We start from the raw sequence: 144,179 nt of genomic DNA, 5'->3' as shown, positions 1-144,179 counted from the left end.
CGCCCTTGTCCTAGATACATGCATTTAACACCGTTGTCATAGAGACACGCATTTAACCGCGTTGTCCTAGAGACATGCATTCAACGCCGTTGTCCTAGAGACATACATTTAACGCTGTTATCCTAGAGACATACATTAAATGCCGGTGTCCTAAAGACATGGATTTAACGCCGTTGTCCTAGAGACATGCATTTAACGCTGTTTTCCTAGAGACATGCATTTAATGCCTTTGTCCTTAAGACATGAATTTAACGCCGTTGTCTTAGAGACATGGATTTAACGCCGTTGTCCTAGAGACATGCATTTAACGCCATTGTCCTAGAGACATGCATTTAACACCGTTGTCCTTGAGACATGCATTTAACGCCGTTGTCCTAGAGACATGCATTTAACGCCGTTGTCATAGAGACATGCATTTAACGCCGTTGTCATAGAGACATGCATTTATATCCGTTGTCATAGAGACATCCATTTAAAACCGTTGTCCCAGAGCGAGAATCACTTGTTTCCTTTATTCTCTTCCTTATTTACCAGGAACAACTAGAGAGAACACATACGGCGTCTAGGAACCACGTGCTGCAAATCATAGACATACTTAATATAGTAATGTGTTTCCATTTATTCTCTTCCTTATTTACCAGGGACAACAAGAGAGAACTCATACGGCGCACATGAACCACGTGCAAATCATAGACGTACTGAATACAGAAATGACGAGCCGCCACACTATGGAGGTCAAGGTCAAAGTAGTTATGATGAGTATACAGGGGGTTTAAGTGAAGAGGAACAGCTTAGAAGAGCCACTGAAGAAAGCCGGGGCCAGTATTACAGAGGTACTACTGTAGAGTCATGATTATTTGTGGAACATCAATTTTCTTCGTAGATTTCGCTAGTTGAATGATTCACGAATCCAACAAAACACATCGGAAAGGTGCCGACGAAAAGTTCTCTGTTTTTGCCAAAAAATCAGAAATGCAAGAAATTTACGAAATTGCGTGACAAAGAAAGTCGTTTTTGAAAAACTACGACATTTTGTGCTGATGAATAAACATGTTCATGCCTTTACAGCACGTTGTGTTAACAAATCCTCCATGGGACTATTTGTCCGTTAAATGAATGAACACATCCCTTTTGTAGATATATATACATGTGTCCGGCATACAAATGTATTAAAATTGTCTATACTAGTCATATGAGTTAAAATGACAATATCGTGTATGTAAAAGTATTATTGATTCAGGAATGTTCTTTTAGAACCATAATAGCGCAAAGTAATGTTGAGTTCAACTTCTCTTTAACTTTAGGGTGGATTAGGCTCAATCTTAGAAATGGAATTATCTTAATTTGTAGATAGTAATTGTGGCTGCAACGAAATTCGACATAATAATGACCCTTTGTCATTTTCATGTCCCCCACCACTATAGTGGGGGAAATATTGTTTTTGCCCTGTCTGTTGGTTTGTTGCTTTGTTTGTTTGTTTGTGCAAACTTTAACATTTGCCATAACTTTTGCAATATTGAAGATAGCAACTTCATATTTGGCATGCATGTGTATCTCATGGAGCTGCACATTTTGAGTGGTGACTGGTCAAGATCAAGGTCATCCTTCAAGGTCAAATGTCAAATATATGGGTCAAGATCGCTCATTTTATGAACACTTTTGCAATACTGAAGATAGCAACTTGATATTTGCATGTGTATATCATGGAGCTGCACATTTCTTCCTTCAAAGTCAAAGGTCAAATATATAGGGACATAGTGTTTCACAAACAAATCGCATGTTTAACTTTATAATATAAAGTTTCATTGTCTGTGTCCAAGCACTGTAGTGGCGAACAAGGTTAGGTCTGTTACTTATTTTTAGTTCATTCAATCCTGATGGAACTTTGCCAGAATTTGAACCGGGGGGGAGGGGGGGGGGGGGGGCGTTTCATAAACGATCGTACGACAAGTTTAACTTACGAGAGAATTTTGTAATTTTAATAAGGAGATGAACTAGCTCGCCATGCTCGTCAAATATATACGGCGCTTGAGATGCCAATGTAATAAATTAAGTACTGAAAACTTATAATCATATGATATGAACTTTAGCAATTATGTATCTTCGAAAAATGTATCGTATCGTAAATGTGTACGACGATATTTATTGAAACGGTCCCCTGGAATATATATAAGCCTAGTTTGAAACCGGGTCTCATTCGTCAAAAAAAACTAGGCCATGAGATAAAGTTCCAACCATTGGTTTACCTTGAACTCTGGTCAGCGCTTGGGTCCATCATGTCCCATATGGTTTATTAAGCAAAAATAACATATGGTTAATTGAGTAAAAAATAACATTTGCTCTATATTGTTTTTAGAGCCTACCGCACCGCCCAGTGAAAGGATGTATCCGGATTTAGATGAATTAAGGAGAAGGCGAGCGGACCGTTACACATAGAAACGATTGACACATGAACCGCATCTGACGCCGTTATGTACATTTTTGGCACTGGGAAAACGGTGCTTAATGCACATGCATAAAGTCGTTACTGATAAGCCTGTGTGGACTGCTTTCTGCGTTTTTATGGAATGCTTCGTTTCGTTTTAAGGCAGACTCTTTGAAAACAAAATAAAGTTCAGATGAAAAGTGTCGTCTTTGATTAGCCTGTGTGGACTGCACAAGGTAATCCAGGACGGCACTTCAAGCACATTCATAACGCACCGTGTTCTCCAATCTAGACTCATATGGATTGTAAGTATTCACCCGCAAATTTAATTTAAGGAGCGAGGTATATATGAAGTCACTCTGCTGGTCAGTCAGTTGGTCCGTCCATCAGCGTTAAATGTAAAAAGTTTGTGAAGCAAATAACTTTTAAGTTATTTTCAAGCGTTTAAATTGAAACGTTCAATAGTTCATCACTATGTGTGGACGTGCCAGATACAGTATTCATCCAAAATCCACAATACGCATTCCATAAGTTATTTGCCCTTGAACAGAGCTAAAAAGGCAGTGTCAGGGTACTGTTTACAGTTGTGTTAAAGTTCTAGTTATTATTACAATTATGACTTTGAGTTGTTTTTTTCTACTATGCCATAAATGTGAAAATTTGATATATAATTAAGATATACTTTTAACTAGACAAAATTATGCGCATACTTTGTCTAGTTTATTTAAGTTGAATGAATCTTTGAAACCCCGGTCCGGCTACCAACTTGTGAGGGGACTGGTCACGAAATCCTTGACTAGGGCAGTTGTCAATTAACTCATACCCACTTAGTAGCAAAGTGAAAATGGCTATTTGCAAACAGCATAAAACGCAAATAGCCTGCAAGTCACTCGCAGTCTTCTCAGGTTTTACGCTGTCTGCTTCCCATCAGTAACTACGGGTAGGAAATCAAGTCTTTATAACTTCAATTTAGTAAGAAAGGTATTTAAATAAATGTAATTTTGACGCACTCGTAGTCCCTTAAAAAGTTAAATTTAATTGCAGCCTTGTCTTCCAAGATTCAAGGTTTGAACAGACTGCATTCCAGCTGTTCTGGTTTTATGCTGTTTGCACATAGCCATATTCCCTTTGCTTCTGAGCGGAAAAGAGTAAAATGGCCTCCGTGATACGACTGAAGTATATGTATGCTGGCAAGACTTCCACCGGGCGCATCTGTGTAAATTGAACGCAGCATCATGCTAATAGTATAGTGTTTCAGTGAATGATATTGCGATCTGGAATAATTTGAGTTGTTAGTTAGACTTCGTTTGCAAAATGCAACGATGGTATCTATTCACCACAACCGATCTATAACAATATTTAATGTTTTTCTCACAAATACAATATTTTAATTTATGCCCCTTTAAAATGCACCCAAAGTATTATCGTTGGACTTGGGCTTTGATTTATACATTTATAATTTGTCTAATCCAGTATACTGATGCATTTTAACGAAGCTGCTATAGAACAATTTAACCCTTTACCACTTAGAAACATGTTTTGACGCATTTGTAGTCCCTTAGAAAGTTAAATTTAGGTCAAGACCTTCCTTTCTAAATAAAACTTTTAAAGGCGCTATTTCTAACCCTTAGATAGAGATGAGTTGCAATCAGCATACAACCTGAACAGATTGCGAGTTACTCACAGGCTTTTCTGGTTTTATGCTGTTTGCATGTAGCCATTATCATTTTGCTTCTGAGTGGGAAAGAGGTAATTGTGTTTGATTTCATTAATGAAATTACGTGTGTTGTGTATTCGGTGTTACTTCTGTGATCGAAATTATCGATAAGAATAAATACCAGTTGAAGTATTGTCCATCATATACTAGTAGGTTTGCATTAAAAGGTGGCTGTAATGGCTTGTTGTTACACTTGTTTAATTTACCCTATTGAATTGCGTCTTCTTTAGCCATTTGGGGTCCATTTGTTTTTGATTTGTGATTTACCATGGTTCTGTTTATGTAATGAAGCAACACTTAAAATTAATTAATGTTAACTTATATTGAGCGAATTTAAACCGTGTGGACTGATTTGAATATAACTATTATATTGAACAAACTTTACAATTGTGTACATTGAAATCATTTTCCAGCACAATATTTTATTGAGTTCAAAACCGATAATTCATTAATTCTAATATTGTATATATCTCTTAAATGCAATGTTCTGAATTACGACACTATCGTTTATCTTTACATGTTTGACAACTTACATATTATTTTATCCTATGTGTTTGAATATAAAATGTTAATAAATATGGTGTTTAAAAGTATGTATGTTTTTCCCCTACCGGTTTCAACGGAGGGGACTTATGGTTTGCGCTCTGTGCGTCTGTATGTCTGTCTGTCACACTTTTCTGGATCATGTGATAACTTTTAAAGTTCTTCATATGTTTTCATGAAACTTGAAACATGGATATATGGCAATATGGACATTATGCACGTAATTTAATTTCGTTCCGAAGTCAAACATTCTGTTTGCTATGGAAACACATATATAAACAAATTCTGACAATGGTGGGGCCGGTAGGGGACATATATTGCTTGGCAATAGTCTTGTTTAAATATGTTATTATTTGGTAAAGACTGTTCCCTCGCGTTTGTATGTTTTGTATTTTGTATGATCCCAATTTGGGATCCGGTAGGAAAGACAAGTCTCGAAGATCATGATCCATTGTATTATTTTTTATTAATAAGATACCTGTTTTTGTTACTCAACATCACACAACCAACCCTGTATGTTTTCGTACAGGCATGTATACTAAGCTAAATACAGTTAAGAATGCAGTTTAAGTTTTTGTACATGCGTAAATAGTGAGTCAAGAGTAAACGTAAAATAACAATATTAAACATGTATGTGTTAATACACACATATATAAATAAATACAGTTGAACCATATTTACTATGTGTGGTATGCTGATGAGCAAATCAAACAGTTTTGTCTTTCGACTGAATATATAAATGTTATCAATAGACATGTGTAAAGCATACATATGTTACAACCATACACCGATAAAAAAGTAAATTTACCATCTAAATATTTACAAGGAAAATGTCGATTATATAAATAACTGATTTAATTATTTGTGTATATTTTGATAGTTATGGGCTAGTGGCCTATTATTACAGGTAAATAATGGTCATTGTCAACATGTTTTCGAAATGTCATTTTATGAGTGCAAGAAGGAAAGAAAACACGTGGACACAAAATGTGCACACATGTACAGAGAAGTTATTTCGTTTCTGAACGGATAACGAACTAACATTTCAAATATTTTGTCGAACGTTTTTCAAGGACGTTAAATGGCTTACATTTAGTTTTGCTCATACACGTGATTAATGTCGAAATCACCATGAATGCCATGTAATCCTTTTGTAATATATACTGTACACATTTCGTAACTTATTTTAATAGTAAAGCTGTAAAGGAATCCAATAATGTTGTATACAGTTTGTACAATATAGCAAATTACAACGCGAAAATGTGCGATAATATGTGAAATGAAGAACGAAAATATATGTACAATACATGTCGTGAATACATTGCACATAATATGTTTGTCAATACCAATGCGATTGAAGTCACGCATGTATTATTGAGCTTCACGTGACTTTAGGCGAGACATCAAACCGGTTGAATCCTTTCCCACTGAGAGGAATAGTGAAAATGGCTATGTGCAAACAACCTAAAACCAGAACAGCCTGCGAGTAACTGGCAGTCTATTCAGGTTGTATGCTGTTTGCTGCTCATCAGTATCTAAGGGTTGGAAATGAAGCCATTAAAACTTGAATCTACTAAGAAAGGTCTTTTATAAAATTAACTTTATGAGGGACTACAAATGCGTCAAAATACGTATCGAAGTGGGAAAGGGTAAAGCTCTCGACGTTTCGTAATGACCGTTCCAAGCTTGAATCATTAAACCAGTGTTTTATTAAATAATTTGTTTAATTTCACAAGTCGTATCATAATAATAGCTGATGGCTTATACTGTTTCTGGAGTTTCATTACTGCTATATTTCGTATACACGATTTATTCAGATTAAAATGGGCATAAAATAATGCACGCATAAACAAGGTTGTCTAAAAGCAATATTAATCATGAAATAAAAACGTATACATAAACATCAATTTAAAAGCTGATTGGATAATACATTACAAAAAAAGTTCATTTAAATTACATTTCAAATACTCGTTTTAAATAATGTTTAATACACATAATTATGTGCAATCTTACTTCAACTCCATAAGGAAACAGAACATAAAAATATGTGTAGTATTGACCCTTCTTATTAAAAAGATTTTAGAACAAAGCTTCACGTAGTTGACATTCCATTTGATCGAAAGGCTTCGCGAAAAGAAGCTTTTATACATAAAGCAAATTTAAATATTACATAGGTTGCATATATAAGTTCATTATTAATTGTTTTATTGTAACCACAATCATTCATTATACATTAAGCCTCCTCTTGTACATTTTGTTTTTATATTGTATGTTTGTGTTTAAGTTGCTGAATTGTTTGTGTCTAAACATGCAGAAGCTGAAAGTTATGAATATTGTATTATATATATTGTTCCAAGACACCTGTTTTGGGATTCATATTTTACAGCTCATTTTTCATCCTCTTATAAATGGATAATCTTAAATTAATTTCATACAACTGTAGGGGTCTAAATAACACAAAAAAAAACGTAGAGATGTCTTTGATTTCTTAAAAACAAAACCAGCCCGTATTTATTGTCTCCAAGACTGTCATTTTTCTCCGGAAATTAAAAATAAAATATATTCAGAATGGGATGGGGAATGTCATTTTAGTTTTGGACAATCTAATTCAAGAGGTGTTTGCATTTTATTTATAAAAAAACATTCAAATCACAGTAAATAAAATTGAAAAAGATTCTATTGGTAACTACTTACTATTGGATTTGACATATATGAAAAACAGTTTTACCTTATGTACATTATATGGGCCCAATAAAGATACGCCCGCTTTTTTTACGGACCTCTTTAAAAAAAAAGATTTTCACACTGAAACGTATATAATATGTGGAGACTTTAATTGTGTACTAGATGTCAACTTAGATTATAAAAATTATGCATCCATTAACAATAATAAAAATGCAAGAAAAACACTACAATCGATTATCAAAGATAACAATATAATTGATACACCATTACAACAGGCTAGACTTGATTTTTGGTTACTTCAAATAATCTGTCATAAAAAATTAGAAAATCTACTATTGATTCATGTTATAAGTCTGATCATTCCATAATCGACTTAGAAATAAGTTATGAGGATATAGTACATGGAAAAGGGCTATGGAAATTCAATAATTCACTTTTAAAGGATATCGACTATTTAAACTGCATTAATACTCTAATAGAAAATGTTAAACAACAATACTGTATCTCAAGATAAACCAATGGTTGAAAACTTGACATGGTGACCTAGTTTTTGGACGAATAAGACCCGCTTAGATATTTTCCGGTTAACATTCAGGCCAAGTTTCATCAGATTGGATCAACAAGAAATTAGTTACAGTCCAGAGCTTGTTCCCCAACTACACGTGCTTGGACACAGACAATGCCCCTTTACCTTCTACAGTTTAAAAATGACAAAGGGTCATAATTATGCCGAATTTCGTGGCAGCTAAAATAATTATCAAAACATAAAGATCATTCATTTGCAAATTGCAAAAAGTTGAGCCAAATCCACCAAGAAGTTAAAAAGGAGTTTAACTCAACTCTACTTTGCGCTCTTATGGTTCAATAAGAACATTACTGAATCAATATACTTTAACATACAATATGGTGTCATTGTAATTCACATGACAAGTTTAAGATAATTGCATGCCGGACACGTGTACATAAATCTACAATAGCGATGTGTTCATTAATATAACGGACAAATAGTCCCGTGCAGAATTTGTTAACACAAAGTACTGTAAAGGCATTAATATCCATCAGCACAAAATGTCGTGGTTTTTCAAAAACGACGTTCTTTGTCACGTAATTTGAATTTCAGGGGGTTTTTGCAAAAAAGAGGAATTTGCATCGGCAGCATTCCGATGTGTTTTGTTAGATATGTGGATCATTCAACCAGCGAAATCTATGAAGAAAATTAATGTTCCACAAATAATCATGACACTACAGAAGTACATCTGTAATACTGGCCCCGGCTTTCTTCCGTGTCTCTTCTAAGCTGTTCCTGTTCACTTAAACCTCCGGTATACTCATCATAACTACTCTGTCCTCCATCTCTGTATTGAGGCGGCCTGTAATTACTGTATTCAGTATGTCATTGATTTGTAGCACTTGATTCGTAGGTGCCGTATAAGTTCTCTCTAATTGTCCCTGATAATTAAGAAGAGAATACAGGCAACAAGTGAGCGTCGCTCTAGGACAACGGCGTTAAATGCATGTCTCTGGGACAACGGCGTTAAATGCATGTCTCTGGGACAACGGCGTTAACTGCATGTCTCTATGACAACGGCGTTAAATGCATGTCTCTATGACAACGGTGTTCAATGCATGTCTCTAGGAAAACGGCGTTAAATACATGTCTCTAGGACAACTGCTTAAAATGCATGTCTCTATGACAACGGCGTTAAATGCATGTCTCTATGACAATGGCGTTAAATGCATGTCTCTAGGAAAACGGCGTTAAATACATGTCTCTAGGACAACTGCTTAAAATGCATGTCTCTAAGACAACGGCGTTAAATGCATGTCTCTATGACAACGGCGTTAAATGCATGTCTCTAGGAAAACTGCGTAAAATGCATGTCTCTATGACAACGGCGTTAAATGCATGTCTCTAGGACAACGGCGTTAAATGCATGCCTCTAAGACAACGGCGTTACATGCATGTCTCTATGACAACGGCTTTAAATACATGTCTCAAGGACAACGGCGTAAAATGCATGTCTCTAGGACAACGGTATTAAATGCATGTATCTAGGACAACGGCATTACATGCATGTTTCTAGGACAACGGCGTTTAATGCATGTCTCTATGACAACGGCGATAAATGAATGTCTCTAGGACAACGGCGTTAAATGCATGTCTCAGGGACAACGGCTTTAAATGCATGTCTCTGGAACAACGGCGTTAAATGCATGTCTGTAGGAAAACTGCGTTAAATGCATGTCTCTATGACAACGGCGTTAACTGCATGTCTCTGGAACAACGGCGTTAAATGCATGTCTCTATGACAACGGCGTTAAATGCATGTCGCTAGGACAACGGCGTTAAATGCATGTCTCTAGGACAACGACGTTTAAAGCATGTCTCTAGGACAACGGCGTTATATGCATGTCTCTAAGACAACGGCGTATTTAATACATCGTCGCTTAATTGCTGTAGTGCTCTATCTCCATTTTTTTCAAAAATGAGTTTTTTATATCTCTGCGTTCGTGAGAACGAGATCTTTAATATGACGTAATCGGGTGAATGCTGAACTGCACCATCTCCGGGACTTAGAGAAAAGTAGCATTCACGCTCAGATTAGCCAATCAATTGCCAGAATGTACACCACGTGACTGAGTTTCATTTCATTTCAGAACTGTAATGATCCATCTCCAGAAGTTCAATGAAAACATGATCCGATCCGTTAGCGATAAAATGCTCTCTGCCCCGATAGAGCAGTTAAGCATAAACGATTTTTTATTTTTTTAAACAAGAATGCTCTATCTCCATACACAAAATCGCAAATAACATGAACATTTAATTTACTAAAGTTAATATTTAATTATATTCATATTCTTTGTTTGCTTATAAACAGTTCGGTACATTTTTTTCCACATACGTGCATAAATAAGTGAGAAAATAACGTTTAAACCTTTACATGCGTTTTTCTCCAAAAATGAAATTGGTAGTCAGAGCACTACGGAAATCAAGCAACGACATGTCTCTAGGACAACGGCGTTTAATGCATATCTCTGGGACAACGGCGTTAAATGCATGTCTCTAGGACAACTGTGTTAAATGCATGTATCTAGGACAACGGCGTTAAATGCATGTCTCTAGGACAACGGCGTTAAATGCTTGTCTCTATGACAACGGTGTTAAATGCATGTCTTTATGAGATCGGCGTTAAATGCATGCCTATAGGACAACGGCGTTGTATGCATGTCTCTTGGACAACGGCGTTAAATGCATGTCTCTCGGACAACGGCGTTAAATGCATGTCTCTGGGACAACGGCGTTAAAAGCATGTCTCTGGGACAACGGCGTTAAATGCATGTCTCTATGACAACGGCCTTAAATGCATGTTTCTAGGATAACCATTCCGTACGCTTCGTGTTTAATCATTTTTTGGATTGATATATCGTTAATCATCAAAAGTATAAACACATGCCCCTGTATATTTTACGGACAGGCAGTCCTACGAACAGTCTGCAAAAGAAGTGCAATTCTGCTATGCTTCTTTCACAGAAGTATCGTCAGAATTATGTATGTTTTTGGCAAACGTACACACTTTTTATAAAGGAATTCATCGAAAATATTTATTGTCAAGAAACCACATGAACATAAGGAATATATGTGTGGACTCCACACAAGTTAACATTCGAGTTAACCATTAATTTGTGTGAAAGTTATCCTTACGAGTGAGTATATTTTCGTGCCGAGAGCTGACTTACTCACATATCTCGTCTTGCTACGCCCTTGACAGGGTAACTGCTGTCTCTTGAAGTTTTTTTCTCATCATTCAATCTGGATTTGACTATGATTTTTGTTTCTGCCCTCCAACAGGAAATTGGCTGTACTTAAGAATAAAATCTTCGGTATCCCAAATGCTATTAGATAATTTGTTATTCGATTTAGCGCTTCTAATATTTAGTAAATATTTATTGAAGCATTATAATATATTATGCAGCATTAATTAAAGGATTAATGATCTAAAAATGTGTGATATAAATAATATTGCTGTAAGGAACTTAAGCAATAAAACAATACCGGCTACACTATTAAAATACAGTAAAAGAAAAATATTATGTAATAAATTGATATATTAACTAGAGTTAAGACAATTATTATAATGATAATATGAGCAAATAATATGAGCAAATATTTGGCAACATAAAGACAGTGTTTTTCATTAACTAAAAGGATACGTAAAAGGATATTTCTGCACTCTGGCTGTCGGATCCCGCAGCTACCGGTCACCTGTCATACTTAAGGACACTTCTTTTGGGTTTAAACCTTATTTGAACTATCGTGACTACAAGTCACAAATAGGCTGACCAAGTGTGACTACAAGACACAACTTGAAGGTTAACATTACAGTGTGACTATAAGACACAACTAGAAGGCCTAAGCATGACTAAAAGACAGCTGGTTTATGTAATTCAATCATTGAGCAAAGAAGCCCTAATGATTCTTGATTACCAGTCACTTGTACAATAAATATCCTTTTCGAGCAAAGAAGCCCGCACAATTCTTTAATTGCTTGGTCCTATGAGTCCTAGTGACAAATAAGCCTGCACAACTGAGTCTCGATTATTTTTTTAAATCACAGGTATTCAAATTAAAATAGGGTGTAAAAGTCTCTGAAGAGAAATGTTTTCAAATTCCTTTTGAAAATGTTTATTGATGCGGAAGTCCGGATGCTTGAAGGAAGGTCATTCCACAGTTTCGGACCAACAACTCCGAAACTCCTGTCCATGAAAGTTTTTCTCTTTGTGCGTTTCACATCATAACATCCTTCATACGAGACGGTAGATCGTAGGTCACGTGCTGGTACTTTTTCTTTTAAAAGTTCTGTAAGGTATTTTGGCGCGTTACCAACAGAACAATTATACATGAAGTTCAGTAATTTGAATGTTATCCTAGCCTGTACTGGTAGCCAGTGTAGTTCATACAAGGGATCTTTTGAACTGTCATATTTCTGTCGGCCGAGTACCATTTTGGCACACATGTTTTGGATACGTTGCATTTTGTTTATTTCGCATTGAGCTGTTCGATACAAGATGAGATTACAATAATCCAGATGGGATATTACCAAAGACAAAACGAGTATTTCTGTTGCTTCTTTTGTTAAGTATTTCCTTATGTTTTTGATTTTAAGGTAGTTGTACATGGCTGTACGGCACTTAATTTTGATGTGTTCTTTAAAATTTAGTGTTTCGTCTAAATATGCACCCAAATACCGTATGCATTTTTCTGCTTTAACAGTGTCACCAGCAATATATATTTCTTTAGATTGACATTTATTTAATTGGGGTCTACTACCGAACATGATGAATTCCGTTTTTGATGCGTTCATTTTCAGTTTATTCTCGTTCATCCAGTTGTTAATAACGAGTGCACAACTTTCAAGTTCTTGAATGGCAGTTCTTTCAACAGAAGAAGATGTAGGTTTGAATCGCTTGTTTGCGGTGTGGTCGTCTGCAAAACCGTAGACTTTGATGGAGGGATGAACGACATCAAACAGTGTTCCAGCGTACGTCAGGTAGAGCCATGGACCAAGATAACTACCCTGGGGGACACTACACTCCAAAGAACGTGCCGCCGATAAAACTGAATTAACACTTATGCGACAGCTTCTTAGACGAAGATACGAGTCTATCCAGTTTAGTGCCGTGCCACATGCACCGTATTGTTTTTGCAACACGTCTAGTAGAATGTCATGATCGACTGTATCGAAGGCAGCACTCAAATAATGGCGATAAGTGCTGTAACCTCTTGTTCCTCCATACCTTCGAGTATATCATTGACACGTCTAAGTAAAGCAGATTCACAAGAATGGAATTGTCTGTAGGCTGACTGATTTTTTGGAAGTAGATTGTTTTCATTTACGTGTATATTGAGTCTAAACAGAGCAGCCTTTTCAATCACTTTCGATAGAAATGATAAGTTGCTCACTGGTCTATAGTTGGCATAACTCAGGTCTAGTCCAATTTTCTAAAGAAGTGGTCTTACTATTGCCTGTTTAAATTTTGAAGGAAAAACTCCTTGACTCAGAGAGAGATTAACCAATTTTGTCACGAACGGTAGTAACTCGTTTAAAAATGATTTTAGTACTCTTGTTGGCAATGCATCTAGTTCGCATGATTTTGTTTGAAGATGATTGATGATCTTTTTCACTTCATCTTGGGTTAGATCCTCGAACATACCGAAATATGGTACTTCCTTGTGATCGGGTGTGAATTTTTCGAAACTTGCAAGGGCATCTCGAATTTTGTTAATTTTATCCAGGAAGTGATCGGCAAAATTTTCAGCTATCGCGGTGTCGCTTTTACCTTCCGGCATAGGCTTATCAGTATTTTTTCCTGTTAATTCTGATACAAACTTGTAGAGTTTTTTAGAATCTCCGTGAAAATCAATTACTTTTTGACTAAGCGATCGTTTCTTCTCTGCATTCAACTCGAAAGTGTATTTATTTCTGGCATTTTTGAAAGTTCATATTGGTGTGGTTGTTTGTATTTTCTCCACATGCGTTCTAGTTTGCGTGTTTTACGTTTTAGTTCAAGAATGTTTTCATTAAACCATGGTTTTGGTGCACGACATATTTTGTTTTTCTCAATGTATGGAGCGTGTTTATCAAGAATTCTACAGATTTCATCTTCAAATTGCTCTACAAAAGTATCTACTTTGTCTGCTGTAATTGACATTTCATTGAGGTCGTTAGTAAATGCGGAGTGGTCTATGTTTTTAAAATTTCGAAATTTTATTGTTTGACTCTTGATATTTTCTTTTTGTACTTTGGTAACGACTTTAACTACACAATGGTCCGAAAAGAAAGGGCCTGGTTCACACGGATTGATTTCAATACCGTTTGTAGCCTCAGAGATTACTAGGTCGAGTGTATTTCCCTCTATGTGTGTGCTGAAATTAACATGTTGTTCCAAACCCATTGCTACAAGAGAATTCTTAAATTCAGTCACAACACTGTTAGTTTTGTTGACATGCAAGTTGAAATCTAGAAAGAATCATAAGATTTGAATAGTTGGGAACAATGTCCTCTATGAATTCGAAAAATTCTGTTAAAAATTGATGTTCAGTCCCTAATGATTGTGGTCTGTAAACGCCAATTACATTAATTCTAATGCTTTTGAGAATCAGTTGCCATATACCATGTTCAAATGTCCGGGTATTACTACTTGACACTTTTCATACAGTAACCCCAGTCCGACAAGATAAAGCCACTCCGCCGCCTGTTCTATTTGAACGATTTACAGTACTCATTGTATAACCATTTTGATTTAAGTCTGAGGTATCTATTTGGTGTTGCTTTTCATCTGAGAACCAGGTTTCTGTGAATACGGCAAAGTCGGTTTTTATCTTCTCTCAGATATTGACCAATCAAAACATCTTTGTTTATGACAACAGAATGACAGTTCAATGTAAGGCAAGATATTTTTTCGTTTAGACCATTTAGTGTATTGCATTTCTTGGGATATGAGAGGTTGTTTAAGTTTGCATCTGAAATGTTTTGTGTTCTGTGTCTTTTCAAAGATGTTACAGTTGGAATTTGTGATGGTAAACTTTGGAGACTATTAAAATTTACTCCACTATTTGTGAAGAACTTATTTGTAAAGAACTTGTCAAATCACTGACATTAAATTAACTTTTAACTTTACTAAGTTTTAAGCGATCTAAGAAACTTCCTAAAGTTATTATTACAAAGTACTTAAATGGACTTTGATTAGTATAACTATCTTTTCAAAATAAAATACGAAAGTAACAGCCCGTATTTCACGTCTTAAAATCCGGATATCAACAATGAATCATTTTTAATGCAAATCGTAGTTAACTCACGATCTAATTTCTTAATTTCTCCTCCGACGTTGCTCTTTCACTTTTTAAGTTCCTCGTCCTTCACATTCAAAAATAACGCTTTCCCGAATAAAGACTCTTTACTTCGTCTTACAGATACAATTATCAAAGGCAGAAATATTGAATTTTCAAGATGATATGCATCAAGGAAATTAATAAGACCTGACATACACACGTCCGAAATACTCTCAATCATTGCTCTTTATAAGCTTTAAAATGATATTCGCGCTAGCAAGACCGGGCTAAATTCAAGCGCAAAATGTGTCCTCTCAGAATAGCCTTTGAAGTCCGCACAGGAAATTCGGGGATGTTACTTTTCGCCTAGACTCCCTTTTGAACGACAAAGTGCATAACAATCCAGAATAAGAGGAACATGCTACGTAAACTGCATTTAAAATTGTATCCCATCTTGAGTCCGTATAAACAAAATAATATCGAACGTTGATAAACTCATTTAAAAATTGTAATAAAACGCAGTTGTTGGGCGTCATGTATTTTTAGAAGTTTTGTCTCAATTATTCAGCTTTTTTTCCTTAATTTATTTAAATACAGACATACGATGCACCGTTGATTTGAAATATATTACACGTGGTAAAATTCGAAAACAAATATTAACTGATTTGCTCGACAACAAAACATAAATCACCTGCCAAATATGGTGATGCAGTTTATTTCCTTTGCTAAATAAACTGATCTGTATGTATACTTGAAGACCTTATATACATTATATGATCGGTGCCTTTGTTTATCCATTATCAGATCGGTGCATGTTATCGCTTTTAATATGTGCTTCAAGATCAGATGTTTTCACGTAATGCTCGTGGATTGCAAGGCATGTATTGTCTCACCCTGTACAACAATGCGAACAAAACAAACTTGCAGAAAACGTGCGAACTTACAATGTGTAGGTGTTTTGTGAACCAAATGGCGAGCCTTCTGAGACAACACGTGCATGCCTTGTATGTTAGATTCAAATACGTGCGTTTTATTTATCGGAAGCATGTGTATGTGTTATCTCTTGTAGTGAAATCCGAAACAGGTCATTATCTCCATATTTGCAAAAACAATATAATTAAGTGACATTTATTTTCATTCCGTCTTAAAGAGAATTTGATAAAACTAGTCCAGTATATAGAACGAGACGCGTCTTATATCTTTTAATTGCTTCAATTCAAAATTACAGTATTGTGTTGCAGTTACCTGCGTCTACATGTGGACTTGATAAAACAAAGATATACATAATATTAAGCGTACATATGCGGTAAGTTTGATAATTTTATTTTGTTTTTGCATACATATTTATATACCTCGAACTTTGCTTTATATATAAATAATTTGACTACAAAACGCAACTTGTTTTCCAAAGAAAATATATTTTGCAATCCATACTTTGCAAAGAATTATGTTCTGAAAAGACTTCCGAACATTTTTCAATCGATAAATGCACTTTCTTATACCCGCGGTTTAGGAGAAGTTATTTTGGCTCTTTATATCACGTTTTAGTGCAAAGAGGTTCAATACAAAACGGTAGAGAATATTTTCGATAATTAGATTTTAAGACTTGTTGGTATTTATTTAAAAAAAACACTATTGTATTATTAAATTAAAAATGTATGTAATCGCTAGTACACTTGTGTTCTTGGTGTTTGTATGATTAATTTGTATTGTGTTTAGGTAATGGCGCCTAAAACAACACTGTTAATGAGCCTTATGACCGCAAGTTTGGTCGCATTGACACCTCGTGCTGAATTCATCGATACCAGGTGCTTTACTTGTATTTGCATTTCACAGAATGAGCAAGGGTTTTACAAAGTGAACTGCAGATCAAATGCCCTGCTGAACGGTAGTTTGCCAGATTTCACACAAATAACCAAAGATCAAGTTTATTCACTAGACATGTCAAACACCAGACTAAATAATTTGAACACTAGAACTATGACACCTTTTGCAGATTACAGCAACTTACAGGAACTGATTCTGTTTGCTACTTCTATCAATTCAATAAGAAATAACAGCGCGACAATTCAAAGCCTTACATTTTCAGGCCTGGGAAAGTTAGAATATCTTAATATTGCGAATAACGATCAATGTCCAGTAACCAGTGAAACGGATGTAAATGTTTTCGAGCGTTTGACATCTCTGAAAAACTCGTTATGTATCAAACTAATTTAATTCCAATCAAAGTCAATACCGGTTATCCTGGACCAAGCTTTACAAAAATTCAGTCTTTAGAAGAAATATGGATTGATAGATTTTCACAAGTTCCTTTTAGAGAAGAATTTCAAAATATGACGCATCTGAAAGATATTCGTATATCAGGAGACCTTATTAGGCCAGATTGGCAAAACCAAGATTTCTGTAGCATTTATAATATCACAGATTATACTTTGGCAAACTTGAGACATGTCTTAAATTTATCAATCATAGAATGCGGAGTATATTATATAAATGCAAATGCCTTCAAAGGTATGATGGGGATACGCATGATTGATTTGTCGATGAATATCGGGTTGGTGTTGCAACCTCTTTTCCACAGTTTTAACAGTTTACAGTCCGGAATTGAAATGCTTATCGTAGACAGCCTAGCAATGGATGGGATACACTCTCCCATCGAAATTACAACAGCAATGTAAGCATCGATCAGGCATACCAATTTGAAGATGATTTCATTAGATAGAAACTCAATACGCAAAATCGATCCTGGTGCTTTTTCGGTACTGCCGAAGAGTCTTCAACATATACGAATAAGGGCAAACAAATTTGAATTTGGCAGTTTCCTGTTGTATGCGCATCAACTGCTGAATGTTAAAACGATTGAGGCCTCCTATGCCCATATGGGACTTCAGTTCGAAGCTTTCTCCAATGTTGAACACCCGTCTTTACAAAGCGTTGATTCCAAAGACACAACCGCAGTAAAAGTAAATATCTTATCTGGTAGGGGATCAAACATAAATTCAGAATGTCAGAAACCACGACCGTACATTCCGCCAATGACTATAACTGCGTTCCTACCACCAAAGTTAGAATATATCGATGTTAGTAACAGTAAAATTGCCACCCCTATTTACGGTTTTTATATAGATTCAAACAACTCGATTAAAACCTTCAATGGATCAGGCTCACTTTTATTTTGCTGGGACAGACCTATTCATGGATTAAGTATTGAAAATATTGATCTTAGCAACAATTTTTGTTCCTCTGTACATGAACAATTCTTTAGTAATTTTCCAAAATTAAAGCGTTTATACCTTCAAAGGAATTACATTCAATTTGTTGTGTTGAAGACAAGATGATATTTCATTCTAACTTCGATCTTGAATATGTTGATTTTTCTATTAACAGAATAAATGCAAATAATTCTAAACAGTTTCAGAATCAAAACAAAATGAAATGGCTAAATTTATCTACTAACAATTTAATTGGATTATATGTACCTATATTTCACATGCGGATCTTAAAAGTGCTAGATCTATCGAAAAATCGCATAAGTACCTTGAGCAAAGAGTTACGAGCTGATCTTGAAGCGATTGTTTCATCCAGGAACAACTAAACTTTAACATTGGATTTGACGAACAATATGCTTTCATGCTCGTGTGACAACTTAGACGTGTTAGAATGGATTCTCGATTATATGCGACCATCGCAATCACTTCTAGATGTTCTGATATCAAACTGTTATAACACACAATGTGTCTTCAGGATATCCTATGCCAACAATTATCAGTACAAAAGAGGATTTGATCTACCAAATTTCTTTTCTGGAAAAGTATTGCGCTTCATACACTCCGTTGATTATTTCATTGGTTGCAATCCTGTTTGTTATGTTCAACATAATATTTGCTTCAATTATTCACCGATTTAGATGGAAGATACGGTACTGGTACTATGTTGGATACAATAAAGAGATAAAACATAATGGATACTCAACTATTGAAACTTCCTTGCGAGATTCAATATTCAAGTACGATTTATATCTCGCCTATGAGGAAGACGTCAACGCATTTGTTTTGGATACACTTAAACCGAAACTGTTGGAGCTGGACTACACAGTTTTCATGCATGATGATATTCTAGATGGATTACCGCTGTACAACATTATTACAAGATCGATCCATGCCAGCCGAGTTGTGGTGTTCGTCCTCTCAAATGGGCCAAGGGACAGTTTGGAGTGGAAAATAGCTGCGCACATGACGAATGAGGAATCAAATCACAGACAAAAGCCCATGTCTGTAGCTTTTTTCTACAATTCCGACTCAACTGTTGGCCTCCCAGAAGAACTTAAAATGTTGCGACGCGATGCGTTTATTGACTATCCTGTTAATGGCAGTGAACAAGAAATTACGGCTTTTTGGGAAGATTTCATCACCAAATTGAATACCATATATTAAAGTTTTGGAATGAGAAGTTTATGCCGATGATAATGTATGGTATTGTTATTTTATTACATATTTTAAATGTAATAAAACAATGTGCGAGTAAATTGAGCGATTCTAAATGCAAATATATATATATATATAAATATATATATATATATATATATATATATATATATATATATATATATATATATATATATATATATATATATATATATATATATATATATATATATATATATATATATATATATTGATGGAACTCTTAAACGTCAAACTTTAAATGTATGATTATTTAATGACTTTTAACATTGTTTCATTAACACTTCTGTGTTCTTAATCTAGCTTCATAAAGTTGAAAACGTATTTTTGTTTTGTCGTTTGTTTTTGCGCAATGTGTCGTATACCTTACTGTTTAATGAATCAGACGTAATTTTTGTCGCAAAAGCCATTATAAATGACGTCATTACACCGGTCAGTGGAAGAGAATTTAGCAAACCAAAACGGTTTGAGTGCAATCTAACACATGCAACACAATACTAATATCCGTATTGGTTGTGGTACACGGAAAACAATGTAAAACTCCGGATTTAGTGAAGAATCCCCTAATTACCTGTTTCGAGTACTCATGCCGCCATTTACAATGTATATCTTCCCTGTTCAATAACATAAATGACAAACATTATAAATAAATGCATCGCGTCACGCAAAGCCTGAGACAATGTTTGCATCGTTATCAAACATTGGATTTCTTTAATGTTCCTGAAACCTCAATGATATAGCTTTAAAGTAAATTGTATTTGATGATTATCATACATTTAATAGAGGTATGTTCTTTTTTGCAACATGACATTGGTATCGCACGCTTAACAGAGTATTGTTTTTACTATGATAATAATTATGTAGTATTTATGCCCGGAACAGATATCATATCCGACCCTCATTATTACATGTTAGTCATGGACAGATATATCACTAGAAGTGTAAAAACTGCTGATATATTTGAGATTGAACTCTTAACTTTCATATTTAGTAAAACATCAATACAGTCAACGACTAAAGCAACTTAGAACGACAACAATACAATAATGTGTGTTTGATTGTATCAGATATATTATAAATACATAAACATTTTAATACAATGAAAAACCCTTCCATATTGTACGAATTAATAGTTTTCCATGTTTTTTTTGTCTAAAGGAGGGTTTCTTAAATATAATGTGCTTTATAACTCATGGTTCATAAATTGAATTCATACTTTATGACATATTGTATAAACAACAAAAGCAAACACCATCTATATAAATGAATTAAGTTATAAATGTTAAATATGTACGCAATTTACATTACTACATTTTGTTCAGAAAGACATTGTTTTCTTTAAAATTTGAAATCCCAAGCAGGGATGGAAATCACAACTGAGGATTTGAAAGTAAACAAAGCTTTAAGCTATCAACATGCTTGGTAAAAATTACAACATATTGTCATAGAAAATACCGTTTTTGAAACAGATACCATATAATAAGAAATTTACATTTGAAATGCATGCATTCGCTTACAGGTTAAAATATATATCAAGCCATAAGTATGTACTAGTACAACTGAATGTCAGATACCGTTTCAGATATAATCCGATACAATTTAAGAATGTGTCATTATTCCAATATGATATAATACAACATAAATGTTTTCTTTAACGAATCTACACACGCTCCTTGTTGCCATATGTTTTAAAATGTTTTGTAAACGTTTGTTATAAATGTGCAAACTTCATTCAAGTAAAACAATAATTATTTTCTGAAAGGCCTCGGTGATCTGTCTTTATTGTCTTTCACACAGTGTTCAGCAGTTTTAAGCAGTTCTCTATAGTTATCAGCATTGGTCACCAGTTTCTAGTACTTCGTAAATCGATGTTACCGATGTTCACCGATGTTTATCGAAGATTACCGATGTTTATCGTTGATAGTGCTTCTAGATCCGTCCGCCAGTGTAGTCCTTGCCATTGAACAGTATTGTTACAAGGACACCTGAAAAGGAATGATTGCTGGTTTAAAGATCAAATAATAGCAAAATGAAACTTCTGCTGCGCCAGCAAGTTAAATATTGAACATCAAAACACGCGGTAATTTATTTATGTATGGACAGTGATTTGTTTCAAATTCATGCGACACAGATCTAACGAATATTAAAATACAGAAATATAAGATAAGAAAACGGGGACAAAACAAGATCTTGTATGGATGGTTATACTAATCGCTTAATTAAACGTTCATGTATCATTATCATTCAATTCAGTATATTAACCAGATCTCACTTTTTAAATCCAGGTCAGTACTAATTATTTAAAAGAAATCCTTTATTATAATCCGAAATTATCCAAAATCGCGAACCTAAACCGGATGTCCCTGAAGCCATGTAAAATAGGCCTGAAAATCCTAAACTCGCCCTTAGACCGGTTCCAGCTAAAGCCGACAGTAAACTTGAGAAGGCCTGAAATACCGTGATAATATATAGTATGCAGATAAAAAAGTGAAACATAAGCTTCAAATTTTTGTATCAGGATCAGTTGTAAGGCTTCATAAAGATGTTTATTACAAGCATATCACGAACATAATACGAAGTGTTTGGGTCAACATAACAATTGTGATAACAAAAAGGAAGACTAATAATGGACAAAAAATATTTGAAGATCAAGACAATTTTCAATCAGAAACAGAATGACTGGATGTGACTTTCTGATCGAAAATTAACATTATACATGAAAGTTGACAGTTGTATGTTCCGAAAAAATGAGTTGATTAAAAGCTGAAATACATATATATCGAACTCCGTAACAAAGTTGAAGACGTACGTAAAAATATAATTTACAAATTAGAAATAACTGATAATAAACATGTAAATAATTGCCGATAATATACCGTGCTGACCTATCATTCGGTAAAATTAAGGGATAAATAGTACCACTTTATCGCATGACACAATCGCCTTTGTCCGCAACTTTCCACCGAAACGTACTTAGCAGCAAACGGTTACAGTGCAATGATGTGATCTTCAACAATCTGTGACATCACGAGCACATAGAAAAGGCGTGTCCAATTATGTACACTAAAGCATTATTGATGGTAACCATACCGGACAGATCGGGTTTCTTCAGGGTATTCCGGCTTCAACCCACAACACAAGACCACTTCAAAGTTGTAAATCTTTCAGTAAGAAATACTAGCTGAAAAAATTACCTTAAATTTAAATTCGTCCCAGCTTTCGAGAGTCTAGTAAGGTCATTAGGTAGGAGTTACGTGACATATTCCGGGTTGATACAGCCTCAGACGCGGAGTGACCTCGTTAACTTGGAAACACACACACACACATAAACACTTACTGTTCCCCAGCCAATGAAGCCGTATAGCAGCGCCATGTGTTTGATGCCAAACAGACGCGAGATGGTCGCTGGAAATACCGCCCAGAGACCGCAGCTCAGTCCTGATACGACGCAAACCCACAGCATAAACAAGCCTTTAGGCATCCCCTCGGTCAATGTCAAGGTCGCACAGGCAACGGTGAGCCCACCGGAAATGCACCACATGGTCACCTGCGAAACGAGTACAAGGGAAAATGACCAGTCGGTCACCGGGTTTGCAGATAATAATTTCCATACAGTTGTAAATACTATCACTTGGCTACATAACAAAATAACGGACAAACAAACTAAGACGAAACATTTTTATTGACTTATTTGAAGAGATTGATAATCCTGATTCGTCGAATATGAGAATCAAGTTGTACATTGCATTTAAGTTCGCCAAATTAAATCAGACCATTTACACTAGTATACAAAGTTTCACAGTTCACATATGTGTACTTATGTATGTGTAAAGGTGAAATACCTAATCATTTTAAGATTCGGGTCCGTAATTTAACCTATCGTACACGATAACACTGGCGACAGTGATTGGTGTCCGCATAATAATTTTATTCTTAGATTGATATTCATGTATTTTAAGTACTTAGTGATAAACATTTCACTTTTGCTGTAATAAATTCGTTATTGATCACTTCACTTTAATTAAATGTCATAGGTTTAATGACAAACGACTGCATATTATGTTAAAATAATATTTGTTGGTAAATCGCGGCCATGTAATGATAATGGTATATGTGATCTCTCCATCACATCAAGGGACAAGCTTACATTAATTTTGATGGAAAGGAAATTGTTTGGCAACGGTTTAATCAAGTGTATTTGTATTTTGTTTCTTCCATAAGTCGCAGTTTCGAAACAAGGTTAAATAAATATTTGTATTCATTTTTTTCTTAACAACATCATTATTTGAGATTTATTTAAAATCGCATAGATTTGTGAGTAAATATATAAATTATACAGTTGTTTAAACCACGGCAATATGTTAACGAGTCTCTTAAGAGTTACGTACTCTGTATCCAAAACGGTCCATGACAAGGCCCCAGAAGGGGCGGCCAAGGCAGTTGAACACCGACGACATTGACCCGACAACCGACAGGAACTGGTCGTCTGCGATAAACGTCTGTCCATATGCCTGAAAATACAAATTAAGATAAATGGTGAAAATCTTTTCCAATTCAAAAGCAGGCAAACTAGAATACTAACATTTTTGAGGAAACAGAAGTCAGTTTAGGTACGAAGTACGGACGTGTTGAAATTAACTGTGTGATATTATAGCTGCTTACCATTACTCTAATACGCTAATGTCACATTGACACAAAAAGCGACAAATCAAGTTTTAATACAGACGGGTTTGCAAACTATGTATGTGATTTTACCTCCGCTATACATGGCTTTAAAACATTACCTTCACTTTGAAAAAGAATTGAATAGTATCAAGTTTCAAGTATCTTGTCCAGAAAATAATAACAAAATGTATTTTAGAAAGTTATTACATTTTGCGAAAACATTAAAATTATAACATATAATATTAGCGTTTAAGGTACACTTGTTGTTTTTTTCCTAGAGATCAAACTAGTATAGAAAAATACAAAAACAAATAAATCTACAAAGGTAACATCTTTAAAAGAAGCTTCTGCTGCTGATATAGTTTCACGGTTTGTTGACAATGCTTCATTTTGAGTTTAAACAACAAGTCCTTTTGACAAAGAAAATAACGAAAGGCCTAAATTCCACAAACAACTTAAAAATCAATTTAATGGGATTTTTTAAAACTCATTTTCTATTATTATTGAATAGAGATACATCGTCAGTTGCAAAAGTATTAATACCGTGCTCTAGGGTAAGAACTTGAGAAATATAATGGACAAAACAAAACATAACATATATGTTCACCATTAGAAATAAAACGCATTCAAAACGCTAAACACTAAAATCACTGCTTTGAAACAATATAGAGACCTAATTACCTTGTAGAGATTAAATACAAATCCAGTTCCGATATTGATGATCATCGAAGAGAAGAAAACCACATACAACGCGCGTGTCCTAAAGGCGATCTTCAGGACCTCTACTGCCCCCATGTCCTTGGCAGAGGTGGGTCTGAATTCAGTTTTACCGCCGTTCACTAACACATACTAACACGATGTATAATTTTTACATTATTTTCAAATATAAACAAAGTAAAGCAACAGTTTCGCTTGCAATCTATTGCACATTTCGAATTTGATACATTTGGCAGATGACCATTTTACAAAAATTAGCCAACGGTTTAAAAGAACACAAGAAAACTCACAAAATTGTAGAACTGTGTAGATCGTAGTTGTTAATTTTTATGGAATCGGAGACCTGATTTTGAGATCCAATCAAAATTACTCCCGGTTTGCCAGTCATTTCTATTTTGCCATTGGAAACGATAGGCAACGATGTTTCCTCTGTACCATGTTTGGACTCCAGTACGTCTATTTCTGTATTACCCAGTACCTGTAAAAACATGTTTGTTGACACCTTTTATCACACAAACCCCAACGACCATCAGTTCCGTACGTAGATTGAAAAACTTATACCTTATCCAATAATAGAAATTACGTTATCACATCTTTACATCTGTCGTAAAGTATTCAAATAGTACAGTCAAGTCTCCAATACCGGAACTCCCTTACACAGTTACACAATCATGTAGGATGATTTATATTTTCTTCTCGCTTTCTTAATAAAAAAATGACATTGTGTCAACATCATATGACTTTAAGAAGGAATAATAAAGTAATACTCTGTATTTCTAAACGTTTGATATAGATTCAAGCATGCAGTTGGAAATCACCATGTGTATTACTGACACCCATGCGATACCTATACATAAGTGTCGACGTTCGATCGACTTTTGCCTATATGTATACTAAAGACACCTCATTGTTTATCAGCAATGTAAGAAATAAAATATCAATCATAAGATATTTGTTTTTTCCACTGTTTCTGAATTCTCTTTAAAAACGTTCATGTTTAATTAAACATTATTGTACTTTGTTTGCTCTTACTTCTTAATTGGATAAAACGTTTCGGAATACGGGTTTTGCCTGCCAGGGTTAAAGATAATTTCTTATCATATAGCCGAAATAAAGTTGTACAATTTTGATGCATGATAAAACCAAGATTAACTATTTAAATGCATTTTCAATTCTTAAAAGTTGGTTTTATAAATAATCTGATGAACGATAGATAGCGTTCATTTATTGGCGACCTGACTGTACATCAGAAAATATTTTGTGTATGTATGTTAACGTGTTTAATGTAAATATCGTACGTTGATTACATTGTGCGATTATCACATCATTGTTAATGTCGTTAGGTTAAAAAAATATCCGCATACCATCCAGACTAGTTATTTCGTTTAATATTAAGGTTCAATATACATTTAAATACATTTGTATTGGCCAAAGGGTAGCAACCCAAACAGGTAAACGTCATGCATGAATAACTAATATTAGAGTTATCCAACCCTGGCTCGTGATTCACGTGCACGAACATCTCAGAAACAACAGGTGGACGTATTTCTTTTTTTTTTAGAGGAAATATATTTTCTCGTGTAAAATATAACTTTTATTTAATAACTATTAAATAACATACTATTGTGACATGCATGAACTTTTATGTATTTTTGCTTTCGTTGTAAATACTGTGTTAATTGTATTTTATCTTACCCAGACGACTCGCCATACCTACGTTTTGTGTTTGTGAAATTGTATATCGCTTTCTAAAGTTATAAATATTGGTTCATTTGTATATTTTGTTTAATATTTGTTTCCGAAAATTCCTTTCCATAACATCGAAAATCGGTCGAATTACAATAAAGTATAACAATAGTTAATCTGCATTCGAAAATTTCATCCTCGAAGAGCACGAAACGCGACACTTTCCGCTTTTATGATATTTTTCGTTTCAAGAAAGTTTCTTCTTAGCAAAAATCAAGTTAAACAGAAAATGTCATCTTTGATTAACCTGTGTCGATTGCACAGGCTAATCAAGTACGACACCTTACGCCGACAAGTCGACAAGCGAATATTAAGCTATACTCATACGTCATGTAAACACCACGAAGAGACTATTTATATGATATTTTTTTTTATAAACAGAAGATCGTTATTGAAAGACGAGAAGTTTTTAAAACGTAACGATAAATAAATACGTGCTAAAATAACGATATGTTTATACGATGACTTTAATACTTTCGATGTTACTTAACCCTTTCCTACTCACAAACCAGTGAACGTGGCTATATGAAACCATCATAAAACCAGAACGGCCTGCGAAAAACTTGTAGTCTTTTCTGGTTATATGTTTTTTGCCGCGCAGAAGTATATAAGGGTTGGAAATTAAGCCTTAAAACTTGAATCTAACAAGAATGGTCTTAAAATAATATGCCTGTCTAAAGAACTTCAAATGCTTCAGAGTGCGTATCTGATTGGTCAAGGGTTCAGTTATATGATTAAAACGGTTACCTCCGGAGCTGGTTCCCGGATACAGAGCAGCCCGAGTACCAGGAGCAGGAAGAACGAACCGCCCAGGACTAGGAAACTGTATGGTACTCGGTCCAGTAGATCCGGTTGTGTAAAATATCTGGAATCATAATATTTTAGTGTGGCATAACATTTAAATCGTTTTAAATCTACCAGGCATTCTATCGACCGTTCACAGGCGGTGACCCAAATCATTTACTATTTTTAAAAGTGCGTTGTTTGATGTATGTGATTTGTCATGTTTTACATGCTAAAAGGTATGAGATTTAATCGGCTGATGTTTGTCTGGGTCTCATTATAATTATATATGTGACAGTCTTTTCTAGAAACGGTATTGATCTAGGACTTGTGTTTAATCTAAATTTAATGTTGTATTTGTATCTAAGAAGACACAATACGTCTTTTTTCGTTCAGAAATATTAAAAAATGTAATTACAATATTGTGAATTGGACGCATGATATTTAGAAAATGCACATTAAGGATATTTTAGAGGATGGATATTGTTCAGTATTACTGTTTCCTTGAAAATATCATAAATAAAACGAAAATGTTCCAATCTGAATAATTTATTTCAATGTTGTCAATTAACCAAAACGTGAAAAGGTCCCTTTAAACGGTCTTCAATATAAAAAATACTGCATTCGTATTGGGCCCACTTGCATTATTTCACATTGAAGCTACTCTTTCTTTTTTTTATTGCTGTTTATGGTATATTTACATTAATTTAATGCATAATACTACCTGTCGTTTTGCACAAACCTTGTTTGATTTAAAACTATCTTCATTTGTGGATTCAACCGTGAGGAGGTTTAAAACATGAACATACTGTGATTCGAAATAATCTGTAATACGTGCCATATACTGAAACTCAAGAATTATTTTCAGGAGAGACACATTTTGAACATGCATATTATTACAGCCTATGTCTTGAATGTTCTCGAAAATGCCTTGCTTATGCAGCCCTTAGTACGGATTGACCCCCAAAACCACTAAACCACCAATCACGGTGTTTTGCTTAACCACACACCTATCTCCCTCTTTTGTGACCAGGTCGGGAGAGTAGTTGTCGGGGTTAATGAAGGCTGTGATGACCTGATTAAAGATGCTGGCACCGCCACCATAGCCGGCAACGATTATTCCGGCCACGAACGACGTTCGCGTGGGAAAACACTACAAAGGAAACAAGAAATGACCACAAATAATACGGCTGTCAGGTTAGAGCAGTGGTTGGTATACGAACTTCTGACCTATGCGACACGGGCTCAATCCTCGTGCCCGGATGCATGTGCGTTTGTTTGGTGGTCAACACTCCGGACAGTTATTTTTCTGTAGTTCGGGTTCGCGTGGGAAAACACTACAAAGGAAACAAGAAATGACCACAAATAATACGGCTGTCAGGATAGAGCAGTGGTTGGTACACGAACTTCTGACCCATGCGATACGGGCTCAATCCCCGTGCCCGGATGCATGTGCGTTTGTTTGGTGGTCAACATTCCGGACCATCTGCAACAAAAGACCTCACAAAAAAGAAAATGTTAAATGACAGTCACATAGTGGTTTTTTAACCACTATGTCACAAAAATACACGTGTCGGAACATTGATGAGGCAATATAAAGTCGGCTGATTATCATGACTTACGGTACAGATTTGTGATCATAAATGATTATGTCGGGCTAAACACTTAAAATCACAAATGACAGGTTCCTAAAACAGAAAGAGTATACATGCATGTACGAACTGACATTACAAACACGAACGACTTGACGAACTGACATTACATACGTGACCGACTAGACGAACTGACATTATATACACGAACGACTTGAGGAACTGACATTACAAACATGAACGACTGGACGAACTGACATTTTATACATGAACGACTTGACGAACTGACATTAAAAACATGAACAACTGGACGAACGGCCAAAATATACATGAACGAATTGATGAACTTTCATTACATATTTGAACGACTTGACGAAGTGACATTATATGCATAAACGACTTGACGAACTGACATTATATACATGAACGACTTGACGAACTGACATTATATACATGAACGACTTGACAAACTGGCATTATATATATGAACGACTGAACAAACTGGCATTACATACGTGAACGACTTGACGAACTTGCATTACATATATGAACGACTTGACGAACTGTCATTACATTTACGAAATACATGACGAACTGCCATTACATACATGAACGACTTGACGAACTGACATTACATATATGAACGACTGAACAAACTGGCATGACATACATGAACGACTGGACGAACTGACATTACATACAAAAAAAAATTAAGAACATACATTACAAACACGAACGACTTTAAGAACTACCATTGCATACATGAACTACTGGACGAGCTGACATTACATAAATGAACGACCTGACGAACTGACATTACATACATGAACGATTGGACGAACTGACATTACATACATGAACGACTGGACGAGCTGACATTACAAACATGAAAGACTGGACGAGCTGAAATTACATACACGAACGACTTGACGAACTGACATTACATACACGAACTACTGGACTAGCTGACATAACATACATGAACGACTGGACGAACTGACATTACATATATGAACGACTTGACAAACATCTTATGAACATGAACGACTAAACGAACTGACATTACATACATGAACGACTGGATGAACTGCCAGTACTGACATAAACGAGTGGACGAACGACATTACATACATGAACGACAAGATGAACTGCCATTACATACATGAACGACTTGATGAACTGTCATAACCTACACGAACGAGCGTGCGAACTGACATTACATACACGAACGACAGGGCGAAATGACATTACGAACACGAACGACTGGACGAACTAACATTACATACACGAAAGACTGGACGAACTGACATTACATACATGAAAGACTGGACGAACTTACATTACATACACGAACGACAGGTCAAACTGACATTACATGCACAAACGACAGGACGAACTGACATTACATGCACGAACGACAGGGCGAACTGACATCACATACACGATCGACTGGATGAACTGTCATTACATACACGAACGACAGGTCAAACTGACATTACATGCACGAACGACAGGGCGAACTGACATTACATACACGAACGACTGGACGAACGTTCTTTACATACACGAACGACAGGTCAAACTGACTAAACATGCACGAACGACAGGGCGAACTGACATTACATGCACGAACGACAGGGCGAACTGACATTACGAACACGAACGACTGGACAAACTGACATTACATACGCGAACGACAGGGCGAACTGACATAACATATACAAACAACAGGGCCAACTTACATTACATACACGAACGACTTAACGAACGAACAATTTATACACGACCGACTGGGCAAACTGACATTAATTACGCGAACGACAGGGCGAACTGACATTACATACACGAACAACAGGGCGAACTGACATTACATACACGAACGACAGGGCAAACTGAAATAGCATACGCGAACGACAGGGCGAACTGACATAACACACACGAACGACATGGCGAACTGACTTAACATACACGAACGACTGGACGAGCTGACATTACATACATGAACGACTGGACGAACTGACATTACATACATGAATGACTCGACGAGCTGAAATTACATACACGAACGACTTGACGAACTGACATTACATACACGAACGACTGGACTAGCTGACATAACATACATGAACGACTGGACGAACTGACATTACATATATGAACGACTTGGCAAACATCTTATGAACATGAACGACTTAACGAACTGACATTACATACATGAACGACTGGATGAACTGCCAGTACTGACATAAACGAGTGGACGAACGACATTACATACATGAACGACAAGATGAACTGCCATTACATACATGAACGACTTGATGAACTGTCATTACCTACACGAACGAGAGTGCGAACTGACATTACATACACGAACGACAGGGCGAAATGACATTACGAACACGAACGACTGGACGAACTGACATTACATACACGAAAGACTGGACGAACGGACATTACATACACGAACGACTGGACGAACTTACATTACATACACGAACGACAGGTCAAACTGACATTACATGCACAAACGACAGGACGAACTGACATTACATGCACGAACGACAGGGCGAACTGACATCACATACACGATCGACTGGATGAACTGTCATTACATACACGAACGACAGGTCAAACCGACATTACATGCACGAACGACAGGGCGAACTGACATTACATACACGAACGACTGGACGAACGTTCTTTATATACACGAACGACAGGTCAAACTGACTAAACATGCACGAACGACAGGGCGAACTGACATTACATGCACGAACGACAGGGCGAACTGACGTAACATACACGACCGACTGGGCAAACTGTCATTACCTACACGAACGAGAGTGCGAACTGACATAACATACACGAACGACAGGGCGAACTGACATTACGAACACGAACGACTGGACAAACTGACATTACATACGCGAACGACAGGGCGAACTGACATAACATACACAAACAACAGGGCCAACTTACATTACATACACGAACGACTTAACGAACGAACATTTTATACACGACCGACTGGGCAAACTGACATTACATACGCGAACGACAGGGCGAACTGACATTACATACACGAACAACAGTGCGAACTGACATTACATACACGAACGACAGGGCAAACTGAAATAGCATACGCGAACGACAGGGCGAACTGACATAACACACACGAACGACATGGCGAACTGACTTAACATACACGAACGACAGGGCGAACTGACATAACATACACGAACGACAGGGCGAACTGACATTACATACACGAACGACAAGGCGAACTGACTTAACATTCACGAACGACAGGGCGAACTGACATTACATACAAGAACGACTGGACGAACTAACATTACATACACGAACGCCATGGCGAACTATCATTACATACACGAACGTCAACAGCTTTTTTGTGTCTTTTTTAAATGCATATGTATATTAATAAAATAGGCATATAGTTAGATAAGTTAAATATGTTTATGTGCATGTTAACAGCTTTTTTGTGTCTTTTTTTAAATGCATATGTATATTAATAAAATAGGCATATAGTTAGAAAAGTTAAATGACACATGTATAGATGTATGTATATATTAGCGAAAAACTATGTTTGTATAATATAATTAAAAATTATGTTATAATAGTATAATAAAAGTAGTAATACTTGTTGTATGAATGAGTCCATAAGGAAAACATGAACATGTTTATAGGTCCTTTTAGATTTATAGATAAATACATGTTTATATTATGCGTTAATTTGGATACTTTATGAGTCCATAAGGAAAATATGAAACATTTTTATGTGCATTTATGTCCTTTCGCAATTGCAGTTAAATACGTGTTAATATTGTGTGTTAATTTGGATACTTTAAAACCAGAACAAAATACTTATTTATGTCTTTGCATTAACGACAATATAAATATGTAAAAATTATTCATTCATACAACAGTACTAATTAAAATAACACTATATGTATATATGATCCTTTTGATTACTCTTTAGTGCTTTATATGCAAAATAAGTGCATATCTTTTGTATGCTTTTGTTTCACTTGCGAAACAGGTACATGTACTTTAGGCATTTCAAAAACGAACGTTATGGCGAACTATCATTACATACATGAACGTCTTGGCGAACTGACATTACATACATGAACGACTAGACGAACAACCATTACATACACGAACGACTGGACGAACTAACATTTCATACAAAAACGACCTACTGAACTTACATTTCATACACAGCATATACAAACTCATATACAAATCAATACATACCCCAAAACTAAGTTGTCTACCTTCACAGCTATGGACACGGGGATTGGGGCAGCACTTTACTGAGGAATTTGTTAAGGCACAGGAAAAAATAATAAATTTTTGTTAATTTTGATGTATTTTATGTAAACGTCAACCTTTAACAAGCACATAACGATAATGTGTAGAAATTCAAGCACATGGTAACCCCTAATTCGGATGTAAACGCACATGGGCAACCGAGATTTGGAAATTCAGACACAGGGGCACCCATAATTAGAAAGTTAAGAAACAGTGGCACCGCTGTGTTTAAATGCGATGGGGAACATGCTGCGGAGAATGTAAGTTTTCTACCTTCATAGCAATGGCCACCGGTATGGGGTATATGATCTTGTTGCCGACCCCGCTGATGAAACCGTATATGATCACCATGGCGGCGAACCTGCCACGTACGCTGAAGTAATTCAACGCTGTTGTCGCACTGAAAACAACCAAACATTCAAAATATGTTATACGCTGGCATAAATTATGTTATACCCACATATAGAAATTGTATATTTGCAACTCATTTTCAGAATTTTATATTTACTATTTTTTGGATGCGAATTACAAGTTATTTTGCGTGTTTGAAAGTGTATGGTTTAAGATATATGATTTATTCTTTGGTGTTAAATTTCTGACTTCATATAATTATTCAAATGGAAAATTATTACGACAACGTTATTGTAATAAATGATACTAATTCTGTACGTGTGAAATTGTTAGCCATTCTGAAGCATATTTCATTTAGGTATTTAAATTGTTTCCAGATAAAAGTATAAAATGTATGTCGTAAAAATTCATTTTGCTGACATTTTGAATATATAAGTAATTGCATGTTATTATGATTCAATTTGAGAGTACCTCAAATGCAAAATTTATCTTGTAGACATTCAAAATGCTTGTACATATTGGCAACAATGTTTGATTCATTGGCAACAATGTTTGATTCAGGATACATGCATCTTAATTTTCACAATCTTTAGGGCTTGATTTTACATTTGTGCAAATATAATTTTTATGTTACTTGGAACAATCTGCATGCTGATAAAGTATTTGGGTTGACAATAACACTTCTTACCAGAACACTACGATGCCTATTATCAAAGAGATACGGGACCCGAACCTATTGCTCATCAGTCCTGACAGTGACATGCCGATGGCGCTTCCAAACGACGTGGCGGTAATAAGCCAAAGCGAGTCTACGTTGCGTAGTTCCGTTTCCGCTGTGCGATTGCGGAAGTACGAAACAAAGTATGGCGCGAAATTTCCTGAAATACAGAAGAGATTTAATAGGTGCATGGCTGCTCTTGGTTAAAAGTACTTTTTTCGTAAAATTTTGATTTTTGAAATACAACTTTTTCTAAATATTAAGACAGTTCTTAACATAACATTTATTTTGCATCTTGTTGCCATACAATATATGCTTTTGGATATAAACAATGGCAAAATTACCGTTATACTACGCCTTCTTCAAAAGTTATGTACTAACAATCGCAATGAAATCAGGCTTAATTTGAAAAAGGATGAAACATGAAAAAAGCATGTACTAATCTATCAGATATGGGTAAACCATGAGCGGTACAAATGGCGTTTGCTCCTTGTGCGTGATCTAGATACATGTAATTCTACTCGCTCTTCGCATATTCTAATGTCGAAGCTGGAAGCACCGTCTTCTTGTACGTGTGCATTTCTATAACTTATTGCACACCATGCCAATTTCATTTTCAACAATAAATCAACAGAAATATATCTCACTTTAACATATAATGTCTGAAAGTGAAAAGATACAAATTTAAATGTAGATATTTCGATATTGAAACCGTATTTATATATTTTAGCCTTCTCCTAAACAAAATAAAATTCTTTAATCGGAAACAGAAGTCAATTTAAGTCACGATTAGAGATTTTTGTGAATTAAAAACAAATATATAGTACAAGGGTATTTTTAAAAGCAACACAGAACATAAGACGCATGCATTCCTATTCTAGTTGATGTCATGTTAACTCTTGAAGTGAAATTTCCGTCAGCATTTTTTTTTCAATTTATTGTTATTCAATATATAATCGTGTTTATGAACATACTTATAAAACATGCATACCAGCATGTTTGATGTACTGTATACCTTTATTTGTATAAGATGCTTCTGGCAAACACTGTTGAGTTATTATAGAATTTCACAATAAGTAATAAGTTCATTATCATATTGTATTCTTCTTGTGTACGTCATATAGATATTAAACTTACAGTTTGTAAAGTTTATGTGAAGCATTACGTATGCCCAGCCGCTTCATTGAGCCACATTATAAAATAAACCATTCACTATATACTTTATACAGGTTAACAAACCCTTCTTGATATTGCCTGTTGCCGTCAGGATTATTGAATACGTTTCAGCTTTGATGAAGCTAGGACTATTTTGCATAATGTGTCCTTTATTAAAAATAGTTGATTGTAGTTTGGAAGGTTACATTTTTTAAACTTAAAATTAAATCAACATGGCATGATTAACAACAAACAAATTATTGGAAAAAAAGAGAATATTGGTGTTCTCATAAAAATCGGAAAAGCGGTAAAGTATGCATAAATGACAAAATAAATAATGTGTTCCTTAACATGAACATATTCGCAATCTTGTGCATGTACCTGGCTTTCAGGTTAAGTGCTGCAACTGCATTTATTTTGCAGTTTAAAATTTAAACATGTTTGTTTACAATCAAGTTTATGACATAAATGATTAAGAACTAACCACTCATTTTTACATGTATATCCTGTGATCGTTTGGGCGATCCATATATGTATAAACAAGCTCACCGTATGTGTATGTTGCTCCGATTGACAGATGCATAAAAACTCCGCCAATAATCGTTAGCAACCCGGAAATATGTCTGAAACATAGAGACATCTTGATATTCTTGTCTGATAAGTGACTATTTTGTTCATTAAACTTGAAGCGACTTGCCTGTATGGCTTTTACGTATTCAAAGCTCAACGCGACGTTCTTTTTCGTTCGCTTAAAAAGTGGGTCATGTCTCTATAATTCATGCATATGCTGTATTTTTTTATATATATCTTATATCATTGATAACATGCATATTAAAGGGGTTGAATGACAATTTTAAGTTTGTGTTGTAATGCTTAATAACAATACCCATAAAAAACGAATGGCTGTGTTGTTAAGCTTTATAACTATATTCATAGAAAAACGAATGACCGTTTGTTAAGCTCTATAACTATACGCATAGAAAAACGAATGACTGTGTTAAGAAGCTTGATAGCATTAGGCATATAAAAACGAATGACTGTGTTAAGAAGCTTGATAACATTACGCATAGAAAAACGAATGACTGTGTTGTAAAGCTTTATAACTATACGCATAGAAAAACGAATGCCTGGGCAAAAGTTTTCACGCACAACCTTCATATTTTTTTACCATGGTTTTCACAGAAATATGTCAAATATACACTATGTTAATACGATCACATGCAATTAAAATAACAACAGCCATAGTTGTAATGTTATTATTTAAATGTATTTGTTGAGTAAAGCTTTAAACATTATTTGTAAATAAATTATAAAGGTTTTCTCTTGCAGTTTCTTATGAAACATACATTTTCAATGTAAGCGAGGTCACTGTAATAAGAAAATTGATGATACAATATAAAAAATCCTGTAAGTGTTATTTTTATTTATTCGTGTCTTGTGTCTTATTGTGGGCTAAATGTGAGGCAAATGAAGCAATCTAACACTCAGTTGGTTCTTGAAACTCCGTTTCAAGTGTAGAACCAGTTCAAGTGTCTTTTGGAAGAGATCTAAACGACTCTCGCATCGCTCGTGATCTCCTGGCTGCTAGACCGAAAACATAATCAATACGCCATGGCAACCTTTTAAGGGTATTTATGTTTAAATAATGTGAGGTTGTTCGCTTTTGTGTTGTATTACACTAAGGTCACTTTACTTCAATAAAAGATTACTAAAACCTTAAAATAATGTCGTCATGATAATTCCTCTGAACTTTTTAATAAATAAAATGGTATTCCAGTCAACAGTTAGTTTTCACTATCAATTTACCTGACTCTTGATCGAAAAAATCAATTACTATCATATAAAGCAAGAGCGATGTTTTTATTTAAATTATTGTTTAATAATTTCAGTAGTTTTAAACGATCTGTTTAACATGGAAATGCCCCTCAAAAGTTCAAATGCGTGTATCAGATGTTTACTCAATATGTCACATATTTCTAGCGCTATGATCACCATCATAAGTTGTACAACGCAGGAATTTAAGGTGTTAAATTATATGACAATATTTAAGAAAATGTTTGAATCCCTCTAATTATAACTAGATTTAATCGATTCGTATATGTCGTTGGTGCATTATTATTGCATTTGTAAACATCATATCACCATTGAAACAATAATGAAACGCATGTCAAAGTAAAAAAAATCCTAGTTTCGAATAAGTTGGTAATACAAACGCAACTGAAACCATACACGCAGGCGATGCGATAACATATATGTTAGAGATGGTACGGGGAGTATGTTGCTAACGAAATGTCACAATTTAATCCTAGCTTTAGCCTCAAATCATTATAGTATTGTTTAATTAAATTACATGTTCATATGAGGTTTTCCACGATAATAAACGTATATAGAATGCGTTTTAAAAAATTAAGATACGTTTATTTAGAGAGTCTCAATACCCTTAAAGTCTTGGCGACCAGTATATGTGTTCGCGTTATGAAATATTTTTTTTTTTACTCTTATCTGGTATACTCTTATCTCATCATTTCGCCCTTTGCTGTTTTAAATGTGCTACTTAACGAACACATAATAAGCGTATTAAACAAATAACGTCACTAAAGTGTGCATTAATTACCTTCGTGATGATTCGTAAATGCATGAATGATGTTATTTCATAACCAAAAACGCGATGTTATTTTTTATTGCGGGCGTGATGTTACTTCATTAATGCAAGCGTGACGTTTGTTCGTAAATGCAGACGCGATATTATTTCAAAAAATTAAGGTATCATGTTATTCCGAAGAAGAAGGCTTGATGTTACTTCGCAGATGCAAGAGTGATAATAGGATAAAATGTATACAAGTTATAATTTATTAATTTGATGTTAATAACATCAATTTGTTTGCCAAAAACAGCATAATGATCATCAGTAATTTTCATTTTATTTAAGAAACTATTTGTTCCAAATATTCTGTGAATTATTATTGGAACCACTGAACATGAACACCATTGGTTATTAAAAAGAGTAGCTTAAATATGCAATTCCATTCGCTTTCCTTAATTGTGGCAATACGATTAGTAAACCATTATGTTTTTACTGATGGTTGTTCATTATTTTTATTTATAATTGTGTATAGTGTTTTTTCTCCAGATTCTTTTTAGTATAAGTTTTAATAAAGGGGGCAAAAGGGTTTCGTTATATGTTGGGTGGAACAAAATCTACACTATTGTTTCATAAACCCATCCATTGATCTGTTCACCCATGCATAAGGAATGACATTTCAAATTATACATTCTATCTATTTCATCAAAACAAATATAGGTTTTATTTTTAAATATATCCCCTATAGAATGAGTTCCGGCATCAAACCATGAATTAAAGAAAATACTTTTATTTCCTATCAATATGTTTGGATGATAGAACTAGTGGATAATACAGGAATTCGTCTGTGTTAAATTCTTATTTATGACAATAAAGTGAGAAGCTTTTCAAAACATCTACCCAAAAAGGATTAAACATTTTATTAAATATATTTAAAGCGTAATGATACCGCAATGAAATAGTTTATAAGTATCAACATACAGTTTTGCGATATCTATCCAATATCATCTAAATTAGAATTTTCTGTAGCCAAGTAAGTTTCAATGCTGGAATAAATGCATCCAAATTCATTATTTTTAAACCTCCTTCATTATGTTCCTGAACTATTGCTGTGTACTTTATTTTTTTATGCCCGTTCCAAATACAATTGAGAATAGAATATTGTATTGAGTTTAGAATGGTAATGGGTGGGTTGGGTAATGCTATGCACAGGTGATTGAATACTCTTTTTAATTTGTGTTAGAATTCTTCTTTTCCAATTATTTAGAACGTTTTCCACTTCAACATTTTTGTTTCGATTCGTTAGTTACTTGACACTTATGAGATGTATACATTTGGCATATTGAAATTTTTCGGCCTTTCATGTCTAACGGATTTCTTGGATGGTGTTTTTCAATGCTTGAAATTGAAATGCTTTTTAGTAATAATAAAGTCAAGAATATTGTAATTGAAATATAATACATTTTCACAGTGTTATGTTTTTGTTTTCAAATTATATACCCCAAACAAATAAAACAGTCAGGAACATATTCACACACAAAACAGTCAGTGGCATATTAACACAAAAAACTATTCATGAACATATTCACACATAAACCAGTTAGGAAAATATTTACACACAAACCAACCAGGAACATATTCACACATCAACCAGTCAGAAGAAACATATTCACACACGAACTGGTCAGAAACATATTCACACGTTAACCAGTCAGAAGAAACATATTCATACACGAACTAGTCATAAACATATTCACACATAAATCAGTCAGGAGCATATTCACACACAAACCAGTAGTGAACATATTTACACATAAATCAGTCAGGAATATATTTACATGCAAACCAGTCAGGAACTTAGGACTCGTGTAAACGGGCGAGTGAAGCCCGGGGCAAACATTTTGGTACTACTCCAGTGCAACACTGAACTAATTGTCCGAAATATATAGCTATGTGGCACAAGTCAATTAGAACTACACACTGTAGTTAAAATTCATAAGATACTTTGCATAATTATTCACATTTCCTATTGTTCAATATTTATCGTTTCCATGAAATAATTACAAATAATATAACCGAAAACAGCCTGTCGTCAAAATTCTGCGCTTTCCGCCTGTTTACTCATGCAGGAGTCCGAATTATTTCATTACAATGCTTCGATTCAAGTTTGAAACACACATGATACTAACTACTATTCATTAAGTTTTAATTACAAAAGATGTATTTTTATTTCAAAATTAAACATAAGATAATTTTGACAAATGAGTTGAGTCTAAGATTATGGTATAGCGATCAACTTCAGTGCCTTCATCGCTTTGATTTTTAACCTTCAACCGATTTGCACAGCAGTTTCTTACTAATGAGTAATCCCCAGATTTTCATATGAGGATGTTTGTCAAAAACCTGGAGTAAAGAATGCGAAAACCTCGCGCTAGCAAAACAGGACTAATGCTGTGTTGTCTGCACATGCTTATCAGGCCGAAAGTTTTCGCTTCAATTATATTTTTCGTTTAAAGAAAGACTCTTCATAAAGTATATCGAGTTTAGGCGGTAATTGTCCTCCCTAGTGAACCTGTGTGGACTGCTAATCTCGGACGACACTTTTCGATATGAATAAAGTCCCGTTTATTGTTTCCAATTAGTAAGACATCATAAATACATTCGCCTATACATATAGAAGAAGCATAAGTATATTACCGTTATTTCGAACATCGTTAATACAAAGTCCTAGACTTATATTTATGAACAGCCTGTATATGTGCATATTATGTAATAAATATAAGATATTCGTCAAGGAAACTTAATTAGACCTTACATTCACACGAGCCACAATTACCACAATCATTGCTCTTTATAATCTTTAAAATGGTATTCGCTCTGGTAAGACCGGTCTTAATTCACGCGTGAAATGTGTCTTCTGAAAATTGCCTTTGAAGTTCGCCTCAGACTTTTCGGGGATGATATTTTACGCATAAACTGGATTTTTGTTTGAACGTGACTCCCTTTTAAACGGCAAAGTCCATAAAATTTCAAAATAAGAGGAACATGCAACGAAAAGTGCATTTAAAAGTTGTATCCCATCTTGAGTCCGTATCAACAAAATAACACCCAACGTTGATAAACTTATTAAAAATTCTTAAAAAAACTAAGTGTTATGGCGTCATTCGTGATCAGAAATTTTGTCTCGATTATTCATTATTTTCTTCTTTTCTTTAATAAATACAGACCTACGATGCACCGGTGATTTGAAAGATACAACGCGTAGTAAGAGTAGAAAACAATTATTTTCTGATTTGCTCGACATCAAACACGGCCGTAAATCACGAACGCCACCTATTTTTTGAGCTGCAATAATAAATGAGCCAATGCTACTTCTGAGGTGGCGCTCAGGCCCTGATGTTTTGAAATTTAACAGATCATTTTACAGGGTGATAAGTTTGATATGTTTTTTTAAACATATTTCTCAGTAGTTTTGAAAAGCGGTCAATATAGTGCGATTTAGCGTTTATAAACTCGTCAAAAAATGTACAGAAACAACCAATCACAACCCATTGTAAAACGTGAGGACCTTAATAAGTTGTAGCATGGTAGAATTCGTAAACGCAAATCGATGTGTTTTGCCTATATGACGAGCAAATTCCTAGCCAATTAAATCGCTCATTACATAAAACGATTGCTTTGAACCTCTACAAGTTAATGCGCGCACAAAAACATCGGCTTCTAACCGATATAATAGATACATTTGTATTGTACAATAAGAGATGGTTGGAAGTGAATAGGAGCAGGCGCCAACGCACATTTATTGCTATTTTCAAGTGAAATATTTTATGTAACGGTTTCTGTTATGTTTACAGGACATTATTTTGTGTAAGTTGATAACTTAAGCGCATTTGAGTCGCGTACGTTTTGATTGGAAAAAAGTAGTGGTATAATAATGTTTTGGTGGATTTATACGTTTGTCCTTGTAAGATAAGAACATTTAACATGCATTATACAAAAAAGATAACGGTAAAAAAAAACGAGCTATCTTCATGTTTTGCAGTTGATAGTGGAAAACAAAAAAATATTTTAGCCTAATTAAGATTCGTTAACCTTGGCCTTTTAGTCAATTAAGCATTTGGATTTAGGGACACAAATAACCGTTTCAAGAAGAAGTTTTATCTAATATTTATTATGTGAATTATCATACTATATACAAATATTGCTGTCGATGAATTATTTTGATAATGTTAACATTGGTATATAAATCTTTTGGAAGTATTGTGTTTAATTTTATTTCCGTTGCTACATAAATTGATCTCTATGCAATACTAGAATACCTTATATACATTATATGATCCGTGCCTGTGTTTATCCATTATCTGATTGCGGCATGTTATCGCATCAAAGGTGTGCTTGAAAATCAAATGTTTTCACATAATTCGCATGGATTAAAAAGCATGTATTTTCTAAGCCTCACCCTGTACAACAATGCGAACTAAACAAACTTGCAGAAAACTTGCAGACTTACAGTGTATAAGTGTTTTATCAACCGAGTCGTGAGCCTTGCAACAATTGCATGCTTTGTATTTAAGGTTCAAAATACGTGCGTTTCATTTATCGAAAGCATGTGAATGTGTTATCCTTCGTAGTGATATCCGAAACAGGTAATTATATCCATATTTGCTAAAACAATATAATAAAGTGGCATTTTCTTTCCGTCTGAAAGAGAAGTTAATAAAACTAGTCAAGTAGTTAGAAAGATACGCGTTTTATATCTTTTCATCGCTTTCATCCAAAATTACAGTATTGCGTTGTAGATACCTGCGTCTTGGACTTGATGAAACAGAGATATACATTATATTAGGCGTACATATGCGGTAAGTTTGATGATTTTGTCTTTTTGCATACATATTTATATATTCGAACTTTGCTTCATATGTAAATAATTCGAATACACAACGAATACTTGTTTTCTATAGAAAACATATTTTGCAACCCCTACTTTCCGAAAAATTCCATGTAACATTAAAGTTGATGGAAAAGGTTTTTTACTTAAACTGCAATTTCAACTGATTGAGTTGTCCATATAGTACATGTTGCTCAAAAGCTTAACATCACTGGTAAATTAACAGGCACTTGTGTTTGCTGTGTTATTAATAGTTAATGTTTTAAATTAAAAGTATTTGCATAGATATTATGTTTAATAAACGATAAGCAAAGTGGTCATGAGCGTAAAATACAAGTAAAATTGCACTCTTTTCATGTGTGAAATTTGATGCTTTACAGAAAAAGACACATCGAAAATCTCATGAAACTCGTCTCTGAGGTTTATTGACGAGACCAATTAATGTTTCAAGAAGCTGCACATAAATACGGTAATAAAACTCTTTAGTTGTAGTTTATAATCAATATTACATAAAACCAAAACAAGATGAATGTTATTTTGTCTTTTTATGTCACGTTTTGTGTGTAAAGCGGTGCAATACAAGACGGTAAAGAATGTTTTCCATAATTATATTTCAAGTCTTGTAGTTATTTAAAAAAAAACACAATATAGTATTAATAGATTTAAATTGCATGTTATTGCTAGCAACCTTGTGTTCAAAGTGTTTTTATGATTTATTTGTATTATGTTTAGGTAATGGCGCCTAAAACAACACTGTTAATAAGCCTTATGATCGCAAGTTTGGTCACCTTGACACCTCGTGCTGAGGTTATCGAGAACCTGTGCTTTCCTTGTTCATGCGTTTCACAGAATGAGCAAGGGTTGTACAAAGTGAACTGCAGATTAAACCCTCTGCTTAACGGTAGTTTGCCAGATTTCAAACATATTTCCGAAGCTCAAGTGTACTTACTTGACATGTCAAACACCAGATTGGATAATTTGACAACACGAGCAAAGAAGCCTTTTGCAGATTACAACAATTTACAAGAATTGAATATGGAAAATACTTCTATCAATTCCATACAAAATAACAGTGCAACAATTGAAAGCCAAACATTTTCAGGTCTGGATTTTCACATGTTCGTTTCGGAGAAGAATTTCAAAATATGACGAATCTGAAAATTATTCGTATATCTGGTGACCTCATTTGGCCAGATTGGCAAAACCAAGATTTCTGTAGCATTAATAATATCACAGATTACACTTGGGCAAACTTGAGACATGTCTCAAATTTATCAATCATTAGATGCGGAGTATCTTATATAAGTACAAACGCCTTCAAAGGTATGACGGGAATACGTATGCTTTATTTGTCTATGAATTTCGCGTTGGGATTGGAAACTCCTGTCAACAGTTTTAACAGTTTACCTTCCGAAATTGAAATGCTTATCTTAGACAGCGTTGTTGACAATCATGCAATTGACTGCCCCATCGAAATCACAAAAGAAATGGCAGCATCGATCAGTCATACCGGTTTGAAGATGATTTCATTAGATAGAAACACAATAAACAAAATCGATCCTGATGCGTTTTCGGTACTGCTGCAGAGTCTTCAACAAATACGAATAAGGGCAAACAAATTTGAACTTGGATGGTACATGTTGTATGCATATCAACTTACAAATGTTAAAACGATTGAAGCATCCTATGCCCATATGGGACTTCAGTGCGAAGCTTTCTCTAATGTTGAACACCCGTCTTTACCAAGCGTTGAGATAATAAACACAGCAGTAAAGAAGATTTCTTCCGGAACCGTTTATCAGTAAGCGAACATAACCTGTCTGGTCGGGGATCCAACATAAACTCAGAATGTCAGAAACCACGACCGTACATTCCGCCAGTCACTATAACTGCGTTCCTTCCACCAAAGTTAGAATATATCGATGTGAGTCACTGTAAAATTGCATTCTCTATTTACGGTTTTTATATAGATTCAAACAATACGATTAAAACCGTCAATGGATCAGGCGCTCTTTTTTGTGCTGGGACAGACCTATTCATGGATTAAAAAGTGTTGACCTCAGCAACAATTTTTGTTCCACTGTACATGAACAATTCTTTAGTAATTTTGCAAAATTAAAGCGTTTATACCTTCAACGGAATTATCTTCAATTTGTTGTTGAAGACAAGATGATATTTCATTCGAACTTCGATCTTGAATATGTTGATTTTTCGATTAACAAAATAAATGCCATTACTTTGAAACTTTTTCAAAATCAAAACAAAATGAAATGACTAAATTTATCTACTAACAATTTAATTGGATTCAATGTACCTATATTTCACATGCAATTCTTAAAAGTACTAGACCTTACGGAAAATCACATAAGTGCCAGTTACGATTTGATCTCGAAGCCATTGTCTCATCCAGGAACAATGAACCTTTAAAAGTGGATTTGACAAACAATATGCTTTCATGCTCGTGTGACAACTTAGCGTTTGAGTGGATCCTTGATGATATGCATCCATCACCATCACTTCTAGATGTTCAGATATCAAACTGTTATTACACACATAATGTTTCATCGGGATATCCTTTTTTTCTTTTTTTTATTCAATACAATACATACAATGTATACATGTATATGATCATACAACATAGTGATTGTACAAAGCAATAAATTCAGACATGTTATACAAGATATGTCATTCGTACACTCCCCTGATTATTTCATTGGCTGCAATCCTGTTTGTTATGTTCAACATAATACTTGCTTCAATTATTCATCGATTTAGATGGAAGATACGGTACTGGTACACGTTGGATACAATATAGAGATAAACATAAAGGTTATTCAACGACTGAAAGTTCCTTGCGAAAGTCAATAATCAAGTATGATTTATATCTCGCCTATGAGGAAGACGTCAAAGCATTTGTTTTGGATACACTTAAACCGAAACTTGTGGAGCTGATATACACAGTGTTCATGCATGATTATATTCTAGATGGATTACCGCTGTACAACGTTATTACAAAATCGATCAATGCCAGCCGAGTTGTGGTTTTCGTCCTTTTAAATGGTCCAAGGGGCAGTTTGGAGTGGAAAATAGCTGCGCACATAACAAATGAGGAATCAAATCACAGACGAAACCCTATGTATGTAGCTTTGTTCCACAATTCCCACTCAACTGTTGGCCTCCCAGAAGAATTTCAACTTCTGCGACGCGATGCGTCTATTGACTATCCTGTTAATGGCAGCGAACAAGAAATCACGGCTTCTTAAGAAGATTTCATCACTAAAATGAATACCATATATTAAAGTTTTGGAATGGGAAGTTTATAATATGCCGATGATAATGTTTGGTATTGATAGTTTATAACATATGTTAAATGTAATAAAACAATGTGCGCGTAAATTGAGCAATACTAAATGCAAATATATATATATGCATATATATGCATATATATATATATGGATGGAACTCTTAAATGTCAAACTTTCAATGTATAATTATTTAATGACTTAAAACAGTTTTTCATTTACACTTCTGTGTTCTTAATCTAGCTTCATAAAGTTGATAACGTATTTGTGTTTTGTCGTTTGTTATTGTGCAATGTGTCGTATACATTACTGTTGAATGAATCAAATGTACTTTTTGTCGTAAAAGCCATTGTAAATGACGTCATGACGTCATTACATGACGTCAATGTAAATGACGTCATTACACCGGTCAGTGGAAGAGAACTTAGCAAACCAAAACGGTTTGAATGCAATCTCACACATCTCATTGGTTGTGGTACACGGAAAACAATGCGAAACTCTGGATTTAGTGAAGTGTCCCCTTATTTCCAGTTTCGAGTACTCACGCCGCAATTCACAATGTATATCTTCCCTGTTCAATAACATAAATGTCAAACGTTATTAATAAATGCACCGCGTCATGCAAAGTCTGAGAAAATGTTTGCATTATCAAACATTGGATTTCTTTAATGTTCGTAAAACCTTAAAGCGAGTATGCACGATTTTGTTGTGTGTTAAATTGTAATATGTTGATAAAAATATGTTACAATAACACAAAATAGGCAAGACAAATTATACATTAAAGACGAATTTTTATTACATGCAGCAAAGACAAATTAGCGCCCCGAGGCGATTGTGACGAAGATATTACGTACATACTTCTCTACAATAACCGAAGCATTCGTCTTTTTATTAGGATCGGAGTTAGTGTTCGAGTGTCGTATGAATAGATATCGTTGCAGGAAATTGAAATGATCCATAAAACTGAATTTAGATTCACATCGTGCATGCATGATATACATGCTGGCGAATTTGACTGTACAGACATTTTCGATTTCAGCGTTAAATATCTGGCTAATTTCGCATTTTTCGACACATGTTCTTCTTAACTTTTATTTTAATTTATAATAAAATATATGTATAATAAGTTGTTTACACATTTTATATAAATTCATAAATATTTGACAAAATCGTGCATATAGCTTGAAAGTAAATTGTATTTGATGATTATCATACATTTAATAGAGGTATGTTCTTTGTTGCAACATGCCATTAACATACCACGCTTAACAGAGTATTGTTTTTTACTATGATAAAAATAACGTAGGATTTATGCCCGGAGCAGATATCATATCCGACCCTCAGCATTACATGTTAGTTATGGACTGATATATCACTAGAATTGTACAAACTACTGATATCTTTGGGATTGAACTCTTAATTTTCATATTGAGTAAAACAGCAATACAGTCAACGACTAAAGCAACTTAGAACGAAAACAATACAATAAATGTGTGTTTGATTGAATCAGATATATTATAAATACATATATATTTTTAATACAATGAAAAACCCTTCCATATTGTACGAATTAATATTTTCCCATGTTTTGTTGTCTGAAGGAGAGTTGTGATTTGTCTGCTGTATACCATTGGTTTGGTTTGGTTTGGTAAAATATTTTTTATACACTATGGAGAAAAATAATTAAGTTTAATGTGCTTTATAACTCATGGTTCATAAATTAAATTCATACTTTATGACATATTTCATAAACAACAAAAGCAAACACCATCTATATAAATGAATTAAATTATAAATATTAAATATATACGCAATTTACATTACTACATTTTGTTCAGAAATACATTTTTCTTTAAAATTTGAAATCCATAGCGGGGATGGAAATCACACCTGAGGATTTGAAAATAAACAAAGCTTTAAGCTATAAACATGCTTGGTAAGAATTACAACATATTGTCATAGAAATACCGTTTTTGACACATATACCATATGCTAGGAAATTGACATTTGAAATACCTGCATTCGCTTACAGGTTAAAATATATATCAAGCCATAAGTATGTGCTAGTACATATCAAGCCATAAGTATGTGCTAAAACATATCAAGCCACAAGTATGTGCTAGTACATATCAAGCCATAAGTATGTGCTAGTACATATCAAGCCATAGGTATCTGCTAGTACATATCAAGCCATAAGTATGTGCTAGTACATATCAAGCCATAAGTATGTGCTAGTACATATCAAGCCATAAGTATGTGCTAGTACATATCAAGCCATAAGTATGTGCTAGTACATATCAAGCCATAACTATGTGCTAGTACATATCAAGCCATAACTATGTGCTAGTACATATCAAGCCATAAGTATGTGCTAGTACATATCAAGCCATAAGTTTGTGCTAGTACATATCAAGCCATAAGTATGTGCTAGTACATATCAAGCCCATAGGTATGTGCTAGTATAACGGACTGTCAGATAACGTTTCAGATATTATCCGATACTTTTAAGAATGTGTTTTTATTCCAATATGATATAATACAACATTAATATTTATTTAACGAATCTACACACGTCCCTCGTTGCCGTATGTTTTAATATGTTTTGTAAATTTTTGAAACAAATGTGGAAACTTCGTTTAAGTAAACAGGAATTATTTTCTTAAAGGCCTGGGGGATCTTTCTTTGTTGTCTTTTCACACCGTTTTCAGCAATTTTAAGTAGTTTAAGCATTGTTCACCAGTTTCGAGTACTTCGTGAACCGATGTTACCGATATTCACCGATGATTATTGACGATTACCGATGTTAATCGTTGACGGATCTTCTAGATCCGTCCGCCAGTGTAGTCCTTCCCATTGAACAGTATCGTTAAAAGGAAGCCTGAAAAGGAATAATTCCTGGTTTCAAGATAAAAACATATGCAAATGAAACTTCTGCTGCGACGGCGATATATTGAACATCATAAACACGCGGTAATTCATTCATATATTGACAGTGACTAGTTGCAATCCATGCGACACAGAACTAACGAATATTAAAGACAGAAATATAAGATAATAAAACAGGAGAAAACAAGGTCCTGTAGGAAAAGGTATACTAATCGCTTGATTAAAATTCATGTATCATTATCATTTCAATAGATGTATAAACTAGATGTCACGTTTAAAAATCCAGTTCGATACTAATTATTTAAGAGAAATCATAAATTATAATCCGAAATTATCCGCAATAGCCTACCAAAACCGGATGTTCCTGAAGCTATGTAAAATAGGCCTGAAAACCCTAAGCTCGACTTAAGACCGGTTCCAGCTAAAGACGTCAGTAAACTTGAAAAGGCCTGAAATACGGTGATTAGAAATTGTATGCAGAAGTGAAACCTAAGCTAAAAATCATGGAATATGGATCAGTTGTTTACTTCATAAAAATGTTCATAACCAGTATATGGGCCGTGCTCTGTGCAAAGGGGGTTTAATGCATGTTCGTAAAGAGTCGTCCCAGTTTAGCCTGTGCAGTCCGCAAAAGCTAATCAGAAACGACGCTTTCCGCCTAAACACGAGTTTTGCTTAAAAGAGACTTTCTTAAAACGAACAATATCATAAAAGCGTAGTGTCGTTACAGATAAGTCTGTGCAGTCCGCACAGGCTAATCTGGGACGACACTTTACGCACATGTATTAAACCCCATTTTCAGAGAGCACAACCCATATACTGAATATAATACGAAGTGTTTGGGTCAAAAGTAAAATGGTGATAACAAACCAGAAGAATAATAATCGACGAAAACTAAGATCAATATCAGTGCTCAATTAGAAATGGAATGACTGGATGAGACCTTCTGAACAAGAAAGTTTCGGGCGAAACTGACGATAGGACATGGAAGATGACAGAACTTTTTTCCGAAACAATAAGCGGATTAAAGACTGAAATACATGTATCGTACTCCGAAACATATTTGTAGACTAACGTTAAAATATGATTTACAAATTAGAAACAACTGATAATTACGTGTAAAGACTTGTCAATGAAGACCTGGGCCGACCAATCATGTGGTATATTCTAGTGATAAATAAGCACGTGATGACTTGATACAATCGACTTTATTTCCTTTAAGAATCTAAATGTGGAAATACAAAGAGCATATGTATATGTATTCTTATGTTGGCCTTTTCCCGTGACTTTCCACCGAACCGTTCTTTGCAGCAAACGGTATCAGTGCAGTGGCGTGCAATGTGTCAACAAACGATCTTTCAAATGACAATAACATAGTGACGTCATCCTCTATTAATAGATTGCACAGGCGTGTTCTTCCACAAACGATTAAATCACGAGCAAATAAAGAGCACTGTGTCCTTCCATGGGCACTTCCCAGAAGCATGACTGGTGGTCACCATACCGGACGGATGGGGTTTCTTCCGGCAATTCCGGTTCCACCCCTCACAACTACACCAGGTCAACATTGAATATCTTTAAGTGAAAACCAACAGCTAGAAATTAAAGCTATAATTCTAAATTCTTTCCAACTGCGGGGACACACTCCCAGTCCATTTATAATGCAGCCTAATTTGATATAGATCCTCAATAAGTTGGAAATACACGCACATAGAAACTTACCGTTCCCCAGGATATGAAGCCCCAGAGCAGCGCCATGTGTTTGATGCCAAAGAGACGCGAGAAGGTAGTTGGATATGACGCCCACTGACCGCAGACCAGTCCTGTTACGACGCAAACCCACAGCATGAACAAACCTTGAGGCATCATCTCGGTCAAGGTCAAGGTCGCACAGGAAACGGTGAGCCCACCGGATATGCACCACAAGGTCGCCTGCGCAAGGAGTATAAATGAAAATAAACAGTCAAGTATCCCGTGTTTGCTCCCCTGGACCCCCAAAACTATACACTATGCACTTTTTTGGCATTATGAGAAGGTGCTTTGATGAAAGTATATAAGGCGTGACAAGCCCAAAAAGTGGTTGTCAAAGCCTTCAAAATCACTAAAATCGTGAAGCTTCCGGGGGGGATTCGACCCTCTAGACCCCCTAAACGATAAACTATTCATTTTTTGGCATTATACGGAGGTACTTTGATGAAAGTATATAAGGCGTGACATGCTCAAAGCCTTCGAAATCACTAAAATATGGAAAATTGTGGAGCTTCCGGGGGGGCTTTGCCCCCCCCCCCCCCCTGGACCCCCAAAACTATAAACTATGCACTTTTTTGGCATTATAAGAAGGTACTTTGATGAACCTTGGTTGTCAAAACCTTCAAAATCACTAAAATCGTGAAGCTTCCGGGGGGCTTCGCTCCTCTGCACCCCCTAAACAATAAACTATTCATATTTTGGCATTATAAGACGGTACTTTGATGAAAGTATATAATGCGTGACATGCTCGAGCAGTGGTTGTCAAAGCCTTCAAAAGCACTAAAATTGTGGAGCTTCCGGGGGCGTCGCCCCCCTGGACCCCCAAAACTATAAACTATGCACTTGTTTTGCATTATAAGAAGGTACTTTGATGAAAGTATGTAAGGCGTGACATGCTCGAGAAGTGGTTGTCAAAGCCTTCAAAATCACTAAAATCGTGATGCTTCCGGGGGGCTTCGCCCCTCTAGACCCCCTAAACGATAAACTGTTCATTTTTTTGCCATTATACGAAGGTACTTTGATGAAAGTATATAAGGCATGACATGCGCAAAGCCTTCAAAATCACTAAAATCTTGGAGCTTCCGGGAGGCTTTGCCCCCCTTGACCCCCAAAACCATAAACTATGCACTTTTTTGGCATTATAAGAAGGTACTTTGATGAAAGTATATAAGGCGTGACATGCTCAAGAAGTGGTTGTCAAAGCCTTCAAAATCACATAAATCGTGAAGCTTCCGGGGGGCTTCGCCCAACTGGACCCCCTAAACGATAAACTATTCATGTTTTGGCATTATACGAAAGTACTTTGATGAATGTATATAGGGCGTGACATGCTCAAAGCCTTCAAAATCACTAAAATCGTGGAGCTTTCGGGGGGCTTTGCCCCCCCCCCCGTCCCTTGACCCCAAAACTATAAACTATGCACTTTTTGGCATTATAAGAAGGTACTTGGATGAAAGTATATAAGGCGTGACATGCTCGAGAAGTGGTTGTCAAGGCCTTCAAAATCACTAAAATCGTGAAGCTTCCGGGGGGCTTCGCTCCTCTAGATCCCCTAAACGATGAACTATTCATTTTTTGGCATTATAAGAAGGTACTTTGATGAAAGTATATAAGGCGTGACATGCTCGAGAAGTGGTTGCCAAAGCCTTCAAAAAAACTAAAATCGTGAAGCTTCCGGGGGGCTTTGCCCCTCTAGACCCCCTAATAGATAAACTATTCATATTTTGGCATTATACGAAGGAATTTTGATGAAAGTCCTCCCTGGACCCCCTAAACGACAAACTATGCACTTTTTTGGCATTAAAATAAGGTACTTTCATGAAAGTATATAAGGTGTGACATGCTCGAGAAGTGGTTGTCAAAGCCTTCAAAATCATTAAAATCGTGAAGCTTTCGGGGGGGGGGCTTCGCCCTATGGATCCCCTTATCGAAAAACTATGCACTTTTTTGGCATTATAAGAAAGTACTTTGATGAATGTATAGGGCGTGACATGCTCGAGAAGTGGTTGTCAGAGCCTTCGAAATCACAAAAATCATGAAGCTTACGGTGGGCATCGCCCCCTGGACCCCCTAGCAGAGCTTTGCCCAGCACCCGCCAGGGGTCCTAGCGGCCCCCTTGATCCCCAGCAAATCTTTCAATATCCCGCCCCCCTAACTAGAAATCCTGGATCCGCCCCTGTAAATACTAGTATACAAAATTTCACAGTTCACATATATGTATTTATATGTTTCAGTGTAAATGTGAAAGTCTTATTTTTTAAGAATCGGGTCTGTGATTTAACATGTCGTACACAATAATTAGCACTGGCGACAGTGTTGGGTGTCCGCATTATAATTTTCATCCGAGATTGGTATACATTCATTTTAAGTATTTTGTGATAATTCATCTTTGCTGTATTAAATTTGTTCTTGATCACTTCACCCAAATGAAATGGCATAGGCTTAATGACAAACGACTGCATAATATGTTAAAAAATATATTTTTTAAATCGCAGCCATATGATGATAATGTTATATGTGATCTCTCCATCACATGCAGGGAAAGGCTTACATTTTTAATGAAAAGGAACCTGTAAAACTGTCGATATTATTATTTTAGATTTATTTCAAATCGCATAATTGCGTAAGTAAATATATTTATTCTACAGTATTTTTAACCAATAGCGTACCCTGTAACCGAAACGATCCATGACAAGGCCCCAGAAGGGGCGACCAAGGCAGTTGAACACCGACGACATGGACCCGACAACCGACAGGAATTTGTCGTCTGCGATGAACGTCTGTCCGTATGACTGACAATAGAAATTTGGATCACACAATCAATCTTGAAAATCAAATTAAAATTCGAAAATAAAATACTAACGATTTATTTTGGCAACAGAGGTCAGTTTATGAACGAAGTACAGACGTGTTTGAATTATCTGTGTGATATTATCGCTGCTAAACATGACACTAATACGTTATGGTCGCATTGACACAAAAAGTGGCATATCAAGTTTTAATACAGACGTGTTTATTAACTATTTATGTGATGTTATCCCTGCTATACATGGCTCTAAAACGGTGCGTTCACTTTCAAACAAGAATTGAATAGTTACAAGTTTTAGGCTTGTCCAGAAAATAATAACAAAATGTATTTGTGAAAGCTAGAGAAATTTAAAACATCCAAATTATAAGATGATCTATTAACGTTTAAGAGACACTTCTTGTATTTTCCGGAGGGTTTAAATGTGATCACACTAGTCTAGAAAAATAGAAACAAAGAAAGCTACACTAGTAACAGCTTTTGCAGTTGCGTCGGATAGTTCTTGTAAATGCTTCATTTGTAGTTTAAGCAACAAGTCCTTTCGGCAAAGGAATAACGACAGGCCGAAGCCAGGCAATAAGAAAAAAATATTCTAACAATTATTATTATATTCCACCAATTAAACACCTAAAAAATAATTAAATGTGATTTATAAAAAATCATTTTTCATTAATATTGATAAGATCGTAAGCAATTGAATGGACAAAACATAACATATATGTGCACCATTAGAGAAAACATTAAAACGATGAACATTGATGGCACTGTCTTGGAACAATATGACTTAATTACCTTGTAGAGATTAAATACAAATCCAGTTCCGATATTTATAATCATTGCAGATAAGATGACCACGTAAAACGCGCGTGTCCTAAACGCGAGCTTAATGACTTCTAGTGCCCCCATGTCTTTGGCAGAGGTGGGTCTGAATTTAAAACGTTTTACCGTTGTTAATAAACACCTACAATGTATAATTTTATATTGAGTAGCTTTTGTGTGGAATTACTGGGTATGCTTGAGGGTACCATTTGCACGTTCAACTTCTTAACAAGCGTAAAAATGATATTTATTTCGAAAGAATTTATTTATGTTGAGTGAAAAGACCTTCTATGTTAAATAAAAACGATGTTTAGTGATGAAATATTACATAATAATGATCAGGGAAATTAATGTCGTTGACATGACGAACGAAAATAAGAAGGCTACAATTTATATATATTTATATATAACAACGTGCTATATATATGAGAAACGTTGTTGGATAAAAATGCTGATTTCCAGTTAGTAATGTTTTCACCTATGGGACACAATAACAGTTCGTAATGTTGATTATATCAGAATAAATTTGGTAAGTTAATAAATGGCATATGAAATCCATTTCAGTGTGCTCATACCTTATCTCATATGTTTGCGCTTGAAGAATTCGATACAATGTGATTAAAATTTTACAAATGAAATGTACAACAACATTCAGATTTAGGAACAGTTGAATTTAAAAATCATTTACAAATGCATGTTTAAACAAAGTAAATCTACAATTTTACCAGCATTTAATTAAAAGTTCAAATTTTATTTTTTTATTTTGGCAGATAATCAGTTACCAATTGTAATAAATAACATAACTCACAATATTATTGAACTGCCTAGATGGTAGCTGTTTCTTTTAATGGAATCTGACACGTGAGTTTGAGATCCAATCGAAACTACTTCCGGTTTGCCAGTCATTTCTATTTTACCATTAGAAATGATAGGCAACGACAGTTCCTCTGTTCCATGTTTGGTCTCCACTAAGTCTTTTTCTGTATTACCCAATACCTGTAAAACATGTTAATTGGGTGCATATGTCACACAACTTCCAACAACCAGCAATTTTATACGCAGTTTGAAATTCTTGATAGAAATTAAGTTATAAGACATTAACATCTTCCGAAGTGAATTCAAATTGTACAGTCGAGGCGCCAATACCGGAATTCCCTGACGCAGTAACAAAATCATGTACGATGATAAATATTTTCTTCTTGCTTTGTTATTAAAAAAAGATTATGACATTGTGTCAACATTTTGTTTGACCTTAAACAGGAGTTATCGGAAAAAAATAAGTAATACTCTGTATTCCTTAACGTTTCATAGAGTTTAAAGCATGCGATTGTTAATCGCAATGTGTATTCTAGACGGCCATGCGTTAGTTATACAAAAACATCGACGTTAGATTGACTATTGCAATGTGTAAACTAAATATAGATTTAATCACCTCATTTGTTTATCAGCAATGTTTTAAGTAAAATATCATAATACGATATTAGTTTAGTTTGCTGAAACGGAATTTTCGTTAAAAAACGTGCATGTTTTATTACAAATTAATGTACTTTATTTTCACCAACGTTCAGTGTTACACAATATTGTAACACGGCCTCTGACTGACCATGGGGTATACTGTTTCTTTATTGGATAGGACGTTTCGGAATATTGGTTATTGCTGCCAAGGTTTGATATAATTTCTTATAATATAGACGCAACAAAGTAATACAATTGTGATGCATGTAAAAAGCAAGAATAACTATTTCAATGCATTCTCAACTCTTAAGAGTGTTAAAACTTACTGTACGTCAGAAAATATTTGTATATGTATGTTCATGTGTAAATATCGTGCGTTGATAACATTTTGTGATAATCAAATCAACGTTTAAGTAGTAGGGTAAAAAATTGTGCGCATAAAATCCAGACTAGTTATTTGTTTTGGGGGCAATTCCCTTCTGCAATTCGCCCCATAGGTAACATAAAATACGTATACCGACGAAAGAAGTCCGTTACTGCAACCAACCACTTTGCATCTCCAGAGTCTGCATTCGCAAACAAAATAGCTCCGATCGCATGTTATTAGTATTAATGCGCCACAAAAAAACAATGTTACGAAGTACATCGGTATTTTCCGTTGCATAAATTGACCAATCAGAAGATGTCAAAGCTATCGGAAATTGTTTGCTTTTTTAATAATACATTTTGCGGAGACAATTGTGTCCGCCCTGCTAGCTCAGTCGGTAGAGCACGATTCTGTTAAACACGGGGTCGTGGGTTCGATGACCAAGTAGGATGATACCTTTTTACCCTATTATTGAATTGATTTACTTAATTCTTGGACAGAACACCCCTTTGGACAAGACCTTTCTGTTGACTTTTTTCAGCTTGACCCCTGGTTGACATTGACCTTTAGTGTTCAATTGCTCAAAAACTAACATTTGCCGTATCTTACTTGATACTGAATGGATTAATTTTATACTTTGACACACGGAGGCCCGTGTACTTAGGCATCAACTATCCAGAAACCTTACTGTACTTATTAGAACTTACCGCAATGTTTGTCTTTATCAAATTTATGTCAAGTTTGGAACTGGATAGACTTTTTTACCTTGAACCCTGGTTGACATTGCCCTTTAGTATCCAATTGCTCAAAAACTAACATTTGCCGTATCTTACTTGATACTGAATGGATTTACTTGATACTTTGACACACCCGTGTACTTAGGCAAGAACGATCCATAAACCTTACTGTAATAATTAGAAATTACTGCAATGCTTGTCTTTATCAAATGTATGTCAAGTTTCGATTTTGGTATGTGTATTATATCTTCGCAGTTTAGCTATTAATTGGCAAATACGAAAAATGACTTGTTTTAAAAAGCAGCAATTACATTAAACCCCAATAGCTAAATCATATAATGTTGACAGCTTGTCACCCTTCCTTACTTCCATCTGTTTACTTCAAAAAGGTGATTGGTTAGCATCACGGTGTATAGTGTTTTAACGACCACACACTTTGAGTTAAATCGCCCCAACAGTACTTTGAGTACTTTGATTATCTTAGGGTTCAATATAAATTTAAATAAATTTCACAGGTCATTGGGAAGCATTCCAAACAAGTAAACATCGTGCATGAATTACTAATATTAAAGTTATCCAACCCTTGCTCGTGATTCACGTGCACGAAAATCTCAGAAACAAAAGGTGAACGTATTTCTTTTTTTGGAGGAAATATATTTTCTCATGTAAAATATTACTTTTATTTAATAACTATTTAATAACATATTATTGTGACATTTATGTACTATTTTGTATGTTTGAATTCGTTATAAATAATGTGTATATTTTATTTTATTTTACCTAGACGACTCGCCGTACCTACTTTTTGTGTATGTGAATTTTTCTATCGCTTTCTAAAGATATACATATTGGTTCATTTGTATATTTTATTTAATATTTGTTTCGGAAAATTCCTTTCCATAACATCGAAAAACGGTCGAATTACAATAAAGTATAAAAATAGTTCAACTGCGTTCGAAAATTTCATCCTCGCAGAGCACGAAACCCGAAATTTATATGACAAAATTTCTTGTAAAGGATAATTTAAATAAATTGAAAAAATATTTTTTTTATTATTAAGAGTCTCTTCGTGGTCTTAACATGGTGTATGAGTATAGATCCATATTCGCTTGTCGACTTTAATTGAGCCGTGCTCTGTGAAAATGGGGTTTAAGGCACATACAGACAGCACAGGCTAATCAGGGACGACACTTTCCGCGTTTATGATAATTTTCGTTTCAAGAAAGTTTCTTCTTAGCGAAAATCAAGTTTAGGCGGAAAGTGTCGTCCCTTATAAGCCTGTGCAGATTGCATGTGCATTAAACCCCATTTTCACAGAGCAGAAGAAGTTTTAAAAACGTAACGATTGAATAAATACGTGCTAAAATAACGATATGATAATGTTAAAGGTTATACGATGACAAATACTTTCGATGTTACTTAACCCTTTCCTTCTCACAAACCAAGTGAACGTGGCTATATGCCACCAGCATAAAACCAGAACGGCAGGCGAGTAACTTGCAGTTTTTCCGGTTATATCCTTTTTGCTGCGCAGCAGTATATTAGGGTTGGAAATTAAGCCTTAAAAATGTGCATCTAACAAGAATGGTCTTAAAAGTAATATGACTTTTTAAAGGACTTCAAATGCGTGAAAGTGCGTACCTGAGGGGTAAAGAGCTCTGTTATAGGATTAAAACGGTTACCTCTGGAGCTGGTTCCCGGATACAGAGCAGCCCGAGTACCTGGAGCAAGAAGCACAAACCGCCCAGGACCAGAAAACTGTATGGTACCCGGTCCAGTAGATCCGGTTGTGTAAAATACCTGTCATCAAAATAGTTAAGTTTGGCATAACCATCAAATTGGTTTTAACCCACAATGCGTTTCATAGACTGTTCCCAGACGGTGACCCCAAACATTTCCTATTTTTGAAAGTGCTTTGTTTGATGTATGTGATTTGTCATGTTTTTAATTGCTAAAAGGTATGAGATTTAATCGCCTGATATTTGTCTGGGGTCGCATTATAACTATATATGTGACACTCTATTCTAGAAACGGTACTGATCTAGGACTGGTTTTTAATCTATATTCAATGTTGTTTTTGTATCTAAGCAGACACAATACGCACTTCTTTGTTCAGAAATATTAAAATATGTAATTACAATATTGTGAATTGGACGCAGGATATTTAGAAAATGCATACTTAGGATATTTTAGAGCATGGAAAATGTTCAATATTACTGTTTCCTTGCAAATATCATAAATAAAACGAAAATTTGCCAATCTGAATAATTTATTTAAATGTTGTCAATTAACCAAAACGTGAAAAGATACCTTTAATCGGTTTTCAGTTTACAAAAACCGCATACGCATGGGTCCCACTTGCCTTATTTCACATTGAAGCTACTCTTTCTTTTTTTAAATGTTGTTTATGGTATATTCACATTAATTTAATGCATAACACAAACTGTAGTTTGCTTCGAAACATAATCTTCATTTGTGGATTCAACCGTTAGGAGGTTTACACAATTAACATAATGTGATTCGCAATGTGCAATATATGTCGTAGGAATACCGAAACTCATGAATGATTTTCAGGAGAGAAACATTTTGAACATGCATTTTATCACAGCCTACGTCTTGAATCTTCTCGAACATTTCTCGCTGATGCAGTCCTTAGCTCGGCGGAATTGACCTCCAAAACAACTTAACGCCCAATAACGATGATTTGCTTAACCACTTCAGCTCCATAAACAATGTTGTTGTTTTTTTCAATAAATATTTTAAACCAAGCAGAACAGTACACACCTATCTCCCTCTTTTGTGACCAGGTCGGGAGAGTAGTTGTCGGGGTTAATAAAGGCGGTGATGACCTGATTGAAGATGCTGGCGCCTCCACCATAGCCGGCAAGGATTATTCCCGCCACAAACGACGGTCGCGTTGGAAAACACTATAAAGAAAACATAAAATGACCACGACTGACATGTTAGAGCAGTGGTTGGTACGCGCACTTCTCACCAATGTGACACGAGCTCATTACCCGTGCAGTGAAGCATGTGCGATTGTTTGGTGGTCAACACACCGGACAGTTGTTTTACGGGTATTCAGGCTTCCATCCACAAAAAAGACATCACACAACATTCACAATTTTCAATAACAATCACATTGTAAGTTTTGGACCATTATGTTACAAAAATACACATTTCGGAACATTCATGATGCAATATGATGTCTGCTGATCATAATGACTTACGGTACAGGTTTCTGATAATAAAAGATTATGTCGGTCTAAACACTTTAAATCACAAATGGCAGGTTCCTTAAACAGAAAGAGCATACATGTATTTGGGAATCAATGAACTGACATAACAGACACGAACGACTGAACGAATTTACATTACATTTACAAACGACTAGACGAACTGTCAATACATTTACGACCGACTGGACAAACTGGCATAACATTCACGAACGAGTGGATGAACGATCATTACATTCACGAACGACTGGACAAACTGACATTACCTACACAAACGGCGGGAAGAACTAAAATTACATACACGAACGACTGGACAAACTGTCATTACATTCAGAAACGACTGGACGAACTGACATTACATACACGAACGACTGATCGAACTTACATTACATACACGAACGACTCGACGAACTGTCATGACATACATACACGACTTGACGAACTAACACTATATACACGAACGACTTGACGCACTGACATTTCATACACGAACGACTGAACGAACTGACATTACATACATTGGCTAGACGAATTGACATAACATCAACGAACGACTGGACGAACTACCATTACATACATCAACGACTGGATGAACTGACATTATATACATGAACGACTGGGCGCACTGACATTACATACATAAACGACTGGACAAACTGACATTACATAAAAGAACGACTTGACGATCTGTCATTACATACACGAACGACTCGACGAACTGACATTACATACATGAACGACTGGACAAACTGACATTACTAACATGAACGACTGGACGAACTGACCTCACATGCATGCACGACTTGACGAACTAACATTGCATTCACGAACGACTTGACGAACTGAAAATATATACACAAACGACTAGACGGACTGACATAGCATACACGAACGACTGGACGAACTGTTATTACATACATACACGACTTGACGAACTAACACTACATACACGAACGACTTGACGCACTGACATTTCATACACGAACGACTGGACGATCTGACATTACATACACGACTGACTGGACGAATTGACATAACATCAACGAACGACTGGACGAACTACCATTACATACATCAACGACTGGATGAACTGACGTTATATACATGAACGGCTGGGCGCACTGACATTACATACATGAACGACTGGACAAACTGACATTACATACAAGAACGACTTAACGATCTTTCATTACATACACGAACGACTTGACGAGCTGACATTACATACATGATCGACTGGACAAACTGACATTACATACATGAACTACTTGACGAACTAACATTACATACAAGAACGACTTGACGAACTGAAAATATATACACAAACGACTAGACGAACTGACATAACATACACGGACGATTTGTCTAACTAACATTACATACACGAACGACTTGACGAACTGACATTTCATACACGAACGACTTTACAAACTGAATAACATACATTAACCACTAGATGAACTGACATTACAACCACGAACGACTTGACGAACTGACATAACATACATAAACGACTTGATGAATTTAGATTTCATACACGAACGAGTTGATGAACTGACATTACATACATAAACGACTTGACGAACTGTCATAACATTCACGAACAACTTGACGAACTGACATTACATACACGAACGACTTTACGAACTGACATTACAACCACGAACGACTAGTCGAACTGACAGTACATACACGAACGACTTGACGAAGTGACATTACATACACGATCGGCTTGAAAAACTGACATTACATACACGAACGACTAGACGAACTGACATTACATACACGACGACTTGACGAACTGACATTACAACCATAAATGACAGGATGAATTTACATTTTATACACGAACGAGTTGACGAACTGACATTACATACATGAACGACTTGACGAACTGTCATTACATTTACGAACAACTTGACTAACTGACATTACATACACGAACGACTTTACGAACTGACATTGCAACCACGAACGACTAGACGAACTGACAGTACATACACGAACGACTTGACGAAGTGACATTACATACACGAACGGCTTGAAAAACTGACATTACATACACGAACGACTAGACGAACTGACATAGCATACATGTACGACTAGACGAACTAACATAAAATACACGAACGAGTGGACGAACTGACATAAGATATATCAACCACTTGACGAACTGACATTACATTGATAAACGACTGGATAAATTTACATTAGATACACGAACGACTTGACGAAGTGAATTACATACACGAACGACTGGACGAACTGACATTACATACATGAGCGAATTAACGAACTGACATGACATACACGAACGACTGGACGAACTGTTAGTACATATACGAATGAGCGGACGATCTGACATTACATATATGAACCACTTGACTATCTGACATTACATATACGAACGACTTGACGGACTGACATAACATACACGAACGACTTGACGAACTGACATTACATACACGAACGGCTGGGCTAACTGACATTACAAACACGAACGACTGAACGAACTGATTATACATACAAGAACGACTGAACGAACTGAAATAACATACACGAACGAATGAACGAACGGTCATTATATACACGAACGACTAGACGAACTACCATTACATACACAAATGACTGGACGAACTTACATTTCATACAAAAACGACCTACCGAACTTACATTTCATACACAACATATACACACTCATATACAAATCAATACATACCCAAAAATGAAGTTGTCTACCTTCACAGCTATGGACACGTGGGTTGGGTCAGCATTTTACCAAGGTCTTTGTTAAGGCACAGGAAAAATACATTTTTTATTTTTTTATGTATTGAATGTAAACTTTAACCGTTAACAAGCACAAAACGATAATGTTTAGAAATTCAAGCACACTGTAACCCCAAATTCGGATATAAACGCACATGGACAACCCAGATTTGGAAATTCAGACACAGGCGCACCCATGATTAGAAAATTAAGGCACTGTGGCACCGCTGTGTTTAAATGCCCTGAGAAGATGCTGCGGGGTATGTAATAAGTTGTCTACCTTTATAGCTATGGCCACGGGTATGGGGTATATGATCTTGTTTCCGAACCCGTTGATGAACCCGTATATTATAACCATGGCGGCGTAACTGCCACGTACGCTGAAGTAATTCAACGCTGTTGTCGCACTGAAAACAACCATACATTCAAAATGTCTTAAACGCTGGCATGAATTACGTATTACCAACAGATAGAAATTGTATATTGACAACTCATTTTCAGAATTTTATATTTTACTAGTTTACGGTTGATTATTAGAAGTTACTATGCGTTTTTGAAAGTGAATGGTTTAAGATATATGATTTATTCTTTGTTATTCAATGTTTGTCTTCATATAATTATTCAAATGGAAAATTATTACGACAACGTGATTGCAATTATGATACTGATTCTGTACGTGTGAAATTGATAGACATTCTGAAATATATTTCATTTAGGTATTAAAATTGTTTCCAGATAAACGTATAAAATGTATGTCGTACAAATTTATCTTGCTGACAGTTTGAATATAAATTAATTGCATGTTATTATGATTCAATTTGAGAGTACCTCAAATGCAGAATTTATCTTGGATACATTAAAAATGCTTGTACATATTGGCAACAATGTTTGATTTAGGATACATGCAGCTGAATTTTCACAATCTTTAGGGCTTGATTTTATATTTTTGCAAATATATGTTACTTGGAACAATCTGCATACTGATAAGGTATTTGGTTTGACAAGAACAATTCTTACCAGAACACTACGATTCCTAATATCAAGGAGATACGGGGCCCAAACCTATTGACCATCAGTCCGGACATTGACACGCCGATGGCGCCTCCGAACAAAGTGGCGGTCATAAGCCATAGCGAGTCTTCGTTGCGTAGTTCCGTTTCCGCTGTGCGATTGCGGTAGTAGGAAACAAAGTATGGCGAGAAATTTCCTGAAATACGAAATAGAAATTATACGATGATGGGCTTTTTTTACATCTTTGTTTTTTCTATGTTCATATTGTAATCAACCAACGGTCACCAAAATTATCAAGTTGAGCGATACTATTGACGTTTGCTCCTTGTATTATCTGGCATTTCTATTCGCGTCTTCGCATAGTATAATGGCGAAGCCGGAATTACCGTCCTCCTGTACGTGTGCATTTCTATAGCTAGATGCACACCATTCAAATTTCAATTTAACAATAAAACATTTTCAAATATGTAAAACATTTCTTAGACATCAATGTTCTAATAGTATACCGGACTGCAGAATAATCATGCTAAGTAGTACCAAAACAGGAAAATATCTTATTGTGATATATTATGTCTTAAAGTGAAAAAATACTTATTTTAATGTAGAAAAGATCATTTTATTTCAAATTACATGGGTATTTATATTATTTAGCCTTCTCACAAAAGATATAATCGGAAATAGAAGCCACATCTTAATCTAGAGGTTTTTTGCTGAATCAAACATATATAGTACAAGAAAGCATAATATTCTTAAAAGCAAAACAGATCATAAGGCTTAAAGTGTATGTAATGTTAACACTTGAAATGAAATTACCGTATGCGGTCGCATTTGTTTTTGTTAATTTTCAATCTATTCTTATTCAATATATAATGGTGTTAAAAACATACTATGAAAACATTCATAGTAGCATGTTTGTTGTACTACAGCTTATACCTCTATCTTAATGAGATCTTGTTGATAATAAATGATGACTGTATTGTATTCTTTTTGTGTATTCCATTTTGATATTACAATTAAAGTGTATACACTGCATATGAAGCATGCCAAATCCTAAATGTACCATGATTTTAATACTTGATTTAGGATAACAAAACCCTGCTTTACATAGTCTGTTGCCATCGGAATTATTGATTACGTTTCACCCTTCTTGAAGCTGTGGCGCTTTTGCATAATATGTCCATTATTATAAATAGTTGATTCAAGTTTGGAAAGCAACATTTTTGAATATTTCAATTTTATAAACATGGCATGTAAAACAACAAACAGATTATTAACAAAAAGGAATATTTGTATTCTAATAACAATCGTAAAAAGGGTTAAAGTATGCATATATGACAAAATTAATAATGTGTTCGTAACATGAACATCTTAGCAATCTTATGCATGTACCAGGTTTTCAGGTAAAGCATCTGCATTTATTTTGCAGCTTAAAATTTATGCATGTTCGTTTACAAACACGTTTATGACATATATGAATCAGAGCTCACCACTTATTTTACATATATCTGTGTATATATTGTGACCACTTGGGCGATCCATATATGTTTAAACAAGCTCACCTAATGTGTACGTGGCTCCGATTGACAGATGCATAATCACTCCGCCAACAATCGTTAACAATCCAGCAATATTTCTTGACCTTAGAGGCAACTTCATCTTCTTGTTTGTTAAATGACTTGTTGTTCATTAAACTAAGTGCGACCTGCCTGTATGACTTGTGAGTACTCAAAGCTCAACGCGACGTTCGTGTTTGTTCGCTTTAAAAGTGGGTCATGTCTCTGTGAATTCATACATGGGCTATATTTTTTATATCTTATATAATTGATAAAATGCATGTTAAAGGGGTTGAATGACAATTTTAAGTTTGTGTTGTAAAGCTTTATAACAATACCCATAGAAAAACGAATGATTGGGCAAAGGTTTTCACGCACACATTCGATTTATCCGATGTTACTTTATCTTAGAATGCTAGAAACACAATTTAAAATAAATTATATTTTATGAAAGAGTTTTTGTAAATTTAACTACGATCCTTTGAGTGTTATTTTTATTATTCGAGTCTTGCGTTTAATTATGCACTTAATGTGAGGCAAGTGTAGTAATCTGACCGGTTTTAACACCGACTCCTATGCGCTGCATTGGAAGTCCCAGTAGCGTTGAGCCCACCTGTTATCGTGTTGATATTGTATGTTGAAATGTTTGAACCTATCTCTTTAAGATAGATTTATCGAAAGCCGAAGGCTTCTTGGAACGCTTTCAAGTCCGTTTCCTAGTTAGAGCCATTATTAGTTTATTAAGGTAAAAAACCAAACAACACTCTCAAAGGGGGGAGGAACCATTGATTTCCTGGTCGCTAGACGGAAACCCTATCCAAATACGTCACGGCACCCTTTAATGTGATTAATGTTTAATGTGAGGTTGTTTGTTTCGTGCTGTATTGCACTGTGAAAACTTGACTTCAATAAACGATTACTAGAAACTTACAATAACGTCTCTTATGATAATGCGTCCGCGCTCTTTGATATATGAAAATGGTATTCAAGCGAAGAGTTACTTTTCACTATCAATTAACCAGACTAGTGAACGATAATTTCAATAACTATCATATTAAATCATTTAGTTAGGAGTGATGTTTGTATTAAAATTGTTGGCAAATAATATCAGTGATTTTAAACGATCTGTTTTACATGAGAATGCCCCTCTAATGTTCAAATGCGTCTATCAGATGCCCTGTTTATATGTCACATATTTATAGCACTATAATCACAATCATAAGCTGTGCAACGTAGGTATTTTAGGGGTAAAATTTATTACAACATATAAGGCAAGATTTGAATCTCTCGTATTATAACTAGATTTCAAAGAGTTTAATATTTCGTCTGGCTCATTATAATTGCATTTGTAAACATTATATAACCAAATAAACAATAATGAAACGCATGCCAAAGTAAAACAGAATACTAGTTTCCCATAAGTGTGTAATACAAACTGAACGGAAACCATACACACAGCTGATGCGATAATATATATCATAATTGATATGACGTTATCTCCATGACATTTTGAGGTTGTAATATATTGTATTATGCCCTGATGAGCTGTGCGAAACGCGTTGGCTATATCAATATATATTTAAAATCCCAGACACGTGTTTTTACTTTTATTATATATATATATAAATATAAAAATCACCATTATATTCAATAAAGAATGTCATAATGTGTTGTAAAATGGTTCTTCCACCATAAAATACCGTTTAACAAAAAAATATTTCATTAAAAATGTTTAAAATATGCAAAAAATACGATTTTTCGCGTCATGAAAGTTACTTCTTTCACGAAATGCTCAAATTGTTTTTACTATTTTTAAGTTAATATCGACTCAATTTTGATGCGGTAAACGGCAATTAGATGTAAAGTATATACTTCGTTCGATGGAATATCTTTTAATTATCAGCTTACCTTCTTTTGTCGATTTTTTCTTTCATTTCTGGACTCGCCAAAAAGTTTGCGACCATGTTTTTGACAGAAGGATACGGTGCTCTTGTCAGAAGTACAAAATGTATACAATTTCGACGGTGAGCGGAAAAGTTGTGCTATTCGCCATATCATTGTGAGTATTCTCTATGTACCTGCCCGGCCATGACTCGGCGTGTACTCTACGATCACTGAGTGCATAATCTTAACAAATCAAGATGGTTAAAGCTTTGGTTACCGACCTAGATATTAACGGTTTGATTTAAAATACATACTGATCTAGCTGTCTATGCCTGATTCAACTTAAGCGATTTATTTCTATATATAACTGTGTTAAAAAGTGTACATCTTCATCTTTTTGGGTCGTTGAAATTTGACCATGTTTCAAGACCATTAACTTTCGAAATCAAAGCACTGAATACGCTGAAGTTGTTCGCTTTGGCATAATCGTTGATGTGTGTGCACTGTTTATCCTTTATATTTATGTTATAACACATATCTCTTTTTTGACGTTCTGAAATCATTAAAAATATGATAAAAATGGTATAATAAGAATCAGTAAATATTACATAAAATTTGCATTGTGCTAAAATATACCGTTTACACATCGCCATGTGTTTTAAAAAGACCCGCGTCATGCGAAAATGCACCCGTCATAGCTATAACCCACCCAGCCTGCGCATCTCTCAGTCAGGTCAGGAGACACAAAATGAGACCATAAAAATACGAGTGATTTGAAAGCGAACAGCATCGCCTATTGCAAGATTACGCAATGCACAGGCTGGGCTTGAGCTACGCTGGCCGAAACGTCATAAGACCAATTTTCGTATGACGCAGCTATTAATGTGTAATTTGAATGTTTTCAAAGAAATATGCGTGTTAAATATTAAAAAACGATAAATTTCGAAGGTGGAGAAATAAACTCATTATACGCCATGTGAGGACACATATGATGTGAACTCCCTTAGTATAATTTGTATCTACTAACATTGATGTGTGGTTTGACTATCATAACACACAGTTCATGCGGTAAATATGCGACTAACAATTTAACACACACACACACACACACACACACACACTCAATAGTTAAACTTAAGTTTTCTATTTAATTATTTAGAACCGTACATTTTTAACTTTATTTCAAAGTCAGCATTTTCGCAACTCATGTTCAACGTTATATCAATTGAGAACTGAGAATATAAACAAGCTTAACCGTATGCTAGTGCGTTGTTATCACCCGTGCAATTGAGAATACATAAGATATCGCCGGTACCTGTTGAGAACAAAGAACGTTCCCTCTAGATATAACACTCTACTTGTTGATTAGCAGCATTGTTATTTTCCCGCTTCTATAAATAGCCTTAGATTATGAATGACCTGTGCTGAGCAAAAAAAAACACTTGAAAAAGACGCAGAAGATAGTGGAATATTTTAACCATTCATAAACTTTCTCTTCCGCGACACGTATATTTTAAACATTGTTTACTAATTCTTTTCTATATGTACGCTCCGTTCCAAATATAGTCCATTTAACACGATTTTCACATTATGTTTCCATTTGTGAATGAATATAGTTAAGAACTCAAACCTCTGGCATGCATAATACAACTCTTTCTCGGCGCCAATGTGGCATTACGGCAGTTATCAGGTTAATCGTAGTTAAGAAAAAAATGACTTGAAACGCGTGGTATTATTCTTAGTTGTTCGCAAGCGAACACCTAAAAATGAAGATAACATGCCTTAAAGGCTATCAATTTTTTCATAGCTAAGCAACCGTACGTTGGAATACAATTTATCCTCGACCGTTTTAAACCAGTAGTCGTTGTTCTAAGTTTTATCAGATTTTTTGCACATTCTGCAAAAACATGTATGTTGTCTACTGCCTTACGAAATATTGATAGATACAAATGTGCATGTAATTATGCACACGAACAATAAATCACTTTGTACTAATACAATACTTAATTATTCAGTCTGGAAGTGTGTTGTGAGTACATCTGGAGAGAGGATATATATCGTCAACCAAGAACATCATAAGCTAATCACACTGAGCAGGGATGGGACCGTTCTCCACACATTTACGGACCCTGAACTAGAAAGACCTTGGGCGGTACACGCAACACCTTCAGGGCAGCTTCTGGTAGTTGGTATTAAATTTGTCCTTCAGGTCGACAGCGAAGGAAACTAAGGAAACTTGCCACACTTGCTACATGAAGTGGTGGAGCAAAACAACCATTGTCCGTTTTCTACAACAGCGTCAAGAGAGCTTTATCCTGATAGGTCAATATAATTACAGCAAATTGCTTGAGCGGAAAGTTGAGTTAATGAAAGAACCTTGTTGAATGCCTAAAATGATAACAATGAAGAGTTATCTCGCAACATATTGTTTTCCTATATAAACAGTTATGTTACAAAATGTCATCCAAAACGTACTGAACATAGAGAGCGTAGTATAATGCTCATCTTAGATAATATTCACCCTGATAACTGTCGAGGTTTCAAACTGAATTTAAGTCATGGTTTGACTCATCTGTGTTAAATATTCATGAAACTAATTTAACCTGTAAACAAACTTGAAATAGATGTTATCAAAAATCAATAGTTCTCAAACTTTACCATGTTTTATCGAGGCAAATGTTTAGGCTCGTCCCGAAAAATTTTCTTTTGAAAAGACGATAAAACTTTTGCCAAGTTTTTATTCAATGTTCATATAATGTCAACAAACTATTACTATTTCACAAATTGAACTGATTATTTCTTTCTCGTCGCCATGTTTTGTTATACAATTAGTAACCTCATTTAATTAGTAATACGTCTATTTAAATGACACACGGTCATAAAAACGGCAAAACATTTCATGGTTTAATTGGCTGAAGTTTATACTTACTCGAAGATGATACGGCATGGTCAACAAAATATTAAGTCGAAATAACAGCTGCTATCATGTTCAGCATGCATACGTTTATGTAGTTATGATCGCTTGTATTACATTAAAAGGAGGTGTTTAAAGTTTGGTAAAATGACGATTTTCAAAATTCTTGTCACAGATTCAAAAAGATATACAGCATGTTTAAACAAGCCAAGTAACAACCCTGACAAAGATAAATGTTCAAATTATCGGTTGTTTACATGATTACCATCATTCGAAACTGTCAAGTAATAAAGCATGTTAAACGCTCTTTTATACACTTTTAAAAATACATGAAGAAGTAACATAACGTCAATGTTTCGCCCTATACATTAAGCCTGTGTTGCACAACGGAAGCGCCTTCCATTTTGCTTCAATGGTCACGGGTTCAAATACCGTATAAGGTAACTTTTTTCTTGTCTTTATAGTTAGTTAAGAATGTTATAAATATCAATTTGTAAGAAAACCGATTTGATGACATTAAAAATATACAAAAATCTGTGAACATGTCCATTTACACTAGTATTCAGTCATATGCACAATTATTTATTTATTTTTTGTGCAAATTTTTTTTCCGTAGAATATTACATACATATGTAGAAAATACAGTACATACATACAAAGCTTCTCAGATAGTATTGTACAGCTACTTGATAGGTATATACACATTACTGGCGTATATTCAACATACATTCATATACAAATCTAGTTGTGTTATACTAGAAGTAGTTTACAACAGCAAAAAACACAAACAACAACACAAACAAGCTTGTAACATACAACATTACTTAATGTTGATTATATGTATGTATATTATTTATAATAAAAAGTATTGCACATTAGAAAATTTATTTGTAAGTGCTGAATTGTATTATATAAGAATATTGATAATGCAGAGTTTAGTACAAAACTTGCAGGATAAATATTTTTATTATATTATCAGTTATTTAACTATTTGTAATGTCGTTATATGAGATGTCAGTAAATATTTTGATGACATTAAAAATATACAAAAATCTGTGAACATGTCCATTTACACTAGTATTCAGTCATATGCACAATTATTTATTTATTTTTTGTGCAAATTTTTTTTCCGTAGAATATTACATACATATGTAGAAAATACAGTACATACATACAAAGCTTCTCAGATAGTATTGTACAGCTACTTGATAGGTATATACATATTACTGGCGTATATTCAACATACATTCATATACAAATCTAGTTGTGTTATACTAGAAGTAGTTTACAACAGCAAAAAACACAAACAACAACACAAACAAGCTTGTAACATACAACATTACTTAATGTTGATTATATGTATGTATATTATTTATAATAAAAAGTATTGCACATTAGAAAATTTATTTGTAAGTGCTGAATTGTATTATATAAGAATATTGATAATGCAGAGTTTAGTACAAAACTTGCAGGATAAATATTTTTATTATATTATCAGTTATTTAACTATTTGTAATGTCGTTATATGAGATGTCAGTAAATATTTTGACAAGGGACCAGATTCTTAATTCTTCTTCTGATTTAATTGTATTTTTGTTAATTTCAAAAGCGTGCTTCATAACATTTACGAGTCCATACTTTGAAGGGATTCTGTTTTTTCTCTGACAATGAAAAATATATCGTTTAAACTCTAGGCGTACTATGTTTAAATCGTTCATTTTTGGATTAATAATCCCAAGGACTAGATTCTGACATGTAATATGAATAGGTATGCTTGGTCTACTTTTACGAATAATCTCAGCAACAAATTTAATAATGTCTTGGGTGAATGGACAGTACCAGAACAAGTGCGTTATATTTTCAACTTCAGTGTTACAAAAAGTACATAGATTATTTGCTACAATTTTCATTTTGTACATAAGGGATTTTGTCCCCAATATTCTGTGGACTATTCTGCATTGGAGCCATCTGACATATACTTCCTTAGTTAGACTGAATACGAGTGGATGTACTTTTTTTCCATCCAAAATTAAACAATTCTGTGTTCCATTTTGTATTACACGTTGGAATCTCATTGTTTTGAATTAATATTTTATAAATATGATTGTCTTCTTTTGGGCTGGTTATTATTTTTTTTATGTAAGTTTGTAATATAGGTCCTTGAGTTTTTTTTTGTTAAAATGTTGCAGGTCTTCAAATTTGTCAATATATTTCTTTATTGTATTTTTTAATCCTTGGTACAGCAAGAAATTTACATTTGTTCCAACCTGTGTATCCAAAGATTCTTTGGGAATAAAGTTTCTTTCTATCATAATATCTCTTACAAATCGGATGCCTCTTTCATATAGACATTTAATATAGATATAACTTTTGGTTATTGTAAAATTATGATTATAAAATAGAGGCATATCCAGAATATCATCACTATCTATTATTGGCAGTTTTTCAACGTACAATATATAGTTTTTCAAAACATCTAGCCAAAATTTATTTTTCAGGTGTAGACATATTTTTTCGGCATACATTTTACCAGTGTTGAATATTATCTTAAAATCTATTAACGATTTTGCCAATGAATAGCTATTTCCTTTTCCTGACATTATTCTCTTAAACTATGTTATGTTCATATATTTTTCATATTTAACCCATCTTCGTTATACTCATTAACAATCACTGTTTTTTTATTTTTGCTTGGCCCTGCCCAAATGTTATCATAAAAGTGCTGTTCTATTGTTTTCATGGTGTCTTTGCTTGGTGATGGCAGTGATACAAATAAATGAGTAAGTAAAGGTAGAAACAATGATTTGACAATGGTTATCTTTCCTAGGGGAGTAATATTTCTGCGATTCCAATGAGTTATTGAACTTTTAATACTTTCTATTTTATTATCAAAATTTTTCATGATCATGCTGTCTAAATAAATATCAAACATTATTCTAAGAAGTTTAAAGGTAGTATCTCCCCATGTAAGTTTGTATTTAGTTTTTATTGATCTGGTACTATATTTCATAGAACCTATCCAAATTAAATTATTTTTTTCGTAGTTTATGTTAAGTCCAGAGTATTTTGAAAATTCATGAAGCATGTCTAGTGTACAATTAAGAGATGATTCTGATCCGTCTAGAACTAAAGATGTATCATCAGCAAATTGAGATATTTTATATTCTATGTCATTTATAGCTATACCTTTTATTTTTTTGTTATCTCTTATTTTAATGGTAAGAATTTCTGCACAGATAATAAAAATGTAAGCACTGATAGGGTCACCTTGACGGCATCCCCTCTCTATACAGAAAGTATTTGACAAGAAGCCATTTATTTGTATGGAGGCCATGGTATTATGCAAGAACATAGATATCCATTTTTGAAGCATTGGTCCGAAATTTAAAAAACTAATAGTTGTTTCGATAAACTGAAAAGACAGAGTATCAAACGCTTTTTCAAAATCATTTGTCATTAGTAATCCAGGTAAATTATTATCTTCAGCACATTTCAAATTATCATAAATAAATCTAGTGTTTCCACCAATGAATCGACCTTTAATGAAACCTGTTTGATTTTTAGAGATTAAAATGTCAAGTACTGTTTTTAATCTATTTGAAATGGAACTTGATGCTAGTTTGTAAACAACATTTAATAATGTAAGCGGTCGAAAAATTTTCAGATAACATCGCGGCTTGTTTTCTTTTGGATTGCAAGTTATAATTCCATGTTTTTGTGTAATAGACAACTAATTTTTAATAAAGGCGTAATTAAGACTTTTCACTACGAAATGGCATAATTTATTCCAAAATACTTTAAATAACTCAGCTGTGAATCCATCAGAACCTTGACTTTTGTCATGTTTCATATTTTTGAGTGGATACTTCTTCAATATTAAGCAGCCCTTCTATTGAGTCATATTGAACTTTATTCGAGTTTGGTATATTAATATTTTCTAAATCAGTTTTTATATCGTATTTAATTTCGTTTTCATTTTTATTGTATAAGGTTTTATAGAATGAAACAGCTTCTTTTAAAATATCATTTTATTCTGTTAATCTAGCACAATTTTCTTATTCAATAAAAGGTATCGACTTGTTTGTGTAATGATTTGTTTCTAGCGAGCAAAAGTATTTAGATGGTTTTTCTCCATCTTCTATCCATTTAGCTCTGGAACGAATAAGAGAGACTTTAAGTTTATTTTCCCTAACATTTTCTAATTCATTTTGTAGTTCTCGAAGTTGTTCAGAATTAGCTTCATTTAATGATTGTTGAAGTAAATTTATTTTCTTAATTAACGTAGATTCATGGTTTGTGTTCTGTTTAGCTTTATGTGATGAGAATGAAATAGTTTTACCTTTAATTTCCATAAGTAGTGTTTCTAGAAATAATTGATCGTTGATAACAAATTGCATGTCACTGTTGGGAATATTTTCTATGTTTTCTAAGTTGTAAATAGACTTGAACTCAGAAGTCAGTGCTTTGGGTCCATTATGTGCCATATGGTTTATTGAGTAAACATAACACTTGCACTTCTTTGTTTTAGAGCCTACCGCACCGCCCAGTGGACGGATGTATCCAGATTTAGATGAATTAAGGAGAAGGCGAGCGGACCGTTACACATAGAATCGAGGGACACATGATCCTCATCTGACGCCGTTATATACAATGTGTGCACTGTGAAAACGTGGCTTAATGCACATGCGTAAAGGGTCGTCACTAATTTAATATAGTTCAGATGAAAAGTATAGTGATTACCCTGTGTAGACTGCACCAGCTAATTCAGGAGGGCACTTCAAGCAAATTCATAACGCACAGTTTTACCTAATCTAGGCTCATGTGGAGTGTAAGTATTCATCCGCAAATGTATTTTAACCCTTTCCAGCTCAGAAGCAAAGTGAATATTGGCTATGTGCAAATAGCATAAAACAAGACCAGCCTGCGAGTAACTCTAAATCGGTTTAGGTTTTATGCTTTTTGCTGCTCACCATTATCTTAGGGTTGGAAATGATGCCTTTCAAACTTGAATATATAAAGAAATGCGTCAAAGTGCGTTTCTGAGTGGTAAAGGTTTAAGAGGGGGTATGTATTGAGTCACGCTGCCGGTCAGTCAGTTGGTCCGTCCTCCAGCGTTAAATGTTAAACGTTTGTGAAGCAAACTACATTCAATTGATTTTCAAGCGTTTACATTGAAACTTTCAATAGTTCATCACTATAAAGTGTGGACTTGCAAGAAACAAATGTTCACCGACAATGATACACGCATTCCATTAGATAGGTCGCCTTTGCGTATTTGATATGGTGTCCGCCTAGCGAGGGTATTTGTAACAGTTGTGTTAAAGTGCTAGTTTTTATTACAATTATTACCCTGTGTTTGTTTTTCAGTAGTGAAATAATTATGCACGTACTTTGTATAGTTTATGTAAGTTGAAAGAATCTTTGGAATCCCGGTCCGGCTACACAACTTGTGAGGGGACTGGTCACGAAATCCTTAACTAGGGCAGTTGTCAGTTAATGAGCTTTAGTATGGGCATTCATTACGGGTAAAACAGCTAAGAGAAAGTGTAAGTTGATTAACCCTTTACCACTTAGATAGGTATTTTGGCGCATTTGTAGACCCTTACAAAGTAAAATTTTATTGCAGACCTTTCTTACTAGATTCAAGCTTAAAATGCTTCATTTCCAACCCTTAGATACTGATGAGCAGCAAACAGAATAACGCCTGAACAGACTGAGAGACACTCGAAGGCTGTTCAGGTTTTATGCTGTTTGCACATATTATCACTTTGCTTCTGAGCGGGAAAGGGTTTACTAACCTCCGTGATACGACTGAAGTATATGTATGCTGACAAGATGTCCACTGGGCGCATCTGTGTGAATTGAACGCAGCATCATGCTTATAGTATAGTTTATAGTGTTCTGGAATAATTCGAGTTGAGTTGTGAGTTAGACTTCGTTTTCACAAAGCAACGCTGGCATCCATTCCCCACAAGCGACATATAACATAAACATGATTGAATGCTTTTATTACAAACACAATAGTTTACTTTATGCCCTTAAAAATGTATTTAAAGTATTATCGTTTGACTTGCGCTTTGATTTTTAGTTTAAATTTGTCTTATCCAGTGTACTGATATTTTTAAACGAAGCTGCTGTTGAACAATTTAACCCTTTACCACATAGAAACGTATTTTGACGCATGTGTAGTCCCTTAGAAAGTTAAATTTAATTAAAGACAGTTCTTCCTATATTTAACTTTTAAAGGCTCTAATTCCAACCCTCAGATACTGATGAGCAGCAAACAGCATAAACCCTAAACAGACTGCGAGTTACTCGCAGGCTGTTCTGGTTTTTTGCTGTTTGCACATAGCCATTTTCACTTGGCTTATGAGTGGTAAGGGGTAATTGTATTTCATTTCATTAATGAAATGATGTGTGATGTGTATTCGGTGTTACTTCTGTGATCGAATTCATTTGATTATTTGATAAGAATACATACCTGTTGAAGTATTGCCTATCATTTAGGTTTGCATAAAAAGTGGGTGTAATGGCTTGTTGATACACTTGTTTAATTTACCCTATTGGATTATGTCTTCTTTAGCAATCCGGGTCCATTCCTTTTTGAATCGTGATTTACCATGGTTCTGTTTATGTAATGAAGCAACAATATATTTTAGCGAATTAAATCCGTGTTTTGAATATAAATATTATATTGAACAAACTTTACAATTATATTATACATTTAAATCATTTTCCAGCAAAATATTTTATTTATTTCAAAACCGATAATTCATTCGTTGTATTATTGTGTATCGCTTAAATGCCATGTTCTGAATTACGAGACTATCGTTTATCTTGACATGTTTGAAAAGCTTACATATTATTCTCTCCTTTTTGGTTGAATATAAAATGATAAAACATTCGGTGTTTAAAAGTATGTATGTTTTTTTATTTATTTTTTTATTTGGCAAAGATTGTTTAATCACGTTTTTATGTAATGACGTTGCACTAAGTAATGCGTTTTATTCTCTTGTTGTTTATATGAAAGACCTATAGTATTCTAGGTCTTTGTATATATGAAAACAAAGTTAATTGCAATGTCATTTTTTGTTTTCCAATTTCGGACCAGGTAGGAAAGGCAAGTCTCGAAGAGCAGGATACATAATTTTTTATTAAGATACATGTTTTAGTAACTCCAAATAACACCAACAACCATTTATGTTTACGCAAAGTCATATATACTCATCCTAATACATTTAAGAATGTAATTTAAGTTTTTTGCATGGGTAAATATTGAGTCAAAAGTTAACGTAAAATAACAACACTAAACATATGTGTTAATACATACATATGTATATAAATACACTTGAACCATATTAATTATTTGTGTTGTCTTGATGACTAAAGCAAGCAGTGATGTTTTTCGACTAAATACATAAACTTTATCAATTGGCATGTGTAAAGCATATACATGTTTCAACCATACATCTCAAAAAAAGTTTTAAACATGTACACATTTACAAGGAAAATGTCGATTACATTAACAACCGATTTAATTAATCACATATATTTGGTTATGTTTATGGTAAGTTATGTCAGAGTAAATGTTCATTTTAAAAACACTAAATTCTAACTTCAGACTGATGTATTGACAGATATGGGCAAGTTGCCTATTATTACAAGTAAACAAGGTTGATAGTCAATATGTTTTCGAAATGTCTTTTGTATTGAATGCAATAAGGAAAGAAAAGACGCGGACACAAATTGTGTACACATGTAAAGCGAAGTTATTTGTTTCCTGAACGGATAAGCAACTTACATTTAAAATATGTTGCCGGTCGTTTTTCAAAGGCGTTACATTGCTTACATTTAGTTTGCTTACACACGTGATTAAATGTCGAAATCACCAAAATTGAATGTCATATAATCCTTTCGAAATATATATCAAGTGCACACATTTAGTAACTTATTTTAATAATAAAGCTGTAAAGGAATCCAGTAATGGTGTATACAGTTTGTACAATACAGCTTATTACAACGCGAAAATGTGCGAGTATATGTGAAATGACAAAACGACACTATATGTACAATACATATCGTGAATACATTGCACATTATATGTTTGTCAAGACAAATGCGTAATAAAGTCACACATGTATTCTTGGGCTAAGCGTGATGTAAGGCTAGTCATCAAACCGGTTTAAACTCTCGATGTTTCGTATTAGCCGTGCCAATGCCTTTATCCCAGCTTGAATCATTAAACCAGCGTTTTATTTCATTACTTGTTTTAATTTCCCATGTCGTATTATAATACTAGCTGATGGCTGAGAGACTTACTTGGAGTTTCAGTTCTGCTATATTTCGTATACACGATTTATTCAGATAAAAATTGGCATAAAATAATTCACGCATAAAGAAGTTGGTCTAAAAGCAATACGAACATGACCATTAGTCCCAAATTAATCATAAAATATAAACGTATACATAAACATCACTTTATAAGCATATCAATACAAGCTGATTGGATAATACATTAGAAAAATAAGTTCATTTAAATTACATTTCAAATACTCGTTTTATTAATACTTAAATATACATATCAGCAATCTAACCGGAACTCTGTGAGGAATAATGATATGAAAATAATAACAGTATCGGCTCTTCTTGTTGAAAAGATTTTAAAACCCAGCATCATGTTATATACATCCATATCATCGAAAGGCTTCGCGAAAAGAAGCCGTTATACATTCAAACATTTCGTAGCTTGCAATAAGCTCATTATTAATAGTTAAAATAAATGAAAACTAGTTTTAAAGGACCTGTTGAAAAACTTTTGTATTTCTAGATTTGGTGGTCCGTGCCGTATCAACTGCGAGTAAGTCGTAACTTGAGTCAATTCAGTCATGTAATGGTTTGACGTTCTGTTACCGTGTGTTAATTAAACAGACATATTACTGATATAATGAGGTTACTTATTACATGCATACAACAAAACATGGCGACGAGAAAGAATTAATCAGTTCAATTTTTGAAATACTAATATTGTTTTAACATAAGCTCAACATTGAATAAAAACTTTGCAAATGGAACCTATGTATCTTTTTATATGGCTCGCACAAGAAGAACACTTCATAATTTTCGGGACGACACAGTTTCCTCGATTAATAGAGTAAAGTTTGAGTACTAGTGATTTTTCGATAAGATCTATTTCAAGTTTGTTAACGGGTTATACTTGTTTCAGGAATATTTTACACGCAAGAGTCAAAACATGACGTAGATTCGGTCTGAAACCGCGACAGTTATCAGGGTGAATACAATCTAAGTTGAGCATTATACTACGCGCCTATGTTCAGTACGTTTTGAATGACATTTGGCAACATAGCTGTTTATATAGGTAAGCAATATGTTGCAGGATAACTCGTCATTGTTATCTTTGTTTAGGCATTCAACAAGGTACTTTCATTAAGTCAACTTTTAGCTCTAGCAATTTGCTGTAATTATATTGACCTATAAGGATAGAGCTCTTTGCGCTGTTGTAAAAAACGGACTGTGGACGTTTTGCGCCGACACGTTCTGTAGCCAGTATGACAAGCGTCCTTTTTCCTTCGCTGTCGACCTGAAGGACAGAGTTAATACCAACAACAAGTAGCTGCCCAGAAGTTGTGGCATGTACAGCAATAGGACTCTCTAGTTCATTGACGGTAAAGGTGCAGAAAACTGTCCCATCCCTGCTCAGTGTGATCAGCCTGTGATGGTCTGGGTTTACAATATATGTCCTGTCTCCAGAAGGGCTCACGGCACACTTCCAGACTGAACAATCAAAGCTGGTGTTAGTACATAGTAATGTATTTTTTATCCATAATTGTATGCATATTTTATTTCAATCAATACTACGTAATGCAGTAGGAAAAATCATACTATGTTTTCAGTATCTGCTTGAACTTAGAAAATTATCAACCTAAAGTTGTTTCAACAACCTTAAAAGATGGCCATGCACACTTGTTAACAAAGCACATTTAGTAATAAATCCCTGCAAGTGTTGCATACATGGACAGTTAGACCGTTATACATTTCACATTGTATCTATTTATATAGATTAGTAACCAGAACTTTGCCTTCTTTGTGCTCTAAGATAATGAACTTAATAAAAGTGATTTTGGGAAATACACAGAGTCGAGAAAGGACATGATCAAATGAATTTATTAGAATTAACATCTATTTATGGGATTATCAATCTGATCCTAACCCGGGGCCTTCCGCTATCAAGGCGATTATTCTACGGAGTGATCTAGATAATCTGACAACACGGCGAATCACCAACGTACGTTATTTTGGTACCGTGATATTCATAACAACCAGTGGACCCATTCATGTAAATTCCGTTATTTATCCACATAATTACCTTTTAAACAATTTCCTTTGTCCTCATACAGTTTTCGCAGAAATGTCCCTCTCAGTGTGTAAATCATCAATGCAGTGCGTGTTGTCACATACAGATTGCCCCTATTGTGAGCAACACCGTGAAAAACGTGAGTCAGCCTTAGCGTCCTTGTTTTCACCAGCTTACTATTCTGTAGAGATATAAACTGAAGCTCGTGTCTGTTTGTATTATAGTCTTCTTGCGTTATCGCCACATCGCAGCAATTTATTTGGCAAATGTCATATATATACTCATACACATTACAGTGGCTAACCAGTTTGCTATCTTGATCGAACAACTTCACTCTAGTGTTTGCATTGTCTGCCACAAGAATACGACCATCAGGAAGACCACAGATCGCAACGATAGACCATGGTCCATTGTCATCTAGTACTTTTGCATTATGCAGCGTAATCCCCATGCATTTTCTAAAAAGCATGCCCATGCGTATTTTAATAAATATGTATGATTTTTTATTTTGTTAAAGATAATTAGGATTTATGAAATCGTTCACATATTATCATAATAAAAATAATGTTCATACATAATACATGCAAAGACAATAACTTAGATATAAGTAGAAGGGAGTTTTAAAACTATTTTAAATCAATTGATGATCCTTACTCTATATTTTATCAAGCTGATGAAGATGTTTTGTTTTATCAGGACCGGTACTTAAATGGCGAATTAGATATAATGTTTAGTGAGTTAAATGTGGCAATTACTGATCAAGAAATTATAAGTGCTTGTAAGCAGATACATAATGGTAAATCAGATGGACCTGTTTATTTGCTGAATGAGTTTTTAAATTTTGAATTAGTAATACAAGTTTCTTAAAAGTGGTGTGTACTTTGTTTAATAAAATCTTGTGGTGTGAGGGTTTTATTGTTTCGTTACATAAAAAAGGTGCTTAACAGAATGTGAATAAATACAGAGGGATAACATTATTCAGTACTTTTGGAAAATTATTACCGAAGGTCATTCACAATAGGCTTAATAATTGGGCTGAACACTTTCATGTCTACATGGAGGCATAGGAAAGATACCGGCAAAATATGGGATCTGTTGATAACATTTTTGTATAACATGGTGTCATTTATTATTTATTAAGTGAACACAACAGATTGTATCCTTTTTTTGTTAATTGCACCAAAGCGTTCGATTATTTGGTGAGAATTATCATCTGGTATATACTGTTTAAGTTAGGCGTTAGAGGAAAAAATGTTTGATATCATAAAATCTATGTATACATATGTGAAATCAATAATTAAATTTGATAACACAATAAGTAATGAAGATTTTTCATGTTTTAGGAGTTAGACAAGGAGAATCATTATCACGATTCCTATTTTCTACTTATGTCAATAACTTAGAAGAGCATTATATGTTAAATGGTTTTAAGGGAATAGATATTGGTATGCTGAACTTATTTTTGTTGTTATATGCATATGACATTGTAATTATGGCAGAAACTGAGGAAGAACTAATTAAAGGTTTATCTTTGTTAGAGAAATATTGTGATAGGTGAAAATTGACACAAATAAAGCAAAGTATATGGTGTTTAAAAAAGGGGGACAACTCAGAAGGGATATTAAATTTTTGTACCAAGCATTAGAAATTGTTAAAGGGGCCGTCCAACAGATAAAGCGTCGTATCGACGCGAAACGATATTTCGGGAAACAACGAGGATTGCTTATATAGCTATAAAATACATCTGCTCAAAACACGAGCGTGGATGGTTGAGTAGTCTAGGCGGGAGGCTTTTTACTCCAGGACTCCAGGAATCCAGGGGTCAGTGGTTCGAGCCGTGTTGAGGTTTACTTTTTTTCCTTCTTTTAAATTGTATTCTTGTGTTTTTTTTTACAGGAGATTTTTAGTTCAAATGTTTAAATTTATTAATATAAAGCAATTAAAGCATTTAATGACAAGCTTCAATGCATGCCAAAATCTGTTGGACGGCCCCTTTAAATCATTTACAAACTTAGGTTTTGTATTCACTACAGGAGGATCTTTTGAACATACCTTGGAAACACTTGCAGGTCAAGACTCAAAGGCCGTTTTTTGAAGCTTAACTCATATTTAATATATTATCCAACAAGTTCAATACATTCCAAATTAGAGTTGTTTCAGCAGCTTGTTTCACCAATTTTAAATTATGGGCCAGAAATATGGGGCTTAACTAAGTCAATGGCAATTGAAAAAATTCACTTAAATGTATGCAATAAACTACTAGGTGTGAACATTCAAACACAGAATAATTTTGTATTGGGGAACTTGGAAGAACATCCTTGATATCTAAAAGAGCAATTAATGTAATACGGTATTGGTTGAAATTATTCAGTTAGAAGACAATACGTATGCAAAGTGTATTCATAACCATATGTGTGAGAAGTAAATAAATAAACGAAATGCACATTCTTGGGCAAAATCTGTATGTAATCTGTTGCAGACCTTAGACTTTCGATTTGCATGGCTAAACCATTGTGTAGGTGATGAAAAGTGTCCAGATTAAATGTTACATTCATTCAAAATTATATGTCAGAACTAAATAATTATTCAAGAGCAATAAGTTAAAGGCAGTTATTTTCATTTGAATTGCAACCTTACTTAAAAAATGTTAGTATAAATAAGTTTAGATCTGATCTTTGTAGATTAAGGGTTTCAACCCATAGATTTGAAATCGAATAAGGCAGATGGCATAAACCTGAAGCTATAACTTTTCATGATAGAAAATGTTAACATTGCAATGTCCTTGAGGATGAATATCATTTTTTGTTAGAATGTTTCTTATATATTGATATTAGGCAATTGTATATGAATAAATATTATTGCAAAAGACCAAACATGATACATTTATTGAATTAATGCAATCGGATAATACAAGTACCCTCAGAAACTTAGCTATGCATGTACATAAAGCATTTAATCAACGGAACCTGTATAAATATTATTATGATTAATTGTATATTATTCATAAATCAAACTTCTCGCTCTCTTGTTGAGTCGTCTTTGTTGTTTTGATTATATCGTTATAGCAATACTTGCTTAATATATTCTAAATGCTGTAATCCAACCAAATTTGTCCTTAACCTTTGCATGTATTGATTATTATTATTTTAACAACTTAAGTAATTCAACACTGATCACATACCATGCCTTTATATAAGTTACTATGTTTTGATCATGTATACTCATGGACTGTTTGTCTATTGTTTTTATTGAATAAACTAAATTTATCAGGAGAGAAATTGTTTTCACCTGTTAATCTTTCATATAAGACAAATTTACTCTTATAAAAATCGCTAATATATTTGTTCAAACCATGCCTAATTAACAATATATATTTAAAAAGTATCATATTCAAATTAATATTAAATTGGATGGTATATGAGAATGAGAAAGTATGTCTACTTGTTTAATGCTATAATCATCAGCTTTAGCAATCTTTATTTTAAACATATTTATGGTAGCTCGATTGCATCAAAACCTTTAAGATCTGTTATACATTTACGAGTCGTTTGCTTGCGTAGGGCCAAAATGTGTATCTTCAAAGGTTATATAAAGAACGGTTGTGGAGATTGAACCCGATACGTGCCAGTCGCTTTGCGGACACCATATATTAACGGCCAAATACCAATAAATGTTTTCTTATATTAAATATAATAGCCTGGATGATGTAAACAACATTTTGAAACTCTTACAAATTTATTCTTTCGCTTTTTTTCTTTTTTTTATTAAAAATATTTAAATGTTAGTGTGCACAAACATATCCTGATATTACTTAATGTGTTACCATGAATTGCAGTAAAACAATTTTTTGTCCGTAAATTAGGTAGCACCTGTTTGCTTCAATTAGAAAAACAGCCAAAATGTTTATATGCGAAAATGTCCTGAAATACATTACTATGTACATATGGATTTTTTACGTAAAAACTCACAATCTTAACACATGTGGTAAAGAGATAGCCTACATACACATGACGTTCAAAGGATTTTTTGCCCATGGCTTCTGCTTCTGTTAAGACGATCCTTTGCTCTTACCACTCCTACGTTAAATATCACTTCGTTTCCACTCCTGCTTCTCTCATAAGATGGGAACAGTATATGATCGCTTTTAAAGCATTTGTCACAGAAGAATTTGACACATGATTTGCCACGAAATTGAACATAGGCAATCCTCACACCCTCTTCTCCGGTAGAACAGCAATACTCTATGACAACATTTAATTCCTTCGAGACTGACGAATCTGTCATGGCTGCCATTTTGATATGACTTCAGCTAAACAGGAGAATGAACTGTGTGTACAAACATACGATATGTATAGTGCGTTTACATCTAGGTTTCATGCACAACTATCCGTGGATTTTTCTTCCGTGTGTACTGTGTACAGAGATAAGGATTTAAACCTTCCATGAACTTCGTTTAACATCGCCTTATATCGCACATATCCGTCACTCCGATTTTTTCCGAGTATGCACGGAAAACCACATACATGCAGTAAAAATAAAAACAAAAGAGCGATTCAAATGCGCGACACATTTAATAAAATGCCCTCGTGGTGCAAATTAAGATCGTTAATTTTAAATATAAGAGGATCCCGGTTCAAATCTCGATGCATCAAACTTTTTTATTCTACGTTTAATATCTTTCTATTTTATTATTTTAGTCTCTTTATAATATAATAGACATGGTAAATAAATACATTAAATGTCATAAAAACAAAAAGGTGTGAACAAGTAATTCTGTTTTCCTAGTGAAAATTTTCCTTTTTTAATATTATGAATACGTGTTTCGAATATCAATGTTAAGGTGAGAAATCATTCCTGATCAGTGAAGATAACTCTAATAAAAAGGAGACAAAACTCTGTAAAATAGGGGATACAAATCTGTAAAACAGGGAAAATAACTCTGTAAAATAGGGGACAGAAGTCTGTAAAATAGTACGGGAGAAGTAAGTAAAAAACGGGAGGGAACTCTATAAATAATGATGGGAACTCTGTAAAATAGTGGAGATAAATATGTCAAATATGTATATACAGGCATTCTAAACAACCCGAGCATTTTTGTCCTTCAATAAAAGACGTGTGATAACGATTAACACCTGTTTGAACTTTGTGTTACATCGTCTTCAAGCGTACATATCTTCTATTGCTAAGGGTAGACGGTGGAAAGCAAAATTGTCTAAATATCCGTGTTGCAACATGTTTCTTGCCCGCCGTGTGCCAGAGTTTTTACCGTTTGAGAAAAATGTGTACACTTCACTAGCATCGACTACAGGAATACTGAAAGGTTTATTTGAACACGGCACCTGCAGACTTACATATCAACAAAGACGAATATCATTCTTTGGTTATTGTGCAATAATTATTTGCGGATCTAAAACATTCAAAGCACGCGCTACTCACAAACAGTTGTGCCGTAACATTTACCGTAATGTGATGATCGCAATTATATCAATGATGGGACCAAAGCTGCGCCGAAATACTAAAAACACATGCGAACACTGTCCTAGTTACCAAAGACTCCATTGTTTGCAGCCAAAACAATTGTTGACGTCACTTAATTGATCCAATATATGAATACCCAGTTACATCACGTGGTGTGTTGTTTTTCATACCACGACTTACAGTTTTAACAATATGTAATTATCGCTTGTGTTACCGGTGCATTTATAAACTCAGTCTGTTAACTTTGAACAATAGTTGTAGTTGTTCCAATTAAAGTTATATACGAATATAATTTTCACTAAATGTATCGATCCATTCAACAGTTAGTGCATTTCACACGAGCTTTGCTCCATTTTATTAAATTTATTAGAGACGTACGGATCATATTTATTATCAAAGCATTGGTCCTTTATGTATTTATTTTTAGATAGAGTATACAATTATACTATTTCTCTTGCAAAAACACATAGATACATAATACTGTAATAGTTATTGCAATTATAAAACTATGTTGGAGATTATGTGGTCATTTTGTATTAATTAATATGTGACACTCTCACGAAAAACGGTTTTATTTCGTGTATATTTAAATTGATCTTTTTTCAAAATGATATATTTGAAATTTACTAAAAACGTATGCTGTTATTGTTTATGTATTTTTTATGACGATGAGCTCTATATGCTAAGTAGTCTAAATAACTACTATATTCTGTTCTGTAAATATATGTTACTTTATTAGAGCAGAACTTATCGACCGAACAGCCGTAGCTGGCGATTATAGGCGGAGCTTCGTAGGTATAAGTACGTAGCATTTAACAGAACAACTAGGATACATATTCATTTTAAAACCGTGTTAGACTCGAAAATAATAATAATGTGTCTTGTTTGTTTTGTCGAACACGGACGGAAGTTGAGATGCCTAGTAGCAAAACAGTTGTGCATGGGTAAGCGATTGGTCCCCTATGGATCTCAGACGCAGGCCCTGTGTTATTCGACAACAATCCATAGACAAACAGGTATGATGTCTGCATTATGAAATATCTAATTTCATTGTAACTGCTTCTATTTCCTTTTACATTGTTACTGCATCCATATGTAAAATTATCATATTTGTGGACGCGGATTATGTTTCTAACACCTAGAAGAGTCTAACTTGTGATTGAAAGGGAATAAGGGAATTACCACATGCGACGTTTGCACTGGCTTTGCGTTTACTAGACTGCTTGAGAGATAGTGGACCGCGCTCTGCGTATACAAGACTGCTTGAGAGATAGTGGGCCGCGCTCAGCGTATACCAGACTGCTTGAGAGACAGTGGGCCGCGCTCTGCGTATACCAGACTGCTTGTGAGATAGTGGTCCGCGCTATAAGAGGGCCGCCAACTGGGAAAAGACAGGGCTTAATCCATGTATGTTAAGTGTCGTCCCAGATTAGCATGTTAAGTCTGCACAGGATAAGCAGAGACAACTCGTTCCGCTTGTATTTGATTTTCGTTCAAATGAGACTTCATACATGTATATAGTTAAAATTCCATAATAGCGGAAAGTGTCAAACATGATAAGTATGTGCGGGACTGCCAAAACGCGTTGCATGAAAATAAGTATTTTCGATGTGCTCAAAATCAGGTGTCGTTATTCAAAGTCGGGTGTCTTATGTTGTGATAATAGATGATATCTTCATTTTCGGATTAAAATTGTGTCTGCATAAAATTACGAAATAACGTCACACCTGCATTAACGAAGTAACAACACGCCCGCATTTACAAAAATAACATCGCGTCGTTGTTAACGAAACAAGATCATGCATTCCTTTTCGAAAATCATCACGCATGCATTTACAAAATTGCTACTAACCTACATTTACGAACTAAATTCATGTCTGACTTAAGAAAAACAATCCCTTTGTGCAAAAACTATTTTCCCATGTTCATAAGACGATTTATACACGGTTAAGTGACGTTATTTGTAAAGTATACCCATTATGTGTTCGTTTACTACTATTAAATGGCGAATATGATGAGGTAAGGATATACTTGGTAAGAGTAAACAACAGATTATTTATTTCATAACACGAACACATATACTGGTCTCCAAGATTTTATAGGTTTTAAGCCTCTCTATATAAACGTATCTTTATTAAAAACATGCATTATATGCACGTTTATAACCGTATAAAATCTCATTGGAGCATGTAAATTATTTCAACATTACTTAAATGATTTGAGGTTAAAGCTATGATTAATCTGAGACAGAGCTATGATTAATCTGAGACAGAGCTATGATTAATCTGAGACACTTAAGTATCAAATTACTTTCCGTACCAATGTCTAAAATAGATATTATCTCATCAGCTGCGTGTATGGTTTCCGTTGAGTTTGTATTACACACTTATGGGAAACTAGTATTCTTTTTTACTTTGTCATGCGTTTCATTATTGTGTATTTGGTTATATGATGTTTACAAATGCAATAATAATGAGCCAGACGAGATATCCGACTCTTTGAAATCTAGTTATAATGCGAGAGATTCAAATCTTGTCTTATATGTTGTACTAAATTTTACCCCTAAAATACCTACGTTGAACAACTTATGATGGTGATCATAGTGCTATAAATATGTGACATATTAACAGGACATCTTATAGACGCATTTGAACATTAGAGGGGCATTCCCATGTAAAACAGATCGTTTAAAATCACTGATATTATTTGCCAACAATTTTAATACAAACATCACCCCTACCTAAATTATTTAATATGATAGTTATTGAAATTATCGTTCACTAGTCTGGTTAATTGATAGTGAAATGTAACTCTTGGCTTGAATACCATTTTCATATATCAACAAGCGCGGATGCATTATCATGAGAGACGTTCTTGTAAGTTTCTAGTAATCGTTTATTGAAGTCAAGTTTACACAGTGCAATACAGCAAAAACAAACAACCTCACATTAAACATAAATCACATTAAAAGGTGCCGTGACGTATTTGAATAGGGTTTCCGTCTAGCGACCAGGAAATCAAGGGTTCCAACCCCCTTTGAGAGTGTTGTTTGGTTCTTTACCTTAATAAACTAATAATGGCTCTATCTAGGAAACGGACTTGAACGCGTTCCAAGAAGCCTTCGGCTTTCGATAAATCTATCTTAAAGATATAGGTTCAAACATTTCAAAATACAATATCAACACGATAACAGGTGGGCTCAACGCTACTGGGACTTCCAATGCAGCGCAAAGTAGTCTGTGTTAAAACCGGTCAGATTGCTACACTTGCCTCACATTTAGCGCATAATTAAACGCAAGACTCGAATAAAAATAAAAATAACACTCAAGGGATCGTAGTTAAATTTACAAAAACTCTTTCATAGAATATAATTTATTTTAAATTGTGTTTCTAGCATTCTAAGATAAAAGTAACATCGGATAAATCGAATTTGTGCGTGAATACCTTTGCCCAATCATTCGTTTTTCTATGAGTATTGTTATAAAGCTTTACAACACAGACTTAAAATTGTCATTCAACCCCTTTAACATGCATGATATCAATTATATAAGATATAAAAATATAGCATATGTATGTATTTATAGAGACATGACCCACTTTTTAGCGAACAAACACGAACGTCGCGTTGAGCTTTGGGTACTTACAAGTCATACAGGCAGGTCGCATTTAGTTTAATGAACAACAAGTCATTTAACAAACAAGAAGATGAAGTTGCCTCTTAGGTCAAGAAATATTGCCGGGTTGTTAACGATTGTTGGCGGAGTGTTTATGCATCTGTCAATCGGAGCCACGTACACATACGGTGAGCTTGTTTATACATATATGGATCACCCAAGTGGTCACAATATATACACAGTTATTTGTAAATTGAGTGGATAGCTCTGAATTTTATGTGTCATAAACGTGTTTGCAAACGAACATGTATGAATTTTAAGCTGGAAAATAAATGCAGATGCTTAACCTGAAAACCAGGTACATGCATAAGATTGCTAAGATGTTTATGTTACGAACACATTATTTATTTTGTCATAAATGCATAGTTTAACCCTTTTTACGATCGTTATAAGAACACAAATATTCCTTTTTGTTAATAATCGAATTGTGGTTTTTCATGCCATGTTGATATAATTGTGATCTTCAAATATGTTGCTTTTCAAACTTTAATCAACTATTTTTAATAATGGACATATTATGCAAAAGAGCCACAGCTTCAAGAAAGGTGGAACGTAATCAATAATCCCGATGGCAACAGACTATGTTAAGCAGGGTTTTGTTATCCTAAATCAAGTATTAAAATCATGGTACATTTTAGGATTTGGCAAGCTTCATATGCAGTGTATACACTTTAATTGTAATATCAAAATGGAATACACAACAAGAATACAATGCAATCATCATTTATTATAAACATGATCTCATTAAGATAGAGGTATATACCGTAGTACAACAAACATGCTTCTATGAATGTTTTTATAGTATGTTTTTAACACCATTATAAATATTGAATAAGAATAGATTGAAAATCAACAAAAACAAATGCGACCGCATACGGTAATTTCATTTCAAGAGTTAACATTACATACACTTTAAGTCTTATGATCTGTGTTGCTTTTAAGAATACTATGCTTTCTTGTACTATATGTGTTTGATTCAGCAAAACACCTCTTGATTAAGATGTGGCTTCTATTTCCGATTATATCTTTTGTGAGAAGGCTAAATAATATAAAAACCCTTGTAATTTGGAATAAAATGATCTTTTCTACATTAAAATAAGTATTTTTTCACTTTAAGACATAATATATCACAATAAGATATTTTCCTGTTTTGGTACTACTTAGCATGATTATTCTGCAGTCCGGCATACTTTTCGAACATTGATGTGTTAGAAATGTTTTACATATTTGAAAATGTTTTATTGTTAAATTAAAATTTAAATGGTGTGCATCTAGCTATAGAAATGCACACGTACAGGAGGACTTTAATTCCGGCTTCGCCATTATACTATGCGAAGACGCGAATAGAAATGCCAGATAATACAAGGAGCAAACGCCAATGGTATCGCTCAACTTGATAATATTGGTGACCGTTGGATGATAACAATATGAACATAGTAAAAACAAAGATGTAAAAAAGCCCATCATCGTATAATTTCTATTTCGTATTTCAGGAAATTTCTCGCCATACTTTGTTTCCTACTACCGCAATCGCACAGCGGAAACGGAACTACGCAACGAAGACTCGCTTTGGCTTATGACCGCCACATCGTTCGGAGGCGCAATCGGCATGTCAATGTCCGGACTGATGGTCGATAGGTTTGGGCCCCGTATCTCCTTGATATTAGGAATCGTAGTGTTCTGGTAAGAATTGTTATTGTCAAACCAAATACTTTATCATTATGCAGATTATTCCAAGTAACATATATTTGCACAAATATGAAAATCTTGCCCTAAAGATTGTGAAAATTCAGCTGCATGTATCCTAAATCAAACATTGTTGCCAATATGTACAAGCATTTTTAATGTATCCAAGATAAATTCTGCACTTGAGGTACTCTAAAATTGAATCATAATAACATGCAATTATTTTATATTCAAACTGTCAGCAAGATGAATTTGTACGACATACATTTGATACGTTTATCTGGAAACAATTTAGATACCTAAATGAAATATGTTTCAGAATGTCTATCAATTTCACGCGGACAAAATCAGTATCATATTTGCAATTACGTTGTCGAAATAATTTTCCATTTGAATAATTATATGAAGAAAAAAATTGAACAACAAAGAATAAATCATATATCTTAAACCATACACTTTCAAAAACGCATAGTAACTTGTAATACGCAACCATAAAATAGTAAAATATAAAATTCTGAAAATGGGTTGTCAATATACAATAATTGTATATTGACAACCCATTTTCAGAATTTCTATCTGTTGGTAATACGTAATTCGTGCCAGCGTTTAACACATTTTGAATTGTTGGTTGTTTTCAGTGCGACAACAGCATTGAACTACTTCAGCGTACGCGGCAGTTACGCAGCCATGGTTATCATATACGGGTTCATAAATGGGTTCGGAAACAGGATCATATACCCTATACCCGTGGCCATAGCTATGAAAGTAGACAACTTATTACATACCCCGCAGCATTTTCCCAGGGCATTTAAACAAAGCGGTGCCACAGTGCCTCAGTTTTCTAATTATGGGTGCGCCTGTGTCTGAATTTCCAAATCTGGATTGTCGATGTGCGTTTATATCCGAATTTGGGGTTACAACGTGCTTGAATTTCTAAACATTATCGTTTTGTGCTTGTTAAAGGTTAAAGTTTACATCCAATTTATAAAAAAATAAAAAAATGTATTTTTCCTGTGCCTTAACTAAGTCCTTGGTAAAATGCTGACCCAACCCCCGTGTCCATAGCTGTGAAGGTAGACAACTTCATTTTTGGGTATGGATTGATTTGTATATGAGTGTGTATATGTTGTGTATAAAATGAAAGTTCGGTAGGTCGTTTTTGTATGAAATGTCAGTTCGCCCAGTCGTTTGTGTATGTAATGGTAGTTCGTCTAGTCGTTCAAGTATACAATGACCGTTCGTTCATTCGTTCGTGTATGTAATTTCAGTTCGTTTAGTCGTTTTTGTATGTATAATCAGTTAGTTCAGTCGTTCGTGTATGTAATGTCAGTTCGTCAAGTCGTTCATGTATGTAATGTCAGTTAGCCCAGCCGTTCGTGTATGTAATGTCAGTTCGTCAAGTCGTTCGTGTATGTAATGTCATTCCGTGAAGTCGTTCGTTTATGTCATGTCAGATTGTCAAGTGGTTCATATATGTAATGTCAGATCGTCCGCTCGTTCGTATATATACTAACAGTTCGTCAAGTTGTTCGTGTATTTCTTGTCAGTTCGTTCATTCGTTCATGTATGTTATGTCAGTTCGTCCAGTCGTTCGTGTATTTTATGTTAGTTCGTCCAGTCGTTTGTGTATGCAATGTCAGTTCGTCTAGTCGTTCGTGTATGTAATGTCAGTTTTTTAAGCCGTTCGTGTATGTAATGTCACTTCGTCAAGTCGTTCGTGTATGTACTGTCAGTTCTTCTAGTCGTTCGTGGTTGTAATGTCAGTTCGACAAGTCGTTCGTGTATGTAATGTCAGTTCGCCAAGTCGTTCGTGAATGTTATGACAGTTTGTCATGTCGTTCATGTATGTAATGTCAGTTTGTCAACTCGTTCGTGTATGAAATGTAAATTCATCAAGTCGTTTATGAATGTAATGTCAGTTCGTCAAGTCGTTCATGTATGTAATGTCAGTTCGTCTAGTCGTTCGTGGTTGTAATATCAGTTCGTCTAGTGGTTAATGTATGTTATTCAGTTTGTCAACTCGTTCGTGTATGAAATGTCAGTTCGTCAAGTCGTTCGTGTATGTAATGTAAGTTCGAAAAATCGTTCGTGTATGTAATGTCAGTTTGTCTAGGCGTTTGTGAATATATTTTCAGTTCGTCAAGTCGTTCTTGTATGTAATGTTAGTTCGTCAAGTCGTGCATGCATGTGATGTCAGTTCGTCCAGTCGTTCATGTATGTAATGTCAGTTTGTCCAGTCGTTCATGCATGTTATATCAGTTCGTCAAGTCGTTCGTGTAAGTAATGACAGATCGTCAAGTCGTTCTTGTATGTAATGTCAGTTTGTCCAGTCGTTTATGTATGTAATGTAAGTGCGCCCAGTTGTTCATGTATATAATGTCAGTTCATCCAGTCATTGATGTATGTAATGGCAGTTCGTCCAGTCGTTCGTTGATGTCATGTCAATTCGTCCAGTCAGTCGTGTTTGTAATGTCAGATCGTCCAGTCGTTTGTGTATGAAATTTCAGTGCGTCAAGTCGTTCGTGTATTTAGTGTTAGTTCGTCAAGTCTCGTATGTATGTAATAACAGTTCGTCCAGTCGTTCGTGTATGTAATGTCAGTTCTTCTAGTCGTTTGTGTATATATTTTCAGTTCGTCAAGTCGTTCGTGTATGCAATGTTAGTTTGTCAGGTCGTGCATGCATGTGATGTCAGTTCGTCCAGTCGTTCATGTATGTAATGTCAGTTTGTCCAGTCGTTCATGTTTGTAATGTCAGTTCGTCAAGTCGTTCGTGTATTTAATGACAGATCGTCAAGTCGTTCTTGTATGTAATGTCAGTTTGTCCAGTCGTTCATGTATATAATGTCAGTTCATCCAGTCGTTGATGTATGTTATGGCAGTTCGTCCAGTCGTTCGTTGATGTTATGTCAATTCGTCCAGCCAGTCGTGTATGTCATGTCAGTTCGTTCAGTCGTTCGTGTATGAAATGTCAGTGCGTCAAGTCGTTCGTGTATGTAGTGTTAGTTCGTCCAGTCGTGTATGTATGTCATGACAGTTCGTCCAGTCGTTCGTGTATGTAATGTAAGTTCGATCAGTCGTTCGTGTATGTAATGTCAGTTCGTCCAGTCGTTCGTGTATGTAATGTAAGTTCGATCAGTCGTTCGTGTATGTAATGTCAGTTCGGCCAGTCGTTTCTGAATGTAATGACAGTTTGGTTCAGTCGTTCGAGTATGTAATTTTAGTTCTTCCCGTCGTTTGTGTATGTAATGTCAGTTTGTCCAGTCGTTCGTGAATGTTATGATCGTTCATCCACTCGTTCGTGAATGTTATGCAAGTTTGTCCAGTCGGTCGTAAATGTATTGACAGTTCGTCTAGTCGTTTGTAAATGTAATGTAAATTCGTTCAGTCGTTTGTGTCTATAATGCCAGTTTATTGATATCCAAACACATGTAACTATGCTCTATCTGTTTAGGAACCTGCCATTTGTGATTTAAAGTGTTTAGCCCTTCATAATCTTTTATTATCAGAAACAAGTACCGTAAGGCATTATGATCAGCAGACATCATATTGCATCATGACTGTTCCGAAATGTGTATTTTTGTAACATAATGGTCCAAAACCTACTATGTGATTGTTATTGAAAATTGTGAATGTTGTGTGATGTCTTTTTGTGGATGGAAGCCTGAATACCCGTAAAACAACTTTCCGGTGTGTTGACCACCAAACAATCGCACATGCTTCACTGCACGGGTATTGAGCTCGTGTCACATTGGTGAGAAGTGCGCGTACCAACTACTGCTCTAACATGACAGTCGTGGTCATTTTCTGTTTCCTTTATAGTGTTTTCCAACGCGACCTACGTTTGTGGCGGGAATAATCGTTGCCGGCTCTGGTGGAGCCGCAAGCATCTTCAATCAGATCATCACCGCCTTCATTAACCCCGACAACTACTCTCCCGACCTGGTCACACAAGAGGGAGATAGGTGTGTACTGTTCTGCTTGGTTTAAAATATTTCTTGAAAAAAACAACAACATTGTTTATGGAGCTGAAGTGGTTAACCAAATCATCGTTATTGGGGGTTAAGTTGTTTTGGGGGTCAATTCCGCCGAGCTAAGGACTGCATCAGCGAGAAATGTTTGAGAAGATTCAAGACGTAGGCTGTGATAATATGCATGTTCAAAATGTTTCTCTCCTGAAAATCATTCATGAGTTTCGGTATTCCTACGACATATATTGCACATTGCGAATCACATTATGTTAATTTTGTAAACCTCCTAACGGTTGAATCCACAAAGGAAGATTATGTTTCAAAGCAAACAACAGTTTGTGTTATGCATTAAATTAATGTGAATATACCATAAACAACATTTAAAAAAAGAAATGGTAGCTTCAATGTGAAATAAGGCAAGTTGGCCCCATACGTATGCGGTTTTTGTAAACTGAAAACCGTATCTGTTCACGTTTTGGTTAATTGACAACATTGAAATAAATTATTCAGATTGGCAAATTTTCGTTTTATTTATGATATTTGCAAGGAAACAGTAATATTGAACATTTTCCATGCTCTAAAATATCCTAAGTATGCATTTTCTAAATATCCTGCGTCCAATTCACAATATTGTAATTACATATTTTAATATTGCTGAACAAAGAAGTGCGTATTGTGTCTGCTTAGATACAAAAACAACATTGAATATAGATTAAAAACCAGTCCTAGATCAGTACCGTTTCTAGAATAGAGTGTCACATATATAGTTATAATGCGACTCCAGACAAATATCAGGCGATTAAATCTCATACCTTTTAGCAAGTAAAACATGACAAATCACATACATGAAACAAAGCACTTTAAAAATAGAAAATGATTTGGGTCACCGTCTGGGAACAGTCAATGAAATGCATTGTGGGCTAAAACCGATTTAATGGATATGCCAAACTTAAATATTATGATTCCAGATATTTTACACAACCGGATCTACTGGACCGAGTACCATACAGTTTTCTGGTCCTGGGCGGTTCGTTCTTCTTGCTCCTGGTACTCGGGCTGCTCTGTATCCGGGAACCAGCTCCGGAGGTAACCGTTTTAATCCTATAACAGAGCTCTTTACCCCTCAGGTACGCACTTTCACGCATTTAAAGTCCTTTAGAAAGTCATATAACTTTTAAGACCTTCCTTGTTAGATGCAAATTTTTAAGGCTTAATTTCCAACCCTAATATACTGATGCGCAGCAAAAACAATATAACCGGAAAAACTGCAAGTTACTCGCCGGCCGTTCTGGCTTTATGCTGGTGGCATATAGCCACGTTCACTTGGTTTGTGAGTGGGAAAGGGTTAAGTAACATCGAAAGTATGAAAGTCATCGTATAACCTTAAGCATTCTCATATCGTTATTTTAGCACGTATTTATTCAATCGTTACGTTTTTAAAACTTCTCTCTTTCAATAACGATTTTCTTTGTATTAAAAAAATATTTTTTTTATCATTAAGAGTCTCTTCGTGGTCTTAACATGGTGTATGAGTATATCTCCATATTCGCTTGTCGACTTTAATTGAGCCGCGCTCTGTGAAAATGGGTTTTAATGCACATGCATAAAGTGTCGTCCTTGATGAGCCTGTGTAGTCTGCACAGGCTAATCAGGGACGACACTTTCCGCCTTAACTTGATTCTTTGCTAAGAAGAAACTTTCTTGAAACGAAAATAATCATAAAAGCGGAAAGTGTCGACACTGATTAGCCTGTGCGGTCTGCACAGGCTAATCTGTAACGACACTTGACACCTATGAATTAAACACCCTTTTCACAGAGCACGTTTCAATTTTTTTAAATTATCCTTTACAAGAAATTTTGTCATATAAATTTTCGGGTTTTGTGCTCTGCGTGGATAAAATTTTCGAATGCAGTTGAACTATTTTTATACTTTATTGTAATTCGACCGTTTTTCGATGTTATGGACAGGAATTTTCCGAAACAAATATTAAATAAAATATACAAATGAACCAATATGTATATCTTTAGAAAGCGATAGAAAAATTCACATGCACAAAAAGTAGGTACGGCGAGTCGTCTAGGTAAAATAAAATACAATATACACATTATTTAAAACGAATGCAAAAATACAAAATAGTACATACATGTCACAATAATATGTTATTAAATAGTTATTAAATAAAAGTAATATTTTACATGAGAAAATATATTTTCTCAAAGAAATACGTTCACCTTTTGTTTCTGAGATTTTCGTGCACGTGAATTACGAGCAAGGGTTGGATAACTCTAATATCAGTAATTCATACACGATGTTTACTTGTTTGGGTTGCTTCCCTATGACAAGTGAAATGTATTTAAATTTATATTGAACCCTAAGATAATCAAAGTACTCAAAGTACTGGTGGGGCGATTTTACTCAAATTGTGTGGTCGTTAAAACCCTATACGCCGTGATGCTAACCAATCACCTTTTTTAAGAAAACAGATGGAAGTAAGGAAGTGTGACAGGCTGTCAACATTAAATGATTTAGCTATTGGGGTTAAATGAAAATGCTGCTTTCTTAAACAAGTCATTTTTCGTATTTGTCAATTAAAAGCTAAACTGCGAAGATATAATACACTTACCCAAATCGAAACTTAACATAGATTTGATAAAGACAAGCATTGCAGTAATTTCTAATTAGTACAGTACGGTTTATGGATCGTTCTTGCCTTAGTACACGGGTGTGTCAAAGTATCAACTAAATCCATTCAGTATCAAGTAAGATTTTTTGAGCAATTGGATACTAAAGGTCAATTTCAACCAAGGGTCAAGCTAAAATAAGTTAACAGAAAGGTCTTGTCCGAACGTGTGTTCTGTCCAAGAATTAAGTAAATCAATTCAATTATAGTGGAAAAAGTATCATCCTACTTGGTCCTCGAACCCACGACCCCGTGTTTAACAGAATCGTGCTCTACCGACTGAGCTAGCCGGGCGGACACATCCGTCTCCGCAAAATGTATTATTAAAAAAGCAAACAATTTCCGATAGCCTTGACATCTTCTGATTGGTCAATTTTCGCAACGGAAAATACCGATGTACTTCGTCAAGGTGTTTTTTTTGTGGCGCATTAATACTAATAACATGCGATCGGAGCTATTTTGTTTGCGAATGCAGACTCTGGAGATGCAAAGTGGTTGGTTGCAGTAACGGACTTCTTTCGTCAGTATACGTATATTATGCTACCTATGGGGCGAATTGCAGACGGAAATCACCCCAAAACAAATAACTAGTTTGGATTGTATGCGAACAATTTTTTACCCTACTACATAAACGTTGATTTGATTATCCCAAAATGTTATCAACGCACGATATTTACACATGAACATACATATACAAATATTATCTGACGTACAGTAAGATTAAAAACTCTTAAGAATTGAGAATGCATTGAAATAGTTATTCTTGCTTTTTACATGCATCACAATTGTAGTACTTTATTGTGTCTATATTATAAGAAATTATATCAAACCTTGGCAGCCATAACAAATATTCCGAAACGTCTTATCCAATGAAGAAACAGGTTACCCCATGGTCAGTCAGAGGCCGTGTTACAATATTGTGTTACACTGAACGTTGGTGAAAACAAAGTACATTAATTTGAAATAAGACATGCACGTTTTTTAACGATAATTCCGTTTCAGCAAACTAAACTATTATCGTATTATGATATTTTACTTAAAACATTGCTGATAAACAAATGAGGTGATTAAATCTATATTTAGTTTACACATTGCAATAGTCAATCTAACGTCGATGTTTTTGTATAACTAACGCATGGCCGTCTAGAATACACATTGCGATTAACAATCGCATGCTTTAAACTCTATGAAACGTTAAGGAATACAGAGCATTACTTAATTTTTCCGATAATTCCTGTTTCAGGTCAAATAAAATGTTGACACAATGTCATAATATTTTTTTTTAATAACAAAGCAAGAAGAAAATATTTATCATCGTACATTATTTTGTCCCTGTGTCAGGGAATTCCGGTATTGGCGCCTCGACTGTACAATTTGAATTTACTTCGGAAGATGTTAATGTCTAATAACTTAATTTCTATCAACATGCGTATGAAATTGCTGGTTCTTGGAAGTTGTGTGACATAAGCACCTAATTAACATGTTTTTCAGGTATTGGGTAATACAGAAATAGACTTAGTGGAGACCAAACATGGAACAGAGGAACTGTCGTTGCCTATCATTTCTAATGGTAAAATAGAAATGACTGGCAAACCGGAAGTAGTTTCGATTGGATCTCAAACTCACGTTTCAGATTCCATTAAAAGAAAGAGCTACGATCTAGGCAGTTCAATAATATTGTGAGTTATGTTATTTCTTACAATTGGTAACTGGTAATCTTCCAAAATAAAAAAAATCTTTGAACTGTTGATTAAATGCTGGATCTCAAACTCACGTGTCAGAATCCATTAAAAGAAACAGCTACCATCTAGGCAGTTCAATAATATTGTGATTTATGTTATTTATTACAATTGGTAACTGATTATCTGCCAAAGTAAAACAAAATCGTTGAACTGTTTATTAAATGCTGGTAAAATTGTAGCTTTAATTTGTTTAAACATGCATTTGTAAATGATTTGTATACTCAACTGTTCCTTAATCTGAATCTTGTTGTACATTTCATTATTTATAAAGATTGATTTAAATCACATTGTATCGAATTCTTCTAGCGAAAGCATATGAGATAAGTTATGGGCACACTGAACTGGATTTCATACGCCATGTATTAACTTAACAAATTTATTCTGATATTATCAACATTACGAACTGTTATTGTGTCCCATAGGTGAGAACATTACTAACTGGAAATCAGCATTTATATTCAACAACGTTTCTCATATATATAGCACGTTGTTATATATAAATATATATAAATTGTAGCCTTCTTATTTTCGTTCGTCATGTCAACCTTATCATTGTTATTTAATATTTCATCACTGAACATCGTTTTTATTTAACATAGATGGTCTTTTCACTCAACATAAATAAATTCCTCCGAAATAAATATCATTTTTACGCTTGTTAAGAACTTGAACGTGCAAATGGTACACTCAAGCATACCCAGTAGTTCCATACAAAAGCTACTCAAAATAAAAGTAAACACTGTAGGTGTTTATTAACACCGGTAAAACGTTTTAAATTCAGACCCACCTCTGCCAAAGACATGGGGGCACTAGAAGTCATGAAGCTCGCGTTTAGGACACGCGCGTTTTACGTGGTCTTCTTATCTGCATTGATCATTAATATCGGAACTGGATTTGTATTTAATCTCTACAAGGTAATTAAGTAATATTGTTCCAGGACAGTGAAATTAATGTACATCGTTTTAATGTTTTCTCTAATGGTGCACATATATGTTATGTTTTATTTTGTCCAATCTATTGCTTACGATCTTACTATAGAGCTCGGTATTAAGAGTTTCGCAACTGGCGATGTATCTCTATTCAATATTAATAAAAAATGAGTTTTTTTTTTAAATCTCATTTGATTGATTTTTAAGGTGTTTAATTGGTGGAATATAATAATAATTGTTAGAATAATTGTTTCTTATTGCCTGGCTTCGGCCTATCGTTATTCCTTTGCCGAAAAGACTTGTTGCTTAAGCTACAAATGAAGCATTTACAAGAACTATTAGCAGCCGACGCAACTGCAAAAGCTGTTACTATTGTAGCTTTCTTTGTTTCTATTTTTCTAGACTCGTGTGATCTCATTTTAACCCTCCGGAAAATACAAAAAGTGTCTCTTAAACGTTAATATTTCATCTTATAATTTGGATGTTTGAAATTTCTCTAGCCTTCACAAATACATTTTGTTATAATTTTCTGGACAAGCCTAAAACTTAAAACTATTCAATTCTTGTTTGAAAGTGAACGCACCGTTTTAGAGCCATGTATAGCAGGGATAACATCACCTTAATAGTTAATAAACACGTCGGTATTAAAACTTGATATGCCAATTTTTTGTGTCAATGCGACCTTAACGTATTATTGTCATGTTAAGCAGCGATAATATCATACAGATAATTCAAACACGTATGTACTTCGTACATAAACTGACTCCTGTTGCCAAAATAAATCGTTAGTATTTTATTTTCGAATTTCAATTTGATTTTCAAGATTGATTGTGTGATCCGAATTTTTATTGTCAGTCATACGGACAGACGTTCATCGCAGACGACAAATTCCTGTCGGTTGTCGGGTCCATGTCGTCCGTGTTTAACTGCCTTGGTCGCCCCTTCTGGGGCCTTGTCATGGATCGTTTCGGGTACAGGGTACGTAACCCTTACGGCACTGGTTCACATATTTTATTGGTTAAAAATACTGTAGAATAAAAATATTTACTTACACAATTATGCGATTTGAAATAAATCTAAAATAATAATATCGACAGTTTCACAGGTTCCTTTTCATTAAAAAAATGTAAGCCTTTCCCTGCATGTGACGAAGAGATCACATATAACATTATCATCATATGGCTGCGATTAAAAAAAAATTTTTTTAACATATTATGCAGTCGTTTGTCAATCAGCCTATGCCATTTCATTTTGGTGAAGTGATCTAAACCAATTTAATACAGCAAAGGTGAAATGTTTATCACAAAATACTTAAAATAAATGTATACCAATCTCGGATGAAAATTATAATGCGGACACCCAACACTGTCGCCAGCGCTACTTATTGTGTACGACATGTTAAATCACAGACCCGATTCTTAAAAAATAAGACTTTCACATTGACACCGAAACATATTAATACATATACGTGAACTGTGAAATTTTTTATACTAGAATACTAGTATTTAAGGCATGATTTTAGTTGGCGAACTTAAGTACAATGTTTTAGCTGGATTCTCATATTCAACAAATCAGGATAACCATTCTCTTCCTAGAAGTCGATAACATGATTTCGTCTTAGTTTGTTTGCCCATTTAAATAAACTTATTTATATGCAACCAAGTTGTATTATTTACCACTTAGCCAAACCTTTTTATGGGCAAACACGGGATACTTGACTGTTTATTTTCATTTGTGCTCCTTGCACAGGCGACCTTGTGGTGCATAACCGGTGGGCTCACCGTTGCCTGTGCGACCTTGACCTTGACCGAGGGGATGCCTCAAGGTTTGTTCATGCTGTGGGTATGCGTCGTAATAGGACTGGGCTGCGGTCAGTGGGCGGTATATCCAGCTACCATCTCGCGTATCTTTGGCATCAAACACATGGCGCTGCTGTACGGCTTCATAGCCTGGGGAACGGTAAGTTTATATGTGCGTGCATTTTCAACTTAAAGAGGATCTGCCTCACATTAGGCTGCATTATAAATAGACCCGTAGTGTGTCCCCGCAGTTGGAAAGAATTTAGAATTATAGCTTTAATTTCTAGCTGTTGGTTTTCACTTAAAGATATTCAATGTTGACTTGGTGTAGTTGTGAGGGGTGGAGCCGGAATTGCCGGAAGAAACCCCATCTGTCCGGTATGGTGACCACCAATCATGCTTCTGGGAAGTGCCCATGGAAGGACACAGTACTCTTTATGTGCTCGTGATTGAATCGTTTGTGGAAGAACACGCCCGTGCAATCTATTACTAGAGGATGACGTCACTATGTTATTGTCATTTGAAAGATCGTTTGTTGACACATTGCACGCCACTGCACTGATACCGTTTGCTGCAAAGAACGGTTCGGTGGAAAGTCACGGGAAAAGGCCAACATACGAATACATATACATATGCTCTTTGTATTTCCACATTAAGATTCTTAAAGGAAATAAAGTATATTGTATCAAGTCACCACGTGCTTATTCATCACTAGAATATACCACATGCGTGGTCGGCCCAGGTCTTCATTGACAAGTATTTACACGTCAATTATCACTTGTTTCTAATTTGTAAATCATATTTTAACGTTAGTCTACAACTATGTTTCGGAGTACGATACATGTATTTCAGTCTTTAATCCGCTTATTGTTTCGGAAAAAAATTCTGTCATCTTCCATGTATCATCATCAGTTTCGCCCGACACTTTCTTGCTCAGAAGGTCTCATCCAGTCATTCCGTTTCTAAATGAGAACTGCTATTGATCTTAGTTATCGTCGATTATTACTCTTCTGGTTTGTTATCACCATTTTACTTTTGACCCAAACACTTCGTATTATTTTCAGTGTATGGGCTGTGCTCTATGAAAAGGGGGTTTAATACATTAATACAATTAATAATTGCGGACTGCACAGACTAATCTGTTACGACACTTTACGCTTTTATGATATTTTATGTTTTAAGAAAGTCTCTTCTTAGCAAAAATCATGTTTAGGCGGAAAGAGTCGTTCCTCATTAGCCTTTGCGGACTGCACAGGCTAATCTGGGACGACTCTTTACGAACATGCATTAAACCCCCTTTGCACAGAGCACGGCCCATATGCTGGTAATGAACATTTTTATGAAGTATAAAAACTGATCCATATTCCATGATTTTCAGCTAAGATTTCACTTGTTTATATGCGTACTTTTTCTTATCACCGTTTTTCAGGCCTTTTCAAGTTTACTGACGTCTATAGCTGGAACCGGTCTTAAGTCGAGTTTAGGGTTTTCAGGCCTATTTTACATAGCTTCAGGAACATCCGGTTTTGGTACGCTATTTCGGATAATTTCGGATTATAATTTATGATTTCTCTTAAACAATTAGTATTGAACTGGATTTTTAAAAATGACATATAGTTTATACATCTATTGGAATGATAATGATACATGGATTTTAATCAAGCGATTAGTATACCTATCCCTTCAGGAGCTTGTTCTGCTCCTTTTTCATTATCTTATATTTCTGTCTTTAATATTCGTTAGATCATTGTCGCATGGATTTGAAACTAGTCACTGTGAATATATATATAAATTACCGCGTGTTTATGATGTTCAACCGTATATCGCTTACGTAGCAGAAGTTTCATTTTCATATGTTTTTATCTTTGAACCAGCAATCATTCCTTTTCAGGCTTCCTTTTAACGATACTGTTCAATGGGAAGGACTACACTGGCGGACGGATCTAGAAGATCGGTCAACGATTAACATCGGTAATCGTCAATAATCATCGGTGGACATCGGTAATATCGGTTTACGAAGTACTAGAAACTGGTGGACAAAGCTTAAACTGCTTAAAATTTCTGAAAACTGTGTGAAAAGACAACACAGACAGATCTCATAGGCCTTTAAGAAAATAATTAGTGTTTGCTAAAACGAAGTTTCCACATTTGTAACAAAAATTTACAAAACATATTAAAACATATGGCAGCAAAGAACGTGTGTAGATTCGTTCAAGAAAACATCAATGTTGTATTATATCATATTGGAATAATAACACATTCTTAAAAGTATCGGATAATATCTAAAACGTTATCTGACATTCAGTAGTACTAGCACACACTTATGGCTTGATATGTAGTAGCACATACTTATGGCTTGATATGAAGTAGCACATACTTATGGCTTGATATGTAGTAGCACATACTTATGGCTTGATATGTACTTGCGCATGCTTATGTATTGATATGTACTAGCACATACTTATGGCTTGATATGTACTAGCACATACTTATGGCTTGATATGTACTAGCGCATACTTATGGCTTGATATGTACTATCACATACTTGTGGCTTATAATGTAGTAGCACATACTTATGGCTTGATATGTACTAGTACATACCTATGGCTTGATATGTACTAGCACATACTTATGGCTTGATATGTACTAGCAAATACTTATGACTTGATATGTACTAGCACATATTTATGGCTTGATATGTACTAGCACATACTTATGGCTTGATATGTAGTAGCACATACTTATGGCTAGATATGTACTAGCACATACTTATGGCTTGATATGTACTAGCACATACTTATGGCTTGATATATACTAGCACATACTTATGGCTTGATATGTACTAGCACATACTTATGGCTTGATATGCACTACCACATACTTATGGCTTGACATGTACTAGCACATACTTATGGCTTGATATGTACTAGAACATACTTATGTCTTGATATTTACTAGCACATACGTGTGGCTTGATGTGTATTAGCACATACTTATGGCTTAATATGTACTAGCACATATGTATGGCTTCATATGTACAAGCACATACTTATGGCTTGATATTTTTTTTTACCTGTAAGCGAATGCAGGCATTTCAAAGGTAAATTTCTTATAATATGGTATCTGTGTCAAAAACGGTATTTTCTATGACAATATGTTGTAATTCTTACCAAGCATGTTTATATTTTAAAGCTTTGTTTACTTTCAAATCCTCAGTTGTGATTTCAATGCCTGCTTGGGATTTTAAATTTTAAAGAAAATATAAATTAAAATGAAAGTTAACAAAAACATGTGTCGAAAAATGCGAAATAAGCCAGATATTAAATAATGAAATCGAAATTGTCTGTACAGTCGAATTAAACAGCATGTATATCATGCATGTATGATTTGAATCTAAATTCAGTTTTACGATCATTTTAATTTCCTGCAATGATATCTATTCATACGACACACGAACACTAACTTCGATCCTAATAAAAAGACAAATGATTCGGTTATTGTAGTAAAATATGTACGAAATATCTTCGTCACAATCGGCTCAGGGTGTTAATTTGTCTTTGCTGCATTTAATAAAAATTCGTCTTCAATGTAAAAATTGTCTTGCCTATTTTGTGTTATTTTAACATATTTTTATCAATATATTACAATTTAACAATAACAAAATCGTGCATACTCGCTTTAAAGTTTTACGAACATTACAGAAATCCAATGTTTGATAAAAATGAAAACATTTTCACAGACTTTGCATGACGCGGTGCATTTATTAATAACGTTTGACATTTATGTTTTTGAACAGGGAAGATATACATTGTAAATGGCGGCGTGAGTACTCGAAACTGGAAATTAGGAGATACTTCACTAAATCCAGAGTTTTACATTTTTTCCGTGTACCACAACCAATACGGATAGTGTTATTTTGTTGCATGTGTGCGATTGCATTCAAACCGTTTTGGTTCGCTAAATTCTCTTCCATTGACCGGTGTAATGACGTCATTTATAATGGCTTTCGCGACAAAAAATACGTCTGATTCATTCAATAGTAAGGTATACGACACATTGCACAATAACAAACGACAAAACACAAATACGGTGTTAACTTTATGAAGCTAGATTAAAAACACAGAAACATTGAAACAATGTTTTGAGTCATTAAATAATCATACATTAGTATTGCTCAATTTACGCGCACATTGTTTTATTGCATAAAAAATCTGTTATAAACTATCAATACCAAACATAATCGTCGGCATATTATAAACTTTCCATTCCAAAACTTTAATATATGGTATTCAATTTAGTGATGAAATCTTCTCAAAAAGCCGTGATTTTTTGTTCGCTGCCATTAACAGGATAGTCAATAAACGCATCGCGTCGTGACAGTTGAAGTTCTTCTGGGAGGCTAGGGTTGAGTCGGAATAGTAGAACAAAGCTACAGACATGGGTTTCCGTCTGTGATTTGATTCCTCATTCGTCATGTGCGCAGCTATTTTCCACTCCAAACTGCCCCTTGGACCCTTTGAAAGGACCAACAACACAACTCGGCTGGCATGGATCGATTTTGTAATAACGTTGTACAGCGGTAATCCATCTAGAATATCATCATGCGTGAAAACTGTGTATTCCAGCTCCAAAAGTTTCGGTTAAAGTGTACCCAAAACAAATGCGTTGACGTCGTCCTCATAGGCGAGATATAAATCGTACTTGAATATTGAATCTCGCAAGGAACTTTCAATCGTTGAGTATCCATCATGGTTTAGCTCTGTATTGTATCCTACGTAGTACCAGTACCGTATCTTCCATCTAAATCGATGTATAATTGAAGCAAGTATAATGCTGAACATAAAAAACAGGATTGCAACCAATGAAATAATCAGCGGTGTGTATGAAGCGCAAATTTTTTTTAGAAAATAAATTTTGTAGATCAGATCCTCTTTTGTACTGATAATCGTTGGTGTAGGAAATCCCGAAGACACATTGTGTGTGTAATAACAGTTTGATGTCTGAACATCTAGAAGTGATGGCGATGGATGCATATGATCAAAGATCCACTCTAACACTTCTAAGTTGTCACACGAGCATGAAAGCATAGTGCCTGTCAAATCCACTGCTAAAGTTGCATTGTTCCTGGATAAGACAATGGCTTCAAGATTAGAACGTAATTCAATGCTCAAGGTTCTTATGCGATTTTCAGAAAGATCTAGTACTTTAAAGAAGGTCAAGTGAAAAATATGTACATAGAATCCAATTAAATTGTTAGTAGATAAACATAGCCATTTCATTTTGTTTTGATTCTGAAACAGTTTCGAATTAATGGCATTTATTTTGTTAATAGAAAATTCAACATATTCAAGCAGCTCGAAGTTCGAATGAAATATCATATTGTGTTAAACAACAAATTGAGGGTCATTCCGTTGAAGGTATGAACGCTTTAAATTTGGAAAATTACTAAAGAATTGTTCATGTACAGAGGAACAAAAATTGTTGCTGAGGTCAGTATTTTCGATACAATTAAATCTATGAATAGGGTCGGTCCCAGCACAATAAAAGTGCGCCTGATCCATTGACGGTTTTAATCGAATTGTTTGAATCTATATACAAACCGTAAATAGGGAATGCAGTTTTAATGTTACTAACATCGATATATTCTAACTTTGGTGGTAGGAACGCAGTTATAGTGACTGGTGGAATGTACGGTCGTGGCTTCTGACATTCTGATTTTATGTTTGATCCCCGACCAGACAGGTTTTGTTCGCTTACTGATAAACGGTTCTGGTAGATATGTTCTTTTAACGCGGTTGTGTCTTTAAAATAAACGCTTGGTAAAGACTTTGGAGAAAGCTTCGAACTAAAGTCCCATATGGGCATAGGATGTTTCAATCGTTTTAAAATTTGTAAGTTGATGTGCATATAACATGTACCATCCAAGTTCAAATATGTTTGCCCTTATTCGTATATGTTGAAGACATTGCTGTTGTAATTTCGATGGGACAGTCAATTGACAAAACGTCCACAAGGCTGTCTAAAATAAGCCTTTCAATGCCGGAAATAAATTGACAAAAACTGTTGAAAGGAGTATCTAACCCCGACGCGAAATTCATCGACAAATCAAGCATACGTATTCCCATCAAACCTTTGAAGGCGTTTGTACTTATATAATATACTCCGTATTCGATGATTGATAAATTTGAGACATGTCTCAAGTTTGCCAAAATGTTATCTGTGATATTATTAAAGCTTTAGAAATCTTGGTTTTGCAATTCTGGCCAAATAAGGTCACCGGATATACGAATAATTTTTAGATTCGTAACGAATAATTTTTAGATTCGTAATATTTTGATTTTTTTCTCCAAAAGGAACTTGTGAAAATCCATCAATCCATAATTCTTCTAAATACTGAAATATTTCCAAGCTGGGTCCGGGATAACCGATATTGACTTTGATTGGAATTAAATTAGTTTGATACATTACTAGTTTTTTCAGAGATGTCAAACGCTCGAAAAAAAATTCCATCCGTTTCATTGGTTACTGGAAATTTATCGTTATGTGCAATATTAAGATAGTCTAACTTTCCTAGGCCTGAAAATGTTTGGCTTTGAATTGTCGCACTGTTATTTTGTATGGAATTGATATCAGTATTTTCCATACTCAAATCTTGTAAATTGTTGTAATCTGCAAAAGGCATCTTTGCTCTAGTTGTCAAATTATCCAATCTGGTGTTTGACATGTCAAGTAAGTACACTTGAGCTTCGGAAATTGTGTTTGAAATCTGACAAACTACCGTGTAGCAGGGCTTTGGATCTGCAGTTCACTTTGTACAATCCTTGGTCATTCTGCGAAACGCATGAACAAGGAAAGCATATGCTGTCGATAACCTCAGCACGAGGTGTCAAGGTGACCAAACTTGCGATCATAAGGCTTATTAACAGTGTTGTTTTAGGCGCCATTACCTAAACATAATACAAATAAATCATGCAAACAACATGAACACAAGTTAACTAGCGAGTACATGCATTTAAAATGTAATAATACAATAGTGCTTTGTAATTTATACCAACAAGACATAAAATCTAATTATAGAAAATATTCTTTACCGTCTTGTATTGAACCGCTTTGCATAAAAACGTGATATAAAGAGCCATAATAACATTCGTCGTGTTTTTTAAGGAATGTAATAATCATCAGAAACTACGACTTGAGAGTTTTATTACAGCTGATTGAACCATGTATTGGTCTCGTCAATCAACTTAAGAAACGAGTTTCAGGAATTCTTGGATGTGTCTTTTTAGCAACAGATTTCACACTAAGGAAAAGAGCGCCTTTTTACTTGTATTTTACGCTCACGATCACTTCGCTTATCGTTTATTAAACATACTATTTATACACATATTTTTATTTAAACCATACTATTAAGACAATAGCAAACACACTTGCATATTAATATACCAGTGATGTTAAGCGTTTGAGCTGATATAGCTAAGGACAAATCAATCAGTTGAAATTGCAGTTTAAGTAAAAAAAAACGTTTCTATCAACATTATGTTACATTGAATAAAAATTCGTTTGAAACAAAAATCTAAATACACCTTTTCCTACACCGCGGGTATGAGAAAGTGCATTTATCGATTAAACAATTTGCGGAAGTCTTTTCAAACCATATTTCTTCGCCAAGTATGGGCTGCAAAATATATTTTCTAAGGAAAACAAGTTTCGTTTTGTATTCGAATTATTTACATATCAAGCAAAGTTCGAGTTTATAAATATGCATGCCAAAAACAAAATCATCAAACTTGCCGCATATGTACGCTTAATATAATTTATAACTCTGTTTCTTCAAGTCCAAGACGCAGGTATCTACAGCGCAATACTGTAATTTTGAATGAAAGCGATGAAAAGATATAAAACGCGTACCTTTCTAAGTACTGGACTAGTTTTATCAACTTCTCTTTCAGACGGAATGAAAATGTCACTTAATTATATTGTTTTAGCAGATATGGAGATAATTACCTGTGTCGGATAACACTACGAAAGATAACACATACACATGCTTCCGATAAATACAACGCACGTATTTTGAACCTAAAATACAAAGCATAAAATTGTTGCTACGTGTCTTAGAAGGCTCACGACTCGTTTGACAAAACATTTAAATACTGTAAGTCTGCAAGTTTTCTGCAAGTTTGTTTTGTTCGGATTGCTGTACAAGGTGAGACTTAGAAAATGTATGCCTTGCAATCCATGCGAATTATGTGAACACATTTAGTTTTCAAGCACACCTCTGATGCGTATCGGACAGGGACGCCAAATTAAATTTTTTAGAAAAGATCAACGCCGTTCAATGGCATATTGCTGATAAGATTATTAGAGTTCGGTGAAATAAATATCGCACCTGCGGAGGGATCGTTTGGAGGCTGTCCGTTTAGCACCGTGATGGGTACACGCGCTGCTAACGCTACCAGTGTTTTTTTTATGTGACTTAAAAATTCCCAGTTTAATGTTTAAACATTTTTTGTGTTTTTTTTTTAAGATCGACATTTAGTTATTCTCTCATCCAGCTCTTTAAGTTATAATATTACATTTAATATTTAAAACACTTATATTCTCATTTTTGAAGCATTTGTTAGCAAACAAATAACAACACTAATTTCCAAATTTGGGCAAAATGCCGCGATTTTTCCCAATCCAAAACTCCCGGCGCCATTCCCAAATGGTGAAAAACAACACTGGCTGGTTTAATACGTAAGGTTCTTGGTCACCTTACCGGACAGGCTGGATTTCCTCTGGGTACCTCTGCTTATCCCCACGGAATAATACCCACACATGAATAAAATATATTTTAGTTCAAACTCAATGGCTCGAAATTGCAGATTTTAATCAAAATTCGTCCTAAAAGTCATGAGTGTAGTAACTATATTAGAAAGCATTTAGGGAATCACTCTGTGTCCTCACATAATGCAGCCACGAAAACTTCGAAATACACACACACGGATCCTTTTATTATTTTACAAAGTGATCTGTTGCTGATTTTAACTCGAGAACGACGTGCCTGGCTTATTGCGTTTTTTTTTCGACACATGTTCTTTTTAAATTTTATTTTTATTTATATTGAAATATATGTATAATATGTTTTTTTTACATATTTTATATAAAATAATAAATATTTGACAAAATCGTGCATACCCACTTTAAGCGTGGGATGCTCATGTCATGTTACAAAAAGAACATACCTCTGTTAAATGTATGATGATCATCAAATACCATGTACTTTCAAGCTATATCGTTAAGGTTTCACGAAATATAAGGTTTCATACTGATGCAACCATTGTCTCAGACATTGCATGACGCGGTGCATTTATTTATAAAGTTTGACATTTATGTTATTGAACAGGGAAGATATACATTGTAAATGGCGGCGTGAATAAATAATTAAATAAATAAATTAATATATAAATAATATATATATATATATATCAGAACGAAATTGTTCAAACAGTGTAAAAAATGAGTATCTTCTACCTAGCGCTTTCGACTAAACGTCTTCTTCTGGGGTGTATACAGATATTATGCGAATGCACAATAGAACCATTGTCTTGTAAAAACCTGCAGCCACAGGAAACAACTTCAATCTGAATTAAGCCATGTGCTTGAGACTGGCGCCCGTGATGTTTATGACATCGATTATATATATATCATGTGACTCCTGGTGTTTGGCAAGTGTTTACCCCAGTGGCATGACTTGCACAAACTTATCAGTGGATCACTAGATTAAGTTAACAAACATTTATTCAACCCCTGGCCCTTGTGTTTTCATAAACGCTATTTGAAATGTTCATTTTTAAAATCAACTTTGTGCTCAATTGACCTACATATGAAACAGACCAAACGATGTGAAAACATTTGGAAGAATGCGACCAAACTATGAACTATGTGAAGTTTCCTCAAATCTTTCTAGATTGCAGACATGGAAGTTGTAAGACGAACATAGTTCATGGACGCATGCACAGACTGACGGACGATGGACAACACGGTATCTAAAAAGCTCACATTGGGCACTATGTGCTGAGGCGATATAGAAGCTGTTTAAGCGATGCTAGTAACTGTGTGAACGCCAAAGCATGTTTCATACTCATATCTATGAACCCGCCACACAAACTAAGATTCTTGATATTCAATCCATGAAGGGCATTGAACAGTTCAGGACTATCTTTGTCCACGATAACATCAAGATGTCTGAGCGATTTCTAAATCGTCTCCATTTTCACATAGACAGAGGCTCTTTATATTCATACAATACAAAGCTCCTAACAGATCTAGATTGGCATGTATTTCAAAATAAATTATTTCCATCTGTGTGGGCGATATGAGAACCTGCGACAACTTCGGTACATTATTACACACCTCTCCACCTACCCTTCTGACTCAGAGTCACACTCTTGATATTCAGACTCTGCAAAACCTCCCACAAATCGGGAATGATCCTATCAACGTCAATATGAAGTGTGTCAAGTTGTGTGAGGGATTGTAGAAACTTTAAAAACGACGTCATCCGCGTTTTAATCAGCCCCATGATACACAGCAATTTGATACTCTGACCATCTAGAGCTTCCCAAAAACCTGGACCTATAAACTTATAGTGCATGTGGAATGCATTGTTAAAACCCGTCCTTATTGTTGCATGTGTGAATGTAGACGACCCGCTGACAGCGTCTCCTACAGATGATATCATGACAAAACGCTCTAGACTACATTTCACCTCATGATCGAGTGTCAGCAGTGTCTTGAACAAACTGCGTAGGAAGGAATAGGAACATGTAATATTTTTGAGTTCAATGTATTGTATCAGAGGCAGAACTGGAGGAGGGTCTCCAAACTGTGCTGGATCTGCATTGTAGAGAACAATCCTGAGAGGAAGTTCTGATTTGGCCAAACTGGCAGAATCTGTATATAATAAAGCATTTTGGAAAACAACATAGTAAAAACGATAAAATTGCTAAACATTGGCTCATTTTTAAATTTAAAACATTTTTAGTTAATGAACAGTAAACTAATTCAAATACATTTGATTTAGATTTATGTTTTATTGTTTGGTTTGAAATATTTAACAACACTAATTTACGTTCCAATGTTTCTTAATTACAAGTCAAATTAGCACTGACACTTATTGTGTCTCGTCACGCCTACCTTATGACATTTCTCGACTCACGAAAAGTGGGATGAATTTAAATTTAAGCTGAATTTTTGGTTTCGTGTTGTGGGGTGAAGCCGGAATATCCTGAATAAACCCGATCTGTCCGGTATGGTTACCATCAATAATGCTTCAGGGAAGTGTACATAAAAGGACACGCCTTTTTTATGTGCTCGTGAAGTCATCGATTGTTGAAGATCTCACCATTGCACGGAAAATTGTTTGCTGCTAAGTACGTTTCGGTGGAAAGTCGCGGACAAAGACGAACATACGAACATATTTACATCTGCTTGTTTATATATCCCCATTGTGTTTATACAAGGACTTTAAGGCGATTGCGTCATGCGATAACGTGGTACTATTTATAACTAGAATTTACCGCACGATAAGTCAGCCCGGTTTATTATCGGCAATTATTTACAGGTCAATTATCAGTTACTTCTAATTTGTAAATTATATTTTGACGTAAGTCTACAACTATGTTACGGAGTTCGATGTATGCATTTCAGCTTTTAATCAACTCATTATTTCGGCACATACAACTGTCAACGTTCATGTTTGTTAATTTTCGCTCAGAAGGTCACATCCAGTCATTCTGTTTCTAATTGAGAATTGTCTTGATCTTCAATTATTTTTTGTCCATTATTAGTCTTCTTTTTTGCTATCGTGTTTGTTATTTTGACCCAAACACTTCGTATTACGTTCGTTATATGCTTGTAATGAACATCTTTATGAAGCCTAACAACTAATCCTTATACAAGGATTTGCAGCTTAGGTTTTACTGTTTTATCTTCATACTATATATTATCACGGTATTTCAGGCCTTTTCAAGTTTGCTGTCGGCTTTAGCTGGAACCGGTCTAAAGGCGAGATAAGGATTTTCAGGCCTATTTTACATGGCTTCAGGGACATCCGGTTTAGGTTCGCGATTTTGGATAATTTCGGATTATAATAAAGGATTTTTTTTCAATAATTAGTACTGACCTGGATTTAAAAAGTGAGACCTGGTTAATATACTGAATTGAATGATAATGATATATGAACGTTTAATTAAGCGATCAGTATAACCATCCCTACAAGATCTTGTTTTTCCCCCGTTTTCTTATCATATATTTCTGTATGTTAATATTCGTTAGACCTGTGTCGCATGGATTGGAAACAATTCACTGTCCATACATAAATAAATAACCGCTTGTTTTTGATGTCCAATTTCCCTTGCTGGCGCGGCAGAAGTTTCATTTTGCTATTATTTGATCATAAAACCAGCAATCATTCCTTTTCAGGTGTCCTTGTAACAATACTGTTTAATGGTAAGGACTACACTGGCGGACGGATCTAGAAGCACTATCACCGATAAACATCGGTAATCTTCGATAAACATCGGTGAACATCGGTAATATCGGTTAACGAAGTACAAGAAACAGGTTAACAATGCTTAAACTGCTTAAAATTGCTAAAAACTGTGTGGAAAAACAACAAAGACAGATCTCCCAGGTCAGGCCTTTAAGAAAATAATTCCTGTTTACTAAAATGAAGTCCCCACATTTGTAACAACAATTTACAAATCATATTAATTTATATGGCAACAAGGAACGTGTGTAGATTCTTTAAAGAAAACATAAATGTTGCATTTTATCATATTTGAATAATGACACATTTTTAAAATTATCGGATAATATCCGAAACGTGATCTGACATTCAGTTGTACTAGCACAGGCATATGGCTTGATATATATTTTAACCTGTAAGCGAATGCAGTCATTGCAAAGGTAAATTTCTGATAATATGGCCTCTGTGTCATAGCGATATTTTCTATAATAATATGTTCTTCTTCTTACAAAGCATGTTAATAGCTTAAAGCTTTGTTTACTTCAAATCCTCAGTTGCGATTTCCATCCCTCCTTGGGATTTCAAATTTTAAAAGAAAACAAAGTCTTTCTGAACACAAATCTAGTAATGTAAATTGCGTATATATTTTATATTTATAATTTTATTTTTTATATAGATGGTGTTTGTTTTTGTTGTTTGTACAATATATCATAAAGTATTGATGTAAATTATGTACCATGAAGTATAAAGCAAATTGAAATTAAGTAATTTTCTCCATAGTGTATGAGAAATCTTTTACCAAACCAAACCAAACCAATGGTATACCGCAGAAAAATCATAACCCTCCTTTAGACACAAAACATGGAAAACTATTAATGCATACATTTAATTAAGGGTTTTTATTTGTATTGAAATATATATTTATTTATAATGTATCTGATTTAATTAAACACACATTTTTGTATTGTTGTCGTTCTAAGCTGCTTTAGTCGATGACTGTATTGCTGTTTTATTAAATATGAAAGTTAAATGTTTAATCCCAAATATATCAGCAGTTTGAACAATTCTAGTAAGGGGATTTATGATATATCGGTCCATGAACAACATGTAATGCTGATGTTCGGATATGATTTCTGCTCCGGGAATTAATTCTACATCATTATTATCATTTTAAAACATACTCTGATTAGCATTGGTTGCGTATGTCATGCTGCAAAAAAAGAACATACCTCTATTAAGTGTATGATAATCATCATTTACAATTTACTTTAAAGCTATATCGTTAAGGTTTCACGAACATTAAAGGAATCCAATGTTTGATAACAATGCAAACACTGTTTCAGGCTTTGCATGACGCGGTGCGTTTATTTATAACGTTTGACATTTATGATATTGAACAGGGAAGATATACATTGTAAATGACGACGTGAGTACTCTAAACAGGAAATTAGGGGACACTTCACTAAATCCCGAGTTTTACATTGTTTTCCGTGTACCAAACCCATTACGGATATTTTTTTTTTGTTGAATGTGTGAGATTGCACTCAAATCGTTTTGGTTTGCTAAATGCTCTTCCACTGACCGATTTTTTGGCGTCAATTATAATGGCTTTCGCGACAAAAAGTACGTCTGATTCATTAAACAGTAAGGTATACGACACATTGCACAATAAAAAACGACAACACAAAAGTACGTTATGAACTTTATGAAGCTAGATTAAGAACTCAGAAGTGTTGCACACGTTTCAAGTCATTAAATAATCATACATTTAAATCTTGACGTTTAAGAGTTCCATCTCTACTATATTGCTTTATATATAGTTTTGCTAAATTTACTCGCTAATTGTTTAATTACGTTTAATATATGTTATAAAATCTTCCCAAAAAGCCGTTATTTCTTGTTCACTGCCATTAACAGGATAGTCAATAAACGCATTGCGTCGCAATAGTTGAAGTTCTTCCGGGAGGCCAACAGTTGAGTCGGAATTGTAGAACAAAGCTACGGACATAGGCTTTTGTCTGTGATTTGATTCCTCATTCGTTATGTGCGCAGCTATTTTCCACTCCAAACTGTCCCTTGGACCATTTGACAGGACGAACACCACAACTCGGCTGGCATGGATCGATTTTGTAATAACGTTGTACAGCGGTAATCCATCTAGAATATCATCATGCGTGAAAACTGTGTATTCCAGATCCAAAAGTTTCGGTTTAAGTATATCAAAAACAATTTCTTTGACGTCGTCCTCATAGGCGAGGTATAAATCGTACTTGAATATCAAATCACGCAAGGAACTTTCAATCGTTGAGTATCCTTTATGTTTTATCTCTTTGTTGTATCCCACGTAGTACCAGTACCGTATCTTCCATCTGAATCGATGTATAATTGAAGCAAGTATTATGTTGAATATAACCAACAGGATTGCAACCAATGAAATAATCAGCGGCGTGTATGAAGCGCAATACTTTTCCAGAAAAGAAATTTGGTAGATCATATCCTCTTTTGTACTGATAATTGTTGCTGTAGGATATCCCGAAGACATATTATGTGTGTAATAACAGTTTGATATCCGAACATCTAGAAGTGATCGCGATGGATGCATATGCTCAAGTATCCACTCTAACACTTCTAAGTTGTCACACGAGCATGAAATAATATTGTTTGTAAAGTCCACTGTTAACGTTTCATTGTTCCTGGATGAGACTATAGCTTCAAGATCAGATCGTAAATCATTGCTCAAGGTACTTATGCGATTTTCTGATAGATCTAGTACTTTTAAGAATTGCATGTGAACAATAGGTACATAGAATCCAATTAAATTGTTAGTAGATAAATTTAGCCATTTCATGTTGTTTTGATTCTGAAACAGTTTAGAATTAACTGCATTGATTTTGTTAATCGAAAAATCAACATATTCAAGATCGAAGTTCGAATGAAATATCATCTTGTGTTCAACAACAAATTGAAGGTAATTTCGTTGAAGGTATACACGCTTTAATTTTGGAAAATTACTAAAGAATAGTTCATGAACAGAGGAACAAAAATTGTTGCTGAGGTCAATATTTTCGATACTTTTTAATCCATGAATAGGTCTGTCCCAGCAAAAGAAAAGTGAGCTAGATCCATTGACTGTTTTAATCGAGTTGTTTGAATCTATATAAAAACCGTAAATAGGGAATGCAATTTTACTGTGACTCACATCAATATATTCTAATTTTGGTGGAAAGAACGCAGTTATAGTGACTGGCGGAATGTACGGTCGTGGTTTCTGACATTCTGAGTTTATGTTTGGTCCCCGACCAGGTAGGTTATGTTCGCTTAATGATAAACGGTTCCGGTAGATATTTTCTTTTACAGCTGTGTTTATTGTCGCAACGCTTTGAAAAGACTGGTGTTCAACATTAGAGAAAGCTTCGAACTGAAGTCCCATATGGGCATAGGATGCTTCAATTGTTTTAACATTTGTAAGTTGATATGCATACAACATGTACCTTCCAAGTTCAAATTTGTTTGCCCTTATTCGTATATGTTGAAGACTCTTTGGCAGAACCGAAAACGCATCAGGATCGATTTTGTTTATTGTGTTTCTATCTAATGAAATCATCTTCAAACCTGTATGACTGATCGATGCTGCCATTTCTTTTGTGATTTCGATGGGACAGTCAATTGCATAAACGTCAACAACGCTGTCTAAGATAAGCATTTCCATTCCGGAAGGTAAACTGTAAAAACTGTTAAAAGGAGTTTCCAACCCCAACGCGAAATTCATAGACAAATCAAGCATGCGTATTCCCGTCATACCCTTGAAGGCGTTTTTACTTATATGAGATACTCCGCATCTAATGATTGATAAATTTGAGACATGTCTCAAGTTTGCCAAAGTGTAATCTGTGATATCATTAATGCTACAGAAATCTTGGTTTTGCCAATGTGGCAAAATGAGGTCACCAGATATACGAATAATTTTTAGATTCGTCATATTTTGAAATTCTGCTCCAAAAGGAACTTGCGAAAATCCATCAATCCATAATTCTTCCAAAGACTGAAATTTTGCCAAGCTTGGTCCGGGATAACCGGTATTGACTTTGATTGGAATTAAATTAGTCTGATACATTACGAGTTTTTTCAGAGACGTCAAAAGCTCGAAAAAATTTACATCCGTTTCATTGGTAAGAGCAAATTGATCGTTATGAGCAATGTTTAGATATTTTAACTTTTCCAGACCTGAAAATGTTTGGCTTTCAATTGTTGCACTGTTATTTTTCATGGAATTGATAGAAGTATTTTCCATATTCAATTCTTGTAAATTGTTGTAATCTGCAAAAGGCGTCATTGTTCTAGTGGTGAAATTATTTAGTCTGGTGTTTGACATGTCAAGTGAGTACACTTGAGCTTCGGAAATGTGTTTGAAATCTGGCAAACTACCGTTAAGCAGAGGGTTTGATCTGCAGTTCACTTTGTACAAACCTTGCTCATTCTGCGAAACGCATAAACAAGGAAAGCACAGGTTATCGATAACTTCAGCACGTGGTGTCAAGGCGACCAAACTTGCGGTCATAAGACTCATTAACAGTGTTGTTTTAGGCGCCATTACCTACACACAATAAAAATAAATCATACAAACAGCATGAACACAGGTTTACTAGCGATTACATGCATTTTAAATCTTGTAATACTATATTCTTCCTTTTTAAATAAATATCAACAAGACTTGAAATCTAATAAAAGAAAACAAATCTTTACTGTCTTGTATTGAAATGCATAAAAACGTGATATAACGAACCAAAATAACATGTTTCGCGTTTTTGTTTTATTTAACAATCATTATAAACTAGGACTTTAGAGTTTTATTACCGTATTTATGTACAGCGTCTTGAAACATTAATTGGTCTCGTCAATAAACCTCAGAAACGAGATCATGACATCTTGGATGTGTCTTTTTCTGTAAATAATCAGATTTCACACTTCAAAAGAGGGCAATTGTACTTGTATTTTACCTTAATGACCACTTCGCTTATCGTTTATTAAACATACTATTTATAAAAATATTTTAATGTAAACCATACTATAAAGAAAACAGCAAACACAAGTGAAAGTTAATATACCAGTGATGTTAATCGTTTGAGCTAATAAAGCTAATATAAGGGCAAAATCAATCAGTTGAAATTGCAGTTTAAGAAAAAAAACTTTTCTATCATCTTTTATGTTACATTGAATAAAAATTCATTTCAAACAAAAGAAAGTTTGATACACCTTTTGTTTAACCGCGAGTATAAGAAAGCCCATTTGTCGATTAAACAATTAGAGGAAGTCTTTTCAAACCATAATTTTTCGCTAAGTATGAGTTGCAATATATGTTTTCTATGGAAAACAAGTTTTGTTTTGTATTCGAATTATTCACATATGAAGAAAAGTTCAAGTATATAAATATGTATGCAAAAAAACACAATCATCAAACTTACCGCATTTGTACGCTTAATACAATGTATATCTCTGTTTTATCCACATGTCCACATGTAGACGCAGGTAACTACAACGCAATTCTGTAATTTCGAATGGAGGCAATACAATATATTAGACGCGTCTCTTTCTAACTGTTGACTAGTTTTATCAACTTCCCTTTCAGACGGAATGAAAATGTCACTAAATTATATTGGAGATAATTACCTGTTTCAGATATCACTACGAAAGGTAACACATACACATGCTTCCGATAAAAACGCACGTATTTTGAACCTAACATACAAAGAATGCATTTGTTGTTACGTGTTTTAGAAGGCTCACGACTTGATTGACAAAACACTTGAACACAATAAGTCTGCAAGTTTTCTGCACGTTTGTTTTGTTCGCATTGTTGTACAGAGTGAGACTTAGAAAATACATACTTTGCAATCCATGCAAATCATGTGAAAACATTTCATTTTCAAGCACACCTTTGATGCGATAACATGCACCGATCAGATTATGGATGAACACAGGCACTGCTCATATAATGTATATAAGGTCTTCAAGTATTGCATAGAGATCAGTTTATTTAGCAACGGAAAGAAACTTGACCACAATATTTGGCAAGTGATTCATGCGTTGTCACGGTCGTGAAACAGCGCGCCACCTCTTTTTTGAGATGCATAAATAAATGAGTCGAAGCAACTTCCGAGTTGGCGTCAGGCACGAATGTATTTAACTTTCATGGATTTTTTAACAGGTTGAATTGGTTTTATATGTTTTTTAAACATATTTTTCTATGATCTTTTTTTTAAATCGGGTTTTGCATAGCGATTCAGCGAAGATTATTTCATCCAAAAACGTACTTAAACATAGATTCTCAGCCATTTAAAAACGTGAGAACCTTTGAAAGTTGTGGCACGGTGGAGTTTTAAAAAGCATGTCGATGCGTTTTTTTTGTGTAACGATGAAATTTGAGCCCATATAAATCGCTTACAGCCTCAAACGATTGTATACAACATACATTAGATGCTGCATGCACACACATATTAAATTTTTGCCGACGTAGTAGATAATTTGGCATTTTTCCAAAAGAGGTGGGCCAATGCTAAGGAGAAGGCGCTTATGATAGGAGGTGGCGCCGATGCAGGATGTATCAATTAATACGCAATGACATTCGCTATGAAATCGCAATGACATTTTCACATGACGTCCATTTGATAGATAATGTTATTTGTTATATATAGGATCTTGCATGAGTGGTCGTTTTGTATTGAATTTATTAAACAAGTCATCTAAATAAAGATAAAAACGAGGCTTGCCGAGTTGTTATCTTTATTTAGATGACGAGTTTAATGACTACGAATATAAGATTCTATTTATAACATGATCAACACATTTTCTTTTTTTATATGCTATTTTCACCGTTTATTCACATTGTAAAAGAGTTAAACTGAAGAAATTCGCTGGAATTTCACAGTTATATAACTAGTGTAATAACACCCGTGTAATAAACACAATTAAGCATTACGTTATTTCATTCCTGGAGCGTAGGTCATGTTATAAATTTAATTTATTTGTCAACGTACATACGAAAGCCAAAATCTTTACAGAACAAAAACACATTCTATAATAAATAAGATGTTGTTTTTTAAATATGTAAGTGATCAACTAAATTAAGAAGTCACCAACATGAATAAACCATATTGTACGATATATACACAAAATGTGTAATACTCAATAAAACTTAAAACTTAATGTTCAACATAAGCAAAATAATACAGCAATATGTATATACAATATGATAAAGCACGAAATAAAAATTAGATAATACTTTTTCTTGAAACGATGATTTGTGTCCCTTAATCAAAATGCTTAATTTACTAAAAGGCCAATGTCAAAAAAATTAATGTTAATTAGGCTGATATATGATGTTTTTCACACTATCAACTCCAAAGCATGGAGATAGCTCGGTCTTTTATCGTTAACTTTTTTGTTTAATACATGTTAAATGTTCAAAGACGAACGTTTCAATCCATCGAAGCATTACTATACAACTACTTTTTCTAATTAAAAACGCACGCGACTTAAATGCGCTGAAGTAATCAACTTACACACAATAATGTAAGTCCTGTAAACAAAATAGAAACCATTACATAAAATATTTCACTTTAAAATAGCTATAAATGTGCGTTGGCGACACATCCTATTCTGAGCGCCACCTCCGTGGCATTGGCTCCATCTCTTTTTGAGCAATACACATGTATCTATTAGATCGGCTAGAAGCCGATCTTTTTGTGCACGCATTAACTTGTAGAGGTTCAACGCAATCGTTTTTGTATAAGCGATTTAATTGGCTAGGAATTTGCTCGTCACACAGGCAAAATATTTCGATTTGCGTTAAAGGTCCTCACGTTCCCAATTGGATTGTGATTGTATGTGTCATTACATCTTTCGATGAATTTGCAATTGACATGACGCCGTATCTATGATCGCTCCGCCCACTTAATCACGTGGCTCAGCGGGTAGCAACCCTAGACAAGCTTACACAAAAATGGCTTCATTGCCTATAATCTGCATGTAGATTAACGCGATATTCCGGATTATTTTTATGGACTTTTTGACACCATATGACACTTGTATAAGGGGTTTGTGTCATTTAGTTATTCAGCGAGTGCAAAAAATATACGTTTATAGAGAACATCAGCTAATTATAACGGGTTTTTCGGTACATGAATACCGCTCTCAAACGCTTGCGCGCTGACCGAAAACGAACCTCTTATTACGTGTGATGTTGGTATTAGCAATAAATTAATACTACTTCAACGGCATTTACCCATGTTATTTACGAAACATTTCCACTCGTGTATTTGACACGAAATAGCGCTTTAAACTGGGATTTCGGTGAAGTTTTACACGCTTTCTGACACCGAGTGTACCAAAATCCCACATTTTATTACGTATAAAAGTGATATTAATAATATTAAACATTGCTTTTGGGACATTTATCAATCACTATAATTGAAAGTGCAAGGCAGCACAATAAGTTTGGTCATTGTCATATATAAAGTAGCGCTGTATGAAGGGGAATTCAGTAAAGCTACCTGTATCAGACGCTGGCGCAGGTACCGACTTCTCCCAAGTTCGGCATTTATTGGTTATATCAGTAATAATAAATCTTATTATGTGGCATTTATCGATTCGATTCTATTAAAATAGAAACATATAATCGTTATCACTTGTTTCTGACACACACACAACTCGATTTATAACGGGGATTTCGTTTAGTTACGCAAAGTTGGTACAAATCTTCTCTATTATTCTACAATCACACGTGATTTAATTCATACTTAATAATGCGTAGTTATTTCTAACATAACATTTTTGTTTTTTTTAAATAAATAAATGCTCCATAAGGGTGATCTTGGTAATTCTACACATTGACGCTTCCACTTGCTCTTGTCAAGACCGCATTTCCGCGTTTGAAATGGTATATATTTAATTAATTTAACTTATGGATACCGAATGTCAGAGTTAAATAAAACCTATTCACACTGTTTTTGCCTTACTTCATTTCCGCTTTTTTTTCGAACAAATAAAACGAAACTCGTTGAAAAAAATGAGAACTATTCGAACTCAACGGTGGATTAAAAGCTTTAATTGGTGACATCACATGTCTGCACATGTGTAGATACCGTTATTAATATAATATAGCACTTGTCACCTTCTAATAACATGTATAATGGCAATAAAGTGCATAACTATCAGAGTTATAAAACACAGCACAAATTAGGCTTCATGCTGGGTTTTATTTCTCTTTAAGTAATGCAGATGAACCTCGCTTCTGTATATTAATGACCTAGTAACTGATAAAACTTTTTTTTTTAATGTGAAATATTATGTGATAATCAGATCGATAACATAAACTATTTAAATCTGCTAGTATATCTGATAAAAATATATTATAATTGTCTTTGACAGTGTTGACGTTCAGTTGTTCGTGGTGACAACCGCATGCATGTATACATCTCTTACACTTCTCAAGATCTCTTTTCGGCTTTGGAAACGATAAAAATTTAATCTCACCAACTTATCTTTCAGGATATTGATTGTCCGAGTTACATAGTAATACATAGTAACTCGGACAATCAATATCCTGAAAGATAAGTTGGTGAGATTAAATTTCAAAACAAATGGACCTGAGCGCCACCTCGGAAGTAGCATCGGCTCATTTTTAAAGCATCTCAAAAAAGAGGTGGTGCGCGTGATGAACGGCCAGTGTTTGTTATCGAGCAAATCAGAAAATATTTTATTTCGACTCTTACCACGCGTTATATCTTTCAAATCACCGGTGCATCGTGGGTCTGAATTTATTAAAGTAAAGAATAATATTGATTAATATTCGAGACAAACCTTTAAAAATCCATGACGTCATAAAACTGCGTTATTTAACAATTTTGAAATAAGTTTATTAACGTTTTGTGTTACTTGTTTATCGGAATCAAGCTGGGATACAACTTTTAAATGTCATTTACGTAGCACGTTCTTCATATTCTGGAATTTTATGGAATGTGTCGTTTAAAGGGGAGACATTTTCAAACAAAAAATCAGTTTGTGCGGAAAGTATCATCCCCGAATAGCCTTTGCGGACTTCAAAGGCTATTCTAGAACGACACATAACGCGCTTGAATTTAGCCCGGTCTTACCAGAGGGAATATCATTTAAAATCTTATAAAAAGCAATGATTGTGGGTATTTCGGACGGGTGCATGTCAGGTCTTATTTATTTGCCTTGATGTATATCATTTTGAAAATTCAATATTTCTGCCTTTGATACAATGTAATTGTATATGTAAGACGGAGTGAAGAGTCTTTAGTCGGGAAAGCGTTGTTTTTGAATGTGAAGGACGAGGAACTAAAAGTGAAAGAGCAACGTCGGAGGAGAACATAACAATTTATACCGTGAGTTAACATCGATTTGCTTTAAAAATGATTCATTGTTGATTTTTCCGGATCTTTAGACGGTAGATGTACGTCCAATTATAAATAAAATACGGACTGTTACTTTCGTAGTTTATTTTAAAAAGATAGTAATACTGATCAAAGTCAATTTAAGTACTTTGCAAGTATAGAAGTTTCTTAAATCTCTTAAAAATCAATTGAATGGCAGCGATTTGACAAATTTTTTATTGTATGCGGGTATTAACCGATTTTTGTAAAAAAAAGAATTTCAATAAGAAACATTTTTAATCTCGAAGGTAAATATTATTTTTTAATTAATCATTGTGAAAGCGCTTAAGAAATTAGAAAAATATAAGATGTTTGTACTTGATAGGCCAGTAGATTTTTTTTGGACCTCTAATTTCTCAATCTACTAACCCGAATGTCCTTAACTTCGCGCAGACTATGGCAATTTTCTCAATTTGTTTAATAGGTTTTTCTTTTAATTATATCTTAATAAATAATATGCGTGCTAATCATGTAACAAATTGATGGGTACGAACATTACATCCAAAAGACACATGATTTCAATTCCTTCATTTTGTAAGATTTGCTCAAATTCGTAGAGTACGTACATTTTCTGTCTTGTTTTTATTTAGATGAATTATATTTTGTTTACTCTTGCCACCATGTGAATTAAGAGAACAAACTGAATGAGGTCAAGAAATTGTAAAGTTCTATAAACATATAACAATATAGCATGTGCTACCAAAGCATTGGGAAACAATCCTAGATTAAATGCGCTGTGTAACTATCATTAAAAAATCGATGAAATTTGAAGAAATATCAGGGATTTAAACGAAGTCAAGAACGACAAAATCGTAATGCCTGCATTCACATTGGAGGAAGCACAGCACAAATTTGACTAAAACAATGGAAAGAGAGGGTAAGTGTATATTTATTAAATAGTAAATTCATAATTATCTGCACTTGATTGGACCTATAACGTTGTATTTGATAACTAGAATACAACGATCATGAAATATATTTCTTTATAAAAGATTGCGGTAAAAAATATTCATAAAATGGTTAAGCGCTCTATAATTTTCTCTAAAAGCATTCAGGATACCAAAAACTTTTTCTTCAGTACCGCCAGTTTCCTTTTGGAGGACAGAAAAGTATATCATAGCTTCAATGATAAGACAAAAACTTCAAGAGAAAGAAGTTACTCTGTCAAGGGTGTAGCAAGACGTAATAAGTGAGTAAGTAAGTGCTCGGCACGAAAATATATGGTAAGGATAACTTTCACAAAAATTAAAGGTTAACTCAAATGTTAAGTTATGTGGAGTCCCCACATATATTCTTAATGTGCATGTGGTTTCTTAATATATAATATATATTTACAATATATATAATCGATGAATTCCTTGATTTGTTGTGATTTTTAAGAAGTGTGTCCGTCTTCCAAACAATACATAATTCTGGCGATACATCTGGGAAATACGTACAGCATAATTACACTTCTCATGCAGACTGTTCGTAGGACTGCCTGTCCGTTAAAGATACATGTTCGTTTTTTATACTTCTTTTGATGATTAACAATGTATCAATCCAAAACATGATTATACACGAAGCGTACTTGATGGTTGTTAATAACAACGTATTTTAGAGTTGCTGTTTCTAATAACTAACATATAATTCATATGTGCGGATGAGTCAAATGTATAAATTCAATTAAGTTTATGATATGCAAAGTATAGTATTAAAACATTGTATCACAGTTAAGGTATTTTAATATGAAAATCACTCACTTATTTGTTATATGTTATCCACCATGTAATTTCGATCCTTAGCACTGCCTCTTGTAAAGTGTTCCTGATAATGCCTCAACTATCTGTACACACCAATAAAACATTATATTTGATTTAATCTTAAAAGACGTGAAGCAAATCACATAAAATGCATACATTCTATGGTTATGTTAATTTTTGAAAAGGTTTAACTCAATTATTATAAACATTATGAAACTATTAACATTTTGATGATGCACTAACAGGCAATGACGTCATATTCTCGGAATATCATCATTCTTCGTCCTTATTTTCGGTCACGGCCACAGTCATCGGCAACTTGTTTCGACATTCAACCATCGGTCCCTGCCAACTCTTAGTAGTTTATAAAACAGGTTGTTTTTCAAACAAGGGCGTCAGATACGAAATGTAAAAGTTGAAAAATGATCCACGCCGTTCAAAACATATTTCTGATAAGATGATAAGAGTTTAAAGAAATAATTGAATGTTTAATTTTGAAATAAAAATTCATCTCGTGTAATTAAAACCTCAAGAAAAGTTGTTATTATCATGTGTGGTTTTTGCTTGCATCAACTCATTGTTATGAAATCATTCGAACTCCCGCATGAGGAAACAGGTGGAAAGCGCAGAACAAACTACAGGCTGTTTTATTTTGCATTATTTGTTATAATTTGTGTCTTGTTCTGAGAAAAATGGGCATTATGCATGTGCGTAATGTGTCGTCCCAGATTAGCCTATGCAGTCCGCACAGGCTAATCAGGGACGACACTGTCCGCTTAAATGGTATTTTTCTTGTAAAGGAATTCTCTTCTTACCGAAAATATAGTTTAATCGGAAAGTGTCGTCCCTGATTAGCCTGTGCAAAACACAGGCTAATCTAGGACGACACTTTACGCACATGCATTATGTCTAGTTTTCTCATAACAAGACACATTTCATAACACGATAAAGATTGAAAAATAGAAAATGCAAATGATAATGAATACAAGATAAGTATTCATGCAAAGCATCAAAGGGCGTCGAGAATTTCAGTGTAAAAGGCACTCAATGAAGTTACATGGAACGATGTTTTTTCTACTGTAAATATTAATATATTGGCCGATTACTTTAAACAAAATAGAAAAAGATACTGCTATAGCCATTATCTATGATTGTGTGTTATAACCCCCAAATAACCATTATCTATGATTTTGTGTTGTAACCCCAAATAGTTCATAGTTCATTTTAGTTACATTGTTTTCCTTTTTTTACTTGCATCCGTGTGCAGTTTTCATTAATGGAACAGAACTGTGTAGGTTTTAAAGAAATCTGCTTCATCTTGTAAGCTGATTTAATATTTTTTTCAACTTCAAGGGGAGATGATTCTGAACTTATTCTTACGTTGCTCATGTACGATAGGGGTAGAGTACTCATTGATATGAAAACACTGTAAAAGTTTTAATGTTTTTACAAAATTCCCCAACCTCTCACACATATATTTCATGGGCATAGTAAAAACAAAAAATGGTTATAATAAAACAGCATATTTATTTAAACTAAAATGTCTACATCAAAACAAAAAGTTAACATAGAACACAAATAAGATTATTTGATTATACTGGGGCTCGAACCTTGGGCCTCTCACATGTGAAGCGAGCGTGTAACCACTACACAACGGAACCGCTTGAAAAAATCACCTTCTTACTAAGATATTAATAAGCTATTAATAGTATATTTAAATGTAAACCCGATAGTTTAAACGCTGGATAGTGAGCGGGGTTAAAGGTCCATACAAAAGGGTCTATACCACTGGCAAGATACGGGTCAGGCCTGCGGCCTATATGTGGTTCTTAACAAAAAAAACCTGAAGGAGGACTTGATAGTTATGAGACTGGGGTGCTGTGATGGTGCTCCTCATTGATAAGTGGCTGCTTCCTTTATCAAGACTCATTATTACAATTAATAAAACGTGTCGCGCTTCGCGCTCTATAGCGCCTTTATTAGTAACAAGGTGGTTGCTTGGATAGTGGAACAAAGAAGGTTTTAATGTGTTTACGATCCCCCCCCCCACCCTCTCACACATATATTTCATGGGCATAATAAAAACAAAACATGGTTACTATAAAACATCATATTTATTTAAACTTAAATGTCTACATCAAAACAAAACGTTAACAAAGAACACAAATAAAATAATTTGATTCTACTGGGGCTCGAACCTTGGACCTCTCACATTTGAAGCGAGTGTGTAATCACTACATTATGGAACCGCTTGAAAAATCACTTCTAACTAAGATATTAAGGTAGTGGGAGCCTAATAGGTACTTTTCCAGAAACACTCTTTGTTATTATTTCCACATAGTAAATTGTATATCACAACTAATTGCAAAATTTTTAAACTTTTTACCAGCCGGTTAACTTTTTATACTTGGTTGAATACACCTACCCCTTGACTCGGTTGGGCGTTTTCTATGGATTTACCCTATATCCAAAATATATAGTTTTTTGTAATGGGATATACATATATTTTGACAATTAACTTAACAAACGTACTCGACTGGATTTTGTTAGTAGATACAGAATTAAAACAATGTCATTGAATGAGAATTGTGCCTTTGATGTCCAATAATATATGCACTTATCTGTATAAAATGGCAAAAACGACAACAAATGGTTCAGTGACAAGAAACTTTAATTACGTTTTATGTCACCTGTAGTGTGATGAAATGCATATATTGTACGTATTTATTTAACACAACATATTTTCTACACACTGAATGAATTTCATGAAGTTTTACCGTTCCTATCTCAAGAAATTTTATTTTTAGTATGCCTTCCCCAATTCATTATCACGCAATGAATTTAAGTATAAATTTGTATATCACTTCGTTTTGGAGGTTTTCTAGTTGCTTATTAAAAGCTACAGTTATAAACCATGACATGTAAAGACATTTAGCTAACTTTGAATTAATATTGATATAATAATACATTAACAAGAGCGAGCACCGTATAACGGGTGCCACGCTCGGCTGCGAAAGCTTGTCAGAATTTAAAAAAAATAGAGGTCACAGTGACCTTGACCTTTGACCTAGTGACCCAAATGGGTGTGGCGTGTAGAACTCATCAAGGTGCATTTACATATGAAATTTCAAAGTTGTAGGTGGAAGTACTGTGATTTTAGAGACAAAGTTAAAGTTTTATATTAGAGGTCACAGTGACCTTGACCTTTGACCTAGTGTCTAAAAACTTGGTGTGGTGTGGTGTGTAGAACTCATCAAGGTGCATGTACATATGAAGTTTCAAAGTTGTAGGTGGAAGCACTTTGATATTAGAGGCAAAGTTTAAGTTTTATATTAGAGGTCACAGTGACCTTGACCTTTGACCTAGTGACCAAAATATGGGAGAAGCGTGTAAAACTCATCAGGGTGCATGTACATATGAAGTTTCAAAGTTTTAGGTGGAAGCACTGTGATGTTAGAGGCAAAGTTAAAGTTTTATATTAGAGGTCACAGTGACCTTGACCTTTGACCTAGTGACCCAAAAATGGGTGTGGCATGTAGAACTCATCAAGGTGCATGAGCCTATGAAGTTTCAAAGTTGTAGGTGGAAGCACTATGATGTTAGAGGCAAAGTTAAAGAGTTATATTAGATGTCACATTGACCTTAACCTTTGACCTAGTGACCCAAAAATGGGTGTGGCGTGTAGAACTCATGAAGGTGCATGTACATATGAAGTTTCAAAGTTGTAGGTGGATGCACTATGATGTTAGAGGCAAAGTTAAAGTTTTATATTAGAGGTCACAGTGACCTTAACCTTTTACCTAGTGACCCAAAATGGGTGTGGCGTGTAGAACTCATCAAGGTGCATGTACATATGAAAATTTAAAGTTGTAGGTGGAAGCACTTTAATTTTAGAGCCAATGTAAATGTTTTAACACGACGGCGGACGTCGGACGGCGGACGACGAAGAGGCTATGACATACCTCGGAGTTTTCTCCGAAAACAGCCGAGCTAATAATACAATCTCAAGGTCACCTAAAGTCAAAAGGCAACATATGAATACAGGCGCAGTTCACCACAAAATGTCAAAGTTGTCCCAATATTACGTAGCATAAAGATGTATAAGTTATCATGTTTCTTTAAACATGAAGCACACTAATATACAATTTATATTTTAATAAAAACAGCCAGATTAATGACAACTAGATGTACATAATTTAGTATCAGTATAAAGCCATTGCGTGATTTTGACTGGCCGCGTGGCATTTGAAAGCCATATTATCTCGTTCCGTCACTTTTCGTCACTGAAAAACTGACCGATTTTAGGGACCACTTCAGATAAAATACATTTTTGCGTTTGTGACTTTTGGTAGTCTTTCATTGTTTTTAGCAATGAAAGTATCTCTAAAGTCATCCTCTCCGGAACTAGAAAATATGGCTTTCAAATGACACAAGGCCATTCAATATCCCGCAATGTTTTCAGCTGTTGGTCGCTTTAGAGTTCCTCTATGCAACAGAACATCTAACAATCTAATGTTCTTTGCCTTTAAGGCTTTTCATGACTTAAAAAAAGTGAAATATGGATTGCAGTAACAGTAAAGATGTGGGCCATATTGTCAGTAATTTTACATGGTTTAAGCAAAGATCCCAGTGCTTCAACATCATCAGGAGCACTGTGGGCGTTGCAGGTTGCCTGGAGAACACGTTCACTAGATCAAGAAACTGCTTACACAATTATAAAACGTTCCAAAACAGTGTGTGTTCAGCAATGCACTAACCAAAACCGGAAAATCAAACCTGCGCCCATTATGAGCAACAAAAATGGCTCTGGGAAACTTTGCAAGCCACATCATACAATCATGTAGAGAAGTTTAAATTGATACACTATTAACACTTCCACCATTTACACGCATTATGCCATGATCATTAACAGAGATGCCAATCACTTTCTGAGCTTCGGAAGAAATTGGCACTGTTGTTTTCACAGAACTTAAAACTTGTTGCCGAGAGCTTAAAACCCGTCTTCAAATGCACAGCAGCAATCTGAGTAATATCAGGCAATACTGTACCTCGAACTGAAATACAAAATTAAATTCACTCAATGCTTATTTGATAAATTTTATAATTTCCCTTTAAGTTTCATTCTGACGCCCTATATGATCGTTGGTTATGAGAAATAACAATTTTCAGCACAACAAGCACATTACATATTGACAAGTCGTTGAACTCAAATTATCGCTTGTGAAAAGAATTCACCATTCGAAACTAAATTTGAAGACTGAATATGATGGACACCGGAATGTTTCCTTATATATAACACGATAAAATATTCACTGGGAATGACACTTGGAATTTTAAGGGGTCTGAAAATGTGTTAGAAGTCCAAAGATCAATGACAATTGTACAATGATTAAACATTGATAGAAATGGCAGGTTGAAAAATGAAGACATGCATACCTGTTCCAAGCTTGGTATTTACGTCAAAGCATGGCATTCCCCTGATCTTGAGATGGTGCTGCTTTCCATAAGCAACACGGTTCACTTCTCTACAGTCAGGATTTTCACAAACGACGTACACAAAACCACTGAGGCCATTTTGTAGTTCGCCAACAATGTTATATCTTGGGACACAGATTACAAAACTGACCATACTGTAATTTGTTTAGCAAAACCTCCAGCTCAACGAGTCAATCAATCTTCTTCCATCCCCCCACCCACTTCTGCTTACTCTTTTCACGCCATTTAGCAAATGAGAATAGCTTTTACGTTAGTCATTTTGACACAAATCGCCATCGCAAAGCTCGGTAAATGAATAATTGTTATCGAACACAACGTTGTCGATGGGTGTTTGTTTCTTTTTCGATTTTGCAAATCGCTCGCTTTTATTTCGCACTTTCATTTTGCTAAGAAACTGTCAACAACCGTGACGTTATGAACACAGATATTTTATGAAACTAATTAATTTAATTTATATTTGTATTGTATAGTTATTATATCTTAAAGAGATAAGCAAATTTAACTCTTAAATAAAAAATTACAAATTTATTTCATGTATTTAGTATAATTTCCGGACTTTACCGTAGATATCGCTTATAGCCGAAACGCTTTCCGAATACGGCGATATCTACCGACTATTCCCGATCTCACTAGGCACCTACTGCCTTAATAAGTGACTGTAGTTTAACGGTTATCAATAAAGCAATAAACTGTGTAATCGCTGTCGTCTTGTAAAATTGAAGAAAATATTCGTTAACCAAAACTCGAACAGCAAAAGTCTGCGCTATTGTTAGAAAAACTACAAAATAAATATATTTTGATTATGTTTTGTTTTTATACAAAACCATAAAGTTTCGCGTATTTGCCCATTCCCTGTGATCTTTCACCTGTGATCAGTTATTAATTAAAACAATTAGCATTGCAATATTGGCAATAAATGTTGTAATAAATGTAATAGGCAAAAATGCAGTAGTTATTTACACTAATTTACACAAAAAATCACCACTATGCAAGATATTCTTATAACAAAAATATATACATTTGATCCGTAAAATAACTTCTCCTCCCATAAGCGAAAAACACGCATGACATACTAGTCGCCGCACTCCAGTGCGACGCCAATGATCTTATGAATGGTAACTAGTTCTAATTGACGTGTTACAACGTGCTGGATATTTCGAACAATTAATTGTTGCCCTATTGAAACGATTAGTCAAATGCTCTTCAGATCACATACAACAGTACCAAAATGCTTGCCCCGGACACCGCTTATCCCAATACATGAGTCGTAGGTTCCTGACGGGTTTATGTTTGAATATGTCCCTGACTGGTTTATATGTGAATGTGGTTCTGACTGGTTTATGTGTGAATATGTTTCTGACTGGTTTATGTGTGAATATATTCCTGACTGGTTTTCGTGTGAATATGTTCCTGACTGGTTTATGCGAATATGTTCCTGACTGGTTTATGTGTGAATATGTTCCTGACTTTTTTGTGTGTGAATAAGTTCCTGACTGGTTTGTGTGTGAATATGTTTCTGGCTGGTTTGTTTGTGAATATGTTCCTGATTGGTTTATGTGTGGATATGTTCCCGACTGGTTTTTGTGTGAATATGTTCCTAACTGGTTTGTGTGTGAATATGTTCCTGACGTGTTTGTGTGTGAATATGTTCCTGACTGGTTTGTGTTTGAATATTAGTGCTGCAGCGAATCCAAAATTTTAATCGAATCCGAACAAAGGCCCGGATATCGAATATTGGTTTGAATCCTAATTTGAAAGTAAAAATACGCAAAATAAATTATAATTCATATTGCTATAACAAAAATTATGTTTTAAAACACCTGAACTTATTTTAATTATTTGTATAAACTTTATTACTCAAAACAGAGAACAATAATCAAGTTAAAGTTTATGAAGCCCCAAAACCCTTTTAAATAAACAAGAAAATCTGCAATATGACTTAGATTAAAGTTGCTTCACAAATCAAAAGTCTTGTCAAGTTACATGTGTCTTAAAGTACCTAAAAATACTAAATAAATAAGTTCCGGTATCTAAAAAATCTCAAAAAAATAGCAAGAATTTTAAAAACACTTAGTTCTTATCATTACAAAATACTTAATATAATACATTAAACAAAGGTCCTGTATCTTACGGATTGTTCAATGAACAACCAATTCTTGCATCAAAATTCAAACTATATACATGGGGAACCGTACATACTTTGCAAATGGCGTTTGCTTTGTCAAGTTCTGTTGAATAAGTATGCTGATAAAACCCGAAATGCTTCCACATCGAGGATTTTAATTGTTTAGCTGCATTGTGAATTTTCTTCTGCGCCTTTTTGCACCATGGACAACGAAAGTAGACTGTGTAGTACCATTTTTTTGTCGAAAAAGTAGCGACAATCGTGACCAACTACGTAACAGTCAGCCTTTCAAACAGAAAGAAACAATTTAACGAAAAGTATTTGGGCGAAAGAAACAATTACCGCAAAGAAAAGGTTAAACTCAAATAAGAACCGGACTCGAAACCGATTTTACCAAATACGGTTGGATCCGCGAATCCTCGTTTGGATCCGCGAATCTCGGATATTTCGGATAACCGTTGCAGTCCTTGTGAATATGTTCCTAACTGGTTTGTGTGTGAATATGTTCCTGACTGTTAAGTGTGAGAATATGATCCTAACTGGTTTTTGTTTGAAAATGTTCCTGAATGGTTTATGTTTGAATATATTCTTGACTGGTTTGTGTGTGAATATATTTGGACTATTCAATTTGAAAACAAAAACATTACACTATGAAAATATATTGTATTTCAATTGGAATTTTCTTGATTTCATTATTTAAATACCATTCAAATATTGGTCCGAGCACACTTAAAAAAACAAATGTACAATTCAAGAAATCCCTATGACATTAAAAGCCGAAAAATGTTAATTAGCCAAATGTATACATCTTATAAGTGTCAAGTAACTTACGAATCTATCTGGCTGCAATAAAATGTAGCTAAACGTATCTTTGGCAAATAGTGTAAATAACTTAATAACATTTTTGGGGTAAAATAAATTCTAGGGAAAAACTAAAAAATATTCAGATATCACAAACACGTAATGTTTGCATGTAGTGTGTGCAGTTTACAGATGGTGAAGCACGTGCTGGAAAAACGCATGAACAGAACAGTTCGCCAAAAATGCATAGCGCAAACAAATGAAAGCTTTCTGAAACATTGTATATATACTTTTATGCAATGTTAATAAACCTTCGGTGAGAGTTTAAAATATGGATCTTACGGTTAAAGGGTTCTACAAGTGTTTCATACAATCTCATCGCAACGTTCTACAATGATTATGCAATCAAAATATCATAACTATAGCATGATGTTATGAATGCGATTTAATGACAGTTTAACAACAATTTGAAAGATAAACATAATAGTTTATGTCGGTCCTTGGAAGGTAGAATTTTTATTATCTACTAGACTTAAACATTATTTGGGCCGAGCTCTGTGAAAAAGGGGTTTAATGCAATTGGCGTAAAATGTCGTCCCAGATTAGCATTTTCCGATTTGATGATAGTCTCTTCTTAAAGAAAGTCTCTTGTAAGCAAAATTCAAGTTAAGGTGAAAACTGTCGTCCCTGAAAAGACTGCACAGGCTAATCTGGGACGACATTTTACGCACATGCAGTAAACCCCCTTTTCAACGAGCGCGACTCATAATATATACATCTCTGATAATAAATCGCAATATCCTTAGGAATTATACAATATTTTATTCATTATATGTCCACTAAATTTTCAAATATCGTGTGATAAAACAAATGATCCACTTTTTGAAAACGACAAATTCACATTTGCGATATACGTCTTATTGAAATTATAGACATTTGTCGCATGTCTATATAAATGTATATACAATTTTAGTACATATATTTTGACAATTTTAGTACATGAATTTTCACAATTATCGATAACGACCTTAACATGGTAGTTCGTGATAATGTGGCACGTTCCAATCCTGCCTTATCTGCTTTTGCGAACACCGATTGGTATAAACACCAACACTTATGTAAGTATACCTAGTGTCTTGACCCCATGCCATCAGAGTATATTATTAGGGCTGGCGTATTTAAGTATCCACAAACAAGTTTGACGCTATTCCTTTAGACAATTTAGCAACATGAATTTCTACATTGCTGCATTTGCTGTTTTTGGGTGTATTGGTATGTCTTTATAATTTGATAACTCATACATTTTTTTTTAATTTAAAGTTGTTTTCATGCCGATAAGCTTCAATTATTAGGCTGAGTTGTTAACGCATGATGCCAACAATTGTTAACAATCCATTTGAAACATTAAATATGATTTACTTTGCTGATCTCAAATGCGGGACTCCCTTTAATGTTGATTATTAAATAGTTTAACAGCACTGTATTATTGATATATGTCTCTACAACGTTCAGCAAGTATCATTTACAATATGTTAGTGGAAAAAACTATTTTTCTAATTATATGTGAAGTACAAACTATAATATTAAACACTTTGCCGTTTCCTTCTGACTACACCAGTTTGAGCCTACGATTATTCTTTGGCTTAGAGTGAGTCCTCGATATCAATCATCTAAACATATCGTTGCTCCAGTTGAAACAAAGAAAGAGCTTTTACGTGACTATACCATTAATTTCTTTATCTCTGAGACAGTTTGGTCTCATTTAAGCTTTGCTTTAAATTAGTGACCATGTTAAGATTACGAATAAGAATGAGCTTACTAATTATCGTCCTATTAGGCCATTGTTATTGCATTTTAGTGTGTTATTTGTAATCACATTATCTCTTGCAGATAGTTTTTAAAACGTTGAGTATATTAGAACAATGCGCATGTGATACGTGTTAACACCGTTACATACTTAAGACGTTAATTACGGCAGTACGTTTACCTCTGTACATTTTCTTGTCATTGCGAATATAAACATATAAAGACGGAAAATTTGTACGGTCTTGTATTAAACAATTTTATCATTTTAATCCAAGAAAAGAACAGAAATTTTAATTGACCTGTATGGAAGAGTTTGGCATATTTTTGAGCGACCATTCAGAAAATACCTTTTGAAAAGAAAAAATATGTTTCTGCACTGGAATTGAACTTAACATACAACATACAACATAATATACGACGTGTTAACGACGTAAACACGGACACGCTGTTCTTTAAATCGCAAAACAAATACAAGATACCATCCTATTAAAATGATTCTGGACATTTGTCAAAACGTTTTTTAATCGTGTCTTATATGCAATTCTGTTAAATTATGTAATTGGTCATTAACTTAAAATAAAGGTCTATAAAATTGAAATGTTGATGAGAATTTCGCTCTCGAGTATTGGTCTTTAATATAGTTTGTAATAAACCTCTGCGTTATGAATGCTTGTACAGTCCTTATGTATCTTGTAAGTGAGTAAGCTAACAATTAATCCTAAAGATAAATATGCGCCGTGATCTGTGGAAATGGGGTTTAATGCATGTGCATAGAATGTCGTCCCAGATGAGCCCATGCAGTCCGCACAGGCTAATCAGTGACAACACTACCGCTTGTATGATATTTGTTGTTTAAATAAAGTCTCGTCTTTGCAAAAATCCAGTTTAGGCAGAAAGTGTCGTCCCTGATTAGGCTGTGCGTACTGCACAGGCCAATCTGGGACGACACTTAACGCACATGCATCAAACCCCGTTTTCACAGAGCACGGCTCATTTTATAATCGCATATTTCAGCCGTTGTGAGGTCGGAAAACTGTCATACAGTGGCCGACTGTTACGAGACCATTTGTCTTCATCTGGACCATCACATCACGTGTGACTGGCCCCAAGAGTGCAACAACGGCATTTGTCATGGCTGGTGCTCATGTGGGACACCTAGAGGTAACATAAAATTTCTTAAATATATATACCTTTTGAATGTCTGAAAATGATGACTCGAAATGTAATGACCGAAACAGTATTGTCTTATACTTAAGTTAAATAAAAACGTTTTAAAAGGATGTATTGCAGTTACCAAAATAGTTAAGATTTGTATTTGTTGACTTTAATAAAGCAACCAAAATCTACCAAATCATGCTCTCTAGATACCTGCACTTATCTTATTGTTCTTATGTCCACAGAGTGCGGTGTCACTGGTGATTGTAGAGGAACTATAAACTGTCAAGACCACCAGAAGGAACCACACTGCATTGAGGGCCGATGCAAATGCATTTCAGTAGACAACAACTAAATATTTTAATAAAATATACCGTAAAAAATACTTTACTTGTGTATATTTTAATTTCTTAAATATTAAACATGTTTCGGTAATAAATCCCTTCAGTAGTTTCAATATAAGCATTAACATAGCGACGTTATTGTCATTCAGTAATGTAACGTCGTTTTACGAAAAGCACATTTATAACACAAAACATTACACATACAACTATGGATCAGTGTTGATACAACAGCCTAAAAGTAATAGAAAACAGCAACTGAAATACTAAAATGTTGTAAGTAAATGCCATTTTAATAGACAGGTGAAATGCTGAAATTTTTTCTTGTGTTCATTTGCATCGGAAATACTGTTTTGCTAAGTATACCTGTCATTTCAATTTACAGCGGAAATACTGAAATGTGAATCGTAACTTTGATTGCAATAGCATTATAAAATATTGAAACGACATTTGGCGCTGCCATTTGTATAGACAACTCAAAAACTGAGATTGTAGTTGGTTAATGTTATTTAGAAAGACAAATGACTCTCTGAAAGTAAGAAATGTATTTCTGCTCAATTCAAAACTGAAATACTGCTTTGCTATTGCTTTCAGTCATTAATTTTTAACAACTGGTATGTTGACAATGTTATTGGTTACTGACATAACAATAGAAACCCTAACACATAACTTGGTAATAATCATTTAAATAGACAACATATAAAAAATGGTTGTTATCATTTCAATAGACATCAAAAATATTGACTTATCGGTGGAAAACTAACAAACTGAAATATGATAGTTCACTGTCATTTCAATAGACACTCGAGATTATACTGAAATAGTAATGGTGCCTTCCATTAAAATACAACTGAAATACAACAAAATAATATTCGCGATTGACAAAATAAGCGCTATTGGTTACTAATTTAATTTTTGTAAACACTGCACAAGATATGAGATTTTAACCAATCTATTTTAGATGCGACTGTTGATAAAGCTTCACTTATAACATTTCATCTCATGCATTATGTCTGCTTTTGTTACAAACGTCCAGTTTGACGCAATAGTGCGCAATCTAGTTTAGGTAAAACGACTAACAAATTAAAGAATTGTACCAACTAAATTGTATTAAACCCTACGATGTTATCGATATTTTTAGCAGTTAATAAGTTTATAATAATTTAATTTGTTTCAGAAGTTCGGATAAACTAACGTTGTATTATTCACGGTACACCAAACACCAAACGTCTTAATTCACAAGATAAAAAGCAAGTGCAGTAGCAGTGTAAACATTTGACACGATTCGGCAAATCGTGTTTAAGTCAAACACAGGATGTCGCAATCAAAATAAATCAACAATAATGTTTAACAAACAACAAAGCCTGATGATCACATTATATTTTAAATTTTATTAAACGACACTTTTACAATATTGATGTTTTAAATGATTATATTTTATGTATATTTTACATGGTTTCCACAAAATCTAACATTTTCTTATCAGAGAGATAACAATAAACTTAAAATACCAACTGAACAATCAACCTCAATTTTAACTTTTTTACTGGATATTACTTGCATGAAGTGATGTTCGTTTCTTTTTAATTTGACAATATTCACATATATTGTGATTTAAAATATTACAAATATTCAGAGTATTCTGCCATTTTTAATAACATAGACCGATCAATGAAATAAGTTATCTACTGTTATTCTACTTCTTTTTATTGTAGTTTTAAATTAATTAAATTTGAAGAAGACGGTTCGTTTTTATTTACGTGTTTATGTAGAACATACAAAAAATGCATTGATGTGAATTACACATGATCATACATGCAAATCATGAAAGAGAATACACCATTATTCTATATAAACAAAGACCATCAAACTAAGCTTGAACGTGTCCAAAGATAATAAAATATCTATGTACATGTACTATCAATTAGACACAAAAATTATAAATAAGAATAAACCATGAACCGTGTACGTTGTTTATGAAACAAACACTGTTATGGTACAAGTCGCTGAGTAGTGTATGACTATAAACTGTGTTCGTGATTGTGAGATGAGGTGATGGAAAAAAACAACATTTCATGTGCAACTTATGTGGTAACAAGCGATAATACTCTGAAACTTTTACACTTCACTCATGTAATGTTGTCATCGTAAAATCATTGAGCAGGAGGCTTTTGAAGTATGAACATACCAGTCGATTCAAGCGAGTCCACTTCTGATAGCAGACATGCTGTGCACAAAACTTTACACTGAACAGAAACTAGACAGGCTACAAACCCGAGCGGAGTAAGCACCTTCAAATCATCGTGCTTATAGGAGTTTTAGTCTGCGTGGCTGACTAAGAAATCTTTTGGGCTCTACTTTTGCGAAAATACATGCAGCGGCAAAAATAAACGCCAAACAGATTGCGCAAATTTTCGAAATCTATTACTTGTACAAATACTGCCATTGTTTAGTATAATAAAGTATAATACTGTTTTAAAGATAAACATTAAGCCGGTTAAAATAAACTTATATATATATATATATATATATATATATATATATATATATATATATATATATATATATATATATATGTATATATATATATAACACTAGAACTTAACATAATTATGCTTAGTTTTCATGTTATATTTTAACAAGAAAATAATCGCTTTTTTACAATGAAACAAGTAAATGATATGTCCTACATATACGAGAAGGAAGTAAGAAATACTGTATAAATGCTGTCTAAGAAGCTCAAATGGAGCATAACATTAATTACACAATAAGCTTACGATCACCTGTCCTTGGCATCCAGGTTGCTATCTTTTGAATAGACCGAAATTGAATTAATGTTTTTTTCTTTATGTGGGCCGTGCTCTGTGAAAAGGGGGTTAAACGCATGTGCGTAAATGTCGCCCCAGGTTAGCCTCTGCAATCCGCACAGGCTAATCAGGTACGACACTTTCCCCTTGTATGATATCATTCGTTTAAAGAAGAATTCTTCTTAGCAAAAATCCAGTTAAGGCGGAAAGTGTCGTCGCTGATTAGCCTGTGTGGACTGCACAGGCTAATCTGGGACGATACTACATGTATACGCACATGCATTTAACCCTCTTTTCACAGAGCGAAGCTCATATATATATATATATATATATATATATATATATATATATATATATATATATATATATATATATATATGTGTGTGTGTGTGTGTGTGTGTGTGTATTAGATCATGGTAATGTTTTCAATGCCACACTTATGCAATTTGTTGTGTACATGGGGACCGAGGTAAATCATGATACCTACCAATCATGGTGTTCTTTTGGAAGCTATATTTAAGGCGCACCATCTTAATATTAAAGACCTTATTTGTTTACCTAATGAAGTATTGTTTACACAATCAAATATATGTATACCCGGCACACACTTTATGCAATAGACAGCAATCTTATATCATGGTTTTTGTGTAAATGATATTACATTTAACAAACCAATGCTGATATTTTATTTCGAGTATATATGAAATTTATGCGAACTGTTGGACACGCCGCCATAAGCAAGATTTATTTCCACGCTTATTCTTTCACTTATGTTCAAACTTATGTCTACACTTATGTCGCTTCTGTTTGAACTCAAAGACGAAACTGTTGCGATAGCATTGCGCCCCCTCGAGAAAATGTTCGTGGACCATTTTGATGATTGATAATTGCTGATTGCTGCATTTGTAAATGTTTCCAAAAAAAATCGCAAGGCATTTTTTTTACTTAGATACATATATTTGACTGTTTGGGTCTTTAAACCACAAGTGTATGTTGCAATTGAGTAAACGATGTCATTTAATGTGGAACAAACTCGTAAAACAGTAATGCTTGTAAATAAGAAATTATTGTGGGAATTGACGACAAACATGGACCTTGTCAATATGTGGCTCTTTTAATAGCCCGACGTTTTTAAACAAAGTAATTTGCAATGCTATAACGAGTAGATATTCATGTACACGATGTTTATTTTGCTGTACTTACAAGGTAAACAAACACCATGGGGTCAAGGCACACATTGAATAGAGCCATAAGGAACTAGATGGAACCACACTAATAGTACAGTTTGTGGTATACCGGAAATATAAATTGTGACTAACCAATCAAAATATTGCGAACAAATCTTTATCAATGGAACGCTGAACAAACAGTCCAGCTCTTCCTAGTTGGACGTCATTTCGATCCATTTAACAACATAATATCTGAAAATCTGCCATTCTTTATCAGCATTTGTCTGTGTTTGTTTATGCAATCTAGACGATTTTCATAATCGTAACCGTACGGCTACCTATAAGGTCAAACAGAACATGTTGACTTAAGGACTTCCAAAATTAAATTGTCATAACGGTCAAACTGTACGAGGTTTTCTTGCATGTGCACATTCTTATTGAAACCAAGTCTCTTGAGAGAAACAACATCTTTAACAAGTGCAACTATTTGAGGAACAACAAGGTTGACTTGTTGACTGGATTATCCTAGCTTTAATCATTTTATGTTTATAGTTTAGGTTCTTTTATATATCATCATAAAACAAATACCATGCATCGATAATGTATCTCCCTGAAGCATGTCTAGTATTTAATTGTTTGCTATTTTAAACACTACACCGGTTTTATTTGCGTTGTGCGGATACAATGGAAAGTGTTTATTTTTGTAGTATAAAATATTAAAGGGTTTGGAAAAGCATGTAAATAAATAACTTTCGTTTGTTA

General features: G+C 34.5%; 7 protein-coding genes and 2 long non-coding RNA genes across 30 annotated transcripts in view; 5 read left to right on the top strand and 4 right to left on the bottom strand.

The window, feature by feature from the left end:
* Positions 1 to 5,315, top strand: part of LOC127835452 (rhomboid-related protein 4-like) — a 41,492-nt gene extending 36,177 nt beyond the window's left edge. For 3 of the 5 annotated variants that reach the window (XM_052361895.1, XM_052361896.1, XM_052361894.1), the window contains exons 8-9: positions 642 to 833; positions 2,357 to 5,315. In XM_052361895.1, the coding sequence (XP_052217855.1) occupies positions 642 to 833; positions 2,357 to 2,436 (272 nt within the window). In that variant the 3' untranslated portion in view covers positions 2,437 to 5,315. The remainder of the gene's footprint in view (positions 1 to 641; positions 834 to 2,356) is intronic. The other 2 variants (XM_052361898.1, XM_052361897.1) reach the window with 1 other exon arrangement.
* The window catches only part of LOC127835450 (uncharacterized), a 354,496-nt gene extending 288,384 nt beyond the window's left edge, over positions 1 to 66,112 (bottom strand). For 3 of the 10 annotated variants that reach the window (XR_008028530.1, XR_008028525.1, XR_008028529.1), the window contains exons 1-6: positions 65,889 to 66,112; positions 64,336 to 64,525; positions 63,599 to 63,725; positions 60,101 to 60,243; positions 58,999 to 59,116; positions 55,566 to 55,753 (exon numbers count right to left, since the gene is read on the bottom strand). Coding sequence is in view for 4 of the 10 variants with exons in the window: in XM_052361888.1 (XP_052217848.1) it covers positions 49,320 to 49,375; positions 49,733 to 49,832; positions 51,106 to 51,315; positions 53,802 to 53,924; positions 54,731 to 54,863; positions 55,566 to 55,753; positions 58,999 to 59,116; positions 60,101 to 60,243; positions 63,599 to 63,725; positions 64,336 to 64,525; positions 65,889 to 65,985 (1,485 nt within the window). In the remaining 6 variants the exon portion in view is untranslated. Of the gene's footprint in view, positions 1 to 47,575; positions 49,376 to 49,732; positions 49,833 to 51,105; positions 51,316 to 53,801; positions 53,925 to 54,730; positions 54,864 to 55,565; positions 55,754 to 58,998; positions 59,117 to 60,100; positions 60,244 to 63,598; positions 63,726 to 64,335; positions 64,526 to 65,888 lie in introns of those variants that run through there. The other 7 variants (XM_052361890.1, XM_052361889.1, XM_052361888.1 and 4 more) reach the window with 6 other exon arrangements.
* LOC127835454 (uncharacterized) lies at positions 16,157 to 19,736 on the top strand. Of its 6 annotated transcripts, XR_008028533.1 has the most exons (4): positions 16,157 to 16,285; positions 16,443 to 16,507; positions 16,921 to 17,009; positions 18,620 to 19,736. XR_008028533.1 is itself a non-coding variant. In XM_052361902.1 (3 exons), the coding sequence occupies exons 2-3, from the start codon at positions 16,503 to 16,505 to the stop codon at positions 19,632 to 19,634; spliced, it is 531 nt and encodes a 176-aa protein (XP_052217862.1). In that variant the 5' UTR covers positions 16,157 to 16,285; positions 16,443 to 16,502; the 3' UTR covers positions 19,635 to 19,736. The 6 variants fall into 6 exon arrangements, 2 of the variants coding, with proteins under 2 accessions (XP_052217862.1, XP_052217863.1); XR_008028532.1 differs by having other exon boundaries at positions 16,921 to 19,736; XM_052361902.1 differs by lacking the exon at positions 16,921 to 17,009 and having other exon boundaries at positions 19,109 to 19,736.
* Positions 21,104 to 36,498, bottom strand: LOC127835451 (uncharacterized). Its single transcript, XM_052361893.1, has 11 exons — positions 36,276 to 36,498; positions 34,542 to 34,731; positions 33,776 to 33,902; positions 28,586 to 28,728; positions 27,540 to 27,657; positions 25,337 to 25,524; positions 25,011 to 25,143; positions 24,053 to 24,175; positions 23,002 to 23,211; positions 22,013 to 22,112; positions 21,104 to 21,649 (listed from the first exon to the last, which is right to left on the bottom strand). The coding sequence occupies exons 1-11, from the start codon at positions 36,364 to 36,366 to the stop codon at positions 21,594 to 21,596; spliced, it is 1,479 nt and encodes a 492-aa protein (XP_052217853.1). The 5' UTR covers positions 36,367 to 36,498; the 3' UTR covers positions 21,104 to 21,593.
* On the top strand, positions 43,019 to 46,617 carry LOC127835456 (uncharacterized). The gene is made up of 3 exons (XR_008028535.1): positions 43,019 to 43,166; positions 43,576 to 43,664; positions 43,928 to 46,617. It is a non-coding gene; the product is annotated as an uncharacterized LOC127835456 (long non-coding RNA).
* Positions 66,113 to 77,891: 11,779 nt separating the features above from the next.
* On the bottom strand, positions 77,892 to 85,436 carry LOC127836469 (uncharacterized). Its single transcript, XR_008028775.1, has 3 exons — positions 85,058 to 85,436; positions 81,065 to 81,510; positions 77,892 to 80,472 (listed from the first exon to the last, which is right to left on the bottom strand). It is a non-coding gene; the product is annotated as an uncharacterized LOC127836469 (long non-coding RNA).
* A 4,687-nt stretch (positions 85,437 to 90,123) lies between these two features.
* LOC127834807 (uncharacterized) lies at positions 90,124 to 115,612 on the top strand. 4 transcript variants are annotated; one of them, XR_008028206.1, is made up of 12 exons: positions 90,124 to 90,332; positions 91,698 to 91,887; positions 92,529 to 92,655; positions 95,710 to 95,852; positions 96,827 to 96,944; positions 100,032 to 100,219; positions 101,064 to 101,196; positions 102,067 to 102,189; positions 102,961 to 103,170; positions 104,440 to 104,539; positions 104,902 to 105,011; positions 106,807 to 107,134. XR_008028206.1 is itself a non-coding variant. In XM_052360856.1 (11 exons), the coding sequence occupies exons 1-10, from the start codon at positions 90,236 to 90,238 to the stop codon at positions 115,065 to 115,067; spliced, it is 1,383 nt and encodes a 460-aa protein (XP_052216816.1). In that variant the 5' UTR covers positions 90,124 to 90,235; the 3' UTR covers positions 115,068 to 115,113; positions 115,476 to 115,612. The 4 variants fall into 4 exon arrangements, 2 of the variants coding, with proteins under 2 accessions (XP_052216816.1, XP_052216815.1); XR_008028208.1 differs by lacking the exon at positions 106,807 to 107,134 and having other exon boundaries at positions 102,961 to 103,036; positions 104,902 to 106,264; XM_052360856.1 differs by lacking the exons at positions 104,440 to 104,539; positions 104,902 to 105,011; positions 106,807 to 107,134 and adding exons at positions 115,014 to 115,113; positions 115,476 to 115,612.
* A 1,611-nt stretch (positions 115,613 to 117,223) lies between these two features.
* Positions 117,224 to 121,122, bottom strand: LOC127834435 (toll-like receptor 4). Its single transcript, XM_052360275.1, has 3 exons — positions 120,984 to 121,122; positions 120,376 to 120,463; positions 117,224 to 120,115 (listed from the first exon to the last, which is right to left on the bottom strand). Exon 3 carries the CDS (start codon positions 120,110 to 120,112, stop codon positions 117,368 to 117,370), a length of 2,745 nt encoding a protein of 914 aa, XP_052216235.1. The 5' UTR covers positions 120,113 to 120,115; positions 120,376 to 120,463; positions 120,984 to 121,122; the 3' UTR covers positions 117,224 to 117,367.
* A 16,168-nt stretch (positions 121,123 to 137,290) lies between these two features.
* Positions 137,291 to 139,485, top strand: LOC127833474 (serine protease inhibitor Cvsi-2-like). The gene is made up of 3 exons (XM_052358742.1): positions 137,291 to 137,411; positions 138,960 to 139,106; positions 139,346 to 139,485. The coding sequence occupies exons 1-3, from the start codon at positions 137,369 to 137,371 to the stop codon at positions 139,453 to 139,455; spliced, it is 300 nt and encodes a 99-aa protein (XP_052214702.1). The 5' UTR covers positions 137,291 to 137,368; the 3' UTR covers positions 139,456 to 139,485.
* The last annotated feature ends 4,694 nt before the right edge of the window (positions 139,486 to 144,179 follow it).

Source organism: Dreissena polymorpha, chromosome 6 (assembly GCF_020536995.1).
Source record: "Dreissena polymorpha isolate Duluth1 chromosome 6, UMN_Dpol_1.0, whole genome shotgun sequence".
Lineage (NCBI taxonomy): Eukaryota > Metazoa > Mollusca > Bivalvia > Myida > Dreissenidae > Dreissena > Dreissena polymorpha.
The sequence above is the reverse complement of the archived record's forward strand: the minus strand, read 5'-3'. Positions and strand labels throughout refer to the sequence as shown.

Coding starts and splice junctions, on each gene's coding strand:
- LOC127835451 (XM_052361893.1), bottom strand. CDS start 36,366: ATGTCTCTATGTTTCAGACATATTTCCGGGTTGCTAACGATTATTGGC. Junction 24,176..25,010: donor TTGTATTTAATCTCTACAAG/GTAATTAGGTCT, acceptor TTGTATTTTCAG/GCATATGGACAGACGTTTAT. Junction 22,113..23,001: donor GCTTCATTGGCTGGGGAACA/GTAAGTGTTTAT, acceptor ACGGTATTTCAG/GCCTTCTCAAGTTTACTGTC.
- LOC127834435 (XM_052360275.1), bottom strand. CDS start 120,112: ATGGCGCCTAAAACAACACTGTTAATGAGTCTTATGACCGCAAGTTTG.
- LOC127833474 (XM_052358742.1), top strand. CDS start 137,369: ATGAATTTCTACATTGCTGCATTTGCTGTTTTTGGGTGTATTG. Junction 137,412..138,959: donor TGCTGTTTTTGGGTGTATTG/GTATGTCTTTAT, acceptor CGCATATTTCAG/CCGTTGTGAGGTCGGAAAAC. Junction 139,107..139,345: donor CTCATGTGGGACACCTAGAG/GTAACATAAAAT, acceptor TTATGTCCACAG/AGTGCGGTGTCACTGGTGAT.
- LOC127834807 (XM_052360855.1), top strand. CDS start 90,236: ATGAAGTTGCCTCTTAGGTCAAGAAATATTGCCGGGTTGTTAACGATT. Junction 91,888..92,528: donor TTAGGAATCGTAGTGTTCTG/GTAAGAATTGTT, acceptor GGTTGTTTTCAG/TGCGACAACAGCATTGAACT. Junction 95,853..96,826: donor GTCACACAAGAGGGAGATAG/GTGTGTACTGTT, acceptor TTATGATTCCAG/ATATTTTACACAACCGGATC.